This window comes from Pristiophorus japonicus, chromosome 6 (assembly GCF_044704955.1).
Source record: "Pristiophorus japonicus isolate sPriJap1 chromosome 6, sPriJap1.hap1, whole genome shotgun sequence".
Lineage (NCBI taxonomy): Eukaryota > Metazoa > Chordata > Chondrichthyes > Pristiophoridae > Pristiophorus > Pristiophorus japonicus.
This window is the reverse complement of record NC_091982.1, coordinates 171701085-171818678: the sequence shown is the minus strand read 5'-3', so window position 1 is coordinate 171818678 and position 117594 is coordinate 171701085. Positions and strand designations below refer to the sequence as shown.

The following is a 117594-nucleotide window of genomic DNA, read 5'->3' as shown; positions in this document are numbered from 1 at the left end:
CCCTTTTTTTAAACCTATGTCCTTGGTACGAATGTTCTCCCTCCCTTTTTAGAATGTCCTACACCCGCTCCAAGACATCCTTGATCCTTGCACCAGGGAGGCAACATACCATCCTGGAGTCTCGGTTGCGGCCGCAGAAACGCCTATCTATTCCCCTTACAATTGAATCCCCTATCACTATCGCTCTCCCACTCTTTTTCCTGCCCTCCTGTGCAACAGAGCTAGCCACGGTGCCATGAACTTGGTTGCTGCTGCCCTCCACTGATGAGTCATCCCCCTCAACAGTACTCAAAGCGATGTATCTGTTTTGCAGGAGGATGACCGCAGGGGACCCCTGCACTACCTTCCTTGCACTGCTCTTCCTGCTGGTCTTCCATTCCCTAGCTGGCTGTGGACCCTTCACCTCCGATAAGACCAACTCACTACACGTGCTACTCACGTCATTCTCAGCATCGTGGATGCTCCAGAGTGAATCCACCCTCAGCTCCAATTCCGCAACGCGGTCCGTCAGGAGCTGGAGGCGGATACACTTCCCGCACACGTAGTCGTCAGGGAAACTGGAAGTGTCCCTGAGTTCCCACATGGTACAGGAGGACCATATCACGTGACCGAGCTCTCCTGCCATGACTTGACCCTTAGATACCCTTAAATTGACAACAATGTTAACAGGTTACTTATTGATATAAAAAATAAAAAGAAAAGCTACTCACCAATCACCAGCCAATCACTTACCCCCTTGGCTGTGACATCACCTTTTGATTTCCTTCTACTTTTTTGCCTTCTCTCCCCACTGCAGCTGCACAAGTACGCCTCTCGCTGCCGCTGGGCCTTTTATAGGCCTCACCAACGCCAGGAACTCCTGCCTCTGACTGCCGCCGCCTCTCGCTGCCGCTGGGCATTTTATAGGCCTCACCAACGCCACGAACTCCCGCCTCTGACTGCCGCCGCCTCTCGCTGCCGCTGGGCCTTTTATAGGGGCAGGAGTAGATTCTGCCAATGGACGTGGGGTCTGGGCGTGTTCCCTTATTGCAGCAGCTAACTCCAACATGCCGTCTGTCTTGCGCCTTGACAGTGATGCTAACGTGATAAATGTAACCTCCTGCTCCTCATTGTCCTCTTCTTCCTCCCCCATCTCCTGCACTCTCTCCCCAGGTGGTCCCACAGTCCCCTGTGGCAATTCTTGTCCCCGCATGATGGCTAAATGATGTAACATGCAGCACACCACTGTGAACTGAGCGACCTGCTCAGGGTGGTATTGCAGGCTGCCTCCAGAGTGATCCAAGCATCGAAAGCGCTGCTTCAGCGCTCCAATTATCTTTTCGATTACGTTACGACTATATGGCTCTTATTATATCGTTGCTCGGATTCTGTGTGAGGGTTCCATGGGGGGGGTCAAGAGCCAGGTGGTGAGGCTGTACTCTTTGTCGCCCAGCATCCAGCATTTACCTTGTGGCTCAGACTTCAACAAGTCAGACACATTGCTCTCCCGCAAGATGTGCGCATCATGGATGCTCCCTGGAAAGTTAGTATTCACTACCATTATGCACTGTGTATGGTCGCATACGAGCTACACATTGAGGAAGTGAAATTCTTTACGATTTCAGTATCCCTCCGCCTCCTGTAATGGTGCTCGCAGGGCATTATGGGTACAGTCAATAGCACCCTGCACCTTGGGGAAGCCGGCATTGCGTGCAAATACCAAAGCCCTTTCACTCTGAGCCTCCCTCATTATTGGGAAGTTTATAAATTCCATTCAGCGTGCATGCAGTGCTTCGGTTACTTGTCGAATGCACTGATGAGTAGCGTACTGAGAAATAGAGCATATTTCCTCAGCTGATGATTGAAAAGACCTACATGCATAAAAGGAAAGTGCTACAGTCACCTTCATCTCGACAAACAAGGCTGCAGGTCTGCCTTAATGAGCTGGCAGTGCTATCAGTATCTCGGTACAGGGTTACATTTGGATACCTGCCTTTGTTGTTACATTTATCACATTAGCATCACTGTCAGGGTGCATGACGGACGGCATGTTGGAGTTAGCTGCTGCAATAAGGGAACACGCCCAGACCCCACGTCCATTGGCAGAATCAACTGTCATGCCCACTCCAATACCCACACCAGCCTTTGAATAGCTCCAAGCCAGGCCCTCCACATTGCCGCCTGGGCCCTTCACATTGTCACTTGCTGCCCCTCCCACCTCGCCCCCCCCTCCCAACAGGTACGCACTACCCAAGATCTTAGAAAGAATAAGTTTGGTACCAATCCCAGAAACACTGTGCCACCGCCTGCGAGAAGAGGCCTTAGAATAAAGTGGAGGAGAAATGGGTGCAGCCTTTCCTTGCTGCTGCTGCTGTTATTATTGTTACTGTTGTTCTCAAATTAAAAGATTTTTGTAAGTTATGTAAATTTACAAGTTTAAAAGTTAGGAAGTGATCTTAAAATTATTAAGTGATCTTAGAGTTTGTAAGTGATCTTAAAGCTTGTAAGTGCTCGTAACTGAAAACTTTGAGGTTTGATACAAGAATAATTTTATTAAAGTTAAGTACAAAGAACTGTTTGTTAAACTTTTGAATAAAATATATTTTACATTAAAACTGAATCATTTACATTATTTGTTCCATTATTAACACAACTTTTGGAACTCAAGAAGAATCATTTCCATCATTTGTTTGATTATTAACACAACTTTTGAAGTTGTGAAATGGCCCAGCAAGCCACTCAGTTGTCAAATATCGCTATGAAAAACAATGATAATAAAACGAGACTGACCACCTGGCATCGACCTCAGCACCGGCTACGGACATGACAATGGCATGCCCAGCCCAGTCGACCCTGCAAAATCCTCCTCACTAACATCTGGGGACTTGTGCAAACATTGGGAGAGCTGTCCCACAGACTAGTCAAGCGATAAGTCATACTCACAGAATCATACCTTTCCGCCAATGTCTTAGACTCCTCCATCACCATCCCTGGGTATGTCTTGTCCCACCGGCAGGACAGACCCACCAGAGGTGGTGGCACAGTGGTATATAGTCGGGTGTCCTCAACTTTGACTCTGGACCCCATGAAGTCTCATAGCTTCAGGTCAAGCATGGGCAATGAAACCTCCTGCTGATTACCATCAACCACCCTCAGCTGATGGCTCAGCACTCCTCTATGTTGAACACCACATGGAAGAAGCACTGGGGGTAGCAAGGGCGCAGAATGTACTCTGTGGGGAACTTCAATGTCCATTACCATGAGTGGCTCAGCAGCACCACTACTGACCGAGCTGGCCGAGTTCTGAAGGACATCAGAGCTCGGTCAGTAGTGGTGCTACCGAGCCACTCTTGGTGATGGACAGCTGCCAGGCAGCCCTGCGGCAGGTGGAGAGAACCAATACGAGGGACAAACCTACTTGACCTCGTCCTCACCAATCTACCTGTTGCAGATGCATCTGTCCATGACAGTATTGGTAGCAGTGACCACCGCACAGTCCTTGTGGAGACAAAGTTCCGTCTTCACACTGAGGACACCCTCCATTGTGTTGTGTAGCACTACCACTGTGCTAAATGGGATAGATTCAGAGCAGATCCTGCAGCTCAAAACTGGGCAAATATGAAGCTCTGTGGATCATCAGCAGCAGCAAAATTGTATTCCACCACAATCTGTAACCTTATGGCTCTGCATAAACCTCTCTCTACCATTATCATCAAGCCAGATACAATAAGGAATATTGAAGAGCATACCAGGAGCAGCACCAGGCGTACCTAAAAATAAGGTGCTAACCTGGGGAGGCTGCAACACAGGACGACATGTATGCTAAACAACAGAAGCAGCAAGCTATATACAGAGCTCAGCGAAGCCAGAATCAAAGGATCGGATCAAAGCTCTGCAGTCCTGCCATATCCAGTCATGAATGGTGGTGGACAATTAAACAACTAATGGGAGGAGGTGGCTCCATGAATATCCCCATCCTCAATGATGGCAGAGCTCAGCACGTGAGTGCAAAATATCTTCAACCAGAAGTGCTGAGTGGATGATCCATATCGGCCTCTTCCTGAGGTCCTCATCAAAGAAGCCAGTCTTCAGCCAATTCAATTCACTCCATGTGATATCAAGAAACAACTGAGCGCACTGGATACAGCAAAGACTATGGGCTCCAACAACATCCCGGCTGTCGTGCTGAAGACTTGTGCTCTAGAACTAGCCACGCCATGATCCAAACTATTTCAGTACAGCTACAACATTGGTATCTATCCGGCAATGTGGAAAACTGCCCAGGTATGTCCTGTCTTCAAAAAGCAGGACAAATCCAATTACCGCCCCAACAGTCTATTCTCAAACATCAGCAAAGTGATGGAAGGTGTCGTCAACAGTGCTATCAAGCGACACTGAGCAATAACCTGCTCACCAATACAAAAGCTGGGATCTGAAATAAAAACAGAAAATGCTCAAAAACTCAGCAGGTCAAGCAGTATCTGTGGAGAGAAACAGAGTTAACGTTTCAGGACTGTGACTCATCGTCACAACTGGAAAAGTCAGAGATGTAACAGGTTCTTAAGTGCAGGTGCAGGGAATGGGGGAGGGAAGGAAAGAACAAAAGGGAAGGTCTGTGATAGGGTGGAAGGCAGAAGAGATTGAGACAAAAGGGATGATGGGAATAAATGAGATGGTAATGGGACAAGTTAAGAAGCAAAAGATGAGTCTAGATGTGGTGTGAATGGTGGAATCTTCACCAGCTGCCATAGGAAAGAGAAAAAAAAGGGGGCTGTTTAAAAAAAAAAAAGGAAAAACAATATGGGTGAGGTTATGGTCTGAAATTGTGGAACTCGATGTTGAGTCTAGAAGGCTGCAAAGTGCCTAAATGAAAGATGAGGTGCTGTTCCTCGAGCTTCCATTGAGCTTCATTGGAACAGTATAGGAGGCCGAGGAAGGAGAGATCAGAGTGGGAGTGGAGCGGAGAATTAAGTGACAGGTGAGCAGAAACTTGGTATCACCCTTACAGACTGAATGGAGATGTCCTGCAAAGCGGTCACCCAATTTTCTTTTGGTCTCCCCATTGTAGAGGACACCACATCGTGAGCAGCGAATATAGTATACTAAATTGAAAGAAATACAAGTAAATCGTTGTTTCACTTGGAAGGAGTGTTTGGAGCCCTGGACAGTGGGAAGAGAGGGGGTAAAAGGGCAGGTGTTGCATCTCCTGCGCTTGCATGGGAAGGTGCTGTGGGAAGGGGAGGGGGTGCTGGGGACGATCGCGGAATGGATCGGGGTGTCGCGGAGGGAGCGGTCCCTTTGGAATGCTGAAAGAGGTGGGGAAGGAAACCTGTGTTTGGTGATGGTAATGGCGGAGGATGATCCATTGAACATGGAGGCTGGTGGGGTGAAAGGTGAGGACAAGGGGAACTCTATCGTGGTTCGGGGAGGGAGGAGAAGGGGTGAGAGCAGAAGTGCGGGAAATAGTACGGACACGGTCAAGGGCCTAGTTAACCATAGTAGAGGGTAATTCTCGGTTGAGGAAAAAAGAAGATATATCAGAGGCACGCGTGTGGAAGGTGGCGTCATCAGAACAGATGCGACGGAGAAACTGGGAGAATGGAATAGAGTCCTTAAAGGATGTGGGGTGGGAAGAAGTTTAGTCCAGGGAGCTGTGGGAGTCAGTGGGCTTATAAAGAATGTTTGTCAATAGTCTATCCTCAGAAATGGAGACAGAGAAGTCGATGAAGGGAAGGGAAGAGTCGGAGATGGACCATGTGAAGGTGAGGGAAGGGTGGAAATTGGATGCAAAGTGAATTAAATTTTCTAGTTCAGGGCGATAGCAGGAAACGGCACCGATACAGTCATCAATATACGGGTTCCCATAGCAACACCTTTAATTTGGAGGAAGTGAGTATTATACATGCTATCTGCTCACCGATGGCCAGATTGGATTCTGCCAGGACCACTCGGTTCCAGACCACTTTACAGTATTGGACCAAACATGGACAAAAGAGCTGAATTCCAGAGGTGAGGTGAGAGTGACTGCCCTTGGCATCAAGGACCCCTCGTAAAACTGAAGTCAATGGGAATCAGGGGGAAACTCCCCACTGGCTGGTGTCATACCTAGCACAAAGGAAGATGGTTGTGGTGTTGGAGGTCAATCAGCACAGCCCCATGACATTGCTGCAGGAGTTCCCCAGGGCAGTGTCCTAGATCCAACCATCTTCAGCTGCTTCATCAATGACATTCCCTCCATCATAGGTCAGAAGTGGGGGATGTTCACTGATGACTGCACAGTGTTCAATTCCATTCGCAACGCCAGATAATGAAGCATAATGGACGACATTCAGGCTTGGGCTGATAAGTGGCAAGTAACAGTCACGCCACACAAATGCCAGGCACTGACTGTCTCCAACAAGCGAGAGTCTAACCATTACTCCTTGACATTCAACGGCATTGTCATCGTCGAATCCCCCACCATCAATGTCCTGGGGGTCACCATTAACCAGAAACTTAACTGGACCAGCCAATTTAATACAGTGGCAACAAGTGCAGGTAAGAGGCTGGGTATCCTGCGACAAGTGTCTCACCTCCTGACTCCCCAAAGCCTTTCAATCATCTATAAAGGCACAAGTCAGGTGTGTGATGGAATATTCTCCACTTGCCTGGGTGAGTGCAGCTCCAACAACACTCAAGAAGCTCAACACCATCTCGGACAAAGCAGCCCGCTTGATTGGCACCCCATCCACCACATTAAACATTCACTCCCTCTACCACCAGCGTACCGTGGCTGCAGTGTGTACCATCTACAAGATGCACTGCAGCAACTCACCAAGGCTTCTTCGGCAGCACCTCCCAACCCCGTAATGTCTACCACATAGAAGGACAAGGGCAGCAGACAAATGGGAACACCATCACCTGCAAGTTCCCCTCTAAGTTACACTCCATCATGACTTGGAAATATATCGCTGTTCCTTCATTGTCGCTGGGACCGTAACAGCACATGCACTGCAGCGGTTCAAGACCAATTAGAAATGAGCAGCGACGCCCACATCCCGTGAACGAATTCAAAAAAAGTCACTTCACCCGTGCCATCATTTCCTGGCATTTCTATACCCAAAATAATGGTGTACAACTTTTTCAGCAAATTTAGGCTCAATTTATCTGTTTGATTATGACCACATAGAGATGTGAGGACTAATCCTGTACTACCAGTGTTGAATGGTACTCACAGGAAGAGAACCCTGGGCTATGCACCTGTGATACCCTGCTGTGTACTTCTTGCAAGCATCACTTTACACTTTCCCAGTGGCTGATAGCAGGGAGATTCCTCTGTAGTTGCCGCAGTTGGACCTGTCCCCTTTTTTAAAGATGGCCACGATCACTGCATCTCAGATCCCCCGACATGCTCTTCTCCCTCCAGATGAGAGAGAGATGAGGTCATGTATTCATGTCAATGGTGCCTCTCTGCCATACTTCAATGCCTCAGCAGGGATTCCATCTGCACTTGTAGCCTTGTTGTTCTTAAGCTGTCTTATGGCTTTTTCTACCTCGTGCATTGTTGGGGTCTCACTGAGGTGGTGGCGGGTAGCATGCTGTGGGATGGAGTTGAGAACACTCGAGTCAAAGGCAGAGTCTCGATTGAGGGGATCTTCGAAGTGCTCCTTCCAGCGGGCCCTGACTGCCTCGGTGTCCTTGATGAGTGTTTCCCCGTTCTTGGTCAGCAGTGGGGTGGGCCTTGGGAATTTGGACCAGATGGCCTTGACTGCGATGAAGAATCTTTGCACATCATGGCTGTCGGCCAGCTGCTGTATCTCCTGTGCTTTCTTCATCCACCACTTGTTCTTTAGGTCCCGGGTTTTTTTGTTGGACCTCAGCCTTGAGCCGTCTGTAATGCTGCTTTGCTGCTCCAGAGTTGGGTTGTAGCTTATGGCTCAGAAATGCCCTGCGCTTGCGATCTATTAGCTCTTGGATCTCCTGATCATTCTCATCAAACCAGTCCTGGTGTTTCCTGGTTGAGTGACCGAACGTCTCTTTGCAGGCTGGTTATGGAGGCCTGGAGGGCAGACCAAGCGCTGTGGGCATTCTGTGTCTTGGGGTCATCAAGGCACACCAGGTTAGCTGTGAAGTGCTGACTGTATAGGGCTCTCTTAGCTGGGTCTTTAAGTGCCCCGGCATTGACTTTTTTGCGGCACTGCTTCTGTGGTCTCTCCGCTTTGTGACTATGTTGATGTCAATGATGGATCGGATTAGGCGATGGTCTGTCCAGGAGTCGTCAGCTCCTGTCATGGCACAGGTGCTGCGCACATCCTTGCGATCCCTGGCTCGGACGATGACATAGTCGAGCAGGTACCAGTGTTTGGAGCAAGGGTGCTGCCATGATGCCTTGTATTTGTCCCTCTGGTGGAACATAGTGTTGGTGTGCATGAGGGTCTATGGAGCGTCTTCCTCCATTTTGGATGCCCCCAAAAGTTCGTAAACATCCTCCGCCTGCTCCACGGCGACATGCAGGCCGTGATCCTTACCAACGGAACCATTACAGACCCAATCGTTCGGACCGGGGTCAAACAGGTCTGGGTCATCGCCCCAGCCCTCTTCTCAATCTTCCTCGCTGCCATGCTCCACCTCAGTCAACAAGCTCCCCGCTGGAGTGGAACTAAACTATAGAACCAGTGGGAACCTGTTCAACCTTCGCCATCTCCAGGCCAGGCCCAAGACCATCCCAACCTCTGTCGTCAAGCTACAGTATGCGGACGATGCCTACACCTGCGCACATAGAGGCTAAACTCTAGGACATAGTCGACGTATTTCCTGAGGCCTAATGCTAAACATCCGTAAGACAAAGGTCCTCCACCAGCCTGTCTTCACCACACAGCACTCCCCACCCCCCCCCCCAGTCATCAAGATCCATGGCTCGGCCCTGGACAACGTGAACCATTTCCCATACCTCGGGAGCCTCTTATCAACAAGAGCAGACATTGATGATGAGATTCAACACCGCCTCCGTATACCAGTGCAGCCTTTGACCGCCTGAGGAAAAGAGTGTTCGAAGACCAGGCCCTCAAATCTGCCACCAAGCTCATGGTCTACAGTGCTATATTAATACCCATCCTCCTGTATGGCTCAGTGACATGGACCATGTACAGTAGACACCTCAAGGTGCTGGAGAAATATCACCAATGATGTCTCCACAAGATCCTACAAATCCACTGGGAGGACAAACGCACCAACATTAGCGTCCTCGACCAGGCCAAGATCCCCAGCATTGAAGCACTGACCACACTCGATCAGCTCCGCTGGGCATGCCAACACGAGACTCTCAAAGCAAGTGCTCTACTCGGAACTCCTTCACGGCAAACGAGCCCAAGGTGGGCAGAGGAAACATTACAAGTTCACCCTCAAAGCCTCCCTGATACAATGCAACATCCCCACCAACACATGGGAGTCCCTGGCCAAAGACTGCCCTAAGTGGAGCAAGTGCATCCAGGAGGGCGCTGAGCACCTCGAGTGTCATCGGCGAGAGCGTGCAGAAACCAAGCGCAGGCAGCGGAAAGAGCGTGCGGCAAACCAGTCCCACCCTCCCTTACCCTCAACGACCATCTGTCCCACCTAAGGACTCATTTTAAGTGTGGAAGCAAGTGTTCCTCCATTCCGAGGGACTGCCTATGATGACGTTACACTGCGAGCACGGAATCACCCCAGCTCTATTAATTATCATCTATACTAGAGAAGTCCGTCTGTCTACTAGATGGTGTTTGTAAGCCATCATGAATGATACTGAATGCAAAGCTGTTTCCAACCACAGTAAATTTGGCTGTTATTCATTATCACTTAATTCTGGATTGTTAGTAATAGCACACATTATTTGCAAAATTTGGAACAAAAATAGTATTGTGGATACATGCTTAATTTTTGCACTTGTCAAATTCATCAGTGTTGCCCAATGGAAAATTTCTGGCAGCCAGAGCCAATGTCAAGTACTTCCAGGTTTTTAGCCTATACCTAAGCATCTCTAGTCCCCTCTTATCTAACTACTTTGCACTCACTTAATAATGAGGCCATGTCTGACCACTTCCTTGTTTCCCTACCACCCACACCATCTACCTTCCCCCAATCTCACTACACTCAATGCCCAGCCATGGAAATCCTCGTGGCAGGGCAAGGATTACGTGATAGTTACTTACTATTATTCAATGTTTGCAAAGGTGTGCACGCACACACCAGTAACAATGGCGATTAATTCATGAAAGCTGTTTTCTCTAGACGTAGACTCCCTGACGAGGATTATTTTTGTGACAATGTGCCACAGTTTGCAAATGCTGAGTTCAGGTAGGTTTCCAAAGAGTGTGATTTTGTTCACATAGTTTCAAGTACAAATTGGGCACATTTAAATGGACTCATGGAAAAGTCAGTGGAGACTGTAAACAATCTCGTGAAGAAATCACCGAACAGTTCGCGGCGGCATTACCAAGTTCACATTAGCATTCCTTTTTCATTAAGTTGACTGCTGATGTACGTGACAGAATTACTGAAGACAGGTCATTCAGATATGGTACAATGCAAGAAAGAGCATCAAAAGCTCCCATACGTTTTATTTTCAGAAGAGAATATGCAGTCTTCCATTTCTGAAATCTGGACACAGAGGAAATAAATCCAAAACCATACTGGATTTAAAATCATAGGGCTCAATTTTCCCCAAAGCATTTTTTTGCCGTACTTGAAGAGTTTTTGGGGCCTAAGTACGGCAAAAAAAAAAATTCAAAGTTTCCCCGTTGGATTTATTCATTTTGGCATGGTGTAATCCGACCTTTAGTTTTGCAGGTGGAGCCTTGATCTGCGCCAAAATTTCAGGCTGCCATGGTTTTTCAGGAACACAATGTGAGCTGAGGCTGCAAAGTGAAGCATACAGTCAGCTCCCAACACATTAAAAGAATTGAAAAACACATAGCAGCAACTTACCTCTCCAACCCCGCCCAAAGGGCTCTCTGTCTCTCTGTCTCTCTGTCTCTCTGTCTCTCTGTCTCTCTGTCTCTCTGTCTCTCTGTCTCTCTGTCTCTCTGTCTCTCTGTCTCTCTGTCTCTCTGTCTCTCTGTCTCTCTGTCTCTCTGTCTCTCTGTGAGTGAACCAGGGACCGAACCGGGAGAATGGGGACCGAGAATGGGACTGGACCAGCAAGCTCTTCAGGCGGGGTTGGAGGTAAGTTGCTGCTATGTATTTTTCAATTCTTTAATGTGTCTGGGCATCTGCTGCGCCAATTTCCATACCTGCACCAATTTTCTTAACTCTCGGAAGGTTTTTCTGGAGAGGCCACATACACTGACCTAAGCAGAACTAGAGTATCTCACAGCTGGCCAAACTTCCCCAAATGGATAGAATTGGCATAGGTGGGTGGTTATGCCCTCTTTGGCTGAAAAAAAAATTGACCTAAAAAAATCGTAACTAACGGAGTTAAGCTGGTGCAAACTGATTGGGGAAACTGTGGTTTTTCAACTTAGGCTAAAAAGAGCAGGCTGCTCAAAAAAAAAATGCCGCAAATCACTGGGGAAAATTGAGCCCTTGGAAATGTTCTATTTGACTGCTAGGACCCCAGCTATTTACAATATACATTAATGATTTAGACAAAGGAATTGAATGTAATATCTCCAAGTTTGCAGATGACACTAAGCTGGGTGGCAGTGTGAGCTGTGAGGAGAATGCTAAGAGGCTGTAGGGTGACTTGGACATGTTAGGTGAGTGGGCAAATGCATGGCAGATGCAGTATAATGTAGACAAATGTGAGGTTATCCACTTTGGTGGCAAAAACAGGGAGGCAGAATATTATCTGAATGGTGACAGATTAGGAAAATGAGACCTGGGTGTCATGGTACATCAGTCATTGAAAGTTGGCATGCAGGTATAGCAGGCGGTGAAGAAGCCAAATGGCATGTTGGCCTTCATAACAAGAGGATTTGAGTATAAGAGCGGGGAGGTCTTACTGCAGTTGTACAGGGCCTTGGTGAGGCCACACCTTGAATATTGTGTACAGTTTTGGTCTCCAAATCTGAGGAAGGACATTATTGCTATTGAAGGAGTGCAGCGAAGGTTCACCAGACTGATTCCCGGGATGGCAGGACTGACATATGAAGAAAGACCGGATCGACTAGGCTTTTATTCACTGGAATTTAGAAGAATGAGAGGGGATCTCATTGAAATATATAACATTCTGACGGGATTGGACAGGTTAGATGCAGGAAGAATGTTCCCGATGTTGGGGAAGTCCAGAACCAGGGGTCACAGTCTAAGGATAATGGGTAAGCCATTTAGGACTGCGATGAGGAGAAACTTCTTCAGTCAGAGAATTGTGAACCTGTGGAATTCTCTATCACAGAAAGTTGTTGAGGCCAGTTAGTTAGATATATTCAAAAGGGAGTTAGATGTGGCCCTTACGGCTAAAGGGATCAAGGTGTATGGAGAGAAAGCAGGAATGGATACTGAAGTTGCATGATCAGAGTGAACGGTGGTGCAGGCTCAAAGGACTGAATGGCCTACTCCTGCACCTATTTTCTATGTTTCTATGTTTTCTGTTAGTTTGCCAATCCTCTATCCATGCTAATATATTACCCCCAACCCCGTGAACTTTTATCTTATGCAGAATGGCCTACTCCTGCAATTATTTTCTATGTTTCTATGTTTCTGGAGTCCAAATACACCACATCCACTGGTTCCCCTTTATTTACCCTGTTTGTTACATCCTCAAAGAATTCCAGCAAATTTGTCAAACATGACTTCCCCTTCATAAATCCATGTTGACTCTGCCTGACTGAATTATGCTTTTCCAAATGTCCTGCTACTGTTTCTTTAATCATGGACTCCAACATTTTCCCAACCACAGATGTTAGGCTAACTGGTCTATAGTTTCCTGCTTTTTGTCTGCCTCCTTTTTAAAATAGGGGCGTTACATTTGCAGTTTTCCAATCTGCTGGGACCTCCCCAGAATCCAGGGAATTTTGGTAAATTACAACCAATGTATCCACTATCCCTGCTGCTAAATCTCTTAAGACCCTAGGATGCAAGCCATCAGGTCCAGGGGATTTATCTGCCTTTATTCCCATGATCTTACTGAGTACCACCTCCTTAGTGATTGTGATTGTATTAAGTTTCTCCCCCTCTATAGCCCCTTGACTATCCACTGTTGGGATATTTTTTGTGCCCCCTATCATAAAGACTGATACAAAATATGTGTTTAGAGTTTCTGCCATCTCCATGTTCCCCATCAGTAATTCCCCAGTCTCATCCTCTAAGGGACCAACATTTACTTTAGCCACTCTTTTCCTTTTTATATAACTGTAGAAACTCTTGCTATCTGTTTTTATATTTCGTGCTAGTCTATCTTCTCTTTCTTAATCAGTTTTTTAGTCATTCTTTGCTGACTTTTAAAAGCTTCCCAATCTTCTGTCCTCCCACTAGTTTTGGCCACTTTGTATGCCATTGTTTTTAATTGGATTCCATCCTTTATTTCTTTAATTAGCCACAGGTGGCTATCTTTTCTTTTACACCCTTTCCTCCTCACTGGAATATATTTTTCTTGAGAGTTATGAAATATCTCCTTAAATGTATGCCAGTGTTCATCAACTGTCCGACACTTTAAACTATTTTCCCAGTCCACTTTAGCCAAGTCTTCCCTCATACATAAGGTAGTCTCCTTTATTTAAGCTTAGTACGCTGGTTTGAGATTCAACTTTCTTGCCCTCCTTCTGAATTTGAAATTCAACCATGCTATGGTCACTCATTCCAAGGGGATCCTTTACTAGGAGATTGTTTATTAATCCTGTCTTATTACACAGGACCAGATCTAAGATAGCCTGCCCCCTGGTTGGTTCTGTTACATACTGCTCAAGGATCCCGTCTCTTATGCATTTTATGAACTCTTCCTCATGGCTACCCTGACCAATTTGATTTGTCCAATCAATATGGAGGTTAAAATCACCCATGATTATTGCTGTTCCCTTTTTACAAGCCCCCGCTATTTCTTGGTTTATACTCCGACCAACAGAGTTGCTACTGTTAGGGGGCCTATAGACTGCACCCACCAGTGACTTTTTTCCCTTATTATTCCTTATCTCCACCCAAACTGTGTCAACATCCTGATCATTTGAGCCAATATTGTTTCTCACTATTGCAGTGATTCCATCCTTTAAGGAGCTCCCCACCTCCTTTTCCTTTCTGTCTGTCCGTCCAAATTGTCACGTACCCCTGAATGTTTAGTTCCCAGTCTTGGTCACCTTGCAACCATATCTCTGTTATGGCTACCAGATCATACCCATTTGTAACTATTTGTGCCGACAGCTCATCTAATTTGTTACGAATGCTGTGTGCATTCAGATAAAGAGCTTTTAAATTTGTTTTCTTACCATTTTCTCCTGCTATGGCCCCAGTTTCTGATACACTCTTATGTTTATAGATTCTGTCCCTTCCTGACATGCTCTGGTTTTCGTTTCCCCCAATGCTACCCTGCTCTATTGCCTTCACCTTGTTCTTTGAGCTTTTAGGTTTCTGCCCACCTGAACCCACCCCCCCCCCCCCCACTAATTATTTTAAAGCTCTCTCTGCAGCCCTAGTTATTCGGTTTGCCAGGACCTTAGCCTCAGCACATTCCAAGTGGAGTCCGTAACGATGGTACAGCTCCCTTTTAGCCCAGTACTAGTGCCAGTGCCCCACACCAGTCTTTGAGCCACAAGTTTAGCTCTCTGATCTTATTTAAGCTATGTAAATTTGCTCTTAGCTCGGGTAGTGATCCAGAGATTATTACCTTTGTGGTTCTGCTTTTTAATTTGGCCCCTAGCTGCTCATAATCCCTTAGCAGAACTTTCTTGTCTGTCCTACCTATGTCGTTGGTACCCATGTGGACCACGACAACTGAATCTACCCCCTCCAACTCCAAGTTCCTCCCCAGCCCTGTGGAGATGTCCTTAACCCTGGTAACAGGCAGGCAACACAGCCTTTGGGACTCACACTCACGGCTGCAGAAAACTGTATCTATCCCCCTAATGATACTGTCCCCTACGACTACAATGTTTTGTTTTACTCCCCCTGCCTGAATGGTCCCCTGTACCATGGTGCTGTGGTCAGTTTGCTCATTCTCCCTGCAGTCCCTGCTCTCGTCCACACAGGGAGTAAGAGCCTCGAACCTGTTGGACAAGAGCAAGGGCCGAGGCTCCTCCATCACTCCATCCTGAGTCCCCATACCTTCCTCACTCATAGTCACACCCTCCTGTTCTTGACCACGGGCCAAATCTGAGTTAGTTAACCTAAGGGATGTGACTACCCCCTGGAACATATTGTCCAAGTAACTCTCCCCCTCCCTGATGTGTCGTAGTGTCCGCAGCTCGGATTCCAGCTCATCAATGCAGAGTCGAAGTTCCTCACGTTGCAGGCACTTACCGCAGACGTGGCGACTGTGGCCCTCAATGGTCCTGCCATCTTATGTATTTAATTAATTAACTAAGTTTTATTTTTAGTCCCACCAATGCCACAGAATTCTAACCATTAGTAAAACACACACTACTTTTATTTAGTAAAGAGTTGATTAAATAATTAAGCAAGAAAAGAGAGAGAACTCACCAACCAATCACCTCCCTGCATTCCTGTGACATCTAATGTAGTCGCCCAGTTCCACATTGTCGCAGTCACCAACCTGCTCGTGCTGCTCCCTGGAGTATCTAGCCGCTACCTGTGGGGGGAGAGGCTTACCCGAGGTCACGGCGATGGTGGGGGATTCGGCGATAGCAATGCCGTCGAATGTCAAGGGGTGGTGGTTAGACTCTCTCTTGTTGGAGATAGTCATTGTCTGGCACTTGTGTGGCGCAACTGTGTTAGTGCAAGTAATATAATTCTTGTGGTACATGTCATCAGGCTATAAAATGAATGGAGCTGCTCTGTAATATATCCAGCCATCCCCGTCAGTGTTGTGAATGGAACAGCCTGGGGTGAAGGAGACATAAAATGGCGGATCTCTTGGGCTGGAAAATTTAAGTTATCGTTTTTTAAACCAACAGTAATGAATATTTTTCTAATTATATTTCAAATATCGAGATTGGGCAAGTATTTTGAAATTTCCTTCAATACGAATTTATGACATGATAGATGTCAGCAGGAGGAACAGAACTCAGTGCTTGGATCAACCTTGCGCAGCCTACAGTTATATTACATGACATCTATCAAGGCTCTGACAGTGAAACCGATCCATCCTCCTCACAGTATATTAATGACCAGGGAGCAGTTAGGCACACTAACAGCCTTCTGCATAAGCTGCTCTACAACTGACCAATAGATGGCAATCAAAATGTTTTAAATGGTGCCCCTTGCTGCTTAGGTAATTATATATAGCTATAGATAGGTAACAGATTGGGTTTGTTTTCAAACACATTGGATAGTCAGCAGCAAAGTTAAATCTCTTGTTAGTTTCTGATATCTCTGGGGTCAACACTGTAGTATAAACAACGGGGGCACACTTGCCACTAGAGTCAGGGATCACATTACGAGGTGGTTTTGTTCCTGAATCTGGTGACGTGCTGCTGGCTCTTGCTATTAGAGAGTGATGTAGTGAAGATTCAACTAGAATGTAGTAAGTAGTGAATATTAAACTAGAATGTAGTAAGTGATCGGGGCCCAGGAGAGGTGCAAGTTCGGGGCCCAGGAAAGGCGAGGGCCCAGGGGCAGCACGGGCCAGCCCACACTGTGATATTTGTGTGCGCACTGGATCTGTGCAGCAGAGCTGGTCTCCAGTCATCTTGGTTGATCCTTGCTTCTGGAACAAGACCTAGCTCGGTCAAGCCTGTGTGGTGGCTGGTGTTAAAAAAATCCAAGCACAGGCATCTTCCACCCTTCAAGAATTAATTCGGGCTCTGGAATTTTAGGTCCATCATTGAAACACCTGTGAACTTCTTGACGTGGAAGCAAGTCATCCTCGATTCGATGTACTGGCTATGATGATGATGATGATGATGGAATAAGTAAACACTCTTATAATTTTTTGAAGCAAGAGAAGGCCCTGTTTTAGCAGCATTGAATCAAGAGTCATAGCCGACAATAAGTAAAATCAGTGGAGCTGATGAAAACGGAAGTTTTTCGGTTCTAATATCGTTGTTAAACACCCCATAAAAAGTCAAGCCTTGTTGTAATAGTGTAACTGTCATTTCCACGGTGTATTGATTACTGAATAACTGTTCTGGCCCTGAAAAACTAATTTTAGACGAGTGGAATGTCAAATTTCTTCATGATAAAAAGTACTAGATTTTTTAAATAATAAAAAATAGAAACATAGAACATAGAAACATAGAAATTTACAGCGCCGAAGGAGGCCATTTCGGCCCATCGTGTCCGCTTTGGCCAACAAAGAGCCACACGGCCCTCAGTCAGCAGCCCTGAAGGTTACATATAAACCTATGAACAATGAACAATGGCAGAAAGGTAAAGAGCATCTGGCCCAACCTGTCCGCCCCGCACAACTGCGACACTCCTTACACTGAAACATTCTACACCCCACGCAACCGGAGTCATGTGATCTCCTGGGAAAGGCAAAAATCAGATAAAAACCCAGGCCAATTGGGGAAAAAAATCTGTGAAAATTCCTCTCCGACCCATCCAGGTGATAGAAACTAGCCCAGGAGATCATGCTGGCCGTATTCGATTACCTGCAGTACTTACCATTGTATCTGCGCCAGCCAACAGGTTATCCATCTAATTCCAATTACCAGCTCTAGGTCCGTAATTTAAGTGCCCATCCAAGCATCTTTTAAATATGGAGAGAGTTTCTGGGTTTCTGCATCCACTACCCTTCCAGGCAGTGAGTTCCAGACAACCTTCTGCATGAAGAAGCCCCCCGCCCCCCATCAAATCCCCTCTGAACCTCCTACGAACCACCTTAAAACTGTGCCCCCTCATAATTGGCCCCTCCACGAATGGAATAAGACCCTTGCTATCCACTATATCCAGGCCTTTCAAAACTTTGTACACCTCAATGAGGTCTCTTCTCAATCTCCTCTGTTCCAATGATAACAAGCCCAGCCTATCCAATCTGTCCTCATAGCTACGATTCTCCATTCCAGGCAGCATCCTAGTAAATCTCCTCTGCACCCTCTCTAGTGCAATCCTATAATACGGCGACCAGAACTGCATGCAATACTCCATTTGTGGCCTAACCAGAGTATTATACAATTTAAGCATAACCTTCCTGCTCTTGCATTCTATGCCTCGGCCAATAAAGGCAAGCATTCCATATGCCTTCTGAGCCACCTTATCCACCTGGCCTGCTACTTTCAGGGATCTGTGGACAAGCACTCCAAAGTCTCTTTGTTCATCTACACTATTAAGTAGCCTACCACTTAATGTGTATACCTTTTCCTCATTAGCCCTCCCAAAGTGCATTACTTCACACTTCTCCAAATTAAATTCCATTTGCCACTGCTCTGTCCACCTGATCAGTAGATTGATATCCTCCTACAGTCCATGACTTTCCTCTTCATTATCAATATTTATTTAATTTTTTTTTAAGTTTGTTTATGATATTTCAGCTTATTCTTTAATCCCATATGTAGGTCCCAATCTTTAATTCCCTCTCTGTAATGATAATCAGTGCTTTTTATTCCTGGTCTGTGAGAATTCTTCAATGTGATTGGTTGCTGAGACAGCTTGATGAAAGCACTGCTGCTGTATTCTACGGTTCCCCTTTTGATAGCACTACAATCAAATTAAGGTTGAGAAAGCAACTGAGATCGCAAGATCTTTGTGGGCAGCTTTCTTTGAGGTCAGTGGCAATCGCCGTCACTTCATCGCTGACCGCAAATTCCGGGCCATTAATGAAGATTAATCGCAGTCACCTGGAATTTCCACTGAGGCAAGGATGTTCTCTAGCAGGCGATCAGTGGAACCCCTTAGGGCAATTCCTCCCATTTACACCCCATGAAAAGTCAGGGCCTGTGTGTTCTCCTCAACAGAAACAGCATTGAATTGTGATTCTTACATGTCTAGCTTAGAGAGTTATATTCTCTCATTTGAAATATATACACATCATAAAATACATAAATATATATATATACACACACACACACACACACATCAACTCAAAATGCTGGAAAGTGCTTCAACAAAAATAAACATTTTATGGGGGAAGCATCCTCCATAACCCCCCAGAAAACCTTGGGTAGAACTTCTCCTCTTGGGGTCAGAGCTCGGGTAGGGGGAGACTTCCACCCACTCTTCAATATTTATTTATGGATAGTTGGTTCTTCAAAAGCACAGAAATAAACTAAATTACTCAATAGCTTAGTCAGGGCATAATAAATGAGACAAGGACAAGACAAGTCCATTTAGCTCATCAGTATTCATTTTTATAGTATGCTAACTCTCCCAGACTATTCTTCAACTGCACTTTGCTCACACTTCTGCCTTTTTATCCAATATCTTACCTGGCACATGGGCCGCGATTTCGCCAACCGGGGCGGCCGGTGTCAGTGGCGGGCGGTGATCCCACTCCTGGCTCCAGTCCGTACTGTGAAAAGAATCATCTCTCGATGGGGCTTGTTAAGCCCGCGCAGCGAGGTCTTCAGCCAATTAAAAGGAAGCGGGTCTGATGACATCATTTGATGACGCGTCATCAGCCAGTTTCCTTAAAGGGACCATGTCCACATTGATTTTGACAGTTCTGTCAGTGTTCTGCAGCATTGTGATGTTTCAAACACTTTCAAGCACTGCACAAAGGCTGCACCCAGGCTCTCCCATGACTCCCTCCAGATGCTTATGGAGGGTGTCACCACACACAGGGAGGCTCTCTTCCCTTCCTGAAATTCTGGCCTCCCTGGGTCCGTACGGAGTTCCTACAGACCAGGGAAGGTATCGGAAATGCCGGTTTCCAGCCCACAATGCGCATGCGCTGGAAACCGGCATTTCCGATCTGTCAAGTTTGTGGCTTGACAGATCATAGCCAGATCGGGAGCGAGGACATTTGTAAGAGTAAATTTCCGATATTTATGCTTACAAATGTCCTCAAAAATCTTGCGCCTGAAAAAGCAGGTACATAATCTATTTTTACAGGCGCAAGTGTTTGAAAAACACAAAAACATCTAAAAATAAAATTATTAAAACATATATTATCATTAAAAACCCTTCCCACAATGGTAAGTTTATTTTAAAAAACTTTTTTAAAAATCGGGAAATTATTTTTTTTAAGACATTAATAAATTTAATTTAAATGAATGTAGTGTAATTATTTTCTATTTTTTATTAGTGTTTTAGGTGTTTAGGGATGTGTTTTGGGTGTTTCGGGCTCTATCACAATCATAGTAATAGGAGTTTAGTTCCCTGTGGAACTCCTATTACTATGATATCTTACCTGATTGGCTGCCCAGAGCCATGTGAGTCCAGCTCGAGGCCTGCTCACGCGTCGACATGCACGCGCTGCGACTCGCAGTCGAAGGAGGCCACAGCATCGGAAGGTCCAACGTGAGCACCAGCTTAAGGTAGGTGTGTATTTTTTCTCTAAACTGCCCATGGGAAGGCCAAACAGGAATTTCAGGGCCATTAAAATAATATAGACAAATGAGTTTAAGTCAAGGGTGAGTATTTCTGCATTGTTCAAATGTGGCAGTGAAGATACTTGTTGCAAAACTTAAATTCACTGCACAATTTGATTCTAATTTTTATGGCTATCTGTTTCAGTCAGGGAAGTTCTTTCTCCGCTTAAAAGAAAGAAAAAGAAAGAACTTGCATTTATAAAGCACCTTTCTCGACTCCAGATGTTTACAGCCAATTAAGTACTTTCTTTTTTAAGTGCAGTGACTGTTGTAATGTATAATCATCATGATGGTCACCTTCACTGAAGCGTATGAGAGTCTGGGCCTTACATTAAACATCAGTAAAACAAAGGTTCTCTACCAACCTGTCCCCGACACACAGTACTGCTCCCCGATTATCAAGATCCATGATGAGACTTTGGACATACCTTGGAAGCCTACTATCAGCAAGGACAGACAGCGATGATGAAGTCCAACACTGCCTTCAGTGTGCCAGTGCAACCTTCGGTCATCTGAGTAAAAGAGTGTTTGAAGACCAGGATCTCAAACCCGGCACCAAGCTCATGGTCTACAGAGCAGTAGTGATACCCAGCCTCCTATAGAGACATGGACTATGTACAGTAGGCACCTCAAAGCCGTGGAGAAGTACCACCAATAGTTTCTGCAAAATCCTGCAAATTCATTGGCAGGATAGGCGCACCAATGTCAATGTTCTCTCTCAGGCCAACATCACCCGCATCAAGGCATTGACCACGCTCGATCACTTCGATGGGCGGGCCACATTGTCCGCATGCCCGATACTAGACTCCCGAAACAAGCACTCCACTCCAAGCTATGTCACGGCAGGTGAGCCCGAGGAGGGCAGAGAAAATGCTTCAAAGACACCCTCAAAGTCTCCTTGAAAAAATGTAACACCCTCACTGACTCTTGTTAATCCCTGGCCCAAGACCGCTCAAAATGGAGGAGAAGCATCCGAGAAGACGCCGAACACTTCGAGTCTCTTCGCCAGGAGCACGCAGAAGCCAGGTACAACCAGCAGAAGGAGTGTACGACAAATCAAGCACCTGACCCACCCGTCCCTTCAACCACCACCTGCCCCACCTGTGACAGAGACTGTATATCCCGCATTGGTCTCATCAGTCACCTTAGAACTCATTTTAATGTGGAAGCAAGTCATGCTCGACTCCGGGGGACTGCCTATGAAGAAGAAGAAGAAAAATCATCAATGTTAATGTTCAGATCATAAAGAATACACAGTTAAGGTGCTCTATTTCCAGGTAATGAAATATAGATTGTTTACTGTTCAAGTGATGTTACAGTGTAGAGACAAAAGAGTTAGAGTCTTGCTTTGGACAAATCGCAAAAGCTGGTTGTCAGTGCATGTGCATCACGTGCTGAGAACCGGCATTTGCGAGGCTTCTTCGGGTATGTGCAGACATGGTAAGCATCCGGAGAGGCCACAATTTTCGGCCCAATTACACAGACTTTGAGCTTTGTTGAGTCGACAGCAATATGAACATTACAGAGCGCATGGCTGCTCCAAAATTGAAAGAAAGGTATTTTTTGGATTTAATGTGTGCTGGGCACACATTTCAAATTCCCATCATGATTTCTTTGCCTGTGGGTATGTGGTTATGGAACAAGTTGACTTCTGAACAGAAAAATGATGCAACTGAAAATAAACTTTAAAAATAGCGATTTGTGCAACTAGAAGAAGTAATTGAACTGATACTTTGTGATGTTAAATAACATTTCTGTGTAGCAGTAGGGCTTTGAAGATGCCTAGTCTAACAGGAGAGACATACACTTGAATTCAATTATGCTTAGTAAATAAGATCTGTCAAGGTCCCTCAATGCTACTAAATGATCTTTTCCAAGGAAGATTGATGATATATATGGAAATGTACTGATATATACTTATATATACAAAACTGACTACCCTCTCAGGTGGTCATAAAAGATACCCCAGCTTAATTCGGAGAAGAGCAGGGGAGTTTCTCCCGGTGTCCTTGCCAATATTTATCCCTCAAACAACACATAAAAACAGATTATCTGGTAATTTATTTAATTGTTGTCTGTGGGGGCTTGCTGTGCCAAATTGGCTATCGCATTTCCTACATTACAACAGTGACTTCTCCACGCTCCTCACCACTTCCGACAGGCTCTCTGACACCCTTGCCAGTGCCCCCACATCTGGGAATGCCTGGCCTCCACCCTTCTCTCATAAGCTGCTACATCGACAGGCTCGTCTGAGTCCTCCTCAGCAGAACTCCGGTGCAGACTTGCCCCCCCCCCCGGAGAGATGGCACCTGAGTTTGCCTAGCCCAGTAGCCCTCTATGCCCCGGTGCAACACCCAGTGCAGACCCCTGAACTATCTGAATTAGATCGGATTGCACACTCCTAGTGTCTGAGCTGGCGTGTGTGAGTGGAAGCAGTGACATGTTAGTGCCAGCAGTGTCCTCCACTTCCTCTTCCTCATCACTGAGGTCCCCAAAAGATGGAGTGCGCTCCAGGGTGTCAGCAAGGCTGGAGCCCTCAATGTCCTCTATGCTGTCAATAGGCATATTGGAACCTGTGTCCTCAAGGGTGTCATTGAGGCCTGGCACTGGGCTGACAGGTGGTGCCTCGGTCAGTCCTTGGCTGACACTGGGCTCCGGGGTTGTGACTAGTCCTGGCATTGGGCTAACAGGTGCTGGCTCTCTCTGTCCTGTGCTGCCACTCAGCCTCTCATCTGCAATCATTAATGGGAGAAGGGTTGCCGTGAGAGAAGGTCGGGGATTGACGCATGGAGGCTGCAATTAACACACTTTTGAAAGGAAAGGCTCAGTAGACGCTGGCACATTCACGGAGAGATAGCATGGAAGGAGGGCCTCACCTATGCTGCCCACATCAGCATTGCCAGTACCGAAGGCCACAGAGGCGGTCTGATCTACAAGCATAGATGGGAGAAGGGCTGTCGTGAAGGGAAGGTGGGGAATTGATGCATGGAGGCTGCAACTAGGAGACTTTCAGAGGGAAAGGCAAAGTAGTCAATGGAGCATTCAGAGAGAGATAGGATTAAAGGAGGCCCTTCATTTACCCACATCGACATCGCAAGTACCTGTGGCCACAGGGAAGGCAGCATGTCTCTCGACGAGCGCCTCCACCTCTCCAAGGGTGTGACGATTTGGTCGCCGGCCTCATCACCACCAGTCCCCCTTTGCTCCATTCTATTATCAGCAAGTTTGGCCTGCAAAACAAAGAATGGTTGGTAAGTACCACTGTGATGACACCTCAGAAATGAGTGCATAAAAGTGTGTCCCTGACATGCAGCTGTAACTGTGACATGAAAGGGAGCCTCCATTGCGCAAATCCACACATATATAATATATGTGTGTGTGTAACATATATGTATATATATATATATATATAAAAATGTATATATATGTATGTATGTGTGTGTATATGTATGTGTGTGTATATGTCCTTGGTGTCTGTCGTATCCAACAAAGACGTTGTTGTGCTAATCATCAATGGCATGTGTCTTCAAGTGGCTGTATAGGCCAATTCTGGATGCACATAGTCTCTTGCACACTGGACAAGGGAAGTTCCATGTGCCTGATGCTGACAGTACTGCCACCTGATTTTGTCTATCTCTAGTGTCCCGCAGGTGTTGACATCAGCTTTCTTCAAGATCTGGCAAGCAGTCCTCGTGAGGGTTCACCACCGGATTTTATTAGCTGCTGTATTCTCAAAGGTCCTTTGGTCGGATGACACAGTACTGGAGGTTAGCCTTAATGCAATCTTTATAGCGCTTGCGGGGGCGCCCCTGGTGTCTTCGGCCTTCACAGAGCTCGCCGTGAAGAAGCTGACAAGGGATCCTTGACTCATCCATGCGGATGACATGTCCAGCCCATCGGAACTGGGCTCGCATGATCATCACCTCAATGCTAGTTGATTGTGCTCTCTCCAGAACCTCAAGGTTTGACACCCGGTCTTGCCAGCATATGTGGAGTATAGATCTGAGACTGCGCATGTGGAAAGCTTCCAGCTTTTTTGTGTGTCGCCCGAAGGGTGTCCAGGTCTCACATCCATAAAGGAGAGATGAGAGAACGACTGCTCGATACACCGACAATTTAGTTGACAGTCGGATGTGGTGGTGACTCAACACCTTAGTGCGCAAGCGACCAAGTGTCTGGCTGGCTTTACAGATCCTTGCATCAATCTCCTTGTCCAAGGACCCATCAATTGATATGGTGCTGCCAAGGTACTTGAAGCTGTCCACTGACTTTAGTTGTATACTGCCGATGGAGACTGTGGGAGCAGGTGCTGTGGTGCCAGGGGCAGGCTGATAGAGAACCTCGGTTTTACTAAGGCTGATGGTTAGGCCAAACAGTTCTGTTGCCTCAGCAAATTTGCTGAGTATGAATTGTCCTTGTGTGCCATGAGGGCGCAGTAGTCAGCAAAGCGTGCCTCTAGGATGAGTCGTTTCTGTACTTTGGTCTTTGCAGCAAGGCGGCGTGGATCAAACAGTGAACCATCTAATCGATATTTCAGGTAGACCCCAAACTCCAAGTCTTTTATGGCATAGTTCAAGACGCAGGTAAAGAATAGGTTGAACAGAACTGGAGCGAGTTCACAACCTTGTTTTACTCCATTTGAGATGGCAAATGAGGCCATGGTTGTGCCGTCTGAGAGCACTTCACCTGTCATGTTGTCATGAAACAGCTCGATGATGTGGACAAACTTCCTTGGGCACCCAAGTTTCGTCAAGATTGACCACAGCGCTGCTCTGTTGACAGTATCAAAGGCCTTAGTGAGTTCAATAAATACAGCGTACAGGTCCATATTCTGCTCAATGCACTTCTCCTGCACTTGTCTGAGTGCAAAGATCATGTCCGCTGTGCTCCGACCAGGTCGAAAGCCACATTGTGTTTCTGGAAGATTTGCTTCTGAGACACTAGCTATGAGTCGGTTCAGCACTATGCAGGCAATGATCTTCCCAGCAATGGACAGAAGCGATATTCCTCTGTAATTGCCACAGTCTGCTATGTATATGTATGTGTGTGTATATGTATGTGTGTGTATATGTATGTATGTAAATGTGTGTGTATACATATGCATATGTATGTATATGTGTGTGTATACATATGCATATGTATGTATATGTATGTATATATATATGTATGTATATATGTGTGTTTATAAATGTGTATATATATATATATATATATGTATAAGTGTGTGTGTATATATGTATAGAGGCCGCAACAATGAAATGCTGCTTCAGTGACTATACAGTGAAGATGGGAAATAAGAGAAGGATAAAGGTGCGGTTATGTGACCTCCACAGCAATCTCTCTCCATGCAATTGTAAAGACCTCGCAGGTGGGTCTCCCCACGTCAGGGTGAAGGACTCGCCTCCTTCCCTCCACAGCCTGCATCAGGGTGTCCAACTCGATGTCTGAAAATCTACTTGCCCTCTTGATCCAGCAGCACCAGCCATCCTTCAACAGAACTCCTTTCCTCCTCAGGGCCTAGCTGCAAACCTTGGCCTTTAAGGCGGCCAGGGAGCAGTTGGCTTATTAGTTGCACATGATCAGAAGGCTGAATTTCCCCATGGTTATCCCGCTACAATCAACCCATTCACACTGCTACAAACTCCTGATTACCAGCGGAAGCCAGTTTTTTTTTAAATCGCTGAAAATCAATCGACTGGCCGCCACAAAAATAGCGGCGGTAATCGCACAAAAAAGACGGTAAGTGCACCAGAATTATGGCAGCCCTGAATTTCAGCCCCCTGGAATGTTGGACTGTTGCGGTATGAATGCATCATGGCAGCTCCCAGGGAACATGGCACAGATCTGCTTATGGTTCATTTGGTTATACACCACCTGTGCATTGATGGATGAATATCCCTTGCGGTTGCTAAAAAAAACTCCTGGTTGCTGTGGTGTTGTTCAGATTGCCACATGTGTGCAGTCGATGGCACCATGTACCTCTGGAAATCTAACCAGAGAGGCAAATCCAAGTGCCCACACAATCTGATAATTGTCATCACAGGAGAAGTTTACAAAACTCCCAGCCCTGGCAAATAATCTATCCATCACCGGACTGTAAGACCCTTCAGATGTCTCCGGTCGTGCCCCGGAAGAAAACAAAGGCAAAAAAATTGATGGCTGTGGTGACTTTCACAGCCACTGGCAATGTGTGGCCACCAGGTCCAGTAGGGAGCAGGTCTTCTTCTCAGAGGCTGCAGATGTCTGCCATCTCCTGACGTGAAAACCTCAGCCTGCAGAAGCACTGCTCTTCTGAGAGGTCAGTGAAGCTGTGCCTCTGTAAACCCTGTGACCTCAGCCCCTCTCCTGTGGATCACCCTCCTGTGCACCTCCCTCCTGTGTGTAAAGTCCTGTCCCCGCAGTACAGATTCACACGAGGCACATAGTGAAGTCAAGGTCACTCAGGACCTGCATCTTTATTACACAGCTCTCGATTGCCACACTTGCCTGAGACCTGTCCTTATATACCTGTCTGGGACGGGTATCCAGTGTCTCCTGCAAGTGCACCCCTGGTGGTAAGGTAAGCTAGTGGTTACAGGTCATATCTTATTACAGTCATGTATAGCATGGGAAGATACAATTGTGTACAGTAGTGTGAGATACATTACATCACCCTCCCCCAAGGTCTTATTATCTTTATAGGTTCAGTCTCTCAGATGGTCTACGCTCTCGCGTGGAGCGTCTTAGTTGTGGTTCAGTTGTTTGCCTTGGTGCCTGTTTTTCTTTTGGGGTGTGGTTGCTGGTATCTCGCCTGGGCTGTCTGTTTCGTTTAGTGTGATTGTTGGTGTCTCGCCTGGGCTGTCTGTTGGGATTGCCCTTTCCTCAGGTTGTTCCCTCTGTCTGTCCACCAGGTGTGGTGTGAGTTCCACATTGTAGTCTGCCTCTGGTTCAGCAGTGTTGTTGGTGAATCTGCTTTTGACTTGGTCTACATGCCTCCGGCAGGTTTGGCCATTGTTCATTTGTACTACCAGTAGCCTGTTTCCTTCCTTGCCCATTACTGTCCCTGCAAGCCATTTGGGACCCCTGCCATAGTTTACTACAAACACTTTGTCCCCTATCTCATTCCACCTCCCCATCGAATTTCGGTCATGGTACTCGGTCAGCTTATGGCACTTTGCCTCAACAATTTTGTGCATGTCTGGGAGGATTAATGAGAGCCTTGTCTTTAAAGTCCTTTTCATCAACAGTTGAGGGGGGGGAACCCCACTCAATGAATGCGGACGAGATCTGTATGCCAGCAGCAGTCGTGACAGGTGACCCTGCAGCGTGGGACCTTGGATTTTAAGCATGTCTTGTTTAATGATTTGCACTGCTCACTCCGCCTGGCCGTTGGAGGCCGGCTTGAACGGTGACGTCGTAACGTGATTTACGCCGTGGTCAATTATAAAATCTTGGAATTCTGCACTGGTGAAGCACAGACCAGTGTCACTGACCAATATGTCAGGGATTCCGTGCGTTGCAAACATGGTTGCGAGGCTCTCCACAGTGGTGGAGGTTGTGCTCGAGTTTAAAATGGTGCATTCGATCCACTTTGAAAATACATCTACAACTACGAGGAACATTTTGCCCATGAATGGGCCCACATAGTCTACGTGCACCCGCGACCACGATTTGGTGGGCCAGGGCCAGGGGCTCAGTGGAGCCTCCCTGGGGGCATTACTTAGTTGGGCACAAATGGTGCACCATCAGACGCAGAGCTCCAAGTCCGCGTCAATGCCAGGCCACCAGACGTGGGATCTGGCTATGGCCTTCATGAGAATGATCTCCGGGTGCTCGCGGTGGAGCTCCCAGACAAATGCCTCTCTGCCTCACAGAGGCATAACTACTCGGCTGCCCCACATCAGGCAGTCTGCTTGTAGTGATAGCTCATGCATGTGCCTATGAACGGGTTTGATCTCCTCGGGGCAGCCATCGCGAGCCTCTGCCCAGTCACCGGTTAGGACACATCTTTTTACTCAGGATAACGTGGGGTCGCTGGCCGTCCAGGCTCTGATTTGGCGAGCCATCATGGGCGAACCTGTGGACTCAAAGGCATTGATTGCCATGATTATCTCACAGTCCTGTCCATCAGATCCTTCTGTAGTCGCCAATGGTAGCCAGCTAAGCACATCGGCACAGTTGTCTGTGCCTGGTCTGTGCCTTATGGTGTAGTCGTAAGACGCCAGCATGAGTGCCGACTGTTTGAATGCATGCCGAGGCGTTGGCGTTTATTGCCTTGCTCTCGGATAGGAAGGACGTGAGGGGCTTGTGGTTGATTTCTAACGCGAACTTGGCCCCGAAAACGTTTTTGACACCGTACACGCACGCGAGCGCCTCCTTCCGTACCCGCGCTCCGCCCGCGAAGGTGACCTGGAGGCATAAGCTATGGGTTGCAATTTACCCGCACTGTTGACATGTTGTAAAACGCACCCGACCCCGTACGCTGACGCATCACATGTAAGAACTAGCTTTTTACCTGGATCAAGGAAAGCCAAAACACTGTTGGAACACAGAAGGTTGCGTGCCTTATTGAAGGCGAATTCCTGGGCGTCCCCCCAAAACCAATCGCACCCCTTTCTGAGTAGCACGTGGAGAGGCTCCAGCAGCGTGCTTAAGTTCTGCATAAAGTTCCCAAAGTAATTGAGTAGCCCAAGAAAGGCGCGCAGTTCTGAGACATTCCGGGGCCTGGGTGCCAGGCGAATTGCTTCTGTTTTGGACTCTGTTGGGCGGATTCCATCAGCGGCAATCTTTCTGCCCAAAAATTCAACCTTAGGTGCGAGAAACAGGCACTTGGATTTCTTAACTCTTAGGCCTACCCGATCCAACCGCTTTAGTACTTCCTCCAAATTGCGGAGATGGGAGTCGGTGTCCCTGCCCGTGATAAGTATGTCATCTTGAAATACAACCATCCCTGGGATGGACTTGAGCAGACTCTCGATGTTGCGTTGGAATATAGCAGCTGCCGACCTGGTGCCGAATGGGCATCGATTGTACATGAAAAGGCCTCGATGTGTGTTGATGGTGGTGAGTAGCTTGGATTCCTCGGTCAATTCTTGCGTCATATATGCAGATGTGAGGTCTAGTTTTGAGAAAAGTTTACCTCCAGCCAATGTGGCAAGTAAGTCCTCCGCTCTAGGCAGCGGGTATTGGTCCTATAGGGAGACTCTGTTTATGGTAGATTTGTAGTCCCCACAGATCCGTACGGATCCATCAGGCTTCATGACTGGGACGATGGGACTTGCCCAGTCGCTAAATTCCATGGGTGATATAATGCCTTCCCGAAGAAGCCTCTCTAGGTTCATGTTCAATCTTTTCCCTCATCACACAGGATACAGCTCTAGCCTTGTGATGGACCGGTCGAGCATCCTGTGTGATGTAGATTTTGACTTTAGCCCCTTTGAAGGTGCCCACACCTGGCTGAAAGAAATGTTCAAATCGACTTAGAACTGTTGAGCAGGAGGTCCGTTCCTCTGACAACATGGCATGAACATCATCCCATTTCCAGTTTAGTTTTGCCAGCCAGTTTTTCCCCAGCAGTGCTGGGAGTTCTCCGGGGACAATCCACAGGGGAAGTCGGTTCACTGTCCCTTTGTGTGTGACGGAGAGCATGGCGCTGCCGAGGACTGGGACGATTTCTTTGGTATAGGTCCTTAGTTTGGTGTCGACCCTTGTGAGTTTTGGTCTGTCTCTTTTGTGCGGCCATAGCTGTTCAAATTGTTGAGCGCTCATGAGAGATTGACTCGCTCCCATATCCAGTTCCATGTTGCCGGGTATCCCGTTGAGTAGGACCCTTATCATTATTGGAGGCGTCTTGTTGTAGGAGCAGTGGCCATTGATCCGCTGTACATCGGTGTCCCGGGTACTGTCCCCACCGTCTTCTGGTCTGCTTTCTGACCTTTCCGATTCGTATACCAGCCGAGCTGCCGTTTTTCTGCACATGCGGGCCAGATGCCCTGTATAGTCGCAGTTTCTGCAAACAGCATGCTGAAATCGACTCCCCCACATCTCCAGCACAGACCGCTTCCATTGTTTCCAAAGAATGAGCTGCGTCTGGCTGATCTCTTTTGAGCTTCTCTTAGTTTGTAGTTGATTGCTCGCATTGTGGGTTGATGAAGTGTGAACGGCCATTCATGTGGCCCTTGATGGCTTCTGGCACCACTGCCTGCTGTTGAGGGCCTGCTCTCCTGCCTTTGTCTGTGTGTGGGGGTAGCAGCTTGTTTCACACTGTGAACCCCTTGTTCCAATGTTTCGTTAGTTGTCATACCCGCAGTGTAGATCAACCTCGTTTCTTCTTCGCCTGCCAAGAATTTCTGTGCAACCCATGCTGTTGCCTCTAGGGTCAAGTTCTTGGTTTCTATGAGCTTTCGGAATATGACTGCTTGGCCTATTCCTTCAATAAAAAAGTCTCTCAGTACTTTTCTCCTTAGTTCATCGGAGAACTCACATAAGCTAGTCAACCTCCGAAGTTCTGCCATGAAGTCGGGTATGCTCTGGCCCACACAGTGTCTGTAGTTGTAGAACCTGTGTCTGGTCATGTGTAGGCTGCTCGCTGGCTTCAGGTGGTCTCTTACCAGTGTGCTCAACTCTTCAAACGACTTGCTTGCTGGTTTCTCGGGTGCCAGCAGGTCCTTCATTAAAGCATATGTTTTCGAGCCACAGCTGGTCAAGAGATGGGCTCTTCTCTTGTCTACCTTGTCGTCACCTAACCAGTCTTTGGTTACAAAGCTTTGCTGGAGCCTTTCTATAAAGTCCTCCCAATTGTCTCCAGCATTGTATTTTTCATCTGAGCCGTTGTTCCCCATTCTTTGGATTCTATAATCCCATCCTCGTTGCCACTGTAAAGTCCTGTCCCCGCAGTACAGATTCACACGAGGCACATACTGAAGTCAAAGTCACTTAGGACCTGCACCTTTATTACACAGCTCTTGATTGCCACACTTGCCTGAGACCTGTCCTTATATACCTGTCTGGGACAGGTATCCAGTGTCTCCTGCAAGTGCACCCCTGGTGGTAAGGTATGCTGGTGGTTACAGGTCATCTCTAGTTGCAGTCATGTATAGCATGGTAAGATAGAGTTGTGTACAGTTGTGTGAGATACATGACACTGTGCACCTCCCCCGTAAGCATGTGCTGATCACATCGCAGCACATTGCCGCTGCCGTAGATGGTGATGTTCTTCCTCTTCTGACGTGCTGACAAACACATCCAACGCATCTTCCATCCTGATCTTGTCAGTTTAAAAGCCTCCGAAGTTTAGAAAAAGTTGTATCAACACAAGAACTCTCTGGCAAACGTTTGCCAAATGGCACTGAGACACTATCTGTAATAAATGAGGTTTTATTCAGATGGGGCACTCGCAAGTTTAAATACCCACCTGAACTGCGGCTCAATTTTGCCTCCATTTCACTGGTCAGTTTCCCCAGTCCCAGCATACCCATGCTGGACATTTGAGATTTAAAGCTAAGTTAAATTCAATTGAAAAATACCTCATTAACGTCTCCTAAGGAAGTTAATTGCAGCATAAGTACTTGCCCGCCTGCACTCATTAAATTCCTCACTTCAGCTCTTAAGTTGCTCGCAGGCACCCAAATGCGTCTCCGTTAAACCCAGAAGTTGGCATATTGGAGCCGAGTTGTGGTCACAATGTCAAATTCAGTTATTTTAACAACCAACCCCAACCCAGGGTTAATATCTAAATTGATGTGCTATAGCTAGAGGAGTAACGTTACCCAGACTGAATATCACTAGTTGCCTTCCATATCCTTTGAACTCTTAAACATTAGTTACATTTCAGTTGTATGGACTGTGATGCACTTTACAATGCAAGAAGTTCATTGCCCCAACAGCTCAGTCAGAAGCTGTTTTTACAGTGATAGTTCTTCGCTCCATCATTGGCGGCCATGCCTTCAGCTGCCTCGGCCCTAAGCTCTGGAATTCCCTCCCAAAACTTCTCAGCCTCTCTACCTCTCTCTCCTCCTTTAAGTCGCTCCTTAAAACCTACCTCTTTGACCAAGCTTTTGGTCACCTGTCCGAAAATCTCTTTATGTGTCACATTTTGTCTAGTAACACTCCTGTGAAATGCCATTAGACATTTTACTATTTTAAAGGTGCTATATAAATGCAAATTTTTGTCGTTGCTACATATGACTCTATTTCTATGCTATATTCTTGATTCTTAATACCCTCGAAATTAGCCTAGCAAGTCACTCTGTGGTTAAAAACAATTGGACCACCAGCTTTTCAGGGTAACTAATAAAGATGTTTTTTTGTCATAGGCCATAAACAATTCTTTTTAATTATTCTGGTTACAAAGGGATGCCAAAATGTATTTATATAAGGGGATAAATTTACATTCAGCAGCAGTAATCTCTGCAACATACTGCCAGGTACTCTACATGTTAATCTCTGCAATCTCAAGTAATCAACATGTTAAATCTCACAATCTCCAGATCATCTTTGATTTTGTTCGCAACAAATTAAACGGAGAAAAATAGATTTATTCCAGCAACTGTAAAGATAAGAAAGAAATATTTGAGTTAGTGAGATGTTACACTAAATAAGTCACAAATATGAAGTGCTGACAAATAAAGTTCAGAAGTTAAGTAATTACTAGTATCATCATATTTTGAACAGCAAGTTACATAGATTTATCTGAAACTAATAGCTGTGCAGTATAGCTCATGACAGCTATATGGAAGATTTGGAAAACACAATCTATTCCTTATGGGTCCAGTTGAGTTAGAGGAGTCCTGCTGATCGAATCCAGCGGTAAATGCTAATCATTGCATGTTCACTGGTATTTAGATCTAGGAATTATTTACTCAGATCTCTATTTCACAAATATGTAGTCTTAACATTAATGAATTAATGCTCGTTAAAATGGTAGCTTACATAATTTAATACAAATGTATTAAGACTTTGTATGCCAATTTCACACTGTGTAATGCAAAAGTTGGAGAATTAGAAAACAAATCAGCATTGATTTTTTTACAGCCAATACTGCAAATGACATCTAATCTTCTGCTAGCTAGCTAGGTCTTCTATGATTTTAACTCCTGAGGAAATCCAAGAAAAATGCCCTTGTAAATTCACGTGGCATTGATTACTTTGCATCTTTCTTAATGGGAATGTGGTTAATATTCTGTCATGTCTTCAGCTGGAGTATATTTATGTTTGATTTACAACTCTATACTCCATAATCATTTAAAGGGGAACTGGTGTCGAAGTGTCAATTTCCCCACCACACATCCAAGCCATTCATGTCCTAAGAGTCACTGAATGATGATTAGGAGTTAGAACCTTGATTAATGTTTTTATTTTTCTCATCTTAAGCCCAAGGACACTAAAACCTACTATAATGCACTCACTGCCACACAAATATGTATCCTCCTTAAAATCCAATATTTAAACAAGATTTGCTTATCTTTAAACATTGTACATATACAATGCATTAAAAAAAAATCATGAGCCACGCTATTTGAGTGTCAGTAGGGATCTATGAGATGTTTTTTAAAATTCATTCACAGTATGTGGGCATCACCGGGAAGGCCAGTATTTATTGTCCATCCCTAATTGCCCTTGTGCAGTAGGTGGTGAGCCACCTTCTTGAATTGTTGCAGTCTGTGTGATGAAGGTACTCCTACAGTGATGTTAGATAGGGAATTGCAGGATTTTGACACAGCAACGATGAAGGAATGGCGATATTTACAAGTCAGGATAATGTGTAACTTGGAGGGTATCTTGGAGGTGCTGGTGTCCCCATGTGCCTGCTGCCCTTGTCCTTCTCGGTGGTAGATATCGCGTGTTTGGGAGGTGCTACTGAATAAGCCTTGGTGAGTTTCTACAGTGCATCTTGTAGATGGTGCACACTGCAGACATGGTGTGCCAGTGGTGGAGGGAGTGAATGTTTAAGGTGGTAGATGGAGTGCCAATCAAGCGGGCTACTCTGTTCAAGATAGTGTCGAGCTTTTTGAGTGTTGTTGGAGCTGCACTTATCCAGGCAAGTGGATTGTATTCCATTACACTCCTAACTTGTGCCTCGTGGATGGTGGAAAAACTTTTGGGAGCCAGGAGGTGAGTCACTCACCGCAAAATATCAGCTTCTGATCTGCTCTTGCAGCCACAGTATTTATGTGGCTGGTTCAGTTAAGTTTCTGGTCAATGGTGACCCCCAGGATGTTGCTGTTGTGGGATTTAATTGCTGTTGAATATCATGGGGAGGTGGTTAAACTCTCTCTTGTTGGAGATAGTCATTGCTTGACAATTGTGTGGCGCGAATGTTACTTGCCACTTATCAGCCCAAGTTTGAATGTTGTCCAGGTCTTGCTGCATATGGGCACAGGATGCTTCATTATTTGAGACGTTGCGAATGGAACTAAACAATGTGCAATCATCAGTGAACCTCCCCACTTCTAACTTTAGAAGGTCTTTGATGAAGCAACTAAAGATGGTTGAGCCTTGGACACTGTCGTGAGGAACTTCTGCAGCGATGTCCTGGGGGATGATGATTGGTCTCCAACTACCACAACAATCTTACTCTGTGCTAGCTATGACTCCAATCAGTGGAGAGTTTTCCCCCTGATTCCCATTGACTTCAATTTTACTAGGGCTCTTTGATGCCAAACTTGGTCAAATGCTGCCTTGATGTCAAGGGTGGTCACTCTCACCTCACCTCTGGAATTCATGTTTGGATCAAAGCTGTAATGAGGTCTGGAGCAGTGTGGTCCTGGTGGAACCCAAATTGAGCATCAGTGAGCAGGTTATTGCTAAGTACGTGATGCTTGAGAGCACTGTCAAGGACACCTTCCATTATTTTGCTGATGATTGACAGTATGCTGATGGGGTTGGAATTGGCTGTATTTGATCTGTCCTGTTTTTTGTGAGCAGGACATACCTGAGCAATATTCCACTTTGTCGGGTAGATGCCAGTCTTGTAGCTGTACTGGAACAGCTTGGCTTGAGGCACAGCTAGTTTTGGAGCAAAGTCTTCAACACAACAGCCGGTATGTTGACAGGGTCCATAGTCTTTGCTGTAAACAGTGTGCTCAGCCATTTCTTGATATCACGTGGAGTGAATCGAATTGGCTGATGATTGGCATCTGTGATGGTGGGAATCTCAGGGAGAGGCTGAGATGGATCATCCACTTGGCACTTCTGGCTGTCTTTTGCACTCGCAAGCTGGGTTCTGCCATCATTGAGGATGAGGATATTCATGGAGCCTCCTCCTCGTGCTAGTTGTTTAATTGTCCACCACCATTCACAACTGGATTTCCCAGTACTGCAGAGCTTTCATCTGATCCGTTAGTTGTGGGATCTCTTAGGTCTGTCTATAGCATGCTGCTTCCATTGTTTAGCACACATGTTGTCCTGTATTGTAGCTCCACCAGGTTGGCACTTCATTTTAGGTTCATATGGTACTGCTCCTAGCATGCTCTTCTGTACTCCCCATTGATCCAGGGCTGGTTCCCTAGCTTGATAGTAATGGTAGAGTGAATGATATGCTGGGCCATGAGGTTACAGTTTGTGGTGGAATACAATTTTGCTGCTGCTAATGGCTCACAGCGCCTTATGGTTGCTCAGTATTGAGCTGCTAGTTCTTGAGCAGCTTCCTGCAATAGTTCCACTTGATGAACTTCAGTTTTTGTTTCCAGTGATGCCTGAGCAGAATAGCACATTTCCAACTGCGTTTCGAACATCCCAAACAAGCCGATCATCTGGCTTCCAGCTACCATTCTATACTAAGATCGATTAAGGCATACATTTCTATCGTTTTGAGAAACTTTAAAGCTTAGAAGTTACTGGTTGCAAAAATTGAACATGTTTACCTGTACACATTTTACATGCTCATATTATATTACTCTCTGGTTATTATCGCACTGCTGTTTGTGGGAGCTTACTGTGTGCAACTAGGCTGCTGTGTTTTCCACATTGCAACAGTGACTACGCTTCAAAAGTATTTCATTGGTTCCAAAGCAATTTGGTACATCCTGAGGTCGTAAAAGACAAATAAATACAAATCTTTCTTTTCTTTTTCTTCACTATTTGAATAGAGACATTAATCCACGTATAATGAACAGGTAAATGTTTCTATTAGCTTAACATGCACAGGAATGTCATTTACGCAATCATATAGCAATATCACAAACAGTCATTTCTAGGCTAAAGTAATGTGTTTTAGAATTATTTCTAACTAATTTAAATGTATGTTCTTAGCCTTGCTTTCCTGGCTTAATTTGAAATATATTTTCAGGGTTACCATGCATATACCATATAATGTTTTACTTACTTTGTTAACTACCTCCTCACCTCCCCAACCACCCCACCAACCAACCTCCTTCTTTCTAATCTGTTGAGATTAAGCTTATCTATCAACCAGCAGACTTTTCAGCACAAGTTACTATACAGTGACTAGGAGCAGGTACTTTGGCCCATTTTCCTGTCCCTCGAGCACAGATGCCACTGTAGCACCCAAGCTGAGATCAGTTATCTCAGCAAAGACCTGGATTTGAAAATTCTGGTCTGTATTCATCAGTTGCTCACTCCTTTACCATCAGAGGACTCAAGGGGGTTTATATTCATATCTCTATACTTTAGTTACATCAGATGCTTCTGCTACCATACAGGTCCTTAGATAGCATCATTGTGGTTACTCCCTACACTACCGTTCAACCTGAAGGACAACCCACCAGTCCACAGATATCTTTACTCATGTGAAGGTTAGTAATCCATCCCAACACACACTCTGCTGCACTCCCAGTCCTCTATATAAATCCAAATCTTTCTTTTCTTTTCTTTCTCTTTATCACATTGCCAGCCTTTGCTCCTCTTATTCTCTTATCCATTCTCTCCAAATCACTGAGACCTCCAGCAGTAACTTCTGTGATGATTCTCCACTGTTTTTGTCATTTCTCCAGACTTCCCACCAATCCTCTGTTGAAGTTATGGCAGGCGATCAAGAAAGCGCCACAGAAATTCTACCCTGAGCCCATTGCTACTACATATAAGGATGTAAATTGTATTAAAAGGCTTGATTCTGGTTTGCTAATTGTTATATCTTTAGTACAACTCACAAACACACACACTGCATTAAGATGGCAGAACATTCCGGAACTCTCAATCAGGTGACCTGTTCCCTCTTTATTTGTACACAGCACTGGCTGCAGTGCCACAGTAGTCCACAGGTAGAGCTATATATGTTATAATTACTTCTTAATTAAGGAGGAAGAAGTGTAACAACATAATCATCATACATAGCTTGCATGGTTATACATAACAAAAGATATGGACTTATTTTGCCATATTTACAAATCAAGCTTAACCACTTGTTTTCTGTTTCAAAGAGGATAATTTCACTCTTGAACAGAACCTTCCAAACATGGTGTTGAATTTAAACTCATTCGAGGCTGATCCTGAGGAAAGTTTTCCTCCAAGGAATGCCCTTGATTTCCATTTGAACTCTCTCTAACTTCAAACTGTTTGTCTGCCTGACTCGGACTCAGACTTAAATTCTGACTTTCTCTTGGATTTGTTTCTAGTACATTGGATGTAGGATATGCTACTGGTGTATCAAAACTGTCTGATGAGTCAGAAATAATTGAATCATTCCGACCTTCAACTACTTTCACGTCTGTAGGCAAAATCTGATCAATGTGATAGAAATAATGTTCTCAGTTTCTAGTCTTTTGAGTACTTGCTCAACTTTCTCCTTGAGTGCATCTAGCGCCCTTCTGCACCCTGACACTCGCCTTGAAGCCTTGGATCGGACGGCCTGTTTCGCAGAACACCTTCGGATAATTCTTGATGACATCATCCTTTGATGTAAATCTCATTTCAACATGAAAAATCTCACTCCAATCCAGCTTCAGTAATCCCAATCAATTTCTTCCTAGTAAGGCAGGCTTGGCTCCTGCCACTACTAATAGAGGCAAGCTCTGAAATTGATCCTTGTATTTCACCAGTACAGTGATATAGAAACATAGAAAATAGGTGCAGGAGTAGGCCATTCGGCCCTTCGAGCCTGCACTGCCATTCAATAAGATCATAGCTGATCATTCCTTCAGTACCCCTTTCCTGCTTTCGCTCCATACCCCTTGATCCCCTTAACCATAAGGGCCATATCTAACTCCCTCTTGAATATATCCAATGAACTGGCATCAACAACTCTCTGCGGCAGGGAATTCCACAGGTCAACAACTCTCTGAGTGAAGAAGTTTCTCCTCATCTCAGTCCTAAATGGCCTACCCCTTATCCTAAGACTATGTCCCCTGGTTCTGGACTTCCCCAACATCAAGAACATTCTTCCCACATCTAACCTGTCCAGTCCCGTCAGAATCTTATATGTTTCTATGAGATCCCCTCTCATCCTTCTAAACGCCAGTGAATAAAGGCCCAGTTGATCCAGTCTCTCCTCATATGACAGACCAGCCATCCCTGGAATCAGTCTGGTGAACCTTCGCTGCACTCCCTCAATAGCAAGAACGTCCTTCCTCAGACTAGGAGACCAAAATTGAACATAATATTCCAGGTGAGGCCTCACTAAGGCCCTGTAAAACTGCAGTAAGAACTCACTGCTCCTATATTCAAATCCCCTAGCTATGAAGGCCAACATACCATTTGCCTTCTTTACCGCCTGCTGTACCTGCGTGCCCACTTTCAGTGACTGATGAACCATGACACCCAAGTCTCGTTGCACCTCCCCTTTTTCTAGTCTGCCGCCATTCAGATAATATTCTGCCTTCGTGTTTTTGCCCCCAAAATGGATAACCTAACATTTATCCCCATTATACTGCATCTGCCATGTATTTGCCCACTCACCTAATCTGTCCAAGTCATCCTGCAGCCTCTTAGCATCCTCCTCACAACTCACACCGCCACCCAGTTTAGTGTCATCCGCAAACTTGGAGATATTATGATCTACCACAGGAATGTTCTCGCCTGAGTAGCCTCGCAGCTCTATCTTGGATTTCTCCAATGGGAAATCACGCAATTTGTCGAGGTACAGCGTCTCCGGTACTACACTCACGGATGCACCAGTGTCGATTTCCATGGGTATCTTGGTTCCTGCAACATCTATGTGAATTATGATATTTTTCGAAGCGCTGTTAGTTAATCTCGTGCTCCTGATGATGTGTAGCTCTAAAATCTCCAGGTCCTATTGTTTTTCTTCCATGCTATGTAGTCTCTGGGGATTTCTACTTATAGCTTTGAAAGCTGGTTTACCCTTCAGTCGGCATGCCTTCGCAAGATGCCGAGTTTTCCTGCAGATGAAATACTCTGCCTTCACATATGAACAACTTTGAGCAATGTGTTGTCCCAGGTACCGATAGCAGGATTTCAATGCTCTGTTACCATTGCCAGTTGGGGCTCAACTGCCTTTTACTTTTAACCTGCAGGCAATTCACCTCGGTTGTCTGACGACTGGAAATAGTATGAAATTCTCGGGAATATTGGTCGGCTATGTTCATTGTCTGACAAGCTAAATCCAAAATCAAGTTAGGAGTTGTCAACAACTTTCTTCTGATCACATCATTTTTCATCCCACAAATAAAGTGGTCACGCAATGCTCGGTCCTGAAAGTTTCTAAAATTACAGTTAATGCTACAATGTATTCACTGATATTTTCTTCGGTTAACTGATCTCATATTCCGAAACGATAACTTTCAGCAATTTCCAGGGGCTCAGGAAGGTCTGCTGTTAGAATCTGCTTAAGAGTTGTGTCCTTTGGCTTGACAGGCACAAGCAAATTTTTCAGGGTTTCATGCACCTTGGGCCCTGCTTCAGTTAAGAAAATAGCCCTTTTTTGTTCTAACACCACCCGATTATGGTTTTCATCATTGGAGACGTCGATGATATTATTTGCAGTGAAAAATATTTCTAGCCGCTCCATATACACTCCGAAACTTTCACGGTCACGTTGAAACTCCCCCAAACGCCCTATTATTCCCATAGGCACAGCCATCTGAACTCTGGCAGTTCAGACAAGTGTGCTTTAATTTACCTTGGATTTGTAGCTGTTAATCAAAACAGAGAAGCTCTCAAAGTCTCTCTGTTGGTTGGCTGAATCCTCCACCAACAAAAATTGCAGCTGTTTTTTTCCGATTATCCCATTCTCATCGCCATTGTTATATCTTCAGTGCAACTCACAAACACACACACAGCCTTAAGATGGCAGAACACTCCAGAACTCTCTAGTCAGGTGACCTGTTCCCTCTTTTATTTGTACAAAGCACTGGCTGCAGTGCCACAGTAGTCCACAGGTGGAGTTATATATATATTACCCTAATCAGGAATTGTAGAAGTTTAGTTGCTGTCAGAGTTAGACATCTTCAGATTCTACACCGTTTCAACTGCAATTTGAACCTGTCCCCCAGAACAAAAAAGGTGATTTGGTTTGATAGATTAAAATATAAAAGTGCCTTTTCCAAGCCTTTGTTGATGCAATCAATTACTCATCCACTGGGACTAACAAATCATTGACAAGTTTACAGCAAGCTCCAGTTTAATGTTATATAGGTTTAGTATAGCACCTGAACTATTTATGTTCTTCAGCTAAATGTCTTTCTCCTATATTTTGTCTCAATAGGTGAAGATAAACAAGTCCAAGGGACATACAAGGGAGCTCAAGGTACTGCTCATGATGACTTCCATGGTGATCTGCTTCCTGCTCTGCTGGTTACCTTATGGAATTGTAGCACTCATGGCAACCTTTGGACGTCCTGGCCTGGTCACGCCAACTGCCAGCATTATCCCATCGGTCCTTGCAAAGAGCAATACTGTCTACAACCCCATTATCTATGTATTTCTGAACGAACAGGTAAGATGTGCTTGAAGATGCTTTTACTGTTGGCACTTCTGTAATTAGGGTCAAGAGCAAAGTCACATGTGCACCAGCTTCCTGCATTTAAATTGTCAAAATTGGCTTCCTCAAGATGATGGCAGATTCATAGACCCATAAAAGAGTGGTCCTACACTTCTACTGTAAATAATTGTAATATTCTTTTTTATTATGGGGAACGGATTCAAATTGCAGTTGAATAGGTGTAGAATCTGAAGATGCCTAACTCTGACAGCAACTAAATATCTGCAACTTCTGATTAGCAAACCGGAATCAAGCCTTTTAATATATCTATGCCTTTGTCACATTTAGACTTGACTATTCCAGTGCACTCCTGGCCGGCCTCCCATCCTGCACCCTCCATAAACTTAAGATCATCCAAAACGCTGCTGCCCGTATCCTGACTCACACCATGTCCCATTCACCCATCATCCCCATGCCTGCTGACATACATTGGCTCCCGGTTAAGCAACCCCTCAATTTTAAAACCCTCATTCTTATTTTCAAATCCCTTCATGGCCTTGCCCGTCTCTATCTCCGTAACCTCTTCCAGCCCTACAACCCTCCGAGATATCTGCACTCCTACAATTCTGGCCCCTTGCTCATCCCCGATTTTAATCACTCCACCATTGGTGGCCATGTCTTCAGCTGCCAAGGTCCTAAGTTCCTTCATAACCTCTCCGCCTCCCTACCTCTCTTTCCTCCTTTAAGACACACCTTAAAAAGCTAACTCTTTGACCAAGCTTTTGGTCATCTGCCCTAATATCTCCTTATGTGGCTCAGTGTCAAATTTTGTTTGATAATGTTCCAGTGAAACACCGTAGGAAGCTTTGCTATGTTAAATTCTATATAAATTCAAGTTGTGGTTGTAATGTTTGTAATATTGTCAGAATAAGGGATTTAGGGCGAGAAATTGCGTAGTGCCCTGTTTGGGCCATTAACATTTGCGGGAGCGCAAAAGTATCACTGGGCGCTAGGCAAGTGAAGCCGACTCGAACTTCCGGATTAACACTCCAGGAAGGAAGCGGAATGCTAAATCAAGCGCTATCACTTACCTTGGAGAGTTAAAGCCGGTAAGAAGGGTGGTAGTGGTGCAGTGCCACACAATGTCCAGTGCAGCACTGCCAGGATCCAAGGCTCCTTCTCTCCCTTAAAGGGAAGGGCCTTTGCTGCAAGTTCTGCATTAAATCAATTTCCCTCCTCATCAATGGCAAACACAATCCATGACGATCAGCCCCTAAGCACTCTAACAGAGAGTAGGGCTGATCAACCGCGGCACAGTAAAATGTTAAAAAGTTACCGAAGGGTTGAAAACAAATGTTTTAATTACAGAAGTGGCATCACCTTTAAATACCACTCCACAAGCGGCCGGCCTCCCTTCCAACACCTCCTGCAGCTGCTGGTGTTGACGCCTGGCAATGCTGCAGGTGGCAGACCCAAAGTTCACATCCGGGCGCTGCGCAGCCGCTACTCTCGCCTCGCCCAGTCACAGAGCCGGGAGCGCCCCATTATCACCTTCTGCAGTCGCTAACGGGAGGCGCAAAGGAGGCCAATTTCTCCCCCTTAGTCTTAGCAGTGAAAATGCAGACAGTCGGCATATTGAGATTGCTCCACCGTAACATCAACTACAGAAGTGCCAAGTGTAACAGTGTCTTTCTTGGTAAAGCTCTTTTTAATTACCAAGGCTGTACTAATGACTGCAAAAATGTGTGGATTAGTATGGAACAGATAATTTCAGTGCTTTACTTATAGTTGAAGCTGCACTATTCCTGTGCTCTTTGGAACATATTGCTTAGAGACTGTAACTCCCGTATAGGACTGTACAGTCACCTGAGAACTCACTTTTGGAGTGCAAACAAGTCTTCCTCGATTTTGAGGGACTGTCTATGATTCCTATGCTAAAAAGCTTCGGGGCCATTCAAATACTTTATTACTCCAGAGATTTAGATATGCAAGAGAGTCAAGAGGGCAGTTAATATAAAATGTAAACCTTTGCAAACATAGATAAAACAAATCAGTGCCAGTTAAAATGTACTGTGCCAATTAACCAAATACTTCACTAACCATATCAAGTTATTGGGCCCGAGTTTGGTCAAACCTAAGTTCCACCCAAGTACCGTTGAAAGGACCGCTAAGATCCTGACGGTACTTTGGGCAGAGGTTTGGTGGAAAAATGTGGCAAAAACCGCCCGGTGGAAAAAATGGGCCTTACACGCCGATTCTGGGTGGCAGTGGGTGGTAGGTTGGATTCTTGGTGGCAAATTCGATCCTCGGCAAAGTAACGCCGAGGATAGAGTCGGGCCCAGGGAGAAGGGAACAGGAAAAATGAAAAATTTTCAACACATGAAAAAAAAACTGCTACAAATCCTTCAGAGGACCCCATCCACTAAAATCGCTGCAAAAGAAATGAAGAAAACCAGTTCACCAACCTTTTCTTGCAGATCTTCATACCTACCGTTCAGTTAGGACCTGTCTCCATGCGATGGGCTCTTCTGCTCACACACTGGCAATAATGGGCTCCATGGAGTGCGCAGAGCTGTCGACAATGCGGGAGGTAGACTCCTCCATGCTTCTCACTACTTCCGCCAACCTCTCTGGCACCCTTGCCAGTGCCCCCAACATCTTGGAATGCAGGCCTCCTACCTTATTTCAGAAGCCCCAACATCGATGGGCTCATCTGAGTCCTCCTCAGCAGAACTCCGGTGCGAACTCGCCCCCCAGGAGAGATGGCTGTTAGATCTCTTAATTTCCAATGAAATACGAACTCCGATTGTAGTTTTAATGTCACTTTATTTCTTGGCAGACAGCAACAAGCTCTTGGCTTTAAGCCAGGTCTTTGTACTTCTGAGACCACATGGTCAAAATGGCTGTGCTTATACCTGGATCACTTTACAGAAAAGAACTCGCCTCCTTATTGGCTCAATTAATAGTATTTTAACCTTTTAATTGGCTCGCTACCCAAGGGTCCTAAAATGTCAAGTTGATTGATGACTTAATGCAACATGCTGAACTGCACACAGCAGCCTTGACTTGGGGGTCTGTGAATTTTCACAGTCTGTCTAAATGCAGCCTGTTTGAATTCTCTATCAATCCCCCCTTTGATTCTTTCACAAACTGAATCATAAAACATCAGGTATCACTGGTTAAACATTCTACAAAATAATTTCATACATGTTAATAGAGTTTCCTTCTAAAATTTGTTGATGTGTTTCACCACATGTCCGGACTAGTAGCTTCCACACAAATTTACACCAACCCGAGTTCCAACGTGGCCACAATGGAAGTCTGGTTTTAGTAGGTTAATTAACCTTATTCCAATTTAATCCAAATCGATATCTTAGTTCAACCAGTAAACAACCTTCCCTTAAGCATAACATACCCCTGTGCCACGTACAGACAGTCTGCTGGGACCTGCAAGGTGTCTCACATGCGGGACAGCAGCTACAGCCGCCTGGTCGCAACAACATTTAATCAACATAAACAAACAATATAAAAGTAAAACAATTACAACAAATAGAATTAAACCTTCCACCAATGAAGTTCCGATTGAACCTAGCCATTCAGTGGCTTCGCTCCACAAAGTGAATGATGGGGGTTGCTTAAGTTTTTCTACCTCCTTTTGGATATGCTCCGCTAAGTGGGTAATTTCTTCAGAGCTATCTGGGATATATGTGCAACACTCAGTTCTGAGTAGGGCGCAAGTACCTCCCTTTTCAGCCAGGATGTAATCAAGGGCCAGTCTATTCTGTAGGGCTACTGTGCGGATTGCTACCATTTCTGCATTGATTTTAACTAGGGCCTCTGAGGTATCATTGGCTACCCGTTCCACAACGGATGCCATGTTAATGGATTCCCTTGCCAGTCTGGCAGTCCCATACCTGGGGATCAGAATGGCAAAGAACCTCTCTGTTCCTGTGATAGCTCTCTTAGGACAGTGTAAATGTTCTGACAGTGACTTTATATGATACATATAAGGCACAATGTAGGCTAAATAGCAGGATCCCGTCCAATTCTGGGGCAGCCAAGGGTAGGCCTTGTGGCCACACACCCAATAGGTGCCATTATAGGCAATGAAGGTTAGTTGTTTCTTTGTCAACAACACTCCGGGGCCTGTCCAGGCTTTTCCATCTATTTTATTCAGAATCCCCGTTACGTTAAAAATTCCCACATCGGCCCAGTTTGGACGGTTCCGTGGCTTGATTATATTATAATTCCGGGAGCAGTTACTATACCCCATATTTTGGCCTCCTTTGATGTTTCTAATCAGACAGACCGATTCCCCCGGTCTTCCTATTCCCGTTGTATTAGTGATAACAAAAAATGGGGGCCGTTTAGAATTATTGTAGCACGGTTGGTATCCCCTTCAAAGGTAGTCAGATTGTAACCTGCTGACTTCCATTTACGTGCCCAGTTTTCCGTATCCTGAAACACATTGCCTGTTTTGTTTTGATTAATTATCCACTCAGCCATTTCCGAGATATTCAAGGGAACTGGCCTCAAGGGAATCCCTCCCTTTGAGTGAATAGGAATATGCGCACACACCCAACACCTAGAAATGTTACCTTGTTTGGCATAAATGCATGACATATATAAAAAGATATTTACATGTAATTCCCTTGCTACCCTACTATTTCCCTTTGGTGTAGAGGGTCAGCTAGTAAGAAGTAGGCATATGCCTAGAATACCTACAATCAATAATACAGTAAATTTATACATTTTCGCAAAAAGTAATTGTCCTTATTAGATTTCAGCTTCAGTTACGGGTGCTCATTTAACGTGTGAAGCATGGATCCAGGCTTTCTTTCCTTGGACTTTAACAGCTGCCTGGGTGGTCAATAACACTTGGTAAGGTCTCTCCCACTTGGCACCCAAAGGTTCTTTATGCAACTTTTTCACATACACCCAGACTCCCGGGATGATGTCGTGTCCTCCTTCGAGTGGATTACCCCAAGCTGCCAATAACTGTCGGGAAACAGAACTAATAGCATTGGTTAGGTTCTGACAGTATGATAACAAAGTGTTACTCATTAAGTGAACATCAGCTTTCTGTAAATCGATAGTTCCTGGCAGCGACATGGGTCTTCCTGTTATAATTTCAAATGGGCTTAGACTTGTAGTTCTGTTCGGGTTGCCCTAATGCTACATAGCACTATTGGTAGTGCCTGGGGCCATGGTGTTCTTTCTTGGTGATATTTGGCAAACCGTTGTTTCAGAGTTCGATTCATTCGTTCTACTTGTCCTGATGATTGTGCATCATAAGGACAGTGTAAATCCCACGTAATGTTCAGTAACCTACAGACTTCTTGGCAGACAGCACCTGTGAAGTGTGTTCCCTGATCTGAGTCAATGCTACTCGGGACTCCCCATCGGGGAATGTAATCCTTACACAAGACCTTTGCAGTGTGATTGGCTGTGGCTCTTTTAGTTGGGACAGCTTCTACCCATCTAGATAATCTGTCGACCATGACAAGATTTTAGTGTATCCTTGGCATGAAGGAAGAGATATATAATCAACCTGCAGATGCTGGAATGGTCCAACAGGGGCAGGGAGCCTCAGTTGGGGCATTACTGTGATGGGTCCAGAATTATTTTTCTGGCAGACCACACAGCGGTCTGTTACCAGCTGGGCATGTTTTTTAAATCCCCGACCCCACCAGCTTTTCTGGAACTGTGTCGTCATCTGTTGTGAGGCCAAGTGTCCCCACGAGTGGATCTGTTGGGCTAAAAAAGGCAAAAGCGCTTGTGGCGCGACTGGCTTGTCGGTAACTCTTTGTCTCCAGACACCATCTTCACATAGCTTAATTCCTGCCTCAATCCATGTCCATTTTCCCTCTCGGGAGCACTCGCCTTGCATTGTTTGAAGGTCTCGTGTCAGAGTCCTGAGTGCTTTCAATCTGCACATCTGTGTTGGTTCTTCTGGAGGAACGCCCTGTGAGGCGGCATCTTTAGCTGCCTAGTCGGCTAGGGCATTTCCCTGAGCTTCTGTGGTATTTTCCTTGTTATGGGCCTTACACTTCAGGATGGACACTTCCTGAGGTAATTGTATGGCCTCCAGTAAGTCTCGGACGTCTTTTCCATTTCGGATAGCTGTACCAGCAGCAGTGAGGAATCCTCTTTTCTGCCACAACAGACCAAAGTCGTGAACGACTCCAAAAGCATAACGCGAATCTGTGTAGACATTAGCTGTCTGTCCTTCTGCTATTCGACATGCTTCTGACAGGGCCCGTAACTCGGCCTGTTGTGCTGACATTCCTGAGGGTAAACATCCTTTTGCCACTACCTCATATAAGGTTGTAACTGCCCATCCTGCTTTTCTGGTACCATTGTCAACAAAGGAGGAACCATCTGTAAACAGGATGAGGTCTGGGTTGTGCAGAGGCTCCTCTGCTGCTAAGGCTGCTTCTTGTGTTTCTTTTAAAATCTCCATGCAGTCATACTCTTCACATTCTCCCCCATTTTGCTCCCTCGATTCTGACATCGGGAGCATAGTTGCGGGATTAACCGGGCTGGCCCGGACGATATGGAAATTAGGAGCTTCCAAAACTGCTGTCCAGCGGGTCCATCTAGCTGCCGTCACCTGAGACATTCTATTCATAGACAGCAAAGCGTGTACGGTGTGGGGACACTTGACGATCAGCTTTTGGTCGAGGACTAGACCTGCAGTGGTCATTACCGCTCGACATGTAGCTTCCATGGCCCTCAGGCAACTTCCCCATCCGAGGGCTACCGCATCCAGTTTTGCCGAATAATAGCCAATAGGTCTTTGCCGATCCCCATGTTCTTGTGTCAATATAGCTGTCATATATACTTCTTTCTCATGGACAAACAGGGTAAATGGCTTACCACTGTCAGGGATTCCCAGAGCCGGTGCCGAACACAAAGCCTTTTTCAAACTCAGGAAGGCCTCTTGCTGTTCCTTAGTGAGGGTGATGGCTTCTTTAGAGGTACGTTTCCCCTTTAAAATATCATTCAATGGCTGAGCAAGCTGTGTGAAGGAGTCAATCCAATTTCTGTTAAAGTTACACAATCCCAAAAAAGACCTTAGTTCCTGAATAGTGGTGGGGTTTTTAGCAGCCCGAATGGCTGCAGTTCTATCCTGGGTAAGTTCTCTCTTTCCTTGTGAAATGTTTTGTCCCAGGTATACAACCTCTTCTTGGGATATTTGTGCTTTGTCGATGCTGGCTTTATGTCCTTTCAGCCGAAGGTGATCCAGCAAAGCTCGTAAATCTTGTTCATGCTGTTCCTCCGTGTTTGAAGCTAGCAAGATATCGTCTACATATTGGATGACTGTGGATGACAGGGGAGGTAATTCTCGCAAATGGCTTTGTAAAGCCATGTGGAATACCGTAGGGCTGTTGTGGAAACCCTGCGGTAACTGGGTCCAAGTATACTGTTGTCCTTGGACCGTGAAAGCTAACCACTGTCGAACCTCCGGTGCCAGAGGCACTGACCAAAATCCGTTGGCCATATCTATAACCGAGAAATATTTATGTTCTGGTTTGAGGGCATTAAAAATGGTGAAGGGATCTGCGACCAAAGGAGCTTTTTGATCAATACACTGGTTAGCTTTCCTATAATCGACAGTTAAACGCCAAGTCTCATTAGATTTCTGTACCGGCCACATGGGGCTATTGGAGGAGCTATGCGTTTTAATAAGCACCCCTTGTTTCTCCAATTGCTGAATAACCGGTAAGATTCCCGCGATGGCAGTTGGACTGATGGGAGACTGTTTAGTGCATGGAGGCTTGGTCCCGGTAAATGACGCAGGCTCCATCTGGAGTAGGCCACAATCGTTCTTATCTTTAGCCCATATCGGGTGTTCCTTCAATTCTTCTTTCTTCAAAGTTCTAATTGACCATGTCACCCGACCATCCTTGAAATGCAACGATGAATCTATTTGGATTAGAACGTCCATTCCCAAAAGGGGTTGATCTACTGGGCCTATCCAGACCGGCGTGGTTAGTTCATGTGGACCCAGCCCTATAAGTACCAGTGTTGTCCTTTTAATTTCCATTTTATGGCCCCCAACTCTATAGGCTGTACGTGCCCTACCATCCAACGGCAAAAAGTCTCCATATTGTAGGGGTAAGCATGTTAATTCCGCCCCTGTGTCTAAAAGACAGTCCACATCCTTATCGCCCACCCTCACAGTTATATATAGGCCATCTCCCCTCTGTTGTATTAGTGCGAGGAGGGGGGCCAGGGTGGACTCTAATCGTTTTTTGCTATCCCAAGTAACTCCTTCTGTTGTTGTATTGTCAGTCGCTTAAATGCTTCTATGAGGTCGTTATCTTGTGACAAGCCTGGTTTGTTGGCTGAATTGTATCCCTGGCTGCGTCCTCTTCCCCAGCCACGACCTTTCTGTTTTTCCCTGCATGTCTTGGCCCAGTGACCTTCTTTCCCACAATAATTACATTTTCCGGGTAATTTTCCTAATGACTGTTTATCGGAATCCTGGGATTTCCATCCCATAGCCTGTACAGCTCGGACTTTAGCTCCCATATCCCGATCTAATTTGTTACATCGATCCACCAATGCTGCAAAGGTAGTTCCTCTACCTTCCCAGTCCGGTAACACTACCTTAAGCATTTTGGACAGTTCTGGCTTTAGACCTGCCACGAAAGCTGCTTTCAGGGGTCCAAACACTTGTTCATCCATTTCCTCATCTGTATTATTCATACCCGAATGTTCTAGCCACGTGCATCTAAACCACTCGTCATACTCCAGGATCTCCTCTGTTCCTTTCTGTTGGCAGGCTGCAATTTTTCCCCAGTCTGTCTTAGCTGGACTGAAGGCTTGCAGCCAGTGTTTAATCGCCTCCCATCCTGCGTCTAATTCTTGCTCATCCTGCCCCAAAGTTTCTTCTACCTTGTCGTGCAATTTTCTTCCGTGTTTTTGGCATCATTATGGTCAAAATTTGCACTCCGTCCCAGGGATGAAGTTGATATATATTTCTTAAGCGGTCCAATTGGTCCCACATTTTCACTTCCCCTTTCTTTGGATCGGGCAATTCCTTGGACCATTTATCAATTTTCTCTGGGTCTGCCGGATCATGAACTAAGTATTTTTCGTACACCCTTTTCCTCGTTTTTTTGGTTCCGCCCTCATTCTGATTTGACTACAACTCGTCTTTTTTTAAACTGGGCAAAGCGCACCCCTAATTCTTCATCCTCCGACCCTGTATCGTCGGAGGATTCAGAATCCGTATCTATTCCTCGGTCGTGTCTTCGGGTTTGCGTTTTTAATTCATCCAAACATGGGTACCCTGGGAATTGACCGATACATTTTCCTTTTCCTATTACTGTCTCTTGACCTAATGATTTTTTCCATTCTTTAATTTCACCTTTAAGATCTTCAACTTCCGCTTCCAGCTTTTCAAGTTCAAGTTTTTTCTGTCGCAGCTGTGCACAAACAGCCTGCAATTGATCCTTTGTACTGATCAGTTCTCGATCATGTTGGGAACGCATTTTAATTTCATTCCGCTTTCGGATCTGGCCCATAACCGCTAGGGACCATCTAGTTCGCTCTTTATTTTTCATACGGGTCGTTTTTCCCCAGACCCTTTTAATCTCGTCCAAGGACCATTGTCCTTTGGAGGTTCCGTACTTTTGTTCGATCTTAATACAGGTTTTTGATAAGTTGAATTCTTGCTCTATGTATTCTTTCAACTGTTCGAGAATTAAATCTAGCGAAACCTCAGGTGGTGCTTGCCTACCTTTAACAGTTGTAGGCAATTCTTTGCTCTTATCTCCTGCTGCCATAATACTGATTTCTTCACTGGGGTCTCGAGTCATAGGCTTTCTAGCCGATCAATAGGTCAGTGATTAATTAACTAACACACTGCCGAAGTTTAGACGTCTATGGGACCTCGAGCCGACTACCAACCGGAGGGTTCGCAAACCGGAGGCTTTCGGAATCGCGTAGAAGGAGAGGCGAATTTAGACTTTTGACCGAGGACTTTTATAAAGAGGAGTCCTTACCTCAGTATGTAGGTCTGATGTCCAAAATTCAGTTTCTTTCCTCAGCGATCGTGTTCGTGACGCCAAAATTGTTAGATCTCTTAATTTCCAATGAAATACGAACTCCGATTGTAGTTTTAATGTCACTTTATTTCTTGGCAGACAGCAACAAGCTCTTGGCTTTAAGCCAGGTCTTTGTACTTCTGAGACCACATGGTCAAAATGGCTGTGCTTATACCTGGATCACTTTACAGAAAAGAACTCGCCTCCTTATTGGCTCAATTAATAGTCTTTTAACATTTTAATTGGCTCGCTACCCAAAGTCCTAAAATGTCAAGTTGATTGATGAGTTAATGCAACATGCTGAACTGCACATAGCAGCCTTGACTTGGGGGTCTGTGAATTTTCACAGTCTGTCTAAATGCAGCCTGTTTGAATTCTCTATCAATGGCACTCGAGGTTGCCTAGCCCCATTACCATGCAGCAGCCCTCTAAGTCCCGGTGCAACACCAATGCAGACCTCTGTACTATCAGAACTAGATCGGACCACGCCAGTATTTGAGCTGGCGTCGGTGAGTGGAAGCAGTGACGCAATGCTGCCATCAGTGTCCTTTCATCCTCTTCCTCATCGGACAAGTCTCCAAACGATGGAGTGCGATCCAGTGCGTCAGCAAGGCTGGAGCCCTCAATGTCCTCAATGCTGTCAGGATGTAGCTATCTCTCATTGTCCTCAAGGGTCTCCTCCAGTCCTTGCGACGTTGTTTCAGGAGGATCCTCTCCCTCGCCTCGGCTGCCACTCGGCCTCTCATCTGCAAGCATCAATGGCACAAGGGCTGCCATGAGGAGGAGGTAAGGGATTGATGCAGTGAGGCTGCAACTAGCAGACTTTCAGAAGGAAAGGCACAGTAGGCGCTGGCGCTTTCAGGGACAGATAGCGATGAAGCAAGGCCTCACTTACCCATGCTGCCTAAATCGGCATCGCCAGTACTGAAGGCCACAGGAGGCATCTCATCTGCAAACATAAATGAGAGGAAGACTACCGTGAGGGGGAGGGGGGAAGTGACGCATGGAGGCTTCAACTAGCACACTGACAAAGGGTAGGCGCTGGAGCATTCAGGGAGAGATAGCATTAAAGGAGGGCCTTCAATTACCCACATTGGCATCGGTAGTACCGCATGCCCCACAGAGAAGGCAGCATGTCTGCCCACGAGCGCCTCCACCCTCTCCTCCAAGGGTGTGAGGATTTGGAGCTGGGATTCATCACCACCCGCCTTCCTTTGCTCCATTCTATTATGAGCCCATTTGGCCTGCAAAACAAATAATGGTTGGTGAGTACCACTCTGATGACGAGTCAGAAATGAGTGTACAAGTGTGTGTCCCTGACATGCAGCTGGAACTGTGAGATGAAAGGGAACACACACACACATATATATATATACATATAGAGGCCTCAACAGTGAAATGCTGCTTCAGTGACTAAATAGTGGGAAATAAGAGAAGGATGAAGGAGAGTCTCTCAGCAGTTGGTGGAACAGGTACTCACTTTCATCAAACGGATGATGTCTTTCGTCCTTTTCCGACATTGTGTCACCGTCCGATCATGGATGGAGGACCCTGAGACCACTACAGCAATCTTCCTCCAGGCATTAGTAAATACTTCGCGAGTGGGTCTCCCTGCATCTGGATACAGGACTCGCCTCCTTCCCTCGACAGCCTACGCGTCCGAGAAGTGAGTTGTCCTCCTTGGTAGAGCAGCACCAACCATGGTCTTCACTGCAAGGCCTGCCCTACTCAGGACCTAGCTGCAAACCCTGGCCTTTAAGAAGGCCGGGGAGCAACTAGCTCATTAGCTGAAAATCACCTGAAGGGTGAATTTCCCGATGGTAATTGCACTCCAATTGACCCACCCACCCCGCTGCAAAGTCCCGATACCCGCCGGTCATTACCACTGGTCGCCATTTTTTTTTTAAATCGGTGAAAATCGATCCAATGTCTGCCGCAACCATAGTGGCGGTAATGATAGCAAAAAGATGGTAAGTGCCCCAGGTTTCTGGCAGACCTGAATTTTGCCCCCGGAGTACTGTGTACAATTTTGGGGGCCGAAATTGTCCCTATTGTTAAGAGCTGTTACCGCCTCAAAGAGGCGGAAACGGGGCGGAAAGGAGTTACCGCTCAGTCAGGGCAGAGTGGCCGGCAATCGGGACATTGCCCTCGTGAATTTTTCCGTCGGAAAAGGTGACCACCCCGTCGGCCACGCGCCAACCCCTCACTGCCTAGCGGCGACCCCTTTCCGCACTGCAAGGGAACTTACCCCACGGGAGCGGAGCCGCCACTGGTCGGTGCCCCCGACAGCTTTCCCAGATGGGAAAGTCCACCCTTAAAGGGGGAGGGCACAACGCCGCGGCCGGCATTTAATTTTAAGTGGTCGTCCGCGTCACGCTGAAGTCATAAGCGTCGCACTGACATACTCAGTACGGTCCTCATGACAGCGACCACCTTCCGCCCAGCCGCCGTCCGAGACATCACCACAATACTTAGAAACTGAAAAAGAGGGCAAAATCACACAAATCACCGCCCCATCAATTGGGGTGATAGATCAACAAATATATCGGTAAATGTGCCCCGTTTGGGGCGGAGGACAATTTTGGCCCCCTTGATCTCCTTACCTAAGGAAAGTTCACTGGACTGATTCCTGTGATGAGGGATTATCCTATGAGGAGAGATTGAGTAGACTAAGCCTATATAGCCTAGTGTTTAGAAGAATGAGAGGCGATCTCATTGAAACGTATAAAATACTTGACAGGGTGGATGCTGGGAGAATGTTTCCCCTGGCTTGTGAATCTAGAACTAGAGATCACAGTCTCAGGATAAAGGGTTGGCCATTTAGGACTGGGATGAGGAGAAATTTCTTCACTCAAAGGGTGTGAATCTTTGGAATTCTCTACCCCAGAAGGCTGTGAATGCTCAGTCACTGAGTATATTCAAGATAGACGTTGAGGAAGACAAAAATAACCTTCCGGAAATACTAGCGGACCGAGAGTCTAGCAAAAAGGAGGAACTGAAGGAAATCCTTATTAGTCAGGAAATTGTGTTAGGGAAATTGATGGGATTGAAGGCCGATAAATCCCCAGGGCCTGCTAGTCTGCATCCCAGAGTACTTAAGGAAGAGGCCCTAGAAATAGTGGATGCATTGGTGGTCATTTTCCAACATTCTATCGACTCGGGATCAGTTCCTATGGATTGGAGGGTAGCTAATGTAACCCCACTTTTTAAAAAAGGAGGGAGAGAGAAAACAGGAAATTATAGATCGGTTAGCCTGACATCGGTAGTGGGGAAAATGTTGGAATCAATTATTAAAGATGTAAAAGCAGCGCATTTGGAAAACAGTGACAGGATCGGTCCAAGTCAGCATGGAGTTATGAAAGGGAAATCGTGCTTGACAAATCTTCTAGAATTTTTTGAGGATGTAACTAGTAGAGTGGACAAGGGAGAACCAGTGGATGTGGTATATTTGGACTTTAAAAAAGCTTTTGACCAGGTCCCACACAAGAGATTAGTGTGCAAAATTAAAGCACATAGTATTGGGGGAAATGCATTGGCGTGGATAGAGAACTGGTTGGCAGTCAGAAAGCAAAGAGTAGGAATAAACAGGTCCTTTTCAGAATGGCAGGCAGTGACTAGTGCAGTACCACAAGGTTTAGTGCTGGGACCCCAGCTATTTACAATATACATTAATGATTTAGACAAAGGAATTGAATGTAATATCTCCAAGTTTGCAGATGACACTAAGCTGGGTGGCAGTGTGAGCTGTGAGGAGGATGTTAAGAGGCTGTAGGGTGACTTGGACAGGTTAGGCGAGTGGGCAAATGCATGGCAGATGCAGTATAATGTAGATAAATGTGAGGTTAGCCACTTTAGTGGCAAAAACAGGAAGGCAGAATATTATCTGAATGGTGACAGTTTAGGAAAAGGGGAGGTGCAAGGAGACCTGGGTGTCATGGTACATCAGTCATTGAAAGTTGGCATGCAGGTACAGCAGGTGGTGAAGAAGGCAAATGGCATGTTGGCCTTCATAGCGAGAGGAATTGAGTATAGGAGTAGGGAGGTCTTACGGCAGTTGTACAGGGCATTGGTGAGGCCACACCTTGAATATTGTGTACAGTTTTGGTCTCCTAATCTGAGGAAGGACGTTCTTGCTATTGAGGAAGTGCAGCGAAGTTCACCAGACTGATTCCCGGGAGGGTAGGACTGACATATGAAGAAAAACTGGATCGACTAGGCTTATATTCACTGGAATTTAGAAGAATGAGAGGGGATCTCATAGAAACATATAAAATTCTGACGGGATTGGACAGGTTAGATGCAGGAAGGACGTTCCCGATGTTGGGAAAGGAAGTCCAGAACCAGGGATAAGGCATAAGCCATTTAGGACCGAAATGAGGAAAAACTTCTTCACTCAATGAATTATGAACCTGTGGAATTCTCTACCACAGAAATTTGTTGAGGCCAGTTCATTAGATATATTCAAAATTGAGTTAGATGTGGCCCTAACGGCTAAAGGGATCAAGGGGTATGGAGAGAAAGCAGGAATGGGGTACTGAATTTGCATGATCAGCCATGATCATATTTAATGGTGGTGCAGGCTTGAAGGGCCGAATGACATACTCCTGCACCTTTTTCTATGTTTCTATGAAAGATTTTTGGATACTAAGGGAATCAAGGGATATGGGAATCGGGCGGGAAGGTAGAGCTGAAGTAAAAGATCAGCCAAGATCTTATTGAATGGGAGAGCAGGCTCCTAATTCTTATGCTTTTGTGTTATTCTATCCTCTATTAATTTGTCTGTTGTACTTTTGTACTGCAATGATCCCTTTATGTTGTCTAGAAAAAAAGTTTCTTGATTCACAAGGATAATTGAGTCAACTTGATTTTAGCTGCATTGTTGGCTTAATGCAATTACTAATACTTTTATATTTCAACAAATGTAGGACATCTATAAGATATTCTGTAATGAGGAAAGCTTCTGCACTGCCTATAAGTATGAGTCTAATAATACACGGTACCCTCCTGATAATGGATGTCAGGAATGGATGTCAGGATTACACAGTGGTATAAGCCGATGTTCACAAAGCGTGTAGGTTGAAAGATTTGAATCTCATATGAATAATAGATGGTTTTACAGTATGGAGTTTTGGGCATGAATGTATTTCAGATTGAATAAAACAGTATGTAGGCTAACCTCGAAAACTGCCAAAAAGCTGACCAACGGCTTCAAAGCCAACAACACAAATAGTGCTGATTGTAAGCCTATGATATTTAAAACAAAGGATTACACTAAAATGCAATATTCAGGTACAAATCATAATCAAAAATGCTAATGGAATGTTAGCCTTTAAAACTGGAGGGCTAGAAATTAAAGGTACACTAAGCCCTGGTTAAACCACATCTGAAGTATTGTGCACAGTTCTAGGCGCCAAACCTTAGAAGGATATATTGGCCTTGGAAGGTGTTGTGTCCTTACACACTCAAATGTTGTGTCCTTACACTCTACTGCAAATCAACATGAGGCACATATTGGAGACAAGGTAATTCTGTCACCTGTACCTTTATTTACAGGACCAAGAAGTACAGACCCTGCGTGGGACCTCCCTTTATATACCTGGATGACCAGATGAGGAGTGTCTCCCACAAGTTCACCCCCTGTGGTCAAGGTGTGCATTTCTCAGGTGTATACAGTGTACAGTGTTGTTACATAAAGGTTACAGTTACGTGAAGGTTACAAACATGACATCACCTCCCCCCAACGTCTTTGGGGTCAAAGATTGAGTCTTTCAGGCGGTCGACGCTCTCTCGTGGAGCGCCGCAGTTGGGCTCTGGTTGTTGAGCCTTGGCATGTGTCTTTGTCACCTGTGGTGATTCCGGCTTGTCCGGGCTGACTGCAGGGACTGTGCATGCTGCTGATGGTTCTTGTTGCTCGTTCACTGGCAGTGGTGTGGGTAGCATCTCATGATTTTCCTCAGTGTCCATGCTGAACCATTCTTTTACTTGGTCCAGATGCTTGCGGCATATCTGCCCATTGTTGAGTCTGACCACTATGACCCTATTCCCCTCTTTACCAATTACAGTACCCTCAAGCCACTTGGGCCCCACAGCATGATTAAGAACAAATACAGGGTCATCAATTTCTATACATCTCCCCTTGGAGTTACGGTCATGGCACTCATTTTGGGACTGGCGCTTGCCCTCAACAATGTCTGACAAGACAGGATGAATGAGGGACAGCCGAGTTTTTAGTGTACGTTTCATGAGTAGTTCCGCTGGCGGGACTCCCGTGAGCGAATGCGGTCGGGACCTGTAGGCCAGCAGAAGGCGCGATAGATGGTATTGAAGGGAGGGTCCTTGAATCCGGAGCATGTCTTACTTTATGATTTGGACCGCACGTTCCGCCTGGCCATTGGAAGCCGGCTTGAATGGCGCTGCCCTGATATGTTTGATGCCATTACCCGACATGAACTCCCGGAATTCATAGCTAGTGAAACACGGGCCGTTGTCGCTAACTAGGGTGTCCGGCAAGCCATGGGTCGCAAAGACGGCATGCAGACTCTCCACAGTGATGGATGTCGTGCACGAATTCAATATGATGCACTCGATCCATTTCGAGTATGCATCAACAACAATGAGGAACATTTTTCCCATGAACGAGCCCGCGTAGTCTATGTGAATACGTGACCATGGCCTGGTGGGCCAGGGCCACGGGCTGAGTGGGGCCTCTCTGGGGGTATTGCCCAGCTGGGCACCTGCGAACACAGTGTTCCAGATCTGCATTAATTCCCGGCCACCATACATGTGACCGGGCAATGGCCTTCATAAGCACGATGCCTGGGTGCTTGCTGTGGAGTTCCCTGATGAATGCTTCCCTACCCCTCTGGGGCATGACTACCCGGCTGCCCCATAGTAGGCAGTCAGCTTGGATGGAGAGCTCATCCATCCGTCTGTGAAACAGTCTGACCTCTTCAGGACATGCTCTGTGTGCGGGTGCCCAATCCCCAGTCAGGACACATTTCTTAATCAGAGACAGGAGGGGATCTCTGTTTGTCCAGGTTTTGATCTGGTGGGCTGTGATGGGGAGCCTGCGCTGTCAAAGGCATCGACAGCCATGACCATCTCTGCGCTTTGCTCCGCTGCCCCTCCTATGGCCAGTGGAAGCCTGCTGAGCGCGTCAGCGCAATTTTCGGTGCCTGGCCGGTGCCGTATGGTGTAGTCATACGCAGCCAGTGTGAGAGCCCATCGCTGTATGCGAGCTGACACATTGGCATTGACTGCCTTGCTTTCAGACAACAGGGATGTTAACGGCTTGTGGTCCGTTTCTAACTCGAACCTTCTGCCAAAGAGGTACTGGTGCATCTTTTTCACCCCGTAGACAAATGCAAGTGCTTCCTTTTCAACCATCCCATACCCCCTTACTGCTTGGGAGAGTGACCTGGAGGCATAAACCTCAGGTTGGAGTTGGCCATCATCAGTACTCTGCTGCAACACACACCCAACCCCATAGGATGATGCATCGCATGTCAAAACCAATTTCTTACAAGGGTCGTACAGGATCAATAACTTATTAGAACAAAGCAGGTTCCATGCCTGATTGAAAGCCCGTTCCTGACAGTTCCCCCAAAACCAATCGCAACTCTTATACAGGAGCATGTGTAGCGGCTCCAGCAATGTACTTAAGTTCAGTAGAAAGTTCCCGAAATAGTTCAATAGTTCCAGAAATGAACGCAACTCCGATGTTTTGCCGGGCTTGGACGCGCGACAGATCACCTCCGTTTTGGATTCGGTGGGCCGGATCCCGTCTGCAGCAACCCTCCTGCCCAAAAACTCAACCTCTGGGGCCAAAAACACACACTTGGACTTCTTTAGTCGCAGGCCTACCCGGTCCAGTCGGCATAGCACCTCCTCCAGCTTGTGGAGGTGTTCCTCGGTGTCTCGACCCGTGATAAGGATGTCGTCCTGAAATACGATTGTTCCGGGGGTGGATTTGAGCAGGCTTTCCATGTTCCTCTGAATGATAGCGGCTGCTGAACAAATGCCAAATGGACACCTGTTGTAGGCAAACAGCCCCTTGTGCATGGTGATGGTCGTCAGTAGCTTGGATTCTTCGGCCAGTTCCTGGGTCATGTAGGCCGAAGTGAGGTCCAACTTGGTGAATAGCTTTTTGCCTGCCAGCATGGCAAAAAGATCCTCCGCTCTCGGAAGCGGGTATTGGTCCTGAAGGGACACTCGGTTGATAGTGGCCTTGTAGTCTCCACAGATCCTGACCGAGCCATCCGTTTTTAGAACAGGGATGATGGGGCTTGCCCAATCACTGAATTCAACGGGCGAAATTATGCCCTCTCTTAGCAACCTGTCCAACTCACTCTCAATTTTCTCCCGCATCACATACGGCACAGCTCTGGCTTTGTGGTGCACTGGTGTGGTGTCTGGGGTGATGCGTATCCTTACTTTGGTGCCTTTGAAAGTCCCGACGCCAGGTTGAAATAATGACTCGAACGTTTGTAGGACCTGTGAGCATGAACTTTGCTCCACAGATGAAATGGCGTGCACATCCCCCCATTTCCAGTTCACCTCGGCTAGCCAGCTCCTCCCCAAAAGCGCGGACCATTTCCCAGGACAATCCAGAATGGCAGCCGGTTCTGAGATCTATTATGTGTGACCACCAACATTGCACTGCCTAGCACTGGGATGATCTCTTTGGTGTACGTCCATAGTTGCGTGTCAATGCGTTCTAGTTTGGGTCTGCTAGCTCTGAGTGGCCACAGTTTCTCGAATTGTTGGACACTCATGAGTGACTGGCTGGCTCCTGTGTCCAGCTCCATGCATACCAGGATGCTGTTTAACAGTACTCTCATCATCATAGGTGGCATTTTTGTGTATGAGCTGTGGATGTTTGCCACCTGGACCCGCTGAACTTCAGCATCCATTGCTGTGTCCAGGCATACCCCTGCCTTGCAGACCCCTCTTGTGGTTTATCCACTTCGTAAACCAATCTCGCTGCGGGCTTCCTGCACATCCTGGCTAAATGTCCACTCAACCATCCCGGGACGTATAGTCCTTTGTGATGGTGTAAATGTCCGTTCAACCTGCCATTGTCTTTGTTGAGGACCCACCCTATAGTCTGTTACTGCCTGGTTGGTATCGAATTGCCCTTGCCTGCCTGCGGGGATCTGAGTCGCATTTACCGTGTTACTCCCTGCTCCATCGCCACGTTGGGAGCAGAGTTGCAGCGTATATGATCTTGGTTTCCTCCTCCCCCGCCATGAAGGTTTGAGCCATCAACGCCACTGCTTCCAAGGTCAAGTCCTTGGTCTCAATTAACTTCCTAAAAATCCCAGCATGACCAATGCCCTCAATGAAGAAATCCCGTTCCATCTCCCCCCTGTAGGCGTCTTACAAAGGCTGGCCAAGAGCCGAAGGTCCGCAACGAAGTCCGGTATACTCTGCCCTTCCCGATGTCGGTGCGTATAGAATCGGTGTTGGGCCATGTGTATACTGCTCGCCGGTTTGAGGTGCTCACCGATCAGTTTGCTGAGCTCCTCGAAGGTCTTGTCCACAGGCTTCTCGGGTGCGAGCAGGTCTTTCATCAGCGCGTATGTCTTAGGTCCACAGCTGGTCAGTAGATGCGCCCTTCGCTTGTCAGCCGTTGCCGCTCCCAGCCAGTCCTTTGTGACAAAGCTCTGCTGGAGCCTCTCACCGAAATCGTCCCAGTCCTCAATAAAACAGTATCGTTCCTCTGTGCTACCGGTGGCCATTCTCTTGAGTCTTTGATTCCCATTTCTCGTCGCCAAATGTGGTGTCCTTACACACTACACCAAATCAACGTGAGGCACATACTGGAGACAAGGTCACTCTGTGATCTGTACCTTTATTCACAGGACCAAGAAGCGCAGACCCTGCGTGGGACCTCCCTTTATATACCTGGATGACCAGGTGAGGAGTGTCTCCCACAAATTCACCCCCTGTGGTCAAAGTGTGTATTTTTCAGGGGTATACAGTGTACAGTGTTGTTACATAAAGGTTACAGTTATGTGAAGGTTACAAACATGACAGAAGGAATTCAGCACAGATTCACCGGAATGTTACTAGGGCTCCAAGGGTTAGATCATGAGGAGAGATTATATAAACTAGGTTTGGAATATAGACAGTTAAGGGATGATTTGATTGAGATTTTTAGAATTTTGAAAGGAAATGCTTGGGTCGACAGAAAGAAACTTTTTTTGCTGGTGGGGGAGTCTAGGACAAGGGGACAAATCCTTAAAATCAGAGCCAGGCCATTCAGAAAAGACGTTAGAAAACACTTCGTCATGCAAAGAGTGGTAGAAGTGTGGAACTCTCTCCCACAAAAAGCAATAAATGCTAGCTCAATTAATAATTTTAAATCTGAGATCGATAGGTTTTTGATGGACAAGAGTATAAAAGGATATGGAGTCAAGACAGGTGGATGGAGTTAAGATACAGATCAGCCATGATCTTATTGAATGGCAGAACAGGCTCAAAAGGCTGAATGGCCTACTCCTGTTCCTACATTCCTATGACATGGGTCATCCTCGACTCTGAGGGACTGCTTAAGAAGGATGCCATGGGTTTAAACTAAATGATAGAATATTGACTATATCACTTATATTGCAGATAAAACATTAAAATGGCCCTGAAATTCCGGCCTCCCCGGGTCCGTACGGAGTTTCTACAGACCCGGGAAGGCATCGGAAAAGCCAGTTTTCGGTGCATGCGCTGAAAACCGGCTTTTCTGATCTGTCAAGTTTCTGGCTTGACAAATTGCACTCATCTCGGGAGCAAGGACATTCCCACAGCAGAGATTGGGCTATTTGCCCATCTCTTGCCCTGCGAATGTCTTTAAAACTCTTGTGCCTGGTAAAAGCAGGCACATAGCCTACTTTTACCAGCGCAAGAGTTTAAAAACATATCAAAAACATATTAAAATAAAATTTAAAAATACATATTTATGTTAAAAAGCTGCCCACTCAGGTAATTTTATTTTAAACCATAAATAAAACTTTTTTTTTAAATCGGCAATATTTTTTTTTCAAAAACATTTCTATCAACTTTAATTTCTGTAGTGTATTTATGTGAGGTGTTTTTTTAATGTTTTATGTAGTGTTTGGGTGTTTGTGAGTGTTTCTCATTCATAGTAATAGGAGTTTCAGACTTACGAAACTCCTATTACTATGAATGAGAAAATACTTTACTGTGATTGGGTGTCCAGGCTTACGTGACTCCTACGGACGTCCCAATGTGAACCCGCTCCATTGCGTAAGAAGAAGAGGCCTCGAGTCCGGAATCTCTGGCGAGCATTCAACCAAAAGGTAAGTGCGCATCTTTTGTCGTTTTTTATTCGAACGCCCGCGGGAAGAAGAAACTGGGATTTCAGGGCCAGTATGTTTTATTTTAAATCGGTTGACTGACAGATTTGTGGGAGGTGGATCTAAGCATTGAAGGCATGAAGGAGATTTTCTACTTTGACAACACTGCATATCAGGAAATTGTACACACTTAGCCCATGGTTTTCTGTACATTTATTTTAATTAAATTAGGAATGTAGAAGAGGAAAATTTACCATTTATTTCATAGAAAGCTCCAGGGTTGTGACATTTTGGTTCTTTTTGTAGCATTTTGGAGCTTATTGTAATAGTGCCTCTGAAGCCAAAATATTTTATCCTGGAAAGGTTATAAATATTTTAAATATGAAAATAAAGTAACTGCATAAAATTCAATACAACTTTACAGCATCCAATTCTTTCCATTGGGATTCAACCCATGTATAGCAATTTTCTGCATTTTATATCATCATCATCATAGGCAGTCCTTCGAAGCGAGGATGACTTGCTTCCACACCAAAAAGGAATGAATTCACAGGTGTTTCAATGAAGGACCTAATATTCCAGATCCCGAACTACATCTTGGAGGGTGGAAGATGCCTGTGCTTGGATTTTTTTAACGTGTGGTGGCCGTTGCACACCAGCCACCACATAGGCTTGACAGAGCTAAGTGTTGGTCCAGTGGCAAGGATTAACCAAGACGACTGAAGACCAGCTCTGCTGCACGGATCGAGCGCGCACGCATATAGCAGTGTGGGCTGGCTCGTGCTGCCCCTGGGCCCTCGCCTCTTCTGGGCCCCAGCCACTTCCTTCTACAAACTCTTGCCACTCCTTCACCCCTCCTGCTGTGCCTGCCCGTACTGCAATCAGCGACCTGACTTCGCAGCCGTTGCCCTCCTGCAGTTGTGGGCCGCTGCACGCTGCTCCCTCTGATGGCCCCGGCCTGCTGATGGTCTTGCAGCCCGGGACTGCACCAATTTCCGGGCAGGGCCGCCGCACGCTGCTCCCTCTAATGCAGTCTTTCAATCACAGTAAATCCTCTTCAATTCACGATGGCCGCGTATTTACCCAGCATTTTACACAGATACATTTGCTGGTAAAAATCAACTTGGATTTAGATTTCCCTTGATGTTTCAAGTTTGGCTCCTGTTGTCCTGAGAATTGTTTTTTCTACACATACCCTGCCAGGTTAGACGCAGGAAGAATGTTCCCGATGTTGGGAAAGTCCAAAACCAGAGGTCACAGTCTAGGACCGAGATGAGGAGCAACATTTTCACCCAGAGAATTGTGAACCTGTGGAATTCTCTACCACAGAAAGTTGTTGAGTCCAGTTTGCTGGATATATTCAAAAGGGAGTTAGATGTGGCCCTTACGGCTAAAGTGATCGGGGGTATGGAGAGAAGGCAGGAGTGGGATACTGAAGTTGCATGATCAGCCATGATCATATTAAATGGTGGTGCAGGCTTGACGAGCCGAATGGCCTACTCCTGCACCTATTTTCTATGTTTCTATATCACACAACTCCCAGTCTTGGCAAAAGAGATTATTGTTCCCTAGCTGGAAGGTTGGGTTGTGGTTTTGGCTGGACTCTGTCAGAAGTTTTTATGAGTTCATTTGAATTCCTTTTTTGTTTGTTCACACTCCATGGTTCACATTGCTGCGAAATATTAATTTAGTCATGCCATAATTATTATTACACCCTTTCCATCATTGCTCATATGTAATCTTCAGGACTGCTGACCGAGGGCCGTGCGGCTCTTTGTCGGCCGGCATGGACACGATGGGCCTCCTTCTGCACTGTAAATTTCTATGTTTCTATGTTTCTATAATCATTTTTATTTATTCTAAATAACCTTTTATTCACGAGTGAATTCTTGATTTTAATTATATCGCATTGATTAATTTAATCAGATTGCAATGAATCATTTTAGCTCACAAAAGCTTCTGATACGTGACAGCCCAATTGAATCTCCCTTCCCGCGTTCTCCCTTTCCACCAATGATCTTTAAGCAGGAGCCCATAGCTCAGGAGAGCAGGGAAGAAAGAGTTAACCACAGTCACTCACACGCCATCTCAGAGGAGCATGGAAGCTTGATTATGCAGCCAACATGATCCCATGAGCCCTAATTTTGTGGAATAACCTCTTGTGTGGCATCTTATCAAATGCTTTTTGAAAATCCAAATATACTACATCCACTGGTTCCTCCCTTAGCTACCCTGCCAGTTACAATCTCAAAAAACTCTAATAGATTTGCCAAACATGATTTCCCATTCATAAATCTGTGTGCAGATGGTTCATTGATGCTGTAAGTCTTTGTGGACCAAGTTGCACATTTTAGCCATAGTCTCCCTGCTAAGCCTGAGCCATAACATTTACTGCTCCATGTAATTAACTCTGTTCTGGTCGATCTGTTCTTATGATAGTTCGTTCTGCAAGTTGTCCACTTCCTGTGTTCTCTTTGTTCCTGGGTCACTTTCTACTTCTGATTCACTAAAAGATATCAGCAATGGCTGTTGCTCCCATGCTGTACACCAGAAAGCTCCTTCTAACCGACTAACTCGAGGACTAACCTAGACTTCAATACTCACTTTTAATTATTCCCCTCAGTAATTATGCATGGATTCTCATTACTGGTGTATTAGGAATGCCTTAATAGATAAACTCTTTTCATTAATGTCCATGGACTTACCTCAAATGAGGTGTACAACTAAATTAATAGTCCATTACCACTTTCCAGAAGTACAGCATTACTCTTTACGAGGCCTTCTTTTGTCAAATTTAATACGTAGAAGAAAGTCTGGCTCGAAGAGAATTGCTCGCGAAGTGTTACTGGTGTCGATTTTAACTTTGGGCCTCCAACCATCCAGTCACCCATAACTACAACAACGCGGCAGCTAAGATTTTGAGGCTGCGGCCTCATTTATGCGTCAAACAGGTGTCTTGATGTAGTTTTCCAGTTTGGGGCTGGTCAATATTAGGCCGTGCCGACCACCAGCCAGGTATGTGCAAAAATAATTTAAAATTTATCTTTCCTGGGCCTGTTCGGCTCTATCACCCATGGAACTGATTGGAATGTGCATGGCTCCCTAAAATGGCAATCAGGATTTTAGACCCTGATTAGTATATTAAAATTGCTGGCCTCTTTCAAAATGTCGCTGACCACATTGTTGGGCTTCCAACCGCTTTTTGAGGCTTTTAGTGTCCCATTAATGTCACACGAAATAAGTTAAAATCATCCTCTCTCTCCTCTCACACTTCTGAAGAATAAGCTCTTATGCCACATAAGGTTAGTAAAGACAAACGTAGGCCCCCTGCAGTAAGAATCAGGGGAAGTAATAACGGGGAACAAAGATATGACAGACCAATTGAACAAGTACTTTGGTTCGGTATTCACTAAGGAGGACACAAACAACCTTCCGGATATAAAAGGGGTCAGAGGGTCTAGTAAGAAGGAGGAACTGAGAGGAATCCTTATTAGTCAGGAAATTGTGTTGGGGAAATTGATGGGATTGAAGGCCGATAAATCCCCAGGGCCTGATGGACTGCATCCCAGAGTACTTAAGGAAGTGGCCTTGGAAATAGCGGATGCATTGACAGTCATTTTCCAACATTCCATAGACTCTGGATCAGTTCCTATGGAGTGGAGGGTAGCCAATGTAACCCCACTTTTTAAAAAAGGAGGGAGAAAGAAAACAGGGAATTATAGACCGGCCAGCCTAACATCGGTAGTGGGTAAAATGATGGAATCAATTATTAAGGATGTCATAGCAGCGCATTTGGAAAGAGGTGACATGATAGGTCCAAGTCAGCATGGATTTGTGAAAGGGAAATCATGCTTGACAAATCTTCTGGAATTTTTTGAGGATGTTTCCAGTAGAGTGGACAAGGGAGAACCAGTTGATGTGGTGTATTTGGACTTTCAGAAGGCTTTCGACAATGTCCCACACAAGAGATTAATGTGTAAAGTTAAAACACATGGGATTGGGGATAGTGTGCTGACATGGATTGAGAACTGGTTGTCAGACAGGAAGCAAAGAGTAGGAGTAAATGGGTACTTTTCAGAATGGCAGGCAGTGACCAGTGGGGTACCGCAAGGTTCTGTACTGGGGCCCCAGCTGTTTACATTGTACATTAATGATTTAGACGAGGGGATTAAATGTAGTATCTCCAAATTTGCGGATGACACTAAGTTGGGTGGCAGTGTGAGCTGCGAGGAGGATGCTATGAGGCTGCAGAGTGACTTGGATAGGTTAGATGAGTGGGAAAATGCATGGCAGATGAAGTATAATTTGGATAAATGTGAGGTTGTCCACTTTGGTGGTAAAAACAAAAACAAAGAGACAGACTATTATCTGAATGGTGACAGATTAGGAAAAGTGGAGGTGCACCGAGACCTGGGTGTCATGGTACATCAGTCATTGAATGTTGGCATGCAGGTACAGCAGGCGGTTAAGAAAGCAAATGGCATGTTGGCCTTCATAGCGAGGGGATTTGAGTACAGGGGCAGGGAGGTGTTACTACAGTTGTACAGGATCTTGGTGAGGCCATACCTGGAGTATTGTGTACAGTTTTGGTCTCCTAACTTGAGGAAGGACATTCTTGCTATTGAGGGAGTGCAGCGAAGGTTCATCAGATTGATTCCCAGGATGGCAGGACTGACATATCAAGAAAGACTGGATCAACTGGGCTTATATTCACTGGAGTTCAGAAGAATGAGGGGATCTCATAGAAACGTTTAAAATTCTGACGGGTTTAGACAGGTTAGATGCAGGAAGAATGTTCCCAATGTTGGGGAAGTCCAGAACCAGGGATCACAGTCTCAGGATAAGGGGTAAGCCATTTAGGACCGAGATGAGGAGAAACTACTTCACCCAGAGAGTGGTGAACCTGTGGAATTCTCTACCACAGAAAGTTGTTGAGGCCAATTCACTAAATATATTCAAAAAGGAGTTAGATGTAGTCCTTACTACTAGGGGGATCAAGGGGTATGGCGAGAAAGCAGGAATGGGGTACTGAAGTTGCATGTTCAGCCATGAACTCATTGAATGGCGGTGCAGGCTAGAAGGGCCGAATGGCCTACTCCTGCATCTATTTTCTATGTTTTCTATGTTTAATGCAACCACTGGTGTCAGATTGTGATCATTTAATTGGATGGAGGCAAGGGTTCAGTGTAAAATTGAACTGCATTGACAGCTTCTGGAATAGGTAATGCAATAAACCCAAAAGGAGTAAACTACGCGACAATTATAAATCGAAAAGTTTCATACTTGCCTGATATCAGAGTGCAATCCAGCTGCCCCCAAATTTTGCTTCTGATTTTTGTGTTGTTACCTCTGACATGCCCTAACTGAAAATCATCTGCCTCATTCAACATAAAACTTCTTGATGTAATAAACAGAAAAGGCACAATATGCCTTGAAAGAGAGAATATAATCAAACTACAACAGTTTTAAACAGGGAAGTCTATTCATACTGGTGTTTTTATTTCAGTTACATTAAGCATGTAGCCCGAGGGAGACCTATTTAATTGCATTGCCTGTCTGTGTGTCATAAATCACCAAAAGCAGTGACATGGCTCTAAATACCAAAACAAAAAAGTACTGTGGATAATTTTGTGAGAATTCCTGGGTCACACAATTGGTCTTGTAGTGTTATAAGGCTAGATTTTCCATTATGTTGCATGCATAACGCCCACTTAACGTCCATTTTAACACTGAAATGAGGTGTAACGCCCAGATATCACCCATTTAGCCACAAAATGGAAACTGACGCCCATTGTTTGGACACTTATCGGCATGTACGTAACGGCGGGAAAAAAATAATATCGCCCGCCTACTTTTTTGGGGCGGAATCATCAGAATGGGCGAAACTAACGCCCATAATATCGCCCAGCGTTACTTTTGGCACATAATTAACGCCGAGATTCAATAATACCGAACACCCACTTTTTTTTGTCATAAAGATCACATTTGCCAAAACTAGCTCTCAGTATATCGCCCAGCGTCACTTTCAGCACCTCGCACACATCTCGCCCACAATATCGCTCACCAAAAACACTGCTCTGAAAAAGTTGAACTGTTCTGAACAGCAGTGTGGACGCCATTTTGAAAATCGCAGGTCGCTTCATTGAAAAGGCTGCTTCAACTTCGGAGGAGTTTAGATTGACTCTGGAGTTCTTCTCAAGTGAAGTAACCATCTGAACAGACATCTTTTCATACTGTGGACAATTGGGTTTTTACTGTAGGTGTCTTTTGGTGTGGAAATTTATTGCTTGTGAACAATCGGCATTATACTTTTATTGGAATGGGGCCAGCCATTTCTCAGCCAGCAACGATTACTACGCTGCTGCTACAGAGTGCAAATGGCACAACATCTAATCCACAGCATTATGTGCCCAATCTAAGACGTGCCAGACTGAGGAGGAGGTCCAGACCACACACACCACGCACTTACAGGGAGAGGCGATCTTACCTCGAATTATCCGAGAACACATGCCTTCGGAGACTGCGCTTCCACAAAGTGGTTATCAGTGAGATATGCCAGCTCATCAGGAAAGATCTGCAGCCTGCCAGCACCTTCAGGACATCACTGTCCGTCGAGGTCAAGGTCACCGTGACACTGTCGTTCTACGCGTCCGGTTCCTTTCAGGCCTCCGCGGTCGACATTTCCCCTCTGTCTCAGCATGCCATACATTGCTGCATTAGACAGGTCACGGAGGCCCTGCACGCATGTAGGATGGACTTTATCAGCTTCTCTTTGACCACGGAGGCTCAGACTGACAGGGCTGGAGCATTCTACCGCATTGCTAAGTTCCCCAGGGTGCAGGGGGCAATACAGTGTACTCACATCGCCATGAGGGCACCTCCTCAGGACCCAGAGGTTTTTCACAAGAGAAAAGGATTTCACTCCCTGAAGGTCCAGCTAGTTGTCGACCACAGACAATTATGGCAGTTAATGCCAAATATCCGGGCAGCTTCGATGAGGCTCACATCCTGCGTGAGAATGCTGTCTCTGCATGTTTACCCGTCAGCCACAAAGACAGTGCTGGATGCTTGGTGACAAACCATATGGCCTAGCCACCTGGCTGATGACCTCCCCTGCGTGACACCCACACCGAGGCCGAGAAGCGATACAACGAGAGCCACACGCAATGTGGTCCGGAAAACAATGAGTGTGTTTAAGCAGCGCTTTAGATGCCTGGAGCACTCAGGAGGGGAGCTACAATACAACCTTGATCAGGTAGCTCAATTTGTAGTCGTGTGCTCCATGCTGCACAACTTGGCTATCAGGAGGGGACAAGAATTGCCAGAAGGGACTGATGGTCCACCTCAGGAGAGAGAGGAAGAGGAGGAGGAGGGGCTGGACGCTGACCTCGGGCCAGGCAATCAGGCTGACTATGCAACCATGCCCATGCCCCCCTTCAGACCGCAGGAAAGGGCCCGTGGTGGCTACAAAGCTACAAGACTCTTACGTCAGGAGCTCGTAAATGAGATTTGCATGAAAGAACATTGCTGTGATTGACAAAGCTGACACGCTGCTGTGTGTATGCAACTCAGACATCAATGGTGGGCATCACCTTGGTGCCAGTTAAAGTTTAAGTTGATTCAAGTTAAATGTAATTATACCCTTTCATATTAAGGAATCACCAGTGTGTAACGGTCCAGCTATCTGAGACAATGCGCAACAAGGCTATGTTGAATAAAAAACATTTAATACAACCATTGGTCTGAAATCATAAGTATCAAGGGCAAATACACCCCAGCCCCACCCCACTTTTTTGAACATTGACATCAATCAAATGGTCAACATGTCCAGCAACACAGAACACAAATGCAAACCAACAGCTGGCCCCCTCCCCCCATACATTACAACAAATTGCATACACTCAGATGGAGATATAACACAGCCATCACCTGCGGACATGCACCTCACTTTCCTTCCCCCCTCCCCTTCTTCTCCCCACCTCTACCCCTTCCCCTGCTCGCTCCACGCCGCCTGGCCGAGGAGCTCCTCAGGCAGTGCCTCATTGGGGGACTGAAGGCAGAGCCGATGGTTGCATGGGTACGGGAGCGGGGGGGTACCAAGGTGAGAACATTCTCGGTTCCAGAAGCAGGATCTTGCTCCTGCCTCTCATGTGTTGTTGGCACTGGAGGTGCGGAGCCTAGGGGTGGAGTGCCGCGCTCCGGGACCACTGGGAGGCCTGTGCCACAAGTGTTCCTGGCTATCGCCTCCAGGGCCTCCGCCATCCGCGGAACGTACTCCGTCATGGTGCCGGAGATGCTGGCCAGCTGTCGGGATATGCCCCCCAATGCATGTAGGATCTGGTCACCTATGTCTACAGTCCTCCTGGACAACTATACCACCACTCCGCTCTCATCTGGCACTCATGCACCAGACCTGCCGCGTCCACGAAACCTCCGCGGGGTCGGCGCCGTCCTGGGGAATACCTGGGGTGCCCTGTGGCGAGATGCTTGGACCCGGTACCTCCAAAGTGGAGGTGGGAATGGCTGGAGGAGTACTAGCTGGCCTTGGGGTGGAATGCCTTCTGGAACCTTGCAATGCAGACTCCTCAAAGTCCTCGCTCTCATCCGTGAAGAACAGACCCAGCTGATTGACGGGCGAGGATCGGAGCTCCTCAGCACCAGATGTATGATCGTCCGCCGACTCCTGCCCTGCACCCCACCTTCTGGCCTCTGTGGTCTTGCCTTGGGATGCGCTGCTGGCTGAGTTGCAAAAGACAAATTAGGTTATTCGAGGAGAAGGGGGTGCTAGGATCACAAGGTGAGTCCAGCGCTACACACAGCATATGCACGACAAAAGCAGCACAGCTATCAACATCATCACAGACATCACATTTCATGACCATCAACACATTCTGCACTGCAATGATTCTCATGAGGCCAGCATTATTTTAGGATATTTTAAAAAATCATCTATCATATATTATTGTTCGGAAATAAGTGGGTGTGGCATTAATTGACTTTATATCACACAATGGTGTATACTTTACTCATGTGGCATCACTTCAGGGTCTGCAGCTGCCTGTGTGGCCATCCGGGGGTGCTTCCCCACGAGTGTGAGCACCCACTCCTCAATGTCAGTAAGGTCGCTGGTGTTTGGTGGCCTCCCACCCGTTCGCCTCTGCTCTGACTTATTCGTCGAGAGCTTCTTCTGTAAAAGGTTAACAGGACGACATGGCATGAGATTATTGCATGATATCATTGCTAGGTACTGTCACAGAGACTGAAACAACACATAACCGACAGATGTAATCATGATTATTATGATAATTATCACTCTTTACCTAAAGAGGTGCACCGTGACTGCAGGCTTTGAGTACATTGTCGGTAAAAGTGAAAGAGCTCACATCTGATGATAGTCACTCATGACTCTCTTACAAATCAAATTCTATAAATACATAAGTACATGTAAATAAATGTAATACTTGCTCTTGCGGATCCCACAAGGTCGTTCCATCGCTTGCGGCATTGGTTGCCCTCTCGCCGATGAGACCATCTCTGCTGTCTTGGTCCATATCCTCTGGTAGGCCTTTGGGGTGGGCTTCCCATGCTCTCCCTACGTCAAATCACCCCAGTGCGACTGAACCTCCTGCATGAGGGAGGCATTAGCCTCATCTGAGAACCTCCTCGCTCTTTTGAGTCCTCCAATGTGCTCCTCTCCCAGCTCACTGCTCTCGTCAGCATCAGTCTCCACAGCGAGCTGTGTCACCTCTTCCTCTCCCTCCATTATAGGCGCCAAATTCGGGAAAATTTCTGGCTGGTAACAGAGAATTTTTTTTCCCCAATTTGCTATGAAGCTCAAAACTTTCCCTCCTTCCTCCCAAAGCAGGCACACCACACCCACACAGGCCTTCACTCGTTCTCAGCTCCCTCTTTCTGTCTCCTCTTATGCGCATGTAATGATGACCTTTGACCTCCTGAATCGCAGGAATCGAGCGTTGCCATGCCGTTGCTAAGGACGGTGAAACTTTACGGCAGAAGGTCAGAGAGATTTAACACTAATGCCCATTTCAGATAGCTCACGGTAATGCCCAATTTTTAAAATGGAAACTAGGGGCTTTAAAAATGGGTGACAAGCCGGCAATCTGAAAACCCATTTTTACCGCCCACGCCGGAAATAATGCCCATTTTTGGGCAAACTGCACAAAAGTGTAAAATCTAGCCCATCGTCCTATCTGCAACCTATGCCCCTGTCCAGTGAAGCTCCTTCCCGGGAGTGGAATCCATAAAAATGACCCCTTTTTATTTCCGTCCCAAGCAGTGAGTAATTGTATTGTCTAAAATCCATTCTATGCAATACATTTGTTTTGTTTTTGCATTTCTTTTATATGAATAAATATATAAATGGCAAGTTAGTTAAACAGTCACATTTAAAACAGAGCTATATTCCCACCAGCATCTAACTAGAAACAATTGTAAGCAAGTACGATCAGAGCAAAATGAGTCTGAATTCTATTTCTTTCTTTCATGTCTGTCTAGTTCAGTCGTACTCTCACCTCTGAGTTCGAAGGCTGAGTATATAATCTAGGCTTGCAGTTCAGCGCAGCGCTGAAGGATAACTGCATTGTTGGATTTTCAGATCAGGATTACTCTTCTTGTTCAGGTGGATGTAAAAAATCCTATGGCACAGCAGGGTATTTGAAAAAGAGATTTTTCATTGCCTTTGCCAGAATTCCCTCCTCGAACAGCACCACCATCAGCTAATCCAGAATCACAGCCTCAAGCATGAGTAATTATAAAGGGTTAATCTGAGTGTTCCTGGATGAAACTTACCCACTAAGACAATTGAGTTCAATGATTTTTAATCACAAAATCCATTGACAGTTAAGAGCAGTGTGCAGTTTCTTGCATTGTCAATACAGAGGCTTATGAAATGCTGATTAGTTACAGAAACTGAATTAAATGTAAATCAATCATCGAAAGAAACAAGAGCGTATCTGATTAAATTACCAGGATTTTGCCTTCCTAGACTGATAAAATGGTAGCTTTCACAACAAAGTTTCACAAAATTCTCTTCTACTCTAAGTAAATTAGGTTTAATTTTATTTCAATAAATATAAATATCCTAGGAGCCTGATTTTGATATTTAAGGAGTCTAATGGCCATTTCAGGCGAGGGCATGGGCGACTTAAAGTAGCCCACAGCAATATAGCATCCAAGCACTTATGTAGGTATGGTAGCATAGTGGTTATGTTGTTGGACTAATAATCCAGAGGCCTGGACAAATGATTTGGAGATATGAGTTCAAATCCCACCATGGCAGCTGGAGTCTTTAAATTCAATTAATTAAATACAAATCTGGAATTAAAAAGCTAGTATTAGATTGTCGTAAAAAAACCCATCTGGTTCACGATTGTCCTTTAGGGAAGGGGAAATCTACCATCCATGCCCAGTCTGACCTATATGTGACTCCAGACGCACACCAATGTGGTTGACCTCTGAAATGGCCAAGCAAACCACTCAGTTGTATTCAAGAAGGTGGCTGACCACCACCTTCTCGAGGGCAATTAAGGATGGGTAATAAATGCTGGCCTTGCCGGTGACGCCCACATCCTGTGACTGAATAAAAAATCCAGATCATGTGCGCCAAAACACCACACAAATTCCAACGGCCTAACATTTATTTTATGGCTGCAAAACGGACAACCGTAAGTTGAATTTCTCTTTCCCCCAACCATGAGTTGACCAACAACTGATATTAAAGTAACTGATGTATAGTTAACTAGTTTATCCTTTTATCCCTTCTTGAACAAAGGTACAATATCAACACCTTGTATTTATATAGCGCCTTTAATGCAGTAAAACATTCCAAGGCGATTCACAGGAGTATTACATTTCTACTGTCCAGTCTCGCAACATCATTTGCATTTTTAAGGGATTTGTGGTTCGGGAGTCTCTAGCCAGTTCTCACAGTAAAGACTTGGTCATAAGCAATCTTAAAACATGTTATGAACAAACGTTGCATAAAAGGTGTTAGATTTTAGGATCAGCACCATTCTGGACGATGATGATAGCAACTTGGATTTATATAGCACTTTTAACATAGTAAAACATCTCAAGGCATGTCACAGGAATGTTATCAAACAACATTTGACACCAAGCCACATTAGGACAGGTGACCAAAAGTTTGGTCAAAGAGGTAGGTTTTAAGGAGTAGCTTAAAGTAAGGAAGAGAGGTAGAGAGACGGAGAAGTGTAGGGAGTGAATTCCAGAGTTTAGGGCCTTGGCAGCTGAAGGCATGACCACCAATGATGGAGCGATTAAAATCAGGGATGCACAAGAGGCCAGCATTGGAAGAGCGCAGAGATCTCAGAGGATTGTAGGGCTGGAGGAGGTTACAGAGATTGAGAGGGGTGAGGTCATGGGGGGATTTGAAAACAAGGATGAGAATTTAAGAATGAAGCATTGCCGGACAGGGAGCCAGTGTTGGTCAGTGAGCACAGGGGTGATTGGTGAATGGGACCTAGTGCAAGTTAGGATACAGGCAGCAGAGTTTTGATGAGCTCAAGTTTACGAAAGGCGTAAGGTGGGAGGTCGGCTAGGAGAGCTGTGCTATAGTTGAGTCTAGAGGTAACAAAGGCATGGATGAGAGTTTCAACAGCAGATGAGCTGAGGCAGGGGCAGAGATGAACAATGTTACGGAGGTGGATTACGTAGCCGGTCTTGGTGATGGAGAGGATATGAGGTTGGAAGTTCAGCTCAGGGTCAGATAGAAAGTAATTTTTGAGACCAAACAATAGACTATTTTTTAGTAATGTCTGGTCATTCATTAAGTCATGTAGCACCTTGGTATTAATAAACTCTTTTGAACTCAGTGGGCCAGGAAGCGAGACTTAAAAAAAAAATCTAAGCCACAGAATGTTGCATTCCCTCTCCCAGCTGGTATGAGAACATTGATGTGAACAATGAATGAAATCAGGATTGGTTTTGGCTGGGAAGCCGAGCCCACAGGCAAATAGTCTGCTGATACTTACTGTCTCAACTCACGCATGAAGAATAGTCAGCTGAGAGGTACTAGAACTCTGCATGGAATGAATTACATTGTAACACAAGCCTTCAGGAAGGGACAGAGAATTACATAGTTGGTGAGTGATCGTGGTGGAGATGCGGTGAATGTTTGTGATGGAGGTGCGGCAAATGAGGGTACTGCGTCCAGAAGAGCCGAGGGCCCGGGGCAGCACGGGCCAGCCCAAACTGTGATATGTGTGCATGCTCGGTCCGTGCAGCAGAGCAGGTCTCCAGTCATTCTGGTTAACCCTTGCCACGGGATAAAGGCCTAGCTCTGTCAAGCCCGTGTGGTGGCTGGTGTGCAACGGCCACCACACGTTAAAAAAATTCACACACAGGCACCTTACGCCCCCTCAATTGGAGTTCAGGACTGGAACATCGGGTCCTTCATTGAAACATCTGTGAACTCTTGGAAGCAAGTCATCCTCGTTCGAGGGACCACCCATGATGATGATGATTGATGGTGTGCCTGGCTGAGTAACAATGCAAGTGTCTGTAGGATGTTGTGCATTTATAAGTTTACATGTTACTGGCATAAGAAAAACAAATTAAGTTTATTGTTACTGTGACAGGTTGACAAAATGTCATGTTAACGGAAGCAGAGTAATGGAGGCACTCCTTAGTGGGAATGATATTGCTCAAAAATCCCTCTGTGATTAAAGCAGGTGTGGGGGAGCGGGGGGCGGGGTTAAGGCACATTGGAAGGAATTTTACATTTTGGACCCACCAAGAGTGCAGGTGGGGGCTGGTCGTGCACCAAGAACACGGAAGTCAAAGTTTTAACTCCACAACGTGCATGTGACATCACTGGCAGATTTCCCATCCGGAAGTCAGCCTGATTGGCAAGCTTGGCTTCCAGTCGGATGGAGAATGCTGCATTCACCACTCAAAATGACGAATTTTTAATGAGCAGTGCAAAGACTGAACCAGGAAGTTAAGTTGAAATAGTGGTGCAGAAGGGAGGGATTCAAAGTCCTGGGACATTGGAACCAGTTCTGGGGGAGGTGGAACCAGTACATACCGGATGGTCAGCACCTGGGCAGCACCGGAACCAATATCCAAGGGAGAGTGTTTGCTAGTGCTGTTAGGGAGGGGTTAAACTAATATGGCAGGGGAATGGAAACCTATGCAGAAAGTAGAATGAGGGCAGAAGCAAAAGATAGAAAGAAGAAAAGTAAAAGTGAAGGGCAGAGAAACCCAAGGCAAAAAGCAAAAAGGGCCACATTACAGCAAAATTCTAAAGGGGCAAAGTATCTTAAAAAGACAAGCCTGAAGGCTCTGTGTCTCAGTGTGAGGAGTATTCAAAATAAGGTGGGCGAATTAACTGCGCAGATAGTTGTTAATGGATATGATGTAGTTGGCATCACGGAGACATGGCTCCAGGATGACCAAGGCTGGGAACTCAACATCCAGGAGTATTCAACATTCAGGAAGGATAGACAGAAAAGAAAACGAGGTGGGGTGGCATTGCTGGTTAAAGAGGAAATTAACGCAACAGTAAGGAAGGACATTAGCTTGAATGATATGGAATCAGTATGGGTGGAGCTATGGAATACCAAAGGGCAGAAAACACTAGTGGGAGTTGTGTACAGACCAAACAGTACTAGTGAGGTTGGGGACAGCATCAAACAAGAAATTAGGGATGCGTGCAATAAAGGTTCAGCAGTTATCATGGATGACTTTAATCTACTTATTGATTGGGCTAACCAAACTGGTAGCAATGCGGTGGAGGAGGATTTCCTGAAGTGTATTAGGGATGGTTTTCTAGACCAATATGTCGAGAAACCAACTAGAGGGCTGGCCATCCTAGACTGGGTGATGTGTAATGAGGAAGGACTAATTAACAATCTTGTTGTGCCAGACCCCTTGGGGAAGAGTGACCATAACATGGTAGAGTTCTTTGTTAAGATGGAGAGTGACACAGTTAATTCAGAGACTCGGGTCCTGAACTGAAGGAAAGGTAATTTTGATGGTATGAGACGTTAATTGGCTAGAATAGACTGGCGAATGATACTTAAAGGGTTGATGGTGGATAGGCAATGGCAAACATTTAAAGATCACATGGATGAACTTCAGCAATTGTACATCCCTGTCAGGAGTAAAATTAAAACAGGGAAGGTGGCTCAACCGTGACGAACAAGCAAAATTAAGGATAGTGTTAAAGCCAAGGAAGAGGCATATAAATTGGCCAGAAAAAGCAGCAAAGCTGAGGACTGGGATAATTTCATAATTCAGCAGAGGAGGACGAAGGGTTTAATTAGGAGGGGGAAAATAGAGTATGAGAGGAAGCTAGCTGGGAACATAAAAACTGACTGCAAAAGCTTCTACAGATATGTGAAGAGAAAAAGATTATTGAAGACAAATGTAGATCCCTTGCAGTCACATTCAGGTGAATTTATACTGGGGAACAAAGAAATGGCGGACCAGTTGAACAAATACTTTGGTTCTGTCTTCACGAAGGAAGACACAGATAACCTTCCGGAAATACGAGGGGACCGAGGGTCTAGTGGGAAGGAGGAACTGAAGGAAATCCTTATTAGGCGGGAAATTGTGTTAGGGAAATTGATGGGATTGATGGCCGATAAATCCCCGGGGCCTGATAGTCTGCATCCCAGAGTACTTAAGGAAGTGGCCCGAGAAATAGTGGATGCATTGGTGATCATTTTCCAACAATCTATCGACTCTGGATCAGTTCCTATGGACTAGAGGGTAGCTAATGTAACACCACATTTTAAGAAAGGAGGGAGAGAGAAAACGGGTAATTATAGACCGGTTAGCCTGACATCAGTAGTGGGGAAAATGTTGCAATCAATTATTAAAGATGAAATAGCAGCGCATTTGGAAAGCAGTGACAGGATCGGTCCAAGTCAGCATGGATTTATGAAAGGGAAATCCTGCTTGACAAATCTTCTAGAATTTTTTGAGGATGTAACTGGTAGAGTAGATAAGGGAGAACCAGTGGATGTTGTGTATTTGGACTTTCAAAAGGCTTTTGACAAAGTCCCATACAAGAGATTGGTATGCAAAATTAAAGCACATGGTATTGGGGGTAATGTACTGACGTGGATAGAGAACTGGTTGGCAGACAGGAAGCAGATGGTCGGGATAAACGAGTCCTTTTCAGAATGGCAGGCAGTGACTAGTGGGGTGCCGCAGGGCTCAGTGCTGGGACCCCAGCTATTTACAATATACATTAATGATTTAGATGAAGGAATTGAGTGTAATATCTCCAAGTTTGCAGTTGACACGAAGCTGGGTGGTGGTGTGAGCTGTGAGGAGGATGCTAAGAGGCTGCAGCGTGACTTGGACAGGTTAGGTGAGTGGGCAAATACATGGCAGATGCAGTATAATGTGGATAAATGTGAGGTTATCCACTTTGGTGGCAAAAACACGAAGGCAGAATATTATCTGAATGGCGGCAGATTAGGAAAAGGGGAGGTGCAACGAGACCTGGGTGTCATGGTACATCAGTCATTGAAAGTTGGCATGCAGGTACAGCAGGCGGTGAAGAAGGAAAATGGTATGTTGGCCTTCATAGCTAGGGGATTTGAGTATAGGAGCAGGGAGGTCTTACTGCAAATGTACAGGGCTTTGCTGAGGCCTCACCTGGAATATTGTGTTCAATTTTGGTCTCCTAATCTGAGGAAGGACATTCTTGCTATTGAGGGAGTGCAGCGAAGGTTCACCAGACTGATTCCTGGGATGGCGGGACTGACATATGAGGAGAGACTGGATTAACTGGGTCTGTATTCACTGGAGTTTAGAAGGATGAGAGGGGATTTCATAGAAACATATAAAATTCTGACGGGACTGGACAGTTAGATGCAGGAAGAATGTTCCCGATGTTGGGGAAGTCCTGTACCAGGGGACATAGTCTAAGGATACGGGGTAAGCCATTTAGGACTGAGATGAGGAGAAACTTCTTTACTCAGAGAGTTGTTAACCTGTGGAATTCCCTACCGCAGAGAGTTGTTGATGTCAGTTCATTGGATATATTCAAGAGGGAGTTAGATATGGCCCTTATGGCTAAAGGGATCAAGGGGTATGGAGAGAAAGCAGGAAAGGGGTACTGAGCTGAATGATCAGCCATGATCTTATTAAATGGTGGTGCAGGCTCAAAGGGCCAAATGGCCTAATCCTGCACCTATTTTCTATGTTTCTATAGTTAATTCTATAGTTAAATCATGTACAAAAAATGAAATAAACAGAGGGAAAGATGTGAGTAAGAGAGATAAAAGACAAAGAGGGAAAAAGTAAAAAAATATATATTTTAATTTTTTTAATTTAAATTTTAAATTTTGTACAATAATTATAATCCAAAAGAATTAAATGCCACGCTTGAAAAAGTTAATTTTCAGTGCTGGAGAGGTTGTTTGGCATTAATTAAAACTTAACACAGAAATGTATTTACACTGAAATGGACAAGCGCTATCTTTCTCTGGCGAGTTTAGTGGGTAACTACAGCAACTTCATGCCATTCCATATATTTCAATGCCGAGTCTATCAGTGAGGTATTGATGTAGCAAAGATTCTGGAGGAGCAGGGCAACTCGGACAGCAACTTCTTGATTTTCACATTTAACTGCGATGTGTGTCACCAGATGTTGCTGTCTGATTTACTCTTTAATAACGGTGAGCACTGTTAGCCTCACCATTACCTTTACCACAAAATTTGGACCATTATTAAGTGATGATACTTGTCATGATGATGATGATGATGGAATAAATAATTCTTCATTAAAGTTTACATGAATTTCAACGAATATTTTGGCATCGGCATAGCTGCAGTAATATGTCAAAAACTATCATTTTTTTCAAGCCTAGTCTCTTGAGGGGAAGACAAGTAACTTTTGAGGGTCATTACTTTCAATGCCAGCCGCACGTGTCATTCCAATTCATCAGCATTCAGTGACTTGAGTTTTGATGGTAAATGCACTTTGCATAAATAAAGCACTCTAACTTGCCCACTTTTGTCACTCAGAAACAGATCTCCACTATTGACAGTCAGTATAGGCAGCACAAGACTCAGACTTTCTATTCTCCCAGATGAAGGATTTCAAAAACATTATTTTAATATTAGGCTACTGCCAATGAGAACATGTTTCATTGCATCCACTTCCCTGAGTCAATGAGTTGTTTATCTCATAGAAAGGTATACATTTTTATTTAAAGATTAAAAACATAGGGGGTGAAATTTACTTTTTGAAAAGTTAGCGTGCGGCGAGATGAGTTGCCAAATTCTGGAAAATTGAGGGTTTTCGCCTCAGGAAGGAAGTGGGGGGGGGGCGATATCTGAGGTGCTAATGGCCTCAGTGGGGTGCTGCTGGAGCGCTATTGCCAGAGCTCTCCACAATTTCAGATGACTTTCATTCAGCAGCATTTAGCTCATTCCAGTTCTTAAAGGGGATGTAAATTCAGGCAGCACCTGTTCATTTTCATCATTGCTGGACTTCACTCAGAGCTGGAAGCAACTTCTGACATGGCTGCTCCAAATCCTGCTACAGGGGCCACTCGCTTCAATGAGGTGGCATTGGATGCATTGGTTGGAGCAGTGGAGAGAAGAAGAGATGCACTGTTCCCTCCATCTGGGAGAAGGCCAATGCCGCAGGTTTTTAGGGCCATGTGGCTGAGGTGGCCGCGGAGGTGTCAACCAGCACTATGGTCGACAGAACCCCAACACAGTGCCGGAAAAAATTCAATTACCTCAGTCAGGTGGTCAAGGTGATTACATGTTTGCACAACTCTTACATACCAGTCTCTGAGCCTCTGTCTGTGCATATTCTGCAAACCAGCCTTAATTCAACAAACAACCACCAAGCATCTATACCTACTCACAGTCACACCTCGCCTACACTCACAACAATTCAACCACGGCAGGCATATCTTCCACATACATAGCTCGACTCTTACTCACACAAGTTCCTTTTTTTGCAGTCCAAGGTGCCACATAACAGGAGGGAGCAGCAGCAGACTGGAGGTGGGGGGCAGGGGGGAGCTGAACTGCACAACCTGAGTGACCCGGAGGAGCGAGTGCTTTGGCCCGCAGGTGGTGGGTGCTGTGGCTGGCAGAGACATCGAGCCTTCTGGGAGCAACAATGGTATCTTTATTCCTCTCTTCTCATCCCACTTCCCCGTTAAACCACAAGGCCTTATCACTTTCCAGCTCCTCATTCTGTCTGCCTTGCTTGCTCCATTCCTGCCGCTCTGCCCTCATCTTAACACGACTCTTGTGCCATTTATGTTTTCAGATAACCATGCAGCAGATGCCGGCATGTCCCTGAACACTCTCCGCCCCCCCCCCCCCTCCACCCCCAACAGAGTCATGAGGGACAATAAGAGGGGGATGAAGTGGAGGAGCCAAGCAATGCATCACTGCTTCTCTCATCCACAGGCACCAGCTCAGATACTGGCTCTACACGGTCCTTAGAGGTTAGGTTAGTAGAGTGGTCTGCACTGGGTGATGCACCAGGGCCTAGCGGACTGCAGCACGGTCAAGGGGAAAGAGAACCTCGGGAACCATCTTCCCGAAGGGCGAGTTTGAGACGAGATCTGCTGCATCTGTTCTAGCATAAAGAACACTCTTTGCTTAGTCAACCTGCCACTCATGGTGACTGTTTTTGACTAGATGGTTGACTCAATTTCTAATCAAAGAACATGTTAAAGTTTTTATTGCTGTTGTTTGATTTGAGGGTTAAGGTTATGGATGGTGGACTCGACATAAGTTACTGTTATTGGAGGTCTGTGATCCTTGGGTCACAAGGTAACTTTGTATTACATGCACTGGTTCTGATTCAACAGCTTCACTTTCCTGAAGACATCACCAATAAATCATCATTATTACATTATTTGTTTTTATATGCAGATTGAAGCAAATTAGACTTTTACTTTCAACGTAATGAAGCTTAATTCTTCAACTATAGGCTGTTTCACATGGAAGACTTCGGGAAGGTAGGAGGGATGGCCCAGCACCTGAGTGATGTTAAGCAAGATCCAAAATGCTACCTCACAAGAGGACTACAAGATCACCAAGGAGTTCTTGATCTAAGTACTTAAGGAGTACTTAACTAGGCCCAAATGCAGGCACAAGAGTGGGATTATATAGGCCTAATGGCATACTTCAGATTCACACTTTCAATTATGGGCTGACCTCAATGGGGAAGAAAATAAATATGGACATACAAACAATGATGGACAAGTAAAGATCCTCTGGTCCATCGAGCCTGTCCCACACAATTGCATTACCTTGTGTATCACAATATATATACTCCACCCCATGTGATCACCTGGGAGAGGCAAAAAAGAAAATTATAAACCCAGCCCAATTTGGGGAAAAAAATCTGGTAAATTCCTCTCCGACTAATCTAGGCGAGTGAAACTAGTTCAGATCATCACTCTGGCCCTGAATTCCCTGCAGCACCTAGCTTGAGGCAATCCTTGTCCCAGCCAGAAATAGGTCCAGCTCCTGCTTGAAGGAATTCAATGAATCAGCATCCACTGCACGAGATGGCAGCTTGTTCCAGAGGTCCACTATTCTCTGGGACCAGAACCAGCTCCTGACATCTAACCTAGATCTAGCACTATACAACTTACATTTGTGACCCCCTGGTCCTCCCTAAACGATTTAATTGAAACAAACTGTCAACTGGAACATAATCTATTCCCTTCATTGTCTTATAAACCTCAATCAGATCACCTCTAAGTCTATGCTTCTCTAAATTGTCGAGTTCCAACTATTTTAGCCTATCTTGATAACTAAGATGCTTTCAACTGGGAATTAGTCTAGCCTTTTACACCCTCTACATCCTTTTCAAAGCAATCTAAAAGAATGCAAAATCAAACAAATATTAAACTAAAAATCATTGTTTGTGCTATAAAGTGTATAATGGGAAGAGCTAAAGGATTCAATTATGCATTTACTAACATTTTAACTTGTGTCGCAGGTCTTTTTGTATGACTGCCAAATTTGATTATTTTATAATCTCTGTCAGTAACAAAGCATTAATTTTACTAACTACTGAAGGTTTAATTCTAATCATTTATTTAAATCTCTCTAGTTCTACAGATGTTTTAAAGCACTTTAGCTCTGCCAGAACTCGCCTGTGGATTTAAGCACCAGAAGTCTCTCGAAGATTACAAAAGATGGCCGCAACAGCCGAAGGAACTACAACAACACCAGCTTCATAAAGCCCTCTACATCTCAAAGCTCAACAGTCACTCAAAACCGGTCTGATAGCATTGAAGGAGGCATAGGCAAAGAACTTGCATGTGAAGCTTCAAAGCCATCAGTATACATAGTGGTATGATTAAATGAAAACTTCTGATGGCAACTCCAGGCATTTTAATACTGCTTTGTAAGGAGCTTCCCTCCAAGGTTCCTATGGGAATTATAGTGAGCCCAAGGCTGCTAAAAGCTAAACAGCCTGTAACACCAACCAGGATGAAATATAAAATGAATGACGAGACTTTCTGAGTGATGGTTGAAAAGTACATAGTGTAAAATCCCTTTGTGTCAGGATGTCCTCATGTACCAATGAAACTTTTGGACATTGAGGAACCGAACCATGGTTGGCTCTCCCATTCCAAGTTAAACAATAGATTCAGTTTGCTTTTTTTTAAAGTTGCTCAATCAAAATGTAATTTATTGCCCTGGTGCCCTTACTTATAAAATACTGGATACCTTGGAGTGAGTTATAAGAACAGAGGCTATTGAAAGGTAAAGTAGATAAATTAAAGAGGCAGATGATAGAACCTCTGTCTGTAGTTTGCACAGCTGTCTCCATATATTGTGTGCTGCTGTTATTCTACTTCCTATGGTATCTCATAATGTAACTATCATGAAAGCTGGTTGTTATGTCCTTTCACTCTACTGCAAATCAACACAAGGCACACACTGGAGACAAGTTCACTCTGTGACCTGTACCTTTATTCACAGGACCAAGGAGTGCTGACCCTGCGTAGGACCTCCCTTCATATACCTGGATGACCAGGTGAGGAGTGTCTCCCACAAGTTCACCCCCTGTGATCAAGGTTTGCATTTCTTAGGTGTATACAGTGTACAGTGTTGTTACATGAAGGTTACAGTTACATGAAGATTACATACATGACATCACCTCCCCCCAACGTCTTTAGGTCAAAGATTGAGTCTTTCAGGCGGTCGACATTCTCTCGTGGAGCGCCGCAGTTGGGGCTTTGGTTGTTGAGCCTTGGAATGCATCTTTGTCACCTGTGGTGATTCCGGCTCGTCCGGGCTGGCCGCAGGGACTGTGCATGCTGCTGAATGTTCTTGTTGCTCATTCACTGGCGGTGGTGTGGGCAGCATCTCATGATTTTCCCCAGGTTCCTCAGTGTCCATGCTGAACCTTTTTTTTACTTGGTCCAGATGCTTGCGGCATATCTGTCCATTGTTAAGTCTGACCACTATGACCCTATTCCCCTCTTTACCAACTACAGTACCCTCAAGCCACTTGGGCCCCAAGGCGTGATTAATGAACAAATACAGGCTCATCGATTTCTATACATCTCCCCTTTGAGTTATGGTCATGACACTCATTTTGGGACTGGCGCTTGCCCTCAACAATGTCTGACAGGACTGGATGAATGAGAGGCAGCCGAGTTTTAAGTGTACGTTTCATGAGTAGTTCTGCTGGCGGTACTCCCGTGAGCGAATGCGGTCGGGACCTATAGGCCAGCAGGAGGCGTGATAGGCGGCATTGAAGGGAGGGTCCTTGAATCCGGAGCATGCCTTGTTTTATAATTTGGACCGCACGTTCCGCCTGACCATTGGAAGCCGGCTTGAACGGTGCTGTCCTGACATGTTTGATGCCATTACCCGACATGAACACCCGGAATTCATAGCTAGTGAAGCATGGGCTGTTGTCGCTAACCAGGATGTCTGGCAAGCCGTGGGTTGCAAAGACTGCACGCAGACTCTCCACTGTGGTGGATGTCGTGCACGAATTCAATATGATGCACTCGATCCATTTCGAGTACGAATCAACAAAAATGAGTAACATTTTCCCCATGGACGGGCCCGCATAGTCCACGTGAATATGTGACCATGGCTTGGTGGGCCAGGGCCACGGGCTGAGTGGGGCCTCCTTGGGGGCATTGTCCAGCTGGGCACACGTCGTGCACCTGCGAATACAGTGTTCCAGGTCTGCATCAATTCCCGGCCACCATACATGTGATCGGGCAATGGCCTTCATAAGCACAATGCCTGGGTACTCGCTGTGGAGTTCCCTGATGAATGCTTCCCTTCCCTTCTGGGGCATGACTACCCGGCTGCCCCATAGTAGGCAGTCGGCTTGGATGGAGAGTTCATCCATCCGTCTGTGAAATGGTTTGACCTCTTCAGGGCATGCTCCGTAAGGACACATTTCTTAATCAAGGATAGGAGGGGATCTCTGTTTGTCCAGGCTTTCATCTGGTGGGCTGTGATGGGGGAGCCTGCGCTGTCGAAAGCATCGACAGCCATGACCATCTCAGTGCTTTGCTCCGCTGCCCCATCAGTGGTGGCCAGTGGAAGCCTGCTGAGCGCGTCAGAGCAATTTTCGGTGCCTGGCTGGTGCCATATGGTGTAGTCATACGCAGCCAGTGTGAGAGCGCATTGCTGTATGCGAGCTGACGCATTAGCATTGACAGCTTTGCTGTCGGACAACAGGGATGTTAACGGCTTGTGGTCCGTTTCTAACTCGAGCCTTCTGCCAAAAAGGTACTGGTGCATCTTTTTCACCCCGTAGACACATGCGAGTGCTTTCTTTTCAACCATCCCATATCCCCTTTCTGCTTGGGAGAGTGACCTGGAAGCATAAGCCACAGGTTGGAGTTGGCCCTCATCATTACTCTGCTGCAACACACACCCAATCCCATAGGATGATGCATTACATGTCAAAACCAATTTCTTACAGGAGTTGTACAGAGTCAACAGTTTGTTAGAACAGAGCAGGTTCTGCACCCGATTGAAAGCCCGTTCCTGACAGTCCCCCAAAAACCAATCGCAACCCTTACGCAGGAGCACGTGTAGCGGCTCCAACAATGTGCTTAAGTTCGGCAGAAAGTTACCGAAATACTTCAATAGTCCCAGAAATGAACGCAACTCCGATGTGTTGCCGGGTCTGAGCGCGCGAAAGATCGCCTCCGCTTTGGATTCGGTAGACCGGATCCCGTCTGCGGCAACCCTCCTGCCCAAAAACTCGACCTCTGGGGCCAAAAACACACACTTGGACTTCTTTAGTCGCAGGCCTACCCAGTCCAGTCGGTGTAGCACCTCCTCCAGGTTGTGGAGGTGTTCCTCGGTGTCTCGACCCGTGATAAGGATGTCGTCCTGAAATACGATTGTTCCAGGGATAGAGTTGAGCAGGCTTTCCATGTCCCTTTGAAAGATAGCGGCTGCTGAACGAATGCCAAACGGACACCTGTTGTAAACAAACAGCCCCTTGTGTGTGGTGATGGTGGTCAGTAGCTTGGATTCATCGGCCAGTTCTTGGGTCATGTATAGAAACATAGAAAAATAGGTGCAGGAGTAGGCCATTTGGCCCTTCCAGCCTGCACCGCCATTCAATGAGTTCATGGCTAAACATGGAACTTCAGTACCCCATTCCTGCTTTCTCGCCATACCCCTTGATCCCCCTAGTAGTAAGGACTTCATCCAACTCCTTTTTGAATATATTTAGTGAATTGGCCTCAACAACTTTCTGTGGTAGAGAATTCCACAGGTTCACCACTCTCTGGGTGAAGAAGTTTCTCCTCATCTCGGACCTAAATGGCTTACCCCTTATCCTTAGACTGTGACCCCTGGTTCTGGACTTCCCCAACATTGGGAACATTCTTCCTGCATCTAACCTGTCTGAACCCATCAGAATTTTAAACGTTTCGATGAGGTCCCCTCTCATTCTTCTGAACTCCAGTGAATACAAGCCCAGTTGATCCAGTCTTTCTTGATAGGTCAGTCCCGCCATCCCGGGAATCAGTCTGGTGAACCTTCGCTGCACTCCCTCAATAGCAAGAATGTCCTTCCTCAAGTTAGGAGACCAAAACTGTACACAATACTCCAGGTGTGGCCTCACCAAGGCCCTGTACAACTGTAGCAACACCTCCCTGCCCCTGTACTCAAATTCCCTCGCTATGAAGGCCAACATGCCATTTGCTTTCTTAACCGCCTGCTGTACCTGCATGCCAACCTTCAATGACTGATGTACCATGACACCCAGGTCTTGTTGCACCTCCCCTTTTCCTAATCTGTCACCATTCAGATAATAGTCTGTCTCTCTGTTTTTACCACCAAAGTGGATAACCTCACATTTATCCACATTATTCTTCATCTGCCATGCATTTGCCCACTCACCTAACCTATCCAAGTCACTCTGCAGCCTCATAGCATCCTCCTCGCAGCTCACACTGCCATCCAACTTAGTGTCATCTGCAAATTTGGAGATACTATATTTAATCCCCTCATCTAAATCATTAATGTACAGTGTAAACAGCTGGGGCCCCAGCACAGAACCTTGCGGTACCCCACTAGTCACTGCCTGCCATTCTGAAAAGTATCCATTTACTCCTACTCTTTGCTTCCTGTCTGACAACCAGTTCTCAATCCATGTCAGCACACTACCCCCAATCCCATGTGCTTTAACTTTGCACATTAATCTCTTGTGTGGGACCTTGTCGAAAGCCTTCTGAAAGTCCAAATATACCACATCAACTTGTCCACTCTACTGGAAACATCCTCAAAAAATTCCAGAAGATTTGTCAAGCATGATTTCCCTTTCACAAATCCATGCTGACTTGGACCTATCATGTCACCTCTTTCCAAATGCTCTGCTATGACATCCTTAATAATTGATTCCATCATTTTACCCACTACTGAGGTCAGGCTGACCAGTCTATAATTCCCTGTTTTCTCTCTCCCTCCTTTTTTAAAAAGTGGGGTTACCTTGGCTACCCTCCACTCAATAGGAACTGATCCAGAGTCAATGGAATGATGGAAAATGACTGTCAATGCATCCGCTATTTCCAAGGCCACCTCCTTAAGTACTCTGGGATGCAGTCCATCAGGCCCTGGGGATTTATCGGCCTTCAATCCCATCAATTTCCCCAATACAATTTCCTGACTAATAAGGATTTCCCTCAGTTCCTCCTCCTTACTAGACCCTCTGGCCCATTTTATATCCGGAAGGTTGTTTGTGTCCTCCTTAGTGAATACCGAACCAAAGTACTTGTTCAATTGGTCTGCCATTTCTTTGTTCCCCGTTATGACTTTCCCTGATTCTGACTGCAGGGGACCTACGTTTGTCTTTACTAACCTTTTTCTCTTTACATATCTATAGAAACTTTTGCAATCCATCTTAATGTTCCCTGCAAGCCTCTTCTCGTACTCCATTTTCCCTGCCCTAATCAAACCCTTTGTCCTCCTCTGCTGAGTTCTAAATTTCTCCCAGTCCCCGGGTTCGCTGCTATTTCTGGCCAATTTGTATGCCACTTCCTTGGCTTTAATATATCCCTGATTTCCCTTGATAGCCACGGTTGAGCCACCTTCCCTTTTTTATTTTTACGCCAGACAGGAATGTACAATTGTTGTAGTTCATCCATGCGGTCTCTAAATGTCTGCCATTGCCCATCCACAGTCAACCCCTTAAGTATCATTCGCCAATCTATCCTAGCCAATTCATGGCTCATACCTTCAAAGTTACCCTTCTTTAAGTTCTGGACCATGGTCTCTGAATTAACTGTTTCATTCTCCATCCTAATGCAGAATTCCACCATATTATGGCCATATGTAGGCCGAAGTGAGGTCCAATTTGGTAAACAGCTTGCCGCCTCTGCCAGCGTGGCAAAAAGATCCTCGGCTCTCTGAAGCGGGTATTGGTCTTGTAGTGACACTCGGTTGATAGTGGCCTTGTAGTCACCACAGATCTTGACCGAGCCATCCGTTTTTAGGACAGTGACGATGGGACTTGCCCAGTTGCTGAATTCAACGGGCGAAATTATGCCCTCCCTTCGCAACCTGTCCAACTCACTCTCAATTTTCTCCCGCATCACATACGGCACAGTCTGGCGTCCGGGGTGATGCGTATCACTACTTTCGTACCATTGAATGTACCGACACCAGGTTGAAATAGTGACTCAAATTTTTGTAGGACCTGTGAGCATGAACTTCGCTCCACAGATGAAATGGCGTGCACATTCCCCCATTTCCAATTCATCTCGGCTAGCCAGCTCCTCCCCAAAAGCGCGGGACCATTTCCCAGGACAGTCCAGAGTTGCAGCCGGTTCTCTGATCCATTATGTGTGACCACCAACATTGCACTGCCTGGCACTGGGATGATCTCTTTGGTGTATGTCCATAATTGCGTGTCAATGTGTTCTAGTTTGGATCTGCTAGCTCTGAGTGGCCATAGTTTCTCAAATTGTTGGACACTCATAAGTGACTGGTTGGCTCCTGTATCCAGCTCCATGTGTACCGGGATGCCGTTTAACAGTACTCTCATCATCATAGGTGGCGTTTTTGTGTATGAGCTGTGGATGTTTGCCACCTGAACCCGCTGAACTTCAGCGTCCATTGCTGTGTCCCAAGCATAACCCTGCCTTGCAGACCCCTCTTGTGGTTCATCCGCTTCATAAACCAGCCTCGCAGTTCCTGCACATTCTGGCCAAATGTCCACTGAAGTTACAATTTCTGCTGATAAATTGTTGAAACCTGCAGGTTTTCGCAGCATGTCTGCCCGCGCACCTCCAGCATGAGCTGAGATTGTTGTGAACAAAAGAGCTGTTACCAGACATTCCTCTCTGATTGTCTCTTTGATTACTCTTGAGCACTCTGTTAGTGGGTGTCAATGGCCCCATCACGGGACGTATTGTCCCTTGTGATGGTGTAATTGCCTGTTCGACCTGCCATTGTCTCTGTTGAGGACCCACCCTATAGTCTGTTACTGCCTGGTTGGTGTCGAATTGCCCTTGCCTGCCTGCGGGGTTCTGAGTCGCATTTACCATGTTAACTCCCTGCTCCATCGCCATGTTGGGAGCAGAGTTGCGCGCATATATGATCTTGGTTTCCTCCTCCCCTGCCATGAAGGTTTGAGCCATCAACGTCGCTGCTTCCAAGGTCAAGTCCTTGGTCTCAATTAGCTTCCTAAAAATCCCGCATGACCAATGCCCTCAATGAAGAAATCCTGCAACATCTCCCCCCTGCAGGCGTCTGTGAACTTACAGAGGCTGGCCAAGCGCCGAAGGTCCGCAACAAAGACTCTGCTCTGCGCTTCCCGACGTTGGTGCGTATAGAAATGGTGTCGGGCCATGTGTATACTGCTCGCCGGTTTGAGATGCTCACCGATCAATTTGCTGAGCTCCTCAAAGGTCTTGTCCGCCGGCTTCTCGGGTGCGAGCAGGTCTTTCATCAGCGCGTACGTCTTAGGTCCACAGCTGGTCAGTAGATGCACACTTCGCTTGTCAGCCGCTGCTCTCCCAGCCAATCCTTCGTGACAAAGCTCTGCTGGAACCTCTCAACAAAATCGGCCCAGTCCTCACCAACACAGTACCGTTCCTTTGTGCTACCGGTGGTCATTCTCGTGAGTCGTTGATTCCTGTTTCTCGTCACCAAATGTTTAGTCCTTACACTCTACTGCAAATCAACACGAGGCACATACTGGAGACAAGGTCACTCTGTGACCTGTACCTTTATTCACAGGACCAAGGAGTGCTGACCCTGTGTGGTACCTCCCTTTATATTCCTGGATGACCAGGTGAGGAGTGTCTCCCACAAGTTAACCCCCTGTGGTCAAGGTGTGCATTTCTTAGGTATATACAGTGTACAGTGTTGTTACATAAAGGTTACAGTTACATGAAAATTACATACATGACACTGGTCAAGAAACCTGGGGGCTGAAATTGCCCCCCACCTTACTTACCCTGTTTCAGTTTTTACCAGCACGGTGAATGCAATGGCCCCTTGAACGGAATTCCACTCTTTGTCCTTTTTTTTTCGAACGGCCCGGAATTCGGTCATAATGGGGACGCAAATGCAGCGGTGAACGGAAGTTCGCTCTCGAGAGGGATGGAAGTGGGGAGCGGGCTGAGTGTCCGTGCTGTCACTCATCAGCGACATCATTGCGCAGGCGCGTCACCACGTCTCTCCCCTTCACTTAAAGGGGAGAGCCTCTGCGATTCTTGAAGTCCACTGGTGGTCCACTGGGCCACCAGCGAAGGTTTCGGTCGGGCCAGCAGCCTGCCACCCAAGAGGGGATGCCAGGTTGCCTGTTGGTGGCCCGGTTGAAACCAGGGGCATAATTGTCGGCCTGATATGGCAGTCGGCCGATTTTTTTTTTAAAAGGGCAGTAGGTCCTCCATTTTAGAAAAACTCCAAGCCAAGCGGCAGAAAATGTTTCTTTGGGCACCGAGCGGCGGCAGCAAGACTTTCTCCGTGAAATTTCGTAACCGGGGTGGAACATCGGCGGTGCGCGCTCTGATGATGCACTTCGGATGGATCGGTAGCAGCGGAGCAGTCACCGCCGGGATACCGTAGGAGCGGAATTTTCAAAATGGCGTCTATTTCACGAAAAATCGGCAGCCATGCCGCTCTGCAGCATGGCTGCCAATTTCCGGCAGTACAGGCCTGAAGGGAAGGGGTCATTTCGGCTCCCTGATATTTTCCACTTTGTCTCAATTTTAATGAATCCATCAACTCATTTTTAAACAACTTTACAGATTTGTTAAAGCAAATGCACAGAAGAAAATGGCTGGATAAATATTTTATTAGAGCTCTTTGAAGAAAAGTCACATCATAAAAAAATCAAATTTGAAACATTTCAAAACAGCAAGTTATGTACCGTCATCCATAAAATAATAACCTGGCCTAATCCCACTCTGTAATGAAGCCTGTTTCCAGAATCAGATGAATCGTTCCCTATGGTGTGTCTGTCTCTATCCCTCACTCTTTTACAAACAATCTTTGATGTATATTTATTTTTTCCACTTTCTTCCTCCCCCATATGTCCCTGCCTATCTTTTACTCATTTTAAACATTCACTTGTTCATGAACTCATCTGCTTTCTTTTCTTTTATATGTCCTTTCCATGTTGCTCTCATTGTACTTTTCCCCCCAGATTGTGTTAAGTTTCTTTCTCATTCTTTCTCTTGCAGTCTCTTTATGTATTTCTCAGTTATCACTGTTCATTTTTCTAAATCTGCCATTTTTTTGTTTCTACACACTTTCTTTCTTACTTGGCTGTCTATTTAGTCTCTTCGTTATATTAGAAACATAGGGCCCAAGTTTCGAGCCGCGCCTAGAACGGCGCAGTCCCGACCTGGACGCCCGTTTTTCGTGCCACAAAGTGCGCTTAAAAAAACCCTCCAGATTCTCCACCTCCCTGCAGGTTCTCTGGCAGCGCAGCGGGAGCTGTAGGGGGCGGAGCCAGGTCCCTGCGCTGAAAACAGTGCCGGGACCTCTGCACATGCGCGCTACAGTGGGCGCGCATGTGCAGTAGCTCCAGGAGCCCGAAACTGTGTGGGAGGGGCCCAAAGCATGCATCCCCTAGCCCTGGCCGAATGGCATCACTGGGGCTGTGAATAAGGCTCCTCCCATGGCCAGCTCCTGCTTCCTCCCGACCCGACCCGACTCCCGCTTCCTGCCTCCGGACCGGACCCGACACCCGCTCCCCCCCAGCCCCCCGCCCCCGGACCGGACCCGACACCCGCTCCTCCCCCCACCCCCGCCCCCCCGTCCCCAGACCGGACCTGACACCCGCTCCCCCCACCCCCGCCCCCGGACCGGACCCGACACCCGCTCCCCCCCCCCGCCCCCAGACCGGACCCGACCTTACCTCCCTCCCCCCGACCTGAACTCCCTCGCCCCGACCTGACCTCCCTCCCCCCGACCTGACCTCCCTCTCCCTCCCTCCCTCCCCCCGACCCGAACCAAACCGACCTCCCTCCCACCACCCCCCCCCCCCGACCCGACCCAACGCCACCTACCTGTAAATCTGGTGCTGGGGACGGGCCCTGCCCGAAGTCTTGGGCCCGGCCCATTCAGCCTCCCTCCTCCTTTCCCCCCCCAGTCTCCTTCCCCCCCCCAATCTCCTTCTCCCCCCAATCTCCTTCTCCCCCCAATCTCCTTCCCCTCCCCAATCTCCTTCCCCCCCAATCTCCTTCCCCCCCCCAATCTCCTTCCCCCCCAATCTCCTTCCCCCCCCAATATCCTTCCCCCCAATCTCCTTCACCCCCCCTAATGTCCTTCTCCACCCCCATCTCCTTTCCCCCCATCTCCTTTCTCCCCCTTCCCCCCTTTATCCCCTTCTCCCCCTTCCCCCCTCTCCCCCATTCCTCCCCCTTCTCCTCATCCCTCCCCGTTCTCCCCCCTCTCCCTTCTCCCCCATCCCTCCCTCTGCTCCCCCCCTCTCTCCCTCTACCCCCCTCGCTGTCAGAAACACAGACACTGACAGACAGAGAATGAGAGGCACACACAGACAGACAGAGAGATAGAGACACTGACAGAGACACACTGAGGGGAGCATCCCAGCACGCTGTTGGAGGGCTCCCGGTGCTGCAGTCGGTAAGTAGAAAATGTTTTATTTATTGATTTTTTTAAAAATTATTTCTTGTTAATTTTTTTTGATTGATTTATTGGTTGATTTATTGATGTATTTATCATTTATTATTGATGATGGCTCTTTATTTGTAAAACTGAAGTGTTTAATGTTTGTAAACTTCCCTTTAAACAACCCCCCACCATTCCCTATGCCTGATTTGTAACCTACGCCTGATTTTCTAAAGTGTAGACAAGGTTTTTTCGAGCGTACAAAAATATTCACTTACTCCATTCTAAGTTAGTTTGGAGTAAGTTTTCACTGACGAAACTTTGAAAACAGGCGTAAGTGGCCGGACACGCCCCCTTTTGAAAAAAAAATTCTGTTCCAAAGTGAAACTGTTTTAACTGACGAGAACTGGAGCAAACTAAATGACGAGAATTCCGATTTCTAAGATACTCCGTTCTACACCAGTTGCTCCTAAAAATCAGGAGCAAATCATGTGGAAACTTGGGGCCACAGAAACATAGAAAATAGGTGCAGAAGTAGGCCATTTGGCCCTTCGAGCTTGCATCACCATTCAATAAGATCATGGCTGATCATTCACCTTAGTACCCCTTTCCTGCTTTCTCTCGATCCCTTTAGCCGTAAGGGCCATATCTAACTCCCTCTTAAATATATCCAATGAACTGGCATCAACAACTCTCTGCGGTAGGGAATTCCACAGGTTAACAGGTTTCTGAGTGAAGAAATTTCTCCTCATCTCAGTCCTAAATGGCTTACCCTTTATCCCCTGGTTCTGGACTTTCCCAATAACGGGAACATTCTTCCTGCATCTAACCTGTCCAGTCCCGTCAGAATTTTATATGTTTCTATGAGATCCCCTCTCATCTTTCTAAACTCCAGTGAATACAGGCCCAGTCGATCCAGTCTATCCTCATATGTCAGTCCTGCCAGCCCGGGAATCAGTCTGGTGAACCTTCACTGCACTCCCTCAATAGCAAGAACGTCCTTCCTCAGATTAGGAGACCAAAACTGAACACAATATTCGAGGTGAGGCCTCACCAAAGCCCTGTACAACTGCAGTAAGACCTCCCTGCTCCTATACTCAAGTCCCCTAGCTATGAAGGCCAACATACTATTTGCCTTTTTCACCGCCTGCTGTACCTGCATGCCAACTTTCAACAACTGATGTACCATGACACCCAGGTCTCATTGCACCTCCCCTTTTCCTAATCTGCCGCCATTCAGATAATATTCTGCCTTCGTGTTTTTGCCACCAAAGTGAATAACCTCACATTTATCCACATTATACTGCATCTGCCATGCATTTGTCCACTCATCTAACCTGTCCAAGTCACGCTGCAGCCTCTTAGCATCCTCCTCACAGGTCACACCGCCCAGCTTAGTGTCATCTGCAAACTTGGAGATATTACACTCAATTCCTTCGTCTAAATCATTGATGTATATTTAAATAGCTGGGGTCCCAGCACTGAGCCCTGCGGCACCCCACTAGTCACTGCCTGCCATTCTGAAAAGGACCCGTTTATCCCAACTCTCTGCTTCCTGTCTGCTAACCAGTTCTCTATCTACATCAGTACATTACCCCCAATACCATGTGCTTTAATTTTGCACACCAATCTCTTGTGTGGGATCTTGTCAAAAGCCTTTTGAAAGTCCAAATACACCACATCCACTGGTTCTCCCTTGTCCACTCTACCAGTTACATCCTCAAAAAATTCTAGAAGATTTGTCAAGCAGGATTTCCCTTTCATAAATCCATGCTGACTTGGACCAATCCCATCACTGCTTTCCAAATGTGCTGCTATTTCATCTTTAATAATTGATTGCAACATTTTCCCCACTACTGATGTCAGGCTAACCGGTCTATAATTACCCATTTTCTCTCTCCCTCCTTTCTTAAAAAGTGGTGTTACATTAGCTACCCTCCAGTCCATAGGAACCGATCCAGAGTCAATAGACTGTTGGAAAATGATCACCAATGCATCCACTATTTCTAGGGCTACTTCCTTAATTACTCTGGGATGCAGACTATCAGGCCCCGGGGATTTATCGGCCTTCAATCCCATCAATTTCCCTAACACAATTTCCTGCCTAATAAGGATTTCACTTCTCACTCGACCCTCGGTCCTCTAGTATTTCCGGAAGGTTATTTGTGTCTTCCTTCGTGAAGACAGAACCAAAGTATTTGTTTAACTGGTCTGCCATATCTTTGTACCCGATTATAAATTCACCTGAACCTGACTGCAAGGGATCTATTTTTTTTCATTCATCTTTTTCTTCTTCTCCTGGTTCTATCTCACAATCTTCAGACTATTTTTATCTCTCTGCCCAGTCCCTCTGAGTAACAGGCTATACACAAAAATAAATGTATACAGGAATGACCACAATATTGCTAAAGATTCTCACATCAATGTTAATCCCTATTTGTTATGTGCACTCTGGGGTTGAAATTTTACTGCTATATTACAATGCATGGGAATGACTGGATTAAATTTCTCTATCTGTGAACTTAATAGAAACATAGAAACATAGAAAATAGGTGCAGGAGTAGGCCATTCGGCCCTTCGAGCCTGCACCGCCATTCAATGAGTTCATGCTTGAACATGCAACTTCAGTACCCCATTCCTGCTTTCTCGCCATACCCCTTGATCCCCCTAGTAGTAAGGACTACATCTAACTCCTTTTTGAATATATTTAGTGAATTGGCCTCAACAACTTTCTGTGGCAGAGAATTTCACAGGTTCACCACTCTCTGGGTGAAGAAGTTTCTCCTCATCTCGGTCCTAAATGGCTTACCCCTTATCCTTAGACTGTGACCCCTGGTTCTGGACTTCCCCAACATTAATAAGAACATAAGAACATAAGAATTAGTAACAGGAGTAGGCCATCTAGCCCCTCGAGCTTGCTCTGCCATTCAACAAGATCATGGCTGAACTGGCCGTGGACTCAGCTCCACTTACCCGCCCGCTTCCCATAACCCTTAATTCCCTTATTGGTTATAAATGTATCTATCTGTGATTTGAATACATTCAATGAGCTAGCCTCAACTGCTTCCTTGGGCAGAGAATTCCACAGATTCAAAACTCTCTGGGAGAAGAAATTCCTTCTCAACTTGGTTTTAAATTGGCTCCCCCGTATTTTGAGGCTGGGCCCCCTAGTTCTAGTCTCCCCGACCAGTGGAAACAACCTCTCTGCCTTTATCCTGTCTATCCCTTTCATTATTTTAAATGTTTCTCTAAGATCACCCCTCATCCTTCTGAACTCCAACGAGTAAAGACCCAGTCTACTCAATCTATCAATCATCATAAGGTAAACCCCTCATCTCCGGAATCAGCTAGTGAATTGTCTCTGTACCCACTCCAAAGCTAGTATATCCTTCCTTAAGTAAGGTGACCAAAACTGCACGCAGTACTCCAGGTGCGGCCTCACCAATACCCTGTACAGTTGCAGCAGGACCTCCCTGCTTTTGTACTCCATCCCTCTCGCAATGAAGGTCAACATTCCATTCACCTTCCTGATTAGTAAAGACAAACGTAGGTCCCCTGCAGTCAGAATCAGTGGAAGTCATAACAGGGAACAAAGAAATGGCGGACCAATTGAACAAGTACTTTGGTTCGGTATTCACTGAGGAGGGGGGAAATTGATGGGATTGAAGGCCGATAAATCCCCAGGGCTTGATGGACTGCATCCCAGAGTACTTAAGGAGTTGGCCTTGGAAATAGTGGATGCATTGACAGTCATTTTCCAACATTCCATTGACTCTGGATCAGTTCCTATGGAGTGGAGGGTAGCCAATGTAACCCCACTTTTTAAAAAAGGAGGGAGAGAGAAAACAGGGAATTATAGACTGGTCAACCTGACATCGGTAGTGGGTAAAATGATGGAATCAATTATTAAGGATGTCATAGCAGTGCATTTGGAAAGAGGTAATATGATAGGTCCAAGTCAGCATGGATTTGTGAAAGGGAAATCATGCTTGACAAATCTTCTGGAATTTTTTGAGGATGTTTCCAGTAGAGTGGACAAGTTGATGTGGTATATTTGAACTTTCAGAAGGCTTTCGACAAGGTCCCACACAAGAGATTAATGTGCAAAGTTAAAGCACATGGGATTGGGGGTAGTATGCTGACATGGATTAAGAACTGGTTGTCAGACAGGAAGTAAAGAGTAGGAGTAAATGGGGACTTTTCAGAATGGCAGGCAGTGACTAGTGGGGTACCGCAAGGTTCTGTGCTGGGGCCCCAGCTGTTTACACTGTACATTAATGATTTAGACGAGGGGATTAAATGTAGTATCTCCAAATTTGCAGATGACACTAAGTTGGGTGGCAGTGTGAGCTGCGAGGAGGATGCTATGAGGCTGCAGAGCGACTTGGATAGGTTAGGTGAGTGGGCAAATGCATGGCAGATGAAGTATAATGTGGATAAATGTGAGGTTATCCACTTTGGTGGTAAAAACAGAGAGACAGACTATTATCTGAATGGTGACAGATTAGGAAAAGGGGAGGTGCAAAGAGACCTGGGTGTCATGGTACATCAGTCATTGAAGGTTGGCATGCAGGTACAGCAGGCGGTTAAGAAAGCAAATGGTATGTTGGCCTTCATAGCGAGGGGATTTGAGTACAGGGGCAGGGAGGTGTTGCTACAATTGTACAGGGCCTTGGTGAGGCCACACCTGGAGTATTGTGTACAGTTTTGGTCTCCTAACCTGAGGAAGGACATTCTTGCTATTGAGGGAGTGCAGCGAAGGTTCACCAGACTGATTCCCGGGATGGCGGGACTGACCTGTCAAGAAAGACTGGATCATAGAAACATAGAAACATAGAAACATAGAAAATAGGTGCAGGAGTAGGCCATTCGGCCCTTCAAGCCTGCAGCGCCATTCAATAAGATCATGGCTGATCATTCCCTCAGTACCCCTTTCCTGCTTTCTCTCCATACCCCTTGATCCCCTTAGCTGTAAGGGCCATATCTAACTCCCTCTTGAATATATCCAATGAACTGGCATCAACAACTCTGCGGCAGGGAATTCCACAGGTTAACAACTCTCTGAGTGAAGAAGTTTCTCCTCATCTCAGTCCTAAATGACCTACCTCTTATCCTAAGACTATGTCCCCTGGTTCTGGACTTCCCCAACATCGGGAACATTCTTCCCGCATCTAACCTGTCCAGTCCCGTCAGAATTTTATACGTTTCTATGAGATCCCCTCTCATCCTTCGAAACTCCAGTGAATAAAGGCCCAGTTGATCCAGCCTCTCCTCATATGACAGTCCAGCCATCCCTGGAATCAGTCTGGTGAACCTTCGCTGCACTCCCTCAATAGCAAGAACATCCTTCCTCAGATTAGGAGACCAAAACTGAACACAATATTCCAGGTGAGGCCTCACTAAGGCCCTGTACAACTGCAGTAAGATCTCCCTGCTCCTATATTCAAATCCCCTAGCTATGAAGGCCAACATACCATTTGCCTTCTTCACGCCTGCTGTACCTGCATGCCCACTTTCAGTAACTGATGAACCATGACACCCAGGTCTCATTGCACCGCCCCTTTTCCTAATCTGCTGCCATTCAGATAATATTCTGCCTTCGTGTTTTTGCCCCGAAAATGGATAACCTCACATTTATCCACATTATACTGCATCTGCCATGCATTTGCCCACTCACCTAACCTGTCCAAGTTACCCTGCAGTATCTTAGTGTCCTCCTCACAGCTGACACCCAGTTTAGTGTCATCTGCAAACTTGGAGATATTACACTCAATTCGTTCATTTAAATCGTTAATCTATGTTGTAAAGAGCTGGGGTCCCAGCACTGAGCCCTGCGGCACTCCAGTAGTCACTGCCTGCCATGCTGAAAAGGACCCATTTATCCCGACTTTCTGCTTCCTGCCTGCCAACCAGTTCTCCATCCACGTCAGTACATTACCCCCAATACCATGTGCTTTGATTTTGTACACCAATCTCTTGTGCGGGACCTTGTCAAAAGCCTTTTGAAAGTCCAAATACACCACATCCACTGGTTCTCCCTTGTCCACTCTGCTAGTTACAGCCTCAAAAAATTCCAGAAGATTCGTCAAGCATGATTTCCCTTTCATAAATCCATGCTGACTTGGACCGATCCTGTTACTGCTTTCCAAATGCGCTGCTATTTCATCCTTAATGATTGATTCCAACATTTTCCCTACTACTGAGGTCAGGCTAACTGGTCTATAATTACCCGTTTTCTCTCTCCCTCCTTTTTTAAAAAGTGGTGTTACATTAGCTACCTACCAGTCCATAGGAACTGATCCAGAGTCGATAGACTGTTGGAAAATTATCACCAATGCATCCACTATTTCGAGGGCCACTTCATTAAGTACTCTGGGATGCAGACTATCAGGCCCTGGGGATTTATTGGCTTTCAATAACATCAATTTCCAGAACACAATTTCCCGCCTAATAAGGATATCCTTCAGTTCCTCCTTTTCACTAGACCCACTGTTCCCTAGTACATTCGGAAGGTTATTTGTGTCTTCCTTCGTGAAAACAGAACCGAAGTATTTGTTCAATTGGTCTGCCATTTCTTTGGTCCCCATTATAAATTCACCTGAATCTGACTGCAAGGCACCTACGTTTGTCTTCACTAATCTTTTTCTCTTCACATATTTATAGAAGCTTTTGCAGTCAATTTTTATGTTCCTTGCAAGCTTCCTCTCGTACTCTATTTTCCCCCTCTTAATTAAACCCTTAGTCCTCCTCTGTTGAATTCTAAATTTCTCCCAGTCCTCAGGTTTGTTGCTTTTTCTAGCCAATTTATATGCTTCTTCCTTGGTTTTAACACTATCCTTAATTTCCCTTGTTAGCCACGGTTGAGCCACCTTTCCCGTTTTATTTTTACTCCAGACAGGGATGTACAATTTCTGAAGTTCATCCATGTGATCTTTAAATATTTGCCATTGCTTATCCACCGTCAACCCATTAAGTATCCTTTATCAATCTATTCTAGTCAATTCATGCCTCATACGGTTGAAGTTACCTTTCCTTAAGTTCAGGACCCTAGTTTCCGAATTAACTGTGTCACTCTCCATCTTAATAAAGAATTCTACCATATTATGGTCACTCTTCCCCAAGGGGCCTCGCACAACAAGATTGCTAATTAGTCCCTTCTCATTACACTGCACAGTCTAGGATGGCCAGCTCTCTAGTTGGTTCCTCGACATATTAAAAAAAACATAGAAACATAGAAAATAGGTGCAGGAGTAGGCCATTTGGCCCTTCGAGCCTGCACCGCCATTCAACAAGATCATGGCTGATTAACTGGGCTTGTATTCACTGGAGTTCAGAAGAATGAGAGGGGATCTCATAGAAACGTTTAAAATTCTGACGGGGTTAGACAGGTTAGATGCAGGAAGAATGTTCCCAATGTTGGGGAAGTCCAGAACCAGGGGACACAGTCTAAGGATAAGGGGGAAGCCATTTAGGACCGAGCTGAGGAGGAATTTCTTCACCCAGAGAGTGGTGAACCTGTGGAATTCTCTACCACAGAAAGTTGTTGAGGCCAATTCACTAAATATATTCAAAAAGGAGTTAGATGAAGTCCTTACTACTAGGGGAATCAAGGGGTATGGTGAGAAAGCAGGAATGGGGTACTGAAGTTGCATGTTCAGCCATGAACTCATTGAATGGCGGTGCAGTCTAGAAGGGCCGAATGGCCTACTCCTGCACCTATTTTCTATGTTTCTATGTTTCTATGTTTACCTGCTGCACCTGCAAACTAACTTTTAGTGATTCATGCACAAGGACCCGCAGGTCCCTCTGCACCGCAGCATGTTGTAATTTCTCCCCATTCCAATAATATTCCCTTTTACTGTTTTTTTTCCCAAGGTGGATGACCTCACATTTTCGGACATTGTATTCCATCTGCCAAACCTTAGCTCATTCGCTTAACCTATCTAAATTTCTCTGCAGCCTCTCTGTGTCCTCTACACAACCCACTTTCCCACTCATCTTTGTGTCATCTGCAAATTTTGTTGCACTGCACTCTGTCTCCTCTTCCAGGTCATCTATGTATATTGTAAACAGTTGTGGTCCCAGCACCGATCCCTGCGGCACATCACTAACCACTGATTTCCAACCCGAAAAGGACCCATTTATCCCGACTCTCTGCTTTCTGCCAGCCAGCCAATTCTCTATCCATACTAATACATTTCCTCTGACTCCGTGTACCTTTATCTTCTGCAGTAACCTTTTGTGTGGTACCTTATTGAATGCCTTTTGGAAATCCAAATACACCACATCCATCGGTATACCTCTATCCACCATACTCGTTATATCCTCAAAGAATTCCAGTAAATTAGTTACACATGATTTCCCTTTCATGAATCCATGTTGCGTCTGCTTGATTGCACTATTCCTATCTAGATGTCCCGCTATTTCTTCCTTAATGATAGCTTCAAGCATTTTCCCCACTACAGATGTTAAACTAACCGGCCTATAGTTACCTGCCGCTTGTCTGCCCCCTTTTTTAAACAGAGGCGTAACATTAGCTGCTTTCCAATCCGATGGTACCTCCCCAGAGTCCAGAGAATTTTGGTAGATTATAACGAATTCATCTGCTTTAACTTCCGCCATCTCTTTTAATACCCTGGGATGCATTTCATCAGGACCAGGGGACTTGTCGACCTTGAGTCCCATAAGCCTGTCCAGCACTATCTCCCTAATGATAGTGATTGTTTCAAGGTCCTCCCTTCCCACATTCCCGTGACCAGCAATTTTTGGCATGGTTTTTGTGTCTTCCACTGTGAAGACCGAAGCAAAATAATTGTTTAAGGTCTCAGCCATTTCCACATTTCCCATTATTAAATCCCCCTTCTCATCTTCTAAGGGACCAACATTTACTTTAGTCACTCTTTTACGTTTTATATATCGGTAAAAGCTTTTACTATCTGTTTTTATGTTTTGCGCAAGTTTACTTTCGTAATCTATCTTTTCTTTCTTGATTGCTTTCTTAGTCATTCTTTGCTGTCGTTTAAAATGTTATCAATCTTCTAGTTTCCCACTAACCTTGGCCACCTTATACGCATTGGTTTTTAATTTGATACTCTCCTTTATTTCCTTGGTTATCTACGGCTGGTTATCCCTTCTCTTACCGCCCTTCTTTTTCACTGGAATATATTTTTGTTGAGCACTATGAAAGAGCTCCTTAAAAGTCCTCCACTGTTCCTCAATTGTGCCACCATTTAGTCTGTGTTTCCAGTCTACTTTAGCCAAATCTGCCTTCATCCCACTGTAGTCCCCTTTGTTTAAGCATAGTACACTCATTTGAGACACTACTTCCTCACCCTCAATCTATATTACAAATTCAACCATACTGTGATCACTCATTCCGAGAGGATCTTTTACTAGGAGATCGTTTATTATTCCTGTCTCATTACACAGGACCAGATCTAAGATAGCTTGCTCCCTTGTAGGTTCTGTAACATACTGTTCTAAGAAACAATCCCGTATGCATTCTATGAATTCCTCCTCAAGGCTACCCCAATCGATATGTAGGTTAAAATCCCCCATGATTAATGGAGGCATTAACCCATTCATAGTAAATGGGTTAACACCTTTATTAAATGGCGGGCTTTGGAATGTGAGAAACCAAACTATGTTTTGCATTCACTCGTCCTGAGATCATTTTCTAGTTCTTTCCTAAATGTACCTGAAAATATTAGACATAATAACAGATAAAATGACCCAACTAAATAATTATTTTGACAAGTCAGTATTGATGATAATTATTTGTATTCCTATTGGAATGCTGGCTTGCTGGATTGTTCATTATGTGCAGAATTGATACTTTTCTTCAAACTCAAATCAAACACTCAAACAAGTGGCAATTAGGAGTCTATCATTATCTACTTCACTGACATATCTGATCTGCAAAGCAACGTACATGGTAAACCATGTGGCTGTTTCTTTGCTAACAACATTCAGACTATGTCATTCACACGGTAGGGTCCATTGTACGGGGAAGGAAAGGCTTCCAGAGAAGGTGCTACAGGTTGTTATATAAAGCCTGAAACTTGCTGAGGACAATAACCTGCGGACCATTGCTTTTCTCTGTGTCTCGACTGGAGTTTATGGTTATCCCAATGGACAGGCTACAGAAACCATCTTAAAGACTGTCAGAGCATATCTAGAGGAACACAGAAACTTATTTGACCTCATTATATTCTGTGTCTATCTGAAAATTGATCACAACTTGTATAAGGAGAAGATGTCATTTTATTTCCCATCTGCTGCTGTTACTCCAGAGCCCCAAAGGACAAACTCAACACATCTAATAAAGATGAAAACCAGACTGAGAAAATGCTGAAACTCGGGAACAAACAAGGTGCCAAGCCACAGAGCCAGCTTTAAGAACAGCGTCAGTGAAGGATGAAGCCCTTGTTCCAAGAGGAAAGCTGGAACTGAAGACACAGAAAGAAATATATTCCTCACTGCTTCCAATTCTAGTTCACCTCTGCCGATCCTTGATCTGCAAACTCAAGATTTAATGCTGCATGAAAATTATAGGAGAAACTGTAAATTTTGGATTGTAAAGCACGCCTACTATTGAAATCAATACACTGGTTGGAGTATAATATCTAAAGGTGTGATTTATAATCTGTATTTTTTTGGTAAGCTTATCCTAAGCTCGCATGATTTTTTTCATTATATTTGCTAATTCTCTATGTAACTCCCTGCTGTCTTTCCGTTATTCTGAATGTGACTCTCACATCTCTCCAAAATTCTCCAACTCCTCCCATCTATGCAATAGAATTAATGTTACTCTCTCTCCCACTATCAGCTACTCTCTTTGTAACTTCCATCCATTTGCCTATTACTCCCGATGTAGCTTCCGATGTGTCAGCTTTTGGTTCCGTGGGTAGCACCCCCCGCCTCTGCATCAGGAGATTGTGGGTTCACGTCCCACTCCAGGAACTTGAGCACATAAATCTAGGCTGACACTCCCAGTGCAGTACTGAGGGGGTGCTGCACTGTTGGAGGTGCCATCTTTCGGATGAGATGTTAAACTATCTGCCCTCTCAGCTGGACGTTACAGATCCTGTGACACTATTTCGAAGAAGACATAACATAAAAACAGATTATCTGGTCATTATCACATTGCTGTTTGTGGGAGCTTGCTATGCGCAAATTGGCTGCCGCGTTTCCTACATTACAACAGTGGCTACACTCCAAAAATATTTCATTGGCTGTAAAGTGTTTTGAGACATCCGGTGGTTGTGAAAGGAGCTATATGAATGCAAGTCTTTCTTGTTACATTAAAGTTATCTTGTTTACAAGTAGCTATGCAGAATGAGTACGAATATTACACAAACATCATCATCATTATCATTACAGGCAGTCTCTCAGAATCGAGGAAGACTTACTTCCACTCCTCAAGTGAGTTCTTTGGTGGCTGAACAGTCCAATACAAGAGCCACAGACCCTGTCACAGGTGGGACAGATATTCGTCGGAGGAACGGGGGGTGGCACTGATTTACCACACGCTCCTTCCGCTGCCTGCGTCTGACCTCTTCATGCTCATAGCGTTGAGACTCGAAGAGCTCACCGCCCTCCCGGATGCACTTTCTCCACTTAGGGCGGTCTTCCGCCAAGGACTCCCAGGTGTCAGTGGTGATGTCGCACTTCACCAGGGAGGCTTTGAGGATGTCATTGTGCTGCCCACCTTTGGCTCGTTTGCCATGAAGGAGCTCCGCATAGAGCAATTGCTTAGGGAGTCTCTTGGCTGGCATGCGAACTAAGTGGCCTGCCCAGTGAAGCTGATTGAGTGTGGTTAATGCTTCAATGCTGGGGATGTTAGCCTGGGCGAGGACACTGATGTTGGTGTGTCTGTCCTCCCTGGGGATTTGCAGGATCTTGCGGAGACGACGTTGGTGATATATCTCCAGCGATTTGATGTGTCTTCTGTACATTGTCCATGCCTCAGATCCATACAGGAGGGCGGGTATTACTACAGCCCTGTAGACCATGAGCTTGGTGGTAGGTTTGAGGGCTTGGTCCTCGAACACTCTTTTCCTCAGGCGGCCGAAGGCTGCACTGGCGCACTGGAGGCGGTGTTGAATCTCCACATCAATGTCTGCCTTTGTCGACAAGAGGCTCCCGAGGTATGGGATGTGGTCCACGTTGTCGCGGGCTGCGCCGTGAATCTTGATGACTAGGAGGGCAGTGCTATGCGGTGAGGACAGGCTGGTGGAGGACCTTTGTCTTACGGATGTTAAGCGTAAGGCCCATGCTTTCATATGCCTCGGTGAATATATCGACTATATCCTGGAGTTCAGCCTCAGAATGTGCACAGACACAGGCGTCGTCCGCGTACTGCAGTTCAACAACAGAGGTTTGGGTGATCTTGGACCTGGCCTGGAGGCAGCATAGGTTAAACAGCTTCCTACTGGTTCTGTAGTTTAGTTCCACTCCAGCAGGGAGCTTGTTGACTGTGAGGTGGAGCACGGTAGCGAGGAAGGTTGAGAAGAGGGTTGGAGCAATGACGTAGCCCTGTTTGACCCCGGTCCGGACGTTGATTGGGTCTGTAATGAATCCGCTGGTAAGGATCACGGCCTGCATGTCGTCGTGGAGCAGGCGAAGGATGTTGACAAACTTTTGGGGGCGTCCAAAACGGAGGAGGACGCTCCATATGCCCTCACGGTCGACAGTGTCAAAGGCCTTTGTAAGATCAAAAAAGGCCATGTATAAGGGCTGGCGCTGCTCCCTGCAGTTGCCGTGCTGCAAAGATCAAATCCGTTGTTCCCCGTAGGGGACAAAATCCGCACTGTGACTCTGGGAGGAGCTCCTCGGCCGCAGGGAGAAGACGGTTGAGGAGAACTCTAGCGACAACATTCCCAGTGGTTGACAGCAGGGAGATTCCCCTGTAGTTGCCGCAGTCGGATTTGTTCCCTTCTTTAAAAATGGACACGATCATGATCACTGCATCTCTGAAATCTCCCGGCATGCTTTTCTCCCTCCAAATGAGAGAGATACAAACATCTTAACTACAGATGACTATAGTTGCTTAAGACACTGACAATTAGCACTTTATTTTCAAATTGCACTCAAGAGGTGGGAGGTGGGACATTCTGCACCAGGCGTGGAAGTCCCGCTCTGCTCGAAAAATTCAGCTCACCGCCCCCGAAAGGAAGTGGAGCGCAAAATAACGCACTCAGGAGCGGGGCGCAGCGCTATGCACTACGGCCGCATAGGAGGGGCTCTTCCCTTCATTAAAGGTGTTATGTATTGTCCATGTACATTAAATTTATAGTTACAATGGTGCGCCACAAGGGGCACTGTGGTGGGAGACCCGAAAGTACCTGCGAGACAGAGTATAAAAGGCTGCCCACCGCACCCGAGGGGCACTCTGGAGTTACACAATAAAGGACCAAGGTCACAGCAGTTACTACAACACCAGACTGTGTGGAGTCAGTGATTTGAGTGCTACATACATCACAAATTGGCGACGAGGACACGGACGAGCTCTTCATGCATCCATGGCTACTTTGGGCACGCTAAAGGATTTCACAGAGGGTAATCACTGGGATGCCTTTACGGAACGGCTCGAGTACTATTTTATAGCAAACGACCTGACAGGGAACACGAGCGCACTGATAGAGAAGCGTAAGGTGATATTGCTGTCCAGTTGTGGCGATGAGGTTTACTGTCTCGTCAGGGATTTGCTGGCACCCGCGAGCGCCAAGGACAAGTCATATGAATAACACCAGACTGTGTGGAGTCAGTGATTTGAGTGCTACGTACATCACAAAAGGGAAGGGCGCAAGTTGCAAACTCTGCAATTAAGAAACGGGCCTTCATGGACCACCGGGGAGCGGGGGTGCCATGCCAACAGCTCGGTACTCAAGCAGAGTGCCAAGCTAAACGATCACAACGCTAACAGGAGGCACAAACAACCCAAATCCCTAGCCTCTGTTTCTAATTGGCTCAGTTACATTTTCCCTTGGCAAATAATCCAAATTCAATTTGTCTGGAAATTAGGCAATTTTCCAATCTGTTTTCCACTCTCGTTCTTGTTCATAAATAATCAATCTTTAAACACCTTGATTACAGTCAGAGGTGAGAGCTACATAGCTAAAGAAAAACAGGTGATTTAGTTCATGTTTCTGATTATAAACACTGTGAAATTAACCCACTTGGAATTTTTAAAATCCTGGAGCCAAAATTGGCCTCATCTGCTCCTCCCTTTAGCGCCTCCGGGGGCCGCTAATGGGCACAAATCAGGCGCTGACAGCTTCAGCTGTCGAGTCGCAGGCGGGAAGTAGCTGGAGAAGCATTATTTAAAGGCGCCATCTTATCAAAAACTTTTCTGTTGGCCATTATTAGTTCCAGCTTGCTGACAGATAGACAGAGTGCCTGTTGCAAGGATTGTAGCGCTTTTCACCTCAGGGTCTGTTCTGGCCCTGAAGCATTGCTTTGTTTGATTCAGGGCAGATTTGACTCTGTGACATTTACCGAGCTTCACGGGGGCTGTGTTGGTACTCGACCTCCTGCTGCAACATCGCCGTCGGAGACAAATGAGGGGACATAGGCAGAGAGAAAGGCAGAGAGAAAGAGACAGCAATACAAGGAGAAAGGCAGAGAGAGAGGGGGGGAGAAAAGCTGAGAGCAAGAGAGAGAGAGAGAGAGAAAGGCACAAAGAGAGAGAGGGAGAAAGGCACAGAGAAAGAGAGAGAGAGAGAGGGAGAAAGGCAGAGAGAGAGAGAGGGAGAAAGGCACCGAGAGAGAGAGAGAGAGAGAGAGAGGAGAAAGGCACAGAGAGAGAAAGAGAGAGAGAGGGAGAAAGGCACAGAGAGAGAGAGAGAGAGGGAGAAAGAAAGGCACAGAGAGAGAGAGAGAGGGAGAAAGGCACAGAGAGAGAGAGAGAGAGAGAGGGAGAAAGGCACAGAGAGAGAGAGAGAGAGAGAGAGAGGGAGAAAGGCACAGAGAGAGAGAGAGAGGAGAGGGAGAAAGGCAGAGAGAGATAGAGGGAGAAAGACAGTACAAGGACAGCAAGATGTGGCAACAGGGCTGGCACGGGAGACCTTACCCTCCCAGAGTATTCCAGCAGCAGTTCCTACATCAATTTCACTGAGGAGCAGTGTGTTCGAAGACTGCGCTTCAGCAAGGACGTGTTTTTTTTTCATTCCGGGACGTGGGCATCGCTGGTAAGGTCAGCATTTATTACCCATCCCTAATTGCCCTTGAGAAGATGGTGGTGAGCCACCTTCTTGAACTGCTGCAGTCCTTGTGAAGGTACTCTCACAATGCTGTTAGGGAGGGAGTTGCAGGATTTTGATCCGACGACGATGAAGGAACGGTGCTATGCTTCCAAGTCAAGATGATGTGTAACTTGGATGGGAATTTGCAGGTAATGGTGCTCCCATCCACCTGCCTCCCTTGTCCTTCTAGGTGGTAGAGATCACAGGTTTTGAGATGCTGCCGAAGAAGCCTTGGTGAGTTGCTGCAGTGAATTTTACAGATGGTACACACTGCACCATGGTTCGCCGGTGGTGGAGGGAGTGAATGTTTAAGGTGGTGGATGGGGTAGCAATCAAGCGGCTGCTTTGTCCTGGATGGTGTTGAGCTTCTTGAGTGTTGTTGGAGCTGCACTCATCCAGGCAAGTGGAGAGTATTCCATCACACTCCTGACTTGTGCCTTGTAGATGGTGACAAGGCTTTGGGGAGTCAGGGGGTGAGACATTCACCACAGAATACTCAGCCTCTGACCCGCTCTTGTTGCCACGGTGTTTATGTGGCTGATCCAGTTAAGCGTCTGGTCAATGGTGACCCCCAGGATGTTGATGGTGGGGGATTCAGTGATGGTATTGCCATTGAATGTCAAGGGGTGGTGGTTAGTGTTATGTATCTGGACTTGTATATACTCTGTACAGCCACCAGATGGCTCATTTCCCGGAGTCCCAGGGGATCTCATAATCCCTTGGGGGCACAGGTATTTAAGAGTGCTTCACAGGTTGGAGAGGCACTCTGGAGACCCTCAATAAAAGACTAAGGTTACACATTACTTTGAGCTCAGTGTTCAGTCTGACTCTTTCTCCATATACTACAACTGGCGACGAGACACAGATAGCGAACCCAAAAATGCAGAGAACAGTGGGCATCCTGGAGAAATTCTCGGAGGGAGATGATTGGGGAACTTTTGTGGAGCGACTCGACCAATACTTCGTGGCCAACGAGCTAGATGGGGAAGAGAGCGCTGCCAAATGTAGAGCGATCCTCCTCACCATCTGTGGGGCACCAATGTATGGCCTCATGAAGAATCTGCTCACTCCAGCGAAACCCACGGAGAAATTGTTCGATGATTTGTGCACACTGGTCCGAGAGCATTTGAACCCGAAAGAAAGCATTCTGATGGCGAGGTACCGGTTCTACACCTACAACAGGTCTGAAGACCAGGAAGTGACGAGTTATGTCGTCGAGCTAAGACGCCGTACAAGTCATTGCGAATTTGAAGGACATTTGGAGCACATGCTCAGAGATTTTTTCATACTTGGCATTGGCCACGAAACCATACTTCGCAAACTTTTGACTGTAGAGACCCCAACCTTGAGTAAGGCCACAGCGATAGCCCAGGCGTTCATTGTCACCAGTGACAATACTAAGCAAATCTCTCAGCACACAAGTGCTGCTACAAGTACTGTGAACAAAGTGATGTTGTTTTCGAATCGTAATGGACAGGGCAGGTCACACATACCTGCAGCTACACGTCTGCAGATGTCTCAGAGTCCACCATCAAAGGTGATGAATGCAAGGCCATTAACACCTTGTTGGCGCTGCGGGGGTGATCATCGTTTCCATTCATGCCGATTCAAAGGATACATTTGCAAAGGCTGTGGAACAATGGGACACCTCCAACGAGTGTGCAGGCGAGCTGCTAGGCCTGAAAATCACCACGTTGCAGAGGAGGACAGATCCACGGAGGATCATGACGCAACAGAATCTCTGACAGAGGAGGCAGAGGTACTTGGGGTGCACACATTCACCATGAATTGTCCTCCGATAATGCTGAAGGTTGAACTAAATGGAATCCCGATGTCAATGGAGCTGGACACAGGTGCGAGCCAGTCCATCATGGGCAAAAAGACTTTCAAAAGGTTGTGGTGCAACAAGGCCTCAAGGCCAGTCTTAACTCCAATTCGCACAAAACTAAGAACTTACACAAAAGAACTGATTCCTGTAATCGGCAGTGCTACCATAAAGGTCTCCTACGATGGAACGGTGCACAAGCTACCATTCTGGGTGGTACCGGGCGATGGTCCCACGCTGCTCGGCAGGAGCTGGCTGGGAAATATACGTTGGAACTGGGATGACATTTGAGCGCTACCGCCCGCTGATGACACTTCGTGTGCCCAGGTCTTAAACAAATTTCCTTCGCTGTTCGAACCAGGCATCAGGAAATTCCAAGGAGCAAAAGTGCAAATCCACCTAATTCCGGGGGCGTGACCCATCCATCAAAAGGCGAGAGCAGTACCGTACATGATGAGAGAAAAGGTAGAAATTAAGCTCGACCGGCTACAAAGAGAGGGCATCATCTCACCGATCGAGTTCAGCGAGTGGGCCAGTCCTATTGTCCCAGTCCTCAAGGGAGACAACACCGTCAGAATCTTTAGCGATTACAAAGTAACTATCAAACGTTTCTCCCTGCAGGACCAATACCCACTTCCAAAAGCCGACGACCTCTTTGCAACGCTGGCGGGAGGAAAAATGTTCACGAAGCTGGATTTGACTTCAGCCTACATGACGCAGGAACTGGACGAATCATCGAAGGCCCTCACCTGCATCAACATGCACAAAGGTCTTTTTGTTTATAACAGATGCCCGTTTGGAATCTGATCAGCGGCGGCGATATTCCAGAGAAACATGGAAAGTTTACTGAAGTCGGTCCGGCACACTGTGGTCTTCCAGGACGACATCTTGGTCACAGGTCGGAACACAGTCAAGCATCTGCAGAACCTGGAGGAGGTTCTTAGTCGGCTGAACTGAGTGGGGCTCAGGTTAAAACGCTCAAAGTGCGTTTTCCTGGCGCCTGAAGTGGAGTTCTTGGGAAGGAGGATTGCGGCGGATGGCATCAGACCCACCAACGCGAAGACGGAGGCAATCGAGAACGCACCGAGGCCGCAGAACGTGACGGAGCTGCGGTCGTTCCTGGGACTCTTGAACTACTTTGGTAAATTCTTACCAGATCTCAGCACCCTGCTAGAACCATTGCATGTCTTACTATGAAAAGGGGGCGAATGGGTTTGGGGCAAAAGCCAAGAAAGTTCCTTTGTAAAAGCGAGAAAATTGTTATCCTCAAACAAATTGCTTGTGTTGTATGATCCATGTAAGCGTTTGGTACTCGCATGTGATGTGTTGTCATATGGCGTCGGGTGTGTATTGCAACAAGCCAATGATTCTGGGAAACTGCAACCAGTTGCTTAGCTTATGCATCCAGGAGTCTGTCTAAGGCCGAGGGAGCCTATAGCATGATTGAAAAAGAAGTATTATCGTGTGTCTATGGGGTAAAGAAAATGCATCAATACCTGTTTGGGCTAAAATTCGAATTGGAAACTGACCATAACCCACTTATATCCCTGTTTTCCAAGAGCAAAGGGATAAATACCAACGTATCGGCTCGCATCCAGAGATGGGCGCTCACGTTGTCCGCATACAACTACGCCATCCGCCACAGGCCAGGCACAGAAAACTGCCCCGATGCTCTCAGTAGGCTGCCATTGCCCACCACGGTTATGGACGCATTTGAGAGTGAGCAATCACCCATCACTGCCCGGCAGACCAAAACCTGGACAAGCCAGGGCCCCTTATTATCTCTAGTCAAAAGCTGTGTCCCAGTGCAAATGCAGGAAGAGATAAAGCCGTTCCAATGGCGCAAAGGTGAAATGTCTATATACAGGCAGACTGCCTTCTGTGGGGCAATCGAGTAGTGGTCCCCAAGAAGGGCAGAGACACTTTCATCAATGACCTCCACAGTACCCACCCAGGAATCGTAATGATGAAAGCGACAACCAGATCCCACGTGTGGTGGCCTGGCATCGATGCGGACTTAGAGTCCTGCGTTCACAGATGTAAGACATGCTCGCAGTTAAGCAATGTACCCAGGGAGGCGCCGCTAAGTTTATGGTCTCGGCCCTCCAAACCGTTCTTAGGTAAAATGTTCCTTGTGGTTGTAGACGCGTACTCCAAGTGGATTGAATGTGAGGTAATGTCGGCCAGCACATCCGCTGCCACCACTGAAAGCCTACGGGCCATGATTGCCACACATGGCTTATCCGATGTCCTGGTGAGCGACAACGGGCCATGTTTTACCAGTGCTGAGTTCAAAGAATAAATGACCCGTAACGGGATCAAACATGTCACATCTGCCCCGTTTAAACCAGCGTCCAATGGTCAGGCAGAGAGAGCAGTGAAAACCATCAAGCAAGGCTTGAAGAGGGTAACCGAAGGCTCACTGCAGACTCGCCTATCCCGAATCCAGCTTAGCTACCACACGAGACCACACTCACTCACTGGGATCCCATCTGCTGAACTGCTCATGAAAAGAGCACTTAAGACAAGGCTTCTCGTTAGTTCACCCTGATCTACATGAACAGGTAGAGAGCAGGTGGCTTCAACAAAGTACATACCATGATAGCACAAATGTGTAATGTGAGATTGAAGTCAATGATCCTGTATTTGTATTAAATCAAGGGCAAGGTCCCAAGTGGCTTCCCGGCACTGTCGTGGCCAAAGAGGGGAGCAGGGTGTTTCAGGTCAAACTTTCAAATGGACTCATTCACCGGAAACACTTGGACCAAATCAAACTCAAATTCACGGACTACCCTAAGCAACCCACCTTGGACCCTACCTTTTTTGATCCCCCAACACACACACCAGTGGCAACCAACACCACGGTTGACTACGAAGCAGAACCCATCATCCACAGCAGCCCTGCAGGGCCCAACACACCAGGCAGCCCAGCAAGGCCAGCTGCACAGCAGCCCAGCGAGGGCCCAGCAAATGACTCAACAACACCAGCCTTCACATCAAGACGATCAACCAGGGCAAGAAGGGCCCCAGATCAACTCACATTGTAAATAGTTACACTATTGACTTTAATGGGGAATGTTGTTATGTATCGGGACTTGTATATACTCTGTACAACCACCAGAAGGCTCATTCATCGGAGTCCCAAGGGATCTCATAATCCCTTGGGAGCACAGGTATTTAAGAGTGCTTCACAGGTTGGAGAGGCACTCTGGAGACCCTCGATAAAAGACTACGGTCACATTACTTTGAGCTCACAGTGTTCAGTCTGACTCTTTCTCCATACACTACAGTTAGACTCTCACTTATTGGAGATGGTCATTGCTTGGCACTTATGTGGCATGAATGTAATCAACCCAAGTCTAAATGTCATCCAGGTCTTGCTGCATGTGAACATGGACTGCTTCATCTCCTGCTACTAGACCTCGAGCCTCAGACCAGGGTGAGGATGTCTCTCTCAGTGGCAGTCAAGGTCACCATCGCGCTCAATTTCTATGCCAATGGATCCTTCCAGTGTGCAACAGGAGACATCTCCAACATCTCCCAGTTTGATGTCCATTGCTCCATCCGCGAGGTCACAGATGCTCTCTGCAGATGGAGAAGGGATTACATTTCTTTCCTCATGAGCAGAGAGAAGCAGCAAGAGTGTACATCTGGATTCATCAGGATAGTGGGCTTCCCTATAGTGTGGCTTTGACTGCACCCATGTCGCTTTGAAACATAGAAACATAGAAAGTAGGTGCAGGAGTAGGCCATTCGGCCCTTCGAGCCTACACCACCATTCAATATGATCATGGCTGATCATGCAACTTCAGTACCCCATTCCTGCTTTCTCTCCATACCCCTTAATCTCTTTAGCCGTAAGGGCCACATCTAACTCCCTTTTGAATATATCTAACGAACTGGCCTCAACAACTTTCTGTGGTAGAGAATTCCACAGGTTCACAATTCTCCTGAGTGAAGAAGTTTCTCCTCATCTCAGTATTAAATGGCTTTCCCCTTATCCTTAGATTGTGACCCCTGGTTCTGGACTTCCCCAACATCGGGAACATTCTTCCTGCATCTCACCTGTCCAGTCCTGTCAGAATTTTATATGTTCCTATGAGATCCCCTCTCATTCCTCTAAATTCCAGTGAATATAAGCCCAGTCGATCCAGTCTTTCTTCATATGTCAGTCCTGCCATCCCGGGAATCAGTCTGGTGAACCTTCGCTGCACTCCCTCAATAGAAGAATGTCCTTCCTCAGATTCGGAGACCAAAATTGTACACAATATTCAAGGTGTGGCCTCACCAAGGCCCTGTACAACTGCAGCAAGACCTCCCTGCTCCTGTACTCAAATCTTCTCGCTATGAAGGCCAACATGCCATTTGCTTTATTAACTGCCTGCTGTACCTGCATGCCAACTTTCAATGACTGATGTACCATGACACCCAAGTCTCATTGCACCTCCCCTTTTCCTAATCTGTCACCATTCAGATAATAATCTGCCTTCCTATTTTTGCCACAAAAGTGGATAATCTCACAGTTATCCACATTATGGTGCATCTGCCATGCATTTACCCACTCAACTAACCTGTCCAAGTCACCCTGCAGCCTCTTAGCATCCTCCTCATAGCTCACACCATATCACAATCCTGAGATCATCCGGAACCCCAAAGGCTACCACTCACTGAATGTGCAGCTGGTGTGCGACCACACATGCCACATCCTCACCATCAATGCCCTGTATCCTGGAAGCAGCCACGATGCCTTCATCCTGCGCCAGACCGGTGTGTCAGGTCTCTTCCAACCACCACATCAAGCTCATGGCTGGCTGCTCGAAGAGAAGGGCTATCCATTCTCTACCTGGCTCATGACTCTCCTCCATAACCCCAACATTCCTGCCCAGCTCTCATGCAATGAGAGTTATGCCACCATCAGGAACATCATTGAGCAGACCATCGGAGGGCTGAAGCAACGGTTCCGCTGCCTTGACCACTCGGGAGGATTCCTCCAGTGCATGACAGAGTGGGTGTCTCTATTCATCATCATCTGCTGCATGCTGCACAACCTGGCCATCATGAGTGCGCAGCCATTGCCACGAGGCATAACCGCACCACCATCTCAGGAGGAGGAGGACCAGGAGGAGAAGCAGGAGCAATGGCACCTGTGATGGAGGAGGCAGCGACTCCATCGAGATCCTGCAAAGGAGGTCCGCAACCGTCTCATCAGAGCTCGGTTCCATTGATTTCCATCCCATTTCCCGGTTTCTCTGAATGTCCCCATCACCACATCAATCTGCCCTTCCATACCAAAGCCCCAAAACTGAAATGAGAGACAACAGCAAACATTAAACATTCTAAACAACATTTATAAAACAATAAAAATGTATAAATGTGTATTTATTCATCACCCTTGTGCATTTCCTTATATCCCCGCTTTCGTTGACCTATTCTAACACCCCTCCGCAGTGTGTCCCCTGTGGCTGCAGCAGGGCTAGTGGGAGGCTGCTGTGTGTCAGGCCCAGAGATGACAGATGGTCTTGCAGGATGCCCTCGAGCAGCTCTGGGCCTGGGAAGGCTCAGCTGTAGACTGCACCACCTCAGGCTGGGCGGTGACAGTCTGGTCTGGCTGGGTGATAGGCAGCGACAAATGCAATTGCGAAGTGGCAGTGGTGGGATCAGGAATACTGTCATCCTGAGAGGGGACAGCAGGTTCCTGCTCCACTGACCCACTGCCACACCCCCGGGAAAGCACGTCAGCATGTCCACCAACCTGCTGCAGGACAGATTGCTGGGCTGCTGCGACACTGTGAGATCCTCGGTTGACTGTGGTGGACCCAATGGCGATGGCAGCAGTCAAAGCTTGCGTGGCATGCAGCTGAGAGTGCATGAAAGCACCAAGATGTTCGGTGGCATGCAGCTGAGACTGCATGAGAGCAGTCTGAGCTTCCATGTGAGCAACCATTGACTCCATTACGACGCTAAGATGTGTTGTTTCCGCCTGTGCCAAAATGGAAGCTACCACATCAGCCATAACACACTTCATGAGGTCTAGATACACACGATCTCTCTGGGAGTCCACCACCGTCTGCACATTCGCAATGATGGGCTCCATGATGTGTGCAGAGCTCTGTACAATGTGGGAGGTGGACTCCTCCACACTCTTTACCACTGCCGACAGCCTCTCGAGCACCCTTCCCATTGCACCTAACATGTCGGCGTGCATGGCCATCAGCCTTTATGTGAGCGCCTTCCCATCGAGGTCCTCATCTGAATCCTGTGAA

General features: G+C 46.1%; 1 protein-coding gene across 1 annotated transcript; it reads left to right on the top strand.

Annotated features, from left to right (window-relative positions):
- Positions 1-20385: 20385 nt before the first annotated feature.
- On the top strand, positions 20386-105588 carry tmtopsb (teleost multiple tissue opsin b). The gene is made up of 8 exons (XM_070884051.1): positions 20386-20456; positions 21716-21787; positions 24151-24277; positions 41110-41340; positions 56937-57031; positions 83790-84032; positions 84668-84722; positions 104554-105588. The coding sequence occupies exons 1-5, from the start codon at positions 20386-20388 to the stop codon at positions 56985-56987; spliced, it is 552 nt and encodes a 183-aa protein (XP_070740152.1). The 3' UTR covers positions 56988-57031; positions 83790-84032; positions 84668-84722; positions 104554-105588.
- Positions 105589-117594: the final 12006 nt, after the last annotated feature.

What these genes read in the sequence shown, in the direction of transcription:
- tmtopsb (XM_070884051.1), top strand. Translation starts at nt 20,386, where the DNA reads ATGCACGCGCTGCGACTCGCAGTCGAAGGAGGCCACAGCATCGGAAGG. An exon ending in AACGTGAGCACCAGCTTAAG is followed by an intron (nt 20,457 to 21,715) that starts GTAGGTGTGTAT and finishes CTGCCTATGAAG; the next exon opens with AAGAAGAAGAAAAATCATCA. An exon ending in CGGATGACACAGTACTGGAG is followed by an intron (nt 24,278 to 41,109) that starts GTTAGCCTTAAT and finishes TTGTCTCAATAG; the next exon opens with GTGAAGATAAACAAGTCCAA.